This window comes from Microcaecilia unicolor, chromosome 6, assembly GCF_901765095.1.
Source record: "Microcaecilia unicolor chromosome 6, aMicUni1.1, whole genome shotgun sequence".
Classification (NCBI taxonomy): domain Eukaryota; kingdom Metazoa; phylum Chordata; class Amphibia; order Gymnophiona; family Siphonopidae; genus Microcaecilia; species Microcaecilia unicolor.
Window position 1 is genome coordinate 60,106,750 of NC_044036.1, and position 144,179 is coordinate 60,250,928.

Consider the following 144,179-nt stretch of genomic DNA (forward strand, 5'->3'; position numbering starts at 1 on the left):
TTTGATATGACATCTGCAAATTTGTGCCGCTTTTTGGACTTTTTTCTGTTTTGAAAATAAGCCCCTTAATTTTATAGAGAAAATAAGAAAAAGAAAACAGCTGACAATTTCCTTTACATTCTGTTAAAAACAATGCCCTACAATTATGGATTAAATGCGCACACGCACACACACATAGAAAAAAGCAATTAAGGGATCCTTTTATGAAGGCACACTGAAAAATGGCTTGTGGTAGTGTAGGCGCGGGTTTTGGGTGTGTACCGATCCATTTTTCAGCGCCTGAAAAAAAGGCCTTTTTTAAAATATTTGCCGAAAATGGATGTGCGGCAAAATCAAAATTGTTATACGTCTATTTTGGGTCTGCGACCTTACCACCAGCCATTGACCTAGTGGTAAAGTCTCACACGGTAACCAGGCGGTAATGACCTGCATGTGCCAAATACGCACGTCCGAAAATACATTTTTCAGCCGCACGTATCAGACATATACCAAAAATGAAATTACCGCAAGTGCCATGCAGTAGCTGGGCAGTAACTCCATTTTGGCGCATGTTGGGTGCGTGTAGACACTTATGCGGCTTAGTAAAAGGGCCCCTAACATTACTCAACCCCCAAAAACACTAGTGGTTTTATTTTTTTATATGTATATTCTTCCATACTTCAGAACACTGCAGCCATGCCAAGATGCTGGTTCAGACCCATGATTGCAGTATATATGAAACACAAAGGCCATGTCAGTTCTCCTGGCAGTCAGAGAAGTACATATTCACCACAACTGAAAAATACAAAGAAAAATATATTGGACATTATATCAATTGATCTGAACCAGTGATTGAGTTGTGTTGCCTTTTGCTTATAAATAAGTGGAACAGTTATGCTCTGAGGTTCCTAAAAACAAATTTATTGAATGTACAGTACAAATCAGATATAAAAAAAATTATAAAGCCACTAGTGATTGCAGGATTTGAATAGGCTAGGGGCTGCCCCTTTAAAACAAATGTATTTGGATTTTTACTCACACCTTTTTCAGTAGAAGCTCAAGCTGAGTTACATTCAGGTACACTGGGTATTTCCCTGTCCCTGGAAGGCTCGCAATCTATGTTTATCTTAAAGCTGCACTGTGCATCTTGCAGTTCAATATTTGCTATTCATTACTGAAGTATAACATTTTTATAGGATTCTCAAATAAACCTAAATGTAGGGGTCCTTTTCCTAACCTGCACTAAGAAATGGGCTTCGCATGTCCTTATGGGACATTACACGCATGCTAAGCTCATTTATAGTGTGGCTGAAAATTCTGACTTTTTCTATTCCTGGAATATATGATTGTGTGCTAATGTTAACATTAGTGTGTGCCATTTAAAACAAATTACTATAGGAGCATTTACCATAAGAACATGAGTAGCCATACGGGATCAGACCAATGGTCCATCTAGCCAGGTATCCTATTTTCCAAACAGTGGCCAACCCAAATTGTGGCAACACTTCATACTACAAATCCCAGGGCAAGCAGTTGCTTCCCATGTCTGTCTCAATAGCAGACTATGGACTTTTCCTCCAGGAACTTGTCCAAACCTTTTTTAAACACAGATACACTAACCGCTGTTACCACTTCCTCCGGCAAAGAGTTACAAAGTTTAACTATTCATTGAGTGAAAAAATATTTGCTCCTATTTGTTTTAAAAGTATTTCCATGTAACTTCCTCAAGTGTCCCCTAGTCTTTGCACTTTTGGAACAAGTAAAAAATTGATTTACTTCTACTCGTTCTACACCACTGAGGATTTTGTAGACCTCAATCATATCTCCCCTCATCCGTCTCATTTCCAAACTTAAGAGCCCTAACTTCTTTAGCCTTTCCTCATACGAGAGGAGTCCATCCCCTTTATCATTTTGGTCGCTCTTCTTTGAACCTCTTCTAATTCCGCTATATCTTTTTGGAGATACGGCGATCAGAACTGAATGCAATACTCAAGGTGCGGACGCACCATGGAGCAATACAAAGGCATTATAGTATTTTCAGTCTTATTCACCATCCCTTTCCTTGGTCTCCCACAATGTGGACACAGTAACCAGTTAGTGCAGTGGTAATGTCAGCTTGCTAGCTTTTAAGCCTCTCCAAGCCCATTCTCCTCCCCTGACACACTCCCTCTAAAAAACATACAAAAATAAATACCGCATACTTAGTGCATCTCACCTTAAGCCATTTTTACTGCATGATGCACATGTTAGCACCTAAGTGGCCCCTTAAGTAATTACACTGGTTTGCAATGACATTTGTGAGGCATTTCACTCTTTTTAAGCAGCAACCCCTAGTTTTCAGGCTAGCTTTCAGTTAAACAGAATAGCTTGCATCCCACATAGGTTATGGGATGCATAACCTATGTAGCGCTATAGAAATGCTAAATAGTAGTAGTATGTTACAGTAACGCCACATTTTGAGAACTGAATACAAGTGTGAGATGTCATTATGACCTGAGAATATTGGCAACTGGCCTGCTGAGCATGATGTAATGAGAACTAGTTACTAATAACCCAGGTTAACAACACACTAACCTGTTTTAACAGTAACCCAAGCAATTGTTTTATTTGACTAGGCTTACTTTACAGCATATTGTCTTTCACTGTTGCAGTTTGCGTGAATGTACTCTCTGCCATCAGCTTGCTTTAAAACATAAGAATAGCCAATGACCCTTCTAGCCCAGTATCCTGTTTCAAACAGTGGCTAATACAGTACCTGGATGACAACCAAACAGTAGCAACATTCCATGCTACCAGTCCAAGGGTAGGCAGTGGCTTCTCCATGTCTGTCTCAATAGCAGACAATAGACTTTTCCTCCAGGAGCCGGGGTCTGTTTTACTACAAGTTGTCACTGTTACTGCCTCCTAAATAGGCTAATTGAGAATATATTTACTGCACTGTACAGATGTTTAATATGCAGTAACTGTACGGGAATGTGCTGGCAATGACCCCAAGAGCACACTGGTTTTGCACTTACCATGTGTTAAGCGTTGCATCTAACACATACTGAACTTTAGCAAAAGTGCCCTTTAAATCCCTAAGGGGTCCTTTTACTAAGCTGCAGTAAAAAATTGCCTCAGGATGCCCATATGTGGGTCTTTCTCACGCACTAAGGCCACTTTTCCTGCAGAAGTAGAAATGCCTTTTTTCTAGTTTTTGCATTAATGGCCATGTGTGAATAGTGCCATTAGTGCATGACCGTTGTTTTTTTTTTTTTTTAATTACTGTGTGAGCACTTACTGCCACCCATTCTGTAGGCAGTAAGGGCTCCTGTGTTATGTGTGCACTAACCAGTTAGGGGTAAATTCTATAAATGGCATCTAAAAACTCGTCACTGAAAAAACACCGCTTAAGTGGTATTCTATAAGCCACACCCCAAAGTTCAACGTGGTTTATAGAATACACATTTAAGCGGAAAGTCACAAGTAAATTTAAGCATGACCATTTGCACCAATGAAATTGTGATGCAAATGCTTGCACCTAAGTTTATTCAAGAAGCACCATTAATTATGCATGTAACTCGAACCATGACCCCTTTCCACCCCAAAATGCCTATGACCCTCCCATTTCCATTCCCCCTTTATTTGGAACATCCATAAATTGTAGGTGCAGATCCCCCTACCTATCTTTACGTGCATTGGTCCCAATTAAATCTAATTAGTGCAATTAAGTGCTTGTTAAAAAGCCAAATATAGGTACAAATTGACTTATTATTCAATTAACTTGCACATACAAATCGAGAATACACCTAAATTTGCACATGAAATGTTTGGCGACCTGTACAGAATTGGGGGGGGGGGGGTTAGCGTGTTGCAATATTGATGTGCTAACAGCGCAGAAATGCCCACTCTCTGTCATAGCACACAATTAGAAAAAAAAATTTAGCATGCACTTAGCACACACGGATTTCCAAGTTACTGCAGGATGCCTGACGCATCCCGGGGTACTCCATTTTTTTACGGTGCTACGTGCATATTAGCGCTTAACGCAGCTTATTAAAAGGGTACCTAAGTTCAGTTGAAAATTTGCCCCGATTTCATGAAGTGCTGAGCAGCTTTAGAAAACTGAGCCAAAATTTAAATTTAGTTTGTCTGCTATAAAGATATAATTTTAAGCAACAAGCAAGGATTATGACCTTAAGAGCGACACTGTTAGAGCCAAAATTAGAGCAAGGCATTCATTGGTTGCTAAGCAGTCTCTTTTTTCTCATAGACTGTAACTATGTGCATTATGCAAAGCAATAACAATTTAAGAGTATATTCAAAATATGTTTTCCAGGTTTCAAGCTTTCATGTAACATTTTAGTATGAAATGAAACTAACAGAAAGAATCACTTTGATTAATAGCGATGTCATTAATGCAATATGCTATATCTCATTTCTGTCCAAGAATATCAATTAGGCTTGAATACAGCTCCACAAGTGAAGACATGCTTTTATGCTATTCATTGAGCACACACATGGCACAAAAGTACAAAGCCATGCTATGCATCATAATAACTAATATAAGCCAAAGAGAAAGGTATATATTAGAAATAAAAGAAGTATATTGTTAAATTATTGTAACACACATCCTACCTATTACTAGATGAAAATTATACTCCTGGAACCAAATATTGATAAATGATAGTTTGTCATATAAATAAGTTATGAATGGACATCTTGCACTCCTGAGGGATCTTTTCTTTTTCATTACTAAGTATATCTTCAGCACAATTATATGGAAAGGAACTTGCAAAATGCAGGTTCCATCTATATTGAGCTTACAAATGATCTGAGTAGTGGATTCACCGTGTCTGATGTTTTTGTTTGCTAGTTTGAGTAAAAATCCTGAAACAGAGTCAGAGTTGCTATACTGGAGGATTAGAGAAACAGTACAGGCACTTGCTCGCAGTTTCTGGAAGGTATTCATCTAAGTTGTGCTACAAGAGTGAAAAGGAAAGCTGAGAATGCATTCTACACAAGCCAGCAGTGACTGGGTTAATTCCCACATGCTGCAAGGAATTATGGGAAGTCTCTGTAGAATTAGTGTAGAAGCAGAGTCTACCTGAAGTTGCCTGTGGAACCGGGAGCTGAGACTGCAGATGCAGGGAAGGTCCAATGTTCTTTCAGACTACAGAAAGGCACACCCCCACCTCCCCAAGACCTGATTGCCAAAGGCAAAGAACCAGAAATATGCACATTAGAGAGACAGACCGGTGTTCATCTGCCACACAGAAGAAAGGCAAATCTGAAGATATTAACATACTCCAGGGTAAATGGTAGAAAAGTAAAAACCATGCAATCTGAATCCCTCCAAACAGAGAAAGTAACCTGCATAGCTGATATAGGGGACCTTTTATTAAGTTGCACTAATGAATTCAGCACGCGCTATTGATTAGCGTGCGCTAAATGATAAGATGCCCATTATATTCCTATGGGTATCGTATCATTTAGCGCATAATAAGAAGCCCTTTTACTAAAGGATTGCCGCATGGCAACCCGGAACTACAGTCAGCCCAATGCAGGTGCTGGCAGTAGTTCAACCGCCAGCATGTGCTATTTTCAGCGCTAGCAGAAATATTTAAAAAATATATCTGCAGGGGTTACCTGGTGGTAACCACGCACCATCGCGTGCTGCCCGGTTACCACTGAGTTAATGTGGGAACCCTTAATGCCACCTCAACGGGTGGCGGTAAGTGCTCCCTCCCGAAATGGCCACACAGCAAGTGCGAACTTACCACATGACATTTCTTTATTCAGACTTTTTACCTACTGCGGTAAAAGGGGCCCCGGTGCGTGACAAAACAGCCACTGCCACTAGTGCAGGGCCCCCTTTTCTACAGCTTAGTAAAAGGGCCACAAAATCTGTTAGCGCACCTTAGTAAAAGGACACCATAGTGTCTAAGAGAGGGGTTTTTTTTTGGGGGGGGGGGGGGGGGTTCTGTGCGAGTCTAAGAGGCCAGAGCAGAAAAAATGTGCTAGGCTTTGTACATCAGTTAGCTCAGCTTTAGTGCACATATTTTTGGGTGTGCAAGGCAAAAGCAAGTTTTACTCGCAAGCAAACTATGCACAAAGCCTTGCGTAGATGCCAGTACTCAGCACGCTTAAATCTTTGATAAGTAATCTATTAGTTGTTCAACACAGATAAAAAGACATGCAGAAAAGACTGAGAGATGAGACTTTACTGCTAGGTTTGAAGAGGTGCAGAAGATTGGCTCATTCTTCTGCATTCAACTGCAAGCACAAAGTTCCCCAATTTTTTGTTTGGGTTCCATAAAGAGCATGTGTTAAAAAAAACAAAAAAAACAGAACTGAAGGGTGGGGTATGCTGGAAAAAAGAGCAAAGCAATGGACTATTGAGAATTGCATGTGTGCACAGGTTGGTGCATAATACATCTGCGCATGTTCTGGAATGATTCCTATGGGGGTCTTTTACTACAGATTAGCTAAAGTTATCTGCAGCAGGGCCCATACAAATAAAATGGGCCCTGCTACAGATAGCTCGAATTGGCAGAAGTACCAATGCATGCAGTTCCACGCCACGCCACTGAAAACACAACGCAACTAATGCAGCTTTATTATAAAGTGTTTTATACTGTTTTCATTTTTGTTTGTAGAGTTTGAATATTTTTTAATTCCATAACAATTCGAGATTGATTGTAATCTGTTTAATTCCTGGTGATAAGCACTATATTAAATTAATAAATTACAGGCCTGATAAGGTTTAACTGAGCCAGAGAGGCTCTTGCCCAGTTAAACCCCACTGAGCTGGTCATCCTCCAATATTCAGCGTCACTTAACTGGGCAGTGTCACTGATTTATCACCTCAGACCACACAAGCAAAATCCAGGCAGTGGAGAGGTGATCTAGGGTACAGTCAGGAGGAGCCAGGAATTATACAGATACCAATAATATTCAAACCCGGTGTCCGCACAGCAAAGTGACCAGATAGGAGTGCACAAAAGACTTAACTTTGGATGCTTAGCTATGCAGGTGCCGGCACTTAATATCAGCCAACACTTGCATAACTTCTTGGTAGCAGCTGGTATATCCTCCTGTTTTCCCCTCCCTCCCTCTGAACAAATTGCCCTTATATGGAAGGCTGACCCCTACCAGTAATACCATGAGACTATCTCTAGAGTTTATGGTCACCATTGTACACCCAAAATCAGCATGAGCAGGAGTGATTGGGGTTCTCTCTTGCCTGGTACATGCCCTAGACCATCAGGGTTGCCAAGGTAGGAGCAGGGGGTCTACAAGGTTATTGGGGGACTTCAGGAGGGGATAAGGGGGTCCAGGAGTAGCTTCTCTCAGGCAAGGTCTATAGAGGAGCTTCTCTTGGGAGGGGGGAGGCCCTGGAAAGGGGCAGGTTATTGTTGAGAGAGGTCAGGAATGGGAGAAGCTGGCATGACGAATCAGCTGGAAGAGGAGATCAGGATAGACTGGACATACTCAATTCTCTTTTTGTGTTATCTACCATGTTAAGTGGGCTACTCCTCTCCTGCTACAATCTTTTAAAGTCACTATATCTATTGCATGCAATGCTCTCTGGTGTGAAGAATTCATCTCACATGTTACAAATTTTGAATCAAATTAACATCATAGGAGATCAATCTATTATATTAGTAACGTTAGATTTGAACACACTGTAAACTCATATTCTACAACAAGCAGCATTAAGAATGATAGATCAGATATTGAAAAAATGGAATTATTGGCACAACAAACTGAATTATTGAACTGTATAGCAGAAATGTTGATTACGAAAAATTATTTTACTTTTTAACAGAGGTATTTCTTGCAAACCAGAAGTGTTACTATAGAAGCCACTGTGGCTCCCACAATTAACTGTTTGTACATGGCAATATATGAAGATTTATTTGTTTACACAAGTGTTTATAATCAATTTATTGTGCAATGGAACAGATATATAGATGATGTTTTACTAATATGGAGTGGGAGTAGAGAAAAATTGGAAGAGTTCATACACTATTTGAATCATTCTTATGATAATAACACCTTTACAGTAAATATAGGTGGTTTAGAAGTGGAATTTCTGGATATAGGAATCTATTATCAGGAGGGTGAATTTAAGACTAAGGCATATAGGAAACCCACGGATAGGAGTACCCTGCTTCACTATAAAAGTCATCATCCATACATGCTGAAAAATAGAATTCCAGTAGGTCAGTTCTTGTGGATATGACGCTTTGCTCAGACAAAAAATGTTTTATTGCTCAAGCACAAGATATGAAAGTATGCTTTAAATATAGAGGTTATCTACAAGAAGTGATAAATAAGGCACTTAAATGCACTTATAATTCCCAAAGAACTTGGTTGGTTCAATCAATGGAGAAAGTAGATAAGGAAAATAGGATGATATGTTTTACCTTATGGATCACAGTCAAATAAAGTAAAAAACATCATATGTAAACACCGGTCGATGTTAGGATTACATAGAGGATTTGAGTTTTTGCCATGGTTTGCATACACACAAGGGCAGAATATAGGGGAGAAATTATCAGATATAGGAGTTATGAAGAACGGTTTCACACGAAATGTAAAGCATGTACATACCGCCAGTGTGTTATACAAACCAGTTGGATTCAAATCCCAAATCAAGTGAAAGACAGAAGGTTTTATTTAAGATCTAAAACAGATTGCAAATCTGCTATAGAAATATATGCAATATGTTGCCCATGCGGATTATGGTACATCGGTCAGACAGTTAAAAAGGTTAACCATAGATTAGCACAACATTTAAGTAATATTAGACTACAGAAAACGAAGGAGCCATTGGTGGAGCATTGGGTTACATTTAAACTGATGAATAACTGATTTAAGATTTGTAGTATTAAATCAGTTTGATATCCGTAGTGGTGGCAATATTATGCAGAAAATGTTATCCAAAGAACAGAGATTAATTTTTGAGTGGAAAATGGTGAGTCCCTCCAGTTGGGGATATGCACATGACATGCTCAATTAGTTCAAAAAGATGATGGGTGGTTTTAGTGCACATGCTCTGGCATTGTTGGTACCGGTTTGAGGTCCACTCTGTTTATGGAGCCGATAAATGTTTGGAAATTTAACAAGGTAGGAGGATAAATGAAAAATATGAAAGTGATTGGGGGTGTAAATATAGTGATTCTATTGTTTTCCTTCAATGTTATTTTGCTTCTGACAGTTAAACCCCTGAAGACGCCTTGGGTGATACACTGACTTTGTTGGGTTTGACGCCATACTTGAAAGATCTGAGACAGAAGACAGAAGCTGCAAAAGGAATAGCGGTTGTGAAAGATTTACAGCTTGATGGTTACTAGATGACTATTATATGGACAAGGATGATGATAGCATTTGATACTATCATAGGATTCTAGACGGTTCATAGTTATTTAAATACTTAATCACTGGTTAAAATTGGTTATGGGAGGTGGAGTAGCTTAAGAGCATTGAAGGATATCCATGTAAGCATCATTTCTACCATTTTTTTAATGGTAGAAATGAATGAGTATGTATGGTGAGAGACTTTTTAATGTAGGAATGAATAAGTATGTGTGGTGAGAGTATATGAGAGTGTAAAAATAATGTGGGAAGGTATATTTAAATCTAAATGCTAGTATATTCAGAAGATGTTTTAAGAATTGTTTTATAATAACGGTAAGAGAAATTAAAGTAAATTTAAAAGTAGTTACTTTGTAGTAGCATATTAATAAATGTAACTAGATTGGAATTAGGATACTTGATAGGAATAAATTGTGTATACATATTCATTAGGGATATCATGAAAACCTGGCCTGTTTGTGTCCCTCAAGGACTGAACTTGCATAAGCCTGCCTTAGATGTTTGATTATTCTTCCATCTCCTGAAGGATTTGGAAGGTAAATAAGTTCTTCCACTCATACTACCTAAGCTGAAAACTCTCTAAGTTTAAGAGGACCACTCAGTTCATGATGTGCTTTTCATTCTTTATTATCCTTTGATGTTGGGTTATGGTTTCTAAAGGGATTGACAAGAGGGAAGCGGTATAATATCCAGAATGGAAAGTTATATTTGTGGTCCCTCTCAAGTTGGACTGACAGCGGTGTGTTGGCCATTGTGATTAAAGTTTTATTGGTGCTGATCTCTTGGTCCCTAGGTATATAGGCACTAAAGACCAAACCTCTAATGCTCACGATATTGGTATAAGTTGTTTATATTTCCCCTGGTCCACTTTGAGAGAAGAGCAGTTTTTCGTGCTGGGTCTATTTCACTGATTTGGCAAAATTTTTGATTACATCATTGTTGGATTATTGATATTTATGACCCCATTAAATAATATTGTGTTTAATGTTAGGGATTTGAACTCTAGAGTTAAGAGAGAGGCTCTTTATGAAATGGGTAGCTTTACTGATATTGTCCTTCTGCAAGAGACCCATCTTAACAATACAAAACATCATAAACTTAAAGCCCTTTGGATTGAGGCAATATATTGCTTCTCAAGGTTCATAAATAGTACTGAGGTATAGAAAAATATGCAATTTTAAGTTGAGCCCTACCACAGTGATAAAGATTGATGATCAAGGCATCAGATTTTAATTTGAAAGATGGGACATGTAAAATGGTTGTAGCAAATATGCGCTCTCGATAAAATAAAAAAATGAAATGCTTTACTGTGTTATTCTCCAATGTGGCAATAGTAGCTTGCAACTGAGGCTGTTAAGGGGATACTTTTAACTCTGCTCCAGTTTCCAGGAAGGAAATTCAACTTAGTAAATCTCTATCAAATATAGCAAGTAAACTAAACTGACATTATACATAGAAAAAAAAAATCAATTATTTTAGGGCATAAAATTCCATTGTTTATGATGCTTACTCCAAGATAGATTTATTTCTGGCCCCAGTCAGGGTAGTTGGCATACAAGATATGAGATGACAAGCTCATGCTTCTATTAGCTTGGAAACAACAATACCGGGGCATTATATCCCCCGTTCAATATGGAGACTCAATAATTCATTTCTGAGAGGTGTGCTACTTTGTCAAGATACAGAAGCAGAGATTAGAAATATTACACAGTTTGTGAAGGAGTTAAGGACCTGGTCTTACATTTTACATTTAAAGGCTGTGATTAGGGGGTACAGCACTACTTTAGCTTCAAATCTCAAGAAACACAGTTTCAGTAGAGCTTAAAAAAAGAAATAGTAATATCTAGAAAAAGAGAAGAGGTCTTCAGGGAGTATCAGAGTGGTACAGGCATCCTTAGTAAAGAGCATTAGTGAGAGTGACCCTAGATAACTAAGACTAAGCACTTAAAGGCCCATGTTACACACAGCATAAAGATCAGGTCAGGACATGCTCAGTTCTGGCGGTATTTTAGAAAAGGATCTTCAGCTGCAGAGCTTTTCCTAAAATACATGCAGAAGTGCAAGTGTATGTACTATCGTGTACAATGAGAGCAGCCATTTAAAAAGTGCGTAAGTATATAAGTATTGCCATACTGGGAAAGACCAAAGGTTCATCAAGCCCAGCATCCTGTTTCCAACAGTGGCCAATCCAGGTCACAAATACCTGGCAAGATCCCAAAAAAGTACAAAACATTTTATACAGCTTATCCCAGAAATAGCGGATTTTCCCCAAGTCCACTTAATAATGATCTATGGACTTTTCCTTTAGGAAGCCGTCCAAACCTTTTTTAAACTCCGCTAAGCTAACCACCTTTACCACATTCTCTGGCAACGAATTCCAGAGTTTAATTACACGTTGAGTGAAGAAAACGTTTCTCCGATTTGTTTTAAATTTACTACATTGTAGCTTCATCGCATGCCCTCTAGTCCTAGTATTTTTGGAAAATGTAAACAGACACTTCACATCTACCCATTCAACTCCACTCATCATTTTATAGACCTCTATCATATCTCCCCTTAGCTGCCTTTTCTCCAAGCTGAAGAGCTCTAGCCGCTTTAGCCTTTCTTCATAGGGAAGTCGTCCCATCCCCTTTATCATTTTCGTCGCCCTTCTCTGCACCTTTTCTAATTCCACTATATCTTTTTTGAGATGTGGGGACCAGAATTGTTCACAATATTTGAGGTGCGGTCGCACCATGGAGCAATACAAAGGCATTATAACATCCTCATTTTTGTTTTTCATTCCTTTCCTAATAATACCTAACATTCTATTTGCTTTCTTAGCCGCAGCAGCACACTGAGCAGAAGGTTTCAATGTATCATCAACGACGACACCTAGATCCCTTTCTTGGTCCGTGACTCCTAACATGGAACCTTGCATGATGTAGCTATAACACGCGGATAAAATAAGCAACATGAGCCCAGCAACTTCCATGTGTAACCTGCCCTATTTTACAAACCTTCACATGTCAGTGCTGCTAATTAATTAGTCAAACTGCAATGTTAATTTGATTTCATTTTGGAGGCAGAAATAAACATTGAGGCATTAAGCAAAATAACTCCTTTAATCCCTAGTGTAAAGCCCTGGCCAAAGCAAGCACTTAAAAAAAAATTGTGCATTGCTTTCAGCTGGTTTAAAACTTGGGGGGGGGGGAGCTCTTTTAATAAAGGTTAGCTCAAGTTATCTGCAGCAGGGCCCAAAGGAATAAAATGAGACCTGCTGCAGATAACTCAGGCTAACCTTTAGTAAAAGCAGTGGCGTTCCTAGGGGGGCTGACACCTGGGGCGGATCGCCGATGTGCCCCGCCCCCCAGGTGCAGTGCCCCCCCCCCACGGATGCAGCACGACCCCCCCCCCCCACGAAAGAACCCCCCGCCCGGGTGCACGCCGCTGGGGGGGGGGGTGCCGCGCGCGCCTGTCCGTCGTTCGTTCCATGCTGTCTCTGCCCCGGAACAGGAAGTAACCTGTTCCGGGGCAGAGGGAGCATGGAATGAACGGCGGACAGGCGCGCGCGGCACCCCCCCAGCGGCAAGCACCCGGGGCGGACCGCCCCCCCTAGAAACTCCACTGTGTAAAAGACTCCCTGGATGCATAGATACACGTTCCCTTTGTGAAATGGGGCATACACATGTCAACTGTAGCCATGTCAAGCCTCAGCCTTGAAACCTCTGCACGGTGCAGATCTCCACATGTAAATAGTAGCTTCCTGAAATTGCCATTACACATGTATACAATCTGCATATGTAAATGCTGCTATTTACACACAGAAGTGTTTCTAAAACAAGTGTATTAGTGAGACAGACACAAAGGTTTCTTATGACAATCTTCCAGCAATGCAATTTAAAAAGAAAGAGCCTGAAAGTAGCCTTCATATTATAACATATCTTGGGAACATATTAAGGTAATGAATAAAATAATATAAAATTTAGAAAAAGCATTATCAGTAATTAAAAAGCATACTCAATTGTAGTAGAAAGGGAACTTTCCTTCCTAGATATAGAAGATCTCTCATGTTTAAAATAGACCTCTCATAATTAAATCTGGATACACTTACCACAGAATCAGTACTGCTCGCCCAAAGTTGGGCACTCAGATTTAGATGTGGATCCCAGATCTGTGCGTAAACTAGCCAATTAAACGCTAACAATCAATAATTGGTGTTAACAAGCACTTAATTGGCAGTAATGAGGACTTACACACAGATCTACCCTATGTCCTATTATATAACCTGCGCACCTAAATTTCATAGTGCACAACTCAAAAGGGGGTGTGGCCCTGGGAAGTGCATGGGTAGGTCAGGAATGTTCCGAGAAATTAGTTACCATTTTGTAGAATACCTGCATTTTCACAGCTAGCTTCCATCAAATGGGTGCCAGCATTTACACCAACTTTTGGCAGGCATAGGTGTTCATGCCCAAAGTTTGGCGCAAAATGTGTGCTAAGCTAATATTCTATAAAGGTGAATTCGCGCAGAGTGTCCTTTCCAGAATATTAGCATAGCTCAGATCATAATCCTGCTTATTTTCGAAGGAGAAGGGCGGCCATCTTCCGACATAAATCGGGAGACGGCCGGCCTTCTCCTAAGGCCGGCCAAATAGGTATAATCGAAAACCGATTTTGGCCGGCTTTAACTGCTTTCCATCACAGGACCGGCCAAAGTTCAAGGGGGCGTGTCGGCAGTGTACCGAAGGCGGGCGGGGCGTGGTTAAGAGATGGCTGGCCTCAGCCGATAATGGAAAAAAGAAGGCCGGCTCTGACGAGCATTTGGCCTACTTTACTTGGTCCTTTTTTGTTCACGACCAAGCCTTGAAAAGGTGCCTGAACTGACCAGATGACCACCGGAGGGAATCGGGGATCACCTCCCCTTATTCCCCCAGTGGTCACCAACCCCCTCCCACCCAAAAAAAAAAAATTAAAAACGTTTTTTTGCCAGCCTCTATGCCAGCCTCAAATGTCATACCTAGCTCCATCACAGCACTATGCAAGTCCCTGGAGCAGTTTTTAGTGGGTACTGCAATGCACTTCAGGCAGGCGGACCCAGGCCCATCCCCCCCTACCTGTCACACTTGTGGTGGTAAATGGGAGCCCTCCAAAACCCACCACAAACCCACTGTACCCACATGTAGGTGCCCCCCATTACCCTTTAAGGGCTATGGTAGTGATGTACAGTTGTGGGTAGTGGGTTTTGGGGGGGGGGGGTTGGGGGGGCTCAGCACACAAGGTAAGGGAGCTATGCACCTGGGATCAGTTTGTGAAGTCCACTGCAGTACCCCCTAGGGTGCCCAGTTGGTGTCCTGGCATGTCAGGGGGACCAGTGCACTACAAATGCTGGCTTCTCCCACAACCAAATGGCTTGGATTTGGCCGGGTTTGAGATGGCCGCCATTAGTTTCCATTATCGGCGAAAACCAATAGAGGCCATCTCTAATGCCGCGATCTCTAAGGGCGGCCCAAATGTTGAGATTTGGCCAGCCCTGACCGTATTATCGAAACGAAAGATGGCCGGCCATCTTTTTTTGATAATACAGTTGGGTACGGCGCTTTACGGGGCCGTCATTAGAGATGGCTGCCCTTATAGATGGGCATCCCGTTCGATTATGCCCCTCCATGCCACCTAACTTTGGGCACTATTTACTGAGTGGCCCTTTTACTAAGGGGCATAGGCGCCTACGTGCATCCAACGAGCATCAATTTGGAACTACTGCCTGGCTACCGTGTGCCCCAGGTGGTAATTCCATTTTTTTACGTGCGTCTGATACACGCTAACTGGGCAGTAATTGGCAGTGTACGTGCGCTGATGATTACCACCTGGCTAACGCGTGAGGCCTTACTGATAAGTCAAAGGGTGGCGGTAAGGTCTCAGGCCCAAAATAGACATGTGACAACTTTGATTTTGCAGCATGTCCAATTTCAGCCCCCAAAAAGGTTTTTTGCAGGTGAGCTGAAAAATGGAGCTGCGTGTGTCCAATACATGTGCCTATAACAGTGCAGGCAATTTTTCAGCACACCTTAGTAAAAGGACCCCTGAATCTGGCCTTTAGCTTGCTTAACTACCAAAGAAACTACTTTCTAGTACGTCTCCAGTGCCAGATTACAATGTGATAATTTAAGAGCCTTCTCTAGAACTCTTGCAAGTGTCATTAAACATGGAACTCTTTGTGACAATTGTATCTCTCTCTTATCATCTTTTATGAAGACAATAGCTAACATTACACAAGCCTGGCAAAGGTTCAGCTCTGATGCCCCATGCCAACGAATCTCACAGCTTAACACCTAAATTGATCTTGGAAAAGTTAATCTGCCATCGACTCAAGATTATCATTCCAACCCTGACTGAAGCCAACTAGAGAAGGCTTATTAGCTATTACCAAAGGGATAGTTCATTGCAATATAAAGTTGTTCTAAGTAGTTAGCACTTTTTTGTGTGCCTTGGAAGCCAGTGTTTCCTGCCACCACCCCACCCCCACGCACACACACACTGTCAGTGATCCAATCCAAAACTACTACTGACAAGTCCCTTCCTTTCACAGTTCCTTGCCTAAAATATTCCGCATGGCATTAGAGGGAATTCAGAAGAGTAACTGTAAAAAGAACAGCAGGAAAATAGAACATTTTAATAACTATACTCAGGTATAGCACAATTGTTTGCCTATTTTTTTCGTAAGTAAGTGTATTGTTATGCTTGCTTAAAATCTCATTTGGAAAATAATTTGATTTCGTTTCATGGCATCAGCACCCCTAGTATAATTCTAGTTCACTATAATAAACTGCAGAGCTGAAAGTAGTTTAGGAAGTAACACTAGTTATAGCTAATTTATAATTTAACAAAATGAAATCTTTTTTACTGGAACCAAAATGTCATTAGTATCTTACTAGGAAGATAATTGATATTCCTGCTGAATGAGAGACCTTTATCAATTGAAATCACAGTAAATGAAAAACTTTTCCAAAGGACTCTTACAAAAGGTACAGTACACATTATATACAGTACACATTTTGCAGTGCACTGTATATAAGAAGTAATACAGTGGTTCCCAAACCTGTCCTGGGGGCTCCCCAGCTAGTCATGTTTTCAGGATATCCACAAAGAATATTCATGAGAGATATTTGCATACACTGCCTCCACTGCATGCAAAACGCTCTACTGAATGTTCATTGTGAATATCCTAAAAACCTGACTGACCGGGGAGTCCCCAGGACAGATTTGGGAAACTCTGAAATAATTTATATAAAAGGTACAGGTCCACATTTTACATTTACTCTATGGAGGAGGTTCTATAAATGTCACTCAAAGATCTGTGCTGGAAAAACATCGGCGCTGTGTGATTCTATAAAGGGTGCGTGCCCTTCATAAAATTGTACTTAGCGCCAATTCCCATGCCTAATTTTAGGAGCCAGACTTACACCTGCTGAAACTTGGTTGGGCCGGCAGTAGTTCTGGATAGCCACGTGGCAACCCTTTAGTGAAAGGGCCTCTAAACATCTAGTGTTAGGCACCTACCTGGAAGTTATGCGGGTGCCAGACGATATTCATTGCTGGCGTTTGCATAGCTAAGCAGGCAAATGTTTATGTTTATTAAAACTTGATATACCCCCTTTACTCATTGGAGACCAAAGTGGTTTACAAATAAAAGAAAAATGTGTACATACATTTTTTAAACAGAACATCAATATAAAATAGAAAAAAATACAACTAACTTTAACTGTCAGCTATGCAAATAGCAGCTAATTATTGTCACAGTCCATATAGCTAGTGCTGGTCACTACTGAATGCATATATTCAATCTGCCACTTCTGCGGATAGTAGCCCAAGATATAGAGAGACAATTTAAATGCTACAGCCATATAAAACAAATGCTAACCATGACACTTGAATATTGACCCCTTAAATTCTATGATTGCTCGTTGTGAGCATAAGACTGGCTCCATTTCTCATTTTCCTGAAGATCCAAAGTATTACTGGCTGAATATATAAAAAATATAGGGACTCTTTTACTAAGCCACAGTAAAATCTGGGCTTAATGTGTGCTAATGAGAGACCTTCCTGTACATTAACCCCCAAATTCTATAAATGGCGCTAAAAATTCCACATGCAAGTTTGGACACGCACCCAATTTTTGTGTGCAATTTAATTGAATAATGAGCCAATTAGCATCAATAGGGCCCTAATGATCAATTATCAGTGATAATTGACATTAAAATATACATGCGCATTTTAGGTGCTGAGATCCACGCATAAATTTTACGCACAGCTCCAAAGAGGGGCGCAGCCACAGAAGGGTCAGGGGTGGGTCAGGGGTATCTGTGCCTAATTTAGGGGTGAGGATTTACACCAGCGTTTAGTTGCTGTAAATCCTTGTGTCAAAAGTAAGGCATGGTTCCTGGCGCCAAGCATCTAATATAATAAAACGCACCGTGAACGTTCTGAAGACAACGTTCTGTGAAGCCGGAAGCTTGAAGCCGGAAGTCTGAAGCCCTGAAGCCTGAAGCCTTGAAGCCTTGAAGCCATCTGACGTCACTCCCAGGCTGAGGCTGAAGGGTTCGTGGATTCGTGGTGTGAAGCCTTCAAGCCAGCCAGCCGTCTCTGCCCCGCCCTCGCGACAAAACAAACAAATCTGGAAGCGAAACGTCAGGGAAGGAGGCGGCGCTCCCGACGTCTAGCCTTCCCTTCGCTGTGTTCCGCCTTAAAAAGAAGGCGGAACACAGCGAAGGGAAAGCTAGACGTCGGGAGCGCCGCCTCCTTCCCTGACGCTTCGTTGCCGGAACCACGGAGGTAAATTGAAAAAGAAGAAAAAACAAAACAAAACGATGCATGGATGCGAAGGGGGGGGGGGAAGAAGAGGGCGGGCCAGGCTGGGACATGGGAGAGAGAGTAGCATGGATGCGACGGGGGGGGGGGGGGCATGGAAGGGCGAGAGGGGACTACTACTACTACTACTACTAACTAGCATTTCTAAAGCGCTACTAGGGTTACGCAGCGCTGTACAATTTAAACATAGAAGGACGGTCCCTGCTCAAAGAGCTTACAATCTAAAAGACAAGAGAACAATCTAAAGACAAGTGAACAATCTAGAGGACGAGTGAGCAGTTAATCTAATAGAGGGGATAGATTGGGGCATTCTGTCTATCTAGAGCGGTTAGGCGCCGAAGGCGGCATAGAAGAGGTGAGTTTTAAGCAGAGATTTGAAGATGGGTAGGGAGGGGGCATGGCGTATGGGTAAAGGAAGATTGTTCCAGGCATAGGGTGAAGCAAGGCAGAATGAGCGGAGCCTGGAGTTGGCAGTGGTGGAGAAGGGTACTGAGAGAAGGGCTTTGTCCTGTGAGCGGAGGTTACGGGCGGGAACATAGGGGGAGATGAGGGTGGAGAGGTAGTGAGGAGCCGCAGACTGAGTGCACTTGTAGGTGAGGAGGAGGAGCTTGAATTGTATGCGATATCTGATTGGAAGCCAATGAAGTGATTTGAGGAGAGGGGTGATATGAGTATATCGGTTTTGGCGGAATATAAGACGTGCAGCAGCGTACTGAACTGATTGAAGGGGGAATAGATGGCTGAGTGGGAGGCCGGTGAGGAGTAAGTTGCAGTAGTCAAGGCGAGAGGTAATGAGAGCGTGGACGAGAGTTCTGGTGGTGTGCTCAGAGAGGAAAGGGCGAATTTTGCTGATGTTGAAGAGGAAGAAGCGACAGGTCTTGGCAGTCTGTTGGATATGCGCAGAGAAGGAGAGGGAGGAGTCGAAGATGACTCCGAGGTTGCGGGCAGATGGGACGGGGAGGATGAGGGTGTTATCAACAGAGATAGAGAGTGGAGGAAGAGGAGAAGTGGGTTTGGGAGGAAAGACGAGGAGCTCGGTCTTGGACATGTTCAGCTTCAGGTGGCGGTTGGACATCCATGCCGCGATGTCGGATAAACAGGCCGATACCTTGGCCTGGGTCACCGCGGTGATGTCAGGTGTGGAGAGGTATAGCTGAGTGTCATCAGCATAAAGATGATACTGGAAACCATGAGACGAGATCAGCGAGCCCAGGGAAGAGGTGTAGATTGAGAAGAGAAGGGGTCCAAGGACAGATCCCTGGGGAACTCCAACAGATAGTGGGATGGGAGTGGAGGAAGATCCATGGGAGTGTACCCTGAAGGTGCGGTGGGAGAGATAAGAGGAGAACCAGGAGAGGACAGGGCCTTGGAATCCAAAAGAGGATAGCGTGGCAAGAAGTAAATCATGGTTGACAGTGTCAAACGCGGCGGAAAGATCGAGGAGGATGAGGATGGAGTAATGACCTCTGGATTTGGCCAGGAGCAGGTCATTGCAAACTTTAGAGAGTGCTGCTTCTGTTGAGTGCAGAGGGCGAAAACCGGATTGAAGTGGATCGAGGATGTCATGAGAGGAGAGAAAGTCAAGGCAGCGGCTGTGAACGGCGCGCTCAAGTAATTTGGAAAGGAAGGGTAAAAGAGAGATGGGGCGGTAGTTAGAGGGGCAGGTAGGGTCAAGTGAAGGTTTTTTTAGGAGAGGTGTGACAACAGCGTGTTTGAAGGTGTCAGGGACAGTTGCCGTGGAGAGAGAGAGGTTGAGGATGCGACAGATGGCGGGGGTGACAGTATGGGAGATAGTGTTGAGTAGGTTGGTGGGGATGGGATCAGAGGAACAGGTGGTGCATTTCGAGGAGGAAAGAAGGCGGGAAGTTTCATCCTCGGTGATCTCAGGAAAGGAGGAGAAGGAGACCTGGGTAGGTTGGTTGAGGGAGAGGGTTAAAGGGTGAATGGAGGCGGCAGGGGACAGAGGAGCATGGATGGGGATGGATTGGGAGGGCAGGGCACAGGGAGAGAGGGGAATTACTGGAAAAGGATGAATGGAGGCGGCAGGGGACAGAGGAGCATGGATGGGCATGGATTGGGAGGGCAGGACTCAGGGAGAGAGGGAAATTGCTGGATAGGGAAAAATGGAGGGGCCAGGTGACAGATGAGCATGGATGGGCATGGATTGGGAGGGCAGGACTCAGGGAGAGAGGGAAATTGCTGGATAGGGAAAAATGGAGGGGCCAGGTGACAGATGAGCATGGATGGGCATGGATTGGAAGGGCAGGACTCAGGGAGAAGGGAATTGCTGGATAGGGATGAATGGAGGGGACAGATGGGCATGGATGGATATGGATTGCAGAGCAGGCCTCAGGCAGAGAGGGGAAATGCTGGATAGGGAAAAATGGAGGGGCCAGGTGACAGAGGAGCATGGATTGGAAGGGCAGGACTCAGGGAGAGGGGAATTGCTGGATAGGGATGAATGGAGGGGACAGATGGGCATGGATGGATATGCATTGCAGAGCAGGCCTCAGGCAGAGAGGGGAAATGCTGGATAGGGAAAAATGGAGGGGCCAGGTGACAGAGGAGCATGGATGGGCATGGATTGGAAGGGCAGGACTCAGGGAGAGGGGAATTGCTGGATAGGGATGAATGGAGGGGACAGATGGGCATGGATGGATATGGATTGCAGAGCAGGCCTCAGGCAGAGAGGGGAAATGCTGGATAGGGAAAAATGGAGGGGCCAGGTGACAGAGGAGCATGGATGGGCATGGATTGAAAGGGCAGGACTCAGGGAGAGGGGAATTGCTGGATAGGGATGAATGGAGGGGACAGATGGGCATGGATGGATATGGATTGCAGAGCAGGCCTCAGGCAGAGAGGGGAAATGCTGGATAGGGAAAAATGGAGGGGCCAGGTGACAGAGGAGCATGGATGGGCATGGATTGGGAGGGCAGGGCTCAGGGACAGAGGGGAATTGCTGGAAAAGGATGAATGGAGGGGGCAGGGGACAGATGGCCACTTTCACTCTGACTCTCAAACACTCACTCTCACATACACTCTCCCAAACATACACACTCAGAGGAAAACCTTGCTAGCGCCCGTTTCATTTGTGTCAGAAACGGGCCTTTTTTACTAGTATTCTATAAACAGCACCTAACTTTGAGCGCTGTTATAGAATAGCACTTAGTGGGTGAAGGGGGGTTCAGCACCATTTTTAGAATTTAGTCCTAAGCCCAGATGTACCATGGCATAAAGGTTGGGCATTTCTTTAATTTATTTTTGCAGGTTGTGTGCTAATGTTTGGATTAATGTGTATTACTTGCACGAAAGTAACACAGGAGAACTTATCACCTCCAATTTAAGAGGCAACAAAGTGCTCCTGTGTTAAGCCAGCATTATCTAGTTAGTGTGTGCCAATGCAAATGCACTAGCTGCATAATGTTTCCATCCCCATTCTCTGCCCTTGCCACACCCCTCCCAAAATATTTTTTTTAAATAAAGCATGATTAGTACATGCTAAGAGGCAAAGTACCGCAAAATACTTTAACACATTTTGCAGTAGGCCTTCTTTCCCGAATTACACATGTGTTAGTGCTTAACACTGTTTAGTAAAGTTTGCACTGTAAACACTATAGTAAAAGCATCAAAACACCATAATCCAATGAAAGCAAAAGTCAAAATCAGGGCAGAGCAACAAAAACTGGGGTTCATTAAGGGGCCCTTTTACAAAGGCATGCGAGGACTAATGTTCGGGTTGCGCACGCCCAATTGGCACACTGAATCCCGTTGTAGAAAATAATTTTCTATTTTCTACAGTTGGGACGTTCTGAGTGGTAATCTGCAGTGCACCCAAATTGGCGCGCTCCGCATGGTTACCGCGTGGGTAGTGTGTGAGCCCTTACCACTAAGTCAATGGGTAGCAGTAAGGCTGTAAATAAGCATGCGCTAGTTTTAATATCAGTACAAGCCCATTTCCCAGTCCATGAAAAATTTGCCTTTTTCCCAGCAGCGGTAAACAATGGCCTAGCAGGTGCCTAAAAGACGCGCCCACACTACTGCAAGCCACTTTTTACCACAGCTTTGTAAAAGGGCCCTAAATGAGAGGGTTTTTGAACATCGCTCCCTGCAGTATATCCATATTAATACCATAGATTGCTGGCAGCCATAAGACATCGACATTGCACCAGTTAACATTGTATGGTTTTCTCATTGAATATTTGCATTTGCTCTTCATACCAAACTCTATTATACGTTTCTATTATTAGGTTTTTATTCCCAACATGAATTCTCTGCAGTTTTTGATAGCAGACAATTCTGCTATGATAAATCATTGTCAGGCTGATATTCAGCTTGTGGCAGTCGGCAGTTTTTAAGCTGCTTACAGCTGCAGGCAGATTTAAACCTGAATATTCAATGCTGGGCCGAGCTAGAACATAAGAGTAGCCATAATGGGTCAGACCAATGGTCCATCTAGCCCAATATCCTGTTTTCCAAACAGTGGCCAAGCCAGGTCACAAGTACCTGGCAAAAACCCAAATCGTGGCAACACTCCATACTACAAATCCCAGGGCAAGCAGTTGCTTCCCATGTCTGTCTCAATAGCAGACTATGGACTTTTCCTCCAGGAATTTGTCCAAACCTTTTTTAAACCCAGATATGCTAACTGCTAGGGTAGGAAAGAGGGGTATAAAATAATCAAGTGTCTGATAGAATACAACTGGGGAAGCCAAAATAATCCTTTCTTAACTACTTGTGAAATCTGTTTTACAAAGCAAAGTTCAGAATCAATAATAATCCAAAATAACGGAAGGAATTAACTGGTGATAAATTAAAATTAAAAAGCGAGAGTGATTGAGATAGAGTATTTGAAGATCCATAAATCCAGCATATTGTTGGTTTTGAGGGGTTGAGGACAAGCTTCTGAGATATTAACTAAACAGAAAGAGAATGCAGAGCTGCAAAGATAAGACTGCCCGCCCCTCCCTGATTCTGTCCTTAGACTGGCCCAACACTACTTGAATATCACCCCTGTATGTTCTTTCTTGTGATCTATGCCTGTCAGAAGTGTATTACCACTGGAATCTGTACAAAAAAATTGCTATTCCCTTTGTATTGGATTTTTCCACAAACTTTTATCTTAAAATATAAAGTTCAGTGACGGCTGCCCAAAGCACTGTATTTGTATACCATCACTGAATAGCATCATACATCACTCTCAGCACATCAGAAACATTTCACTGTTCTGTTTCTTGAAAAATCCCCAAGTGCTGTTGATAGCTGTTGCTCTTTCTTTAAAGAAAGAAAGAAAAGTTTGTACAGGAAATCAATAATTCATTCTGATCCTCTTTCACATTGCTGAAGCCTCAAACATATTATTAACAGAACATCTCCAATTAACCCGCATTTGACTATGGTTTTCAACTGTTTCCAAATAAATGAGCATTATGTAGAAATGGATGTGAATGAATTAAATGGCCATAATGTCAATTTCCTTTGAGGCCATCTTTTTCAATGTGAATTTTCAGTCAGTGTTTGGAATAAAATAATTAGAAATAGATGGGAATAACTAAGGTAATTAGATTTACCAATGACACAAAGTTATTCAAAGTTGTTAAAATCACAAGAGGATTGTGAAAAATTGCAAGAGGATATAAGTCTGGGCATCCAAATGGCAGATGACATTTAATGTGAGCAAGTTCACAGTGATGCATTTGGAAAAGAGAAACCCAAACTATAGCTATATGCAGCGAGCGAATCCAACATAATGCTCAGATCCCAACCTCCACAACATTTGATACCTGCTTTTCAAAAGATAGGCCAGAATCAAAAGTAACACCTAAGTAGCAGAAGGTGTCTATGGTGGTGACAGATGTGTTAAAGAGGCGGAATGACAACTGAGGTTGGGGAAACTCTGCCATGATCCAGCATGCGGTAGTTTTCTCTGTGTTCTGTATGAGCCTATGATCTGAGACCCAATTTGCAACAAAATGTAAACAGTCCTGAAGAGGTCAAGTCAGACTGCAAAAGAGAGGTAAAGTAGAAGATGAGAATATCATTAGCATAAATGAAAACTTTGATACCAGTATCTTGAAATATTGTTGCCAAGGGACTCAGAAAGATGTTGAATAGCAGAGGAGACAAGCCAGCTTATTTTCGAAAGAGAAAAACGCCTATAGTACGACCTAAATCGGGAGATAGACGTTTGTCTCGCAAAGGCACCCAAATCGGTATAATCGAAAGCCGATTTTGGGCATTTCCAACTGCACTCCGTCGCGGAAACGAATAAAGTTGACGGGGGCGTGTCAGAGGCGTGGTGGAGGCAGAACTGGGGTGTGGTTATCAGCCGAGGAGAGATGGGCGTCTTTAGCTGATAATCGAAAAAAAGGCGTTTTTACCGCAATTTTGGGTCACTTTTTTTGGACCCTTTTTTTTCACGAACAAGTCCCAAAAAAGTGCTCCAACTGCCCAGATGACCACTGGAGGGAATCGGGGATGACCTCCCCGGACTCCCCCAGTGGTCACTAACCCCTCCCACCAAAAAAACCCACTTTAAAAACTTTTTTTCCAGCCTCTATGCCAGCCTCAAATGCTGTACCCACTCCCATGACAGCAGAATGTGTTCGATCCTCTCACAGCCTTTCCCTGGGTCAGATGTGGCTCTCGGGTGCAGTACAGGGTCACATCAGCATTGCATTGTGGTGGGTGTAGGGTATTGGGCTCCGTGATTTCATGAGCTTGTGTTACAGTCTCACGATGTTGGTAGTTGGTAGACTCTTCTCCCATGGTGCTTTTCCCCCTGCCTACTGGGTCAGAGTGTGCCCTGTTGTGTTTCCTGTTGTAGTCCATGCGGTAGTGGCCATTTTTGTAAGCCAGTTTTAGTTCCCTTTCCTGTGTTAGCCACGTTAGAGAACTTAGTTCTTACCTTGAATGTGGCTGAAAGAGGGCATTGTACAGCATTCTGCCAGCTCTGACCTACTGCTCATCTCAGTACCAGGGAGACTCGTTGCCAGTGGGGCACAACCTCTGATCTGCAGTTAACTGTGAGTAAAGGTGGTTATTCCAATAAAGGACATTTTTGGAGAGATTAGTCTTCAGGTGTCAACTGGTGTGCCAATGTTATATAGCAGCAACCAGTCCTAGAGGCCTGCGTGTATGCAGGTCCCCTTCAACCCTAAGAGCTATGGTAGTGTTGTAGATTTGTGGGTAATGGGTTTTGTGGGAGGGGGGATGGTGAAGGGATGAGAGACTTAGATTTATTAGGAACTGGGTGACATTCTGGGAAAGGGAGAGACTGTTCCGAAAGGATGGGCTCCACCTTAACAGGGATGAAATCAGATTGCTGAGGCTAACTTTTAAAAAGAATGGGGGGGGGGGGGGGGGCTGACAGTCGCCCAAGAGCACATGGTTCGGTGTCGAGTATCCTTGAAGGATACTATTGAAACAGGACATTTAGGGAATCCCGTAGAGAGGTTTCAACTACACTGAAAGTAAGCCAGGTGTGCTTAATGAGAGAGCAGGATAAAGGATACACATTACTGTCTTCAACTTCTAAGCAGCTTGTAGATCAAAGGGACAAACACAACTTGAAGTGCCTGTATACAAATGCTAGAAGCCTAAAAAATAAGATGCAAGAGTTAAAGTATAAAGCACTAAATGATGAGGTAGATATAATAGGCAACTCAGAGAATTGATGGAAAGAAGACAATCAATGGGACACTATCAAGCTTATTTTCGAAAGAGAAAGATGCCCATATTTCGACCCAAATCGGGAGATGGGCGTCTTTCTCCTGTGGGCGAACAAATCGGTATAATCGAAAGCCGATTTTGGTCTTCTTCAACTGCACTCCATCGCAGGAATGAACAAAGTTGACGGGGGCGTATCGGAGGTGTGGCGAAGGCGGGACTGGGGCGTGGTTATCGGCCGAGGAAAGATGGACGTCTTTAGCTGATAATCGAAGCAAGAAGGGTGTTTTGGACGAGAATTTGGTCCGCTTTATTTGGACCCTTTTTTTTAGGTCCAAGTCCCAAAAAAGTGCCCCAACTGACCAGATGACCACTGGAGGGAATTGGGGATGACCTCCCCTGACTCCCTCAGTGGTCACTAACCCCTCCCACCAAAAAAACCCACTTTACAAACTTTTTTTCCCAGCCTGTATGCCAGCCTCAAATGCCGTACCCACCTCCATGTCAGCAGAATGTGTTCTATCCTCTGACAGTCTTTCCCTGGTTCTGATGCGGGTGTCGGGTGAGTGTGACACCTTTTCTGTTAAGGGCACTGCAGAGTCACATCAGCAATGCATTGTGGTGGGTGTAGGGTATTGGGCTCCGTGATTCCGCTAGCTTGTGTTACATGCTCACGATGTTGGTAGTTGGTAGGCTCTACTCCCATGGTGCTTTTCCCTCTGCTTACTGGGTCAGAGTGTGCCCTGTTTTGTTTCTGGTAGTCCATGAGGTAGTGGCCATTTTTGTAAGACAGTTTTAGATCCCGTTCATGTGTTAGCCACGTTACAGAACTTAGTTCTTACTTTGAATGTTGCTGAAAGAGGGCATTGTACAGCATTCTGCCAGCTCTGACCTACTGCTCATCTCAGTACCAGAGAGACTCTTTGCCAGTGGGGCACAACCTCTGATCTGCAGTTAACTGTGAGTAAATGTGCTTATTCCAATAAAGGACGTTTTCGGAGACATTAGTCTTCAGGTGTTAACTGGTGTGCCAAGAGTATATAGCAGCAACCAGTCCTAGAGGCCTGCGTGTATGCAGGTCCCTGGAGCACTTTTAGTGGGTACCGCAGTGCACTTCAGCCAGGCGGACCCAAGCCCATCCCCCCTACCTGTAACACTTGTGCTGATAAATGGGAGGCCTCCAAAACCCACTGTGCCCACATGTAGGTGCCCCCTTCAACCCTAAGAGCTATGGTAGTGTTGTACATTTGTGGGTAATGGGTTTTGTGGGAGGGGGGTTGGGGGCTCAGCACCCGTGGTAAGGGACCTATGCATATGGGAGCGTTGTCTGAAATCCACCGCACTGACCTCTAGGGTGTCCAGTTGGTGTCCTGGCATGTCAGGGGGATGAGTGTACTATGAATCCTGGCCCCTCCCACGACCAAATGGCTTGGACTGGGACGTTTCCGAGCTGGGCATTTTTAGTTTCCATTATCGCTAAAAAAAACAAATGCCCAGCTCGGAAACGACTAAATCCATGGCATTTTGGTCCGTACAAACCGTATTTTCGAAGCAGAAGATGGACGCCCATTTTTTTCAAAAATACGGTCTGTCCCACCCCTTCATGTACCCGTTCTTGGACATAGACGCCCATGAAGATGGGCATTCACGTTCGATTATGTCCCTCAACGTTAACAGGGTACAAATTGTATCGCAATGACAGAGAGGATCAAATTGCGGGGGGGGGGGGGGGTTGTAATATATGTTAAAGAGGGAATTATGTCAAATAAAATAAACATTTCACATGAAACAGATAGCAGTGTGGAATCATTATGGATAGAAATTCCATATATGAAGGGAAGGAGTATTCTTGTAGGGCTGTACTACCATCTGCCGGGACAGAATAAACAGACAGATGAAGAAATGTTTACAGAGATTAGGAAAGCTGGCAGATTGGGCAATGTGATAATGAGTGATTTAAATTACCCCAATATTGACTAGATAAATGTTACATCAGGGAATGACAGGGAGATAAAATTTCTAGATGTAATAAACGACTGCCTCTTAGAGCAACTGGTCTAGGAACTGACGAGAGAGGGAGCCATTTTGGATCTGGTCCTTGGTGGCGTACATGCAGGGCTTTATTTGAGGGGGTACTTGGGGGTACTGAGTACCAGCACTTTTTCCATTGTCTGCTAAAATTGACCCATGGATGCCAAGTTTTAATGAAAGAGCTCAGGCTCTAAACATCAATTCTGCCTTGTCATAGGTTCTGTGACTAGTTGCAGGGGGCCTGGCTATTGTGGGGTGGATCCCTCAGTGATCACCCCACCCTTGAAGGGTGACCTATCATTTGAGTACCAGCACCTTTTTTTGGTAGAAAAGATGCACTGCGTACATGTCACAGTGCAAGAGGTGGTGGTGTTGAGTTCCCTGGGAAACAGTGATCATAACATGATCAAGTTTGAGCTACTACCTGGGATGAACCCACAAAGGAAATCTACTGTAGCTGTATTTAATTTTTGAGAGGGCAACTATAATAAAATGAGGGAAAAGGTTAAAAAGAAACTGAAAGGCTCAGGTGCTAAGGTTAGGACACACACAGGTGTGAACATTATTCAAAAATACCATCTTGCATTCCACGTATTTGCAAAGGTGGAAAGAAGAGAAAATGACAGCCAGCATGATTAAAAAGTGAAGTAAAAGAAACTATTACAGCAAAAACATTGCACTTCAAAGAATGGAAAAAGGACCAAAATGAAGAAAATAAGAAGCAACATAAGCACTGGGACCATTAGATCGTGAAGGAGCAAAAGGGGCACTCAGTGAGGACAAGGCCATAGCAAAGAAATTGAATGAATTCTTTGCTTCTGTTTTTACGGAAAAAGATGTAAGAGATCTGCCTGTACCAGAAATGATTTTCAAGGGTGATGATGTGGAGGAACTGAATGAAATCTCAGTGAACCTAGAAGATGTACTGAACCAAACTGACAAATTGAAGAGTAGTAAATCACCTGGACCCGATGGCATACTTTCAAAGGTAATGAAAGAATTCAAGCATGAAATTGCTGATCTGCTATTAGTGATATGTAACCTATTATTAAAATCATCTATAGTGACCGAAGATTGGAGGGTGGCCAAAGGTTCTAGGGGGTGATCTGGAAAATTACAGACTGGTAAGTCTGATGTCAGTGCTAGGCAAAATAGAGGAAACTATTATAAAGAATAAAATTATGGAACACATAGAGAAACATGGTTTAATGGGATAGAGACAGCATGGGTTCAGCCAAAGGAAGTCTCATCTCACCAATTTGCTTCATTTCTTTGAAGGCGTGAATAAACATGTGGATAAAGGTGACACGGTTGATGTAGTGTATCTAGATTTCCAGAAAGCTTTTGTTAAAGTTTCTCATAACAGACTCCTGAGAAAATTAAAGATTCATGGAATAGGAGGCAAGGTTCTGGTGTGGATTAGGAATTGGTTTTGGACAGAAAACAGAGGGTAGGGTTAAATGGTTATTTCTCTCAATGGAGGAGGGTGAACAGTGGCATGCTGTAGGGATTGGTGCTATTTAACATATTTATAAATGATATGGAAATAGGAATGACAAGTGAGGTTATTACATTTTCAGATGACACAAAATTATTTAAGGTTGTTAAAACACGTGCGGACTGTGAAATATTGCAGGAAGACCTTAGGAAATTTGGCATCCAAATGAAAGAAGAAATGTGGACAAATTTAAGGTGATGCACATTGGATAGAATAATCTGAATCTTAGTTACCTGAAGCTAGGATCCACCTTGGGGGTCAGCACTGAAGAAACATATCTAGGTATCGTTGTAGATAATACGCTGAAATCTTCTGATCAGTGTGCAGTGGCAGCGGGCAAAAAAAGCAAACAGGATGCTAGGAATTATTAGGAAAGAAATTGTGAATAAAACCGAAAATACTATAATACCTCTGTATCGCTCCATGGTGCGGCCGCACCTTGAGTATTGCGTTCAGTTCTGGTCGCCGTATCTCAGAAAAGATATAGCAGAATTAGAAAAGGATCAAAGAAGAGTGACCAAAATGATAAAGGGGGTGGAACTCCTCTCGTATGAGGAAAGGCTAAAGAGATTAGGGCTCTTCAGCTTGGAAAAGAGACGGACAAGGAGAGATATGATTGAGGTCTACAAAATCCTGAGTGGTGTAGAACGAGTAGAAGTAAATCGATTTTTTACACATTCCAAAAGTACAAAAATTAGGGGACACTCAAGGAAGTTACATGGAAATACTTTAAAAACAAATAGGAGGAAATATTTTTCACTCAACGAATAGTTAAGCTCTGGAACTGTTTGCCATAGGATGTGGTAATAGCAGTATATCTGGGTTTAAAAAAGGTTTGGACAAGTTCATGCAGGAAAAGTCCATAGTTTGCTATTGAGACAGACATGGGGAAGCAAGTGCTTGCCCTAGGATTGGTAGCATTGAATGTTGCTACTAATTGGGTTTCTGCCAGCTACTTGTGACCTGGCTTGGCCACTGTTCGGAAGGAGGATACTGGACTAGATGGACCATTGGTCTGACCCAGTATGGCTACCCTTATGTTCTTATGTTCTGCCCCATTTCAGCACCTTACATATGTTAGAATGCTGTTTCATTGTTGGAAACAGGGTGCTGGGCTTAATGGATCTTCGGTCTGGCCCAGTTTGGCATTTACTTATTATGGTCTTAAACTGACCTCTCAATATAGCCATTACTTTAAACCTCTAATATCCTCAGGTAATATTAGAGACTAAACTATTTTCTTCAATATTCCAAGTACCCGTTGTCTCTTCCTGTGCTAAAATAAATAGCTTCAAATGAGTAGGATCAAGGAAAACATAATCTTTCCCTAAATATTTAATCCAACACTTGAGAGGGAAGATCTGGATATTCCTAGGACCAATGCCTTAGATCTCAGTTTAATACATTCTCCCCTGAATTCATGTATTCTAGAGGGAGGCATCAGGATAAATTGGCCATGAAAACAGAACCTACCCAAATCTCTTTTGGAATCCCCCATAAAGAAGGTCACTACAGTAGCTTTGTAGATAGCCTGATTGGAGTTCTCCAGTAGATCTGTTAAATTAATACCATGAACTTGAGCTGCAGCATTTTCCCAAAACATTAATAGTAGTGGAATATAATCAGCTTTAACAATCCATGAGACAAATGTAGAATCAAGATGCAACATATCAACCATATATTGAGTTTCTTAGCCAACACTGTTACAATATGGAAAAACGGAATTCAAAAATGCGTGGGATAAACACAGAAATCCTATTCAGAAGGAATGGATCCACAGAAGCTTAGCAGAGATTGGGTGGCAACACCAGTAATTGGGAAGCAAAGGTAGTACTGGGCAAACTTCTACAGTCTGTGCCCTGAAAATGGCAAGGAGAAATCCAGGTCAGATATACATATAAAGTAGCACATACAATGAGTTTATCTTGTTGGGCAGACTGGATGGACCGTACAGGTCCTTATCTGCCGTCATCTACTATATATATTTTTTTTTGTTACATTTGTACCCCGCTCTTTCCCACTCATGGCAGGCTCAATGCGGCTTACATGGGGCAATGGAGGGTTAAATGACTTGCCCAGAGTAATATATATATACACTATATTACACCTATATTACAATACTACAAATTCAGCCCAGACGTAGTGCCTAACATTCAGCGCCATATATAGAATTCCCCAGATATTGCACACACATTTGAATGTACATGCACTCTTGATTGCATTCATTCCAGGACCAAAAAACTTGAGAAAAATAAAGCCAGCATGCATTTTTTGACTGCCCATACCTAGAAATTATCTGATTAACTCCTTAATGCAGCCTCTAAATTTTAAGACCAGGTCATTTCTACATTAAGTATATTTTATACAAAGATGGTCAACAAATGGAAATAAATTAAAACAAATGCAATGTAAATTGTTTCAAGATCTTCTGCTTAGCCAGAGATGCTGCCTGGTTAAATCCTCAAAATGCTAACAACAAAGCCATATATGATTGTAAATGTTACCATAGCAGAAAATATTTTCAGTGCATATGAACTGTAGGTTTAAAACTTTAGAGTGCATTCTGTTCTTTTTTTTACTCATCTATCATATGTAATCCACTAAAATACATGTTACAATATATTTACTGAAGTTTTTCTTCAAATGCCAGACAAGTGTCTTCTTTGTGAAGTAATTTTTAGCCTTTTTCTGTTCTAGTTTGACATATTTTGATGTCTATTGTTGCCTTCTTGTGTGCTCATTCCTTTGGCTCATTGACTGCCATCTTGTATTTCTGCTCACTGATTGACAGATCAACCAGAATATGTAAGCAGAAAATCAATATTTCTGGACCTCCAGACAATCCACCAATGCTCTTAGAGAAACTGGTTTACTGGTCACAGTGCCAGTCACTGATCAGAAAATGTAGAATAAGTCAGCCATGAATAGAAGCAACATAAAGACAGGTTCATTCTTTGCATGAGAGAGGGTTTTTTTTATTTGTTTTCTCTGGTTTTTGTGATATCCCTAAAAAATATTTCAAAGCCTTCCAATATGTGTATTTTCTCATTGCCATTGCCATAATAATCTTCATCTGACCATAAGTTTATCATTCAAAATGCAGATTTGTCTTATAACATTCTGCAGAAATGAAAGAAACGAGAATCTTTAGAAGTGAGTTAGCTTTTTATTGCTAATGTATTGTCCTACCTTTTACCTCTTCGTTTCTGGTACTCTAATTATCGTCAACAGATCCTTGATGGCTCTACCACTTTAACTGAAGTTCAGTATCTAGCCTGTTTTATCCATTAGGGACCTTCTGCTGAGTTAGAGATTGATTGATTTCAATGTAGTAGTTTTGAGGGTGAAATAAAATAATACAAGGTTTGGAAGATGGCATTCTTTGAAAATATTTCCTAATGACAGCTCTGCTGGATTGCCTATTGTTAATTTCACAATGTGTAACACAACAAAGCATAGTTTTCAGTGCAAAGTAACTAGATATAATGTTTTTGAGTACCACAAAGTGCAATTATGGCTGGAATCATGCAGCTAAAATATATTCATTAATCAAGAAATGTATTCCATTCAGCACAGTAGTTACGTGTGGAAAAAAAGCATGTACAAGGATTTTATGAAGCTGCTTTTGTGTCTTTTATGCTGAAAATTAGATGGTGACCTTGGTGGTCTGGCAAAAAGAATGGCATCTATTTTCTTTTTGTATCCTGAATCAGTAGAATGATGGCAAAGTAGTTTCAAAACAGTTCCACTTGCAGATTTCTGATCTATAGAAATAAGAATTAGAGAAAATAACAGTTAAAATCTCTTTGGGCCTCTTTTACTAATGTAGTGCCCTATTGGGTTGGGATTATTGAGAGATAGAACCCCTGTTGAAAGTCACTAGGGGGAGTGACTGGGAGGTCCCTGGGTGGGAGGAAGCCCAGCCCAAGGGAAGTAGCTTTGGAATAAAATACATAAAGATAGTGCCCATGTTGGGATGAGTGACAAGGAAGGTGGAGTTAGTGATTAATAAAAGTGTTAGGGCCCCTTTTACTAAGATGCGTAGGCGTGTACACGCACCTAAGGCGTGCCAAAATGGAGTTACCATCCGACTACCCGACTACTGCATGGCTCTTGCGGTAATTTCATGTTTGGCGCGTGTCTGAAAAATATTTTCTATTTTCTGGTGCGCGTAGTGGACACGCGCCAAGTGGGATCTGACACACATAGGTCATTACCGCCCAAATTCTTTACCACTAGGTCTATGGCTGGTGGTAAGGTCTCAGACCCAAAATGGATGCATGGCAATTTTGATTTTGCCACACGTCCATTTTCGGGGGGAAAAAAAGAGGGCTTTTTTACAGGTTCGCTGAAAAATGATTCTGCGTGTGCCCAAAACCCGCGCCCACACTACCGCAAGTCATTTTCAGCGTGCCTTTGTAAAACGACCCCTTAGTTTATCTTTTAGGGGGGGGGTCTTTGGTTGTCTGCAAGCCCCTGCCAAGTGACCCAAAAAAAGAGAAGGGGGATCCTGAAGTGCCACCTTAAGTTGGACTAGAATTGGGGAGCTGTTGTTGCCTTACTCGCAACAACTGGTGAAGGAGTCAGAACTTTGGGTGGATTGGGGAGGTCAGCCTGTGAGCAAGACTTAGGGCAGAAAGAAGTCTGCTCAAGGTAAACCCATGGAAGGAGGACAGCCATAAGGGACTGTACCTGGTGGTAGCAGAGTGATTCATTGGAGGAGGAAACAGCTCTGGGGTAACATCTGGATGGCAGGATAGGCATCAGTATATATAGCCCTGAGAAGTACAGTAGTAAAAATGTTCACCACGGAATGACAGAAGTCTGAAATTGAGTTATATAAGAGTTTATAAAAATTGGTTTTGGTAAAAATAACTGAAGTAAGAATCTGTCTGTTGTGGGAGCTACAATAAAGTTGAGTTTGTTAGTAAATCCTTAGCCATGCAGTGTGGTTCCTGGACTGAATAGCTGATTGGAACCTGGAAATGGAAAAGTATCTTCCAAACCCCTGGACCACTATTCCAGACCCTTGACCCACCCCAGCCCGATTGTAAGTAGATTTGAAGGTGTGGGGTACGAGTGGCCTGAGAGTAAGCGGAGACTGTGAAGGTTGAAGAAATGTGATTTCTTTTTTTGTGTGGCCCGGGGCCAGAGCTAGTACCAGGTTAGACCCGAGTTACACTTAGATGTGGAAAAAGGGCCCCACGCTGGTGGCAGTGTGAGTTTTTGCCGTGCATAGAGTCCCCTTTTACCGCAGTGAGTAAAAAGATGGAAAAACAAAATAGCCATGTGGTAAGTTCACACTTGCCATGCGGCCATTTTGGAAGGAGCACCTACTGCCACCCATTGAAGTCTCCTGAACTAACCCAGTGGTAAGCTCCTTCTGTGATAATGTTAGAAAAGTTTTGAGGGGAGGAAAACTTCACTGGTGTATCTTATCTGCTGGAAATTACATTCAAAGCTGGGAAAGGGTAAACTTGGAGTTGAATAGGTAATTTCATTGAGGCCGATATTCAAAGCAATTTATGCAGGCAGGAACCTCTCCTGCTGCTTAAATTGCTTCCCGCCACCTAACCAGGGATATTCAGTGGCACGTAACTGGACAGTGTCGCTGAATATCCCCTGATACCACCCAAGCAAAAGGTGGGCAGGTCAGGGGCAATACTGAGGTAGCACTGGGGAGGAGCCCCAATTTATGCAGGTGCCGGCAGTATTCAGTGCCGGCACCTGCATTGCTAAGCAGCTTTGTTTAGGACAGCTTAAGAGCTGTGCTAAATAAGGCTGATTAGCTATGTGGGTGCCAATTCTGAATATCAGGCCAGTACTCGCATAAATTTTTTTACATTTTTTAAACATTTCTTTTTATTTTTTTTAACTAAAGCCCCTGAGCCCCTCAAGCCACCCCCAATATTCTCTTCTTTCCCTCCCCAGCCCAGCCCACATCAAGACCACCCCCCCCCCCCCCTCACGATGCAGGTAGGCTCTTCCTCCAGGCCAACCTGCATCCCTGGTGGTCCAGCAGGGTTGTTGGGGAAAGAAGCGGAGTTCCCTCGCTCTTGCCCCTTGCAGCGCCTGTCTACAATGGCTGCCGTGACCTCTTGCAAGAAAAAGGAGATGAGCTGCTAATCACTTCTGTGTTTTCAAATCACAGGTTGGTGTTTTGGATATACATTTGTCAGTTAGGAGAAGCATTACTTTCAACCCCTGGTTAGTGATTTACCCCTGATGCAGCCATTTTGGCAAAACATGGCCACCTCAGGCCTTTTTAATAAAGAATTCCTTGGACTTTTGGTCTGCTATCAGGCTCATTTTCGAAAGAGAAGGGCGACCCAAAAGGCACAATGGCGTCCCTATGAAAGAAGGTCGCCCAAATCCAATAATCGAAACAGGGCTGTAAGGACATCCCCAGCGCAAGGACGCCCATCTATGGTCATCCCCACAGGGGGCGTGTTATGGGCGGCATTACAAGATGGGCGCCTCCAACGTATAACGGCTAGCAAAATGGTTTTGCATGGGTGGGAACATGGGCTTCCTTAGACCTGAAATAAAAGCGACCAGGTATACTGCTATGGATTTACAGCCTGTCTCACTGACACAGACTACTCAATAATTACTGTGGATTCTTTTGGATTCGTATTAGGTAAATGAGACCTTTATTAGAGGTTCTAAAATCTACAATGATTAAGATATATACAATGATTAAATCATATAACTAAAAGAAAGCTATAAGACAGATATATTCATATTATACATACAACATCACTGGTCAGGAATTTCAGGCACTTATCTCATCAGCCGTGAGGCCCATTGCAGCGAAAGCCTGAAGTCTCCTTATGACCAGGTACAAGTCTTTTCTGCACGATGCGTCCACCCACAGATGAGCCTCAGAGCTCTGCTGCAATAAGCCCCCCTTTTTATTAAGTTAAAGCTTATTTTCAGAGCCAAGGAAAATTACAGAATGCTTATATTATGACTTAAGGCATATTGTTATACTAATTAGCCTTCAAAATAGGAACCATTATCAATTAGCAATTCTAAAGTTTTAATAGTGTTGCCTAAAGGATGTGCAATTAAATATCTAGAATAAGTCTACAGCTGTGCACACATATTTACATCCTTGCAAATTGGGTAAAGGTCCAATATAATCCATCTACCAAATTTGTTCTGGTAATTTTCCCCTTATATGGTGTATAGCCCCACCCAGCACATCCCAGGATACACTGGGCAGGGCTGGGCGCCACCATTTTGTGGCACCGCAGGAAGAGGCTACCCTCCCTCCTCCAACACACAAGGTAGGGGGGACTGGACCACCAGGGACCCCTTGCTGGGGGACGAGGGAGGGCTGGAGACCCACCGGATCTCCAGCCCTCCCTGAACCTGGGGGGGGGGATTGTCAGGGAGGACCAGAGGTCCAGCGGACCTTCAGCACCCCTGTCGCTGGGGGGGGGGGTTGGTTGGTCGCCCACTAGGGGGGCTGGATCGTTGGGGGGACCAGAGGGCACCTCCAGCCCCCCTGTTGCTGGGGGGGGTTGGTTGGTCATCCACCTAGTGGGGGGAATCGTCGGAGGGACTGGAGGTCCGCCAGACCTCCAGTCCCCGTTGCTTGGGGCAGGGGTAGTTGGGTCCTGCTGGTCCCATGGAAGTGCAGGAGGATTGTGCTGAGTGCATGCTCAAGCACAATTCTCCCTCACTTCTACCCTATCATCAGAGATAATTGCGTGCTTAAATTTGCATGCCATTATCTCTGATCATTGGTGCGGTAAAGTCCCGTGCTGTTACAGCGCTATTTTAGAGCGCTGTTTGGAACAGCGCGGGGCTTTTGATCATCTGCTTGTGAGACACTTAATTCTACTTCTAGCTGCACTGGTCAAAGATCTGAAACAATCTTTGTCTGCTCAAAAGCCTGTTCTTCTTTTCTAAAAAAAAAAAAAAAAAAAACATGCTGCTCTTCTCCCTTCCACTCAAGATCATATTTTTTAGCTGATTACCCAGTGCTAGCATTTTACTTATGTGCTGCTTGCAATTAACAAATTCCTATTCCTAAAAGTTTCCCTGCCTGAGACGGTCCTTGTATCTTATTAAGACTTATCTCCCATCCCTTGTCCTTTATATGTGCAATTAATGACTCCAAATAAGTCTAAACATAATTTTAAATCATGACGTAAATGTGCTTTCTTTTTGTTAATTTTCCCTTCTTCATTTCTTATATTTATACTGCGTCACTCCTCTTACAACGGCACGCTCAGTTATCATTTTAACTGCGTAAATCACACATCATTCCAACTGTGCCACTCTTACAGCGGCATGCTCAGTTATAATTTTCTAAAGTATTCTGGCAAGCATCTCATTTTAACTGTAAATCACACACTTATCATTCCAATTCTGTACTTTTCCTCTGCTGTTTATCCCAGCTCTAACGGGTTTTCAGATAAGCAATACTGTTACATAGTAACATAGTAAATGACGGCAGATAAAGACCTGTACGGTCCATCCAGTCTGCCTAACAAGATAAACTAATTTTACATAGTATGTGATACCGTTCCTTCTCCATTTCTGTTTTAACTTCTTGCCTGCAGCAAACCACAGCAAAAGGCAATGATTCCTTTAAACAGGAATCCTATTCCTCCCATTTTGACCACTCATTCCTCTTAAAAAGTGTCATTACTTCTACGAATCATCCCACCCTCGTTGCCAAAATATACTGAGTACATCACCTTCCCCACCACCCCCCAGGCCCTGTAGTACAACATGGCTGACTTCTACGCTGTAGCTCGCTTCCCCTCGGTCATAGGCGCCATTGACTGCACACATGTCGCACTCAGACACCCCCCCTCCCCCCCCCCCGGGCACGAGAGGCCACTTATAGGAACAGGAAAGCATTCCACTCACTCAATATGCAAGTTGTGTGTGACGCCCAGGGGGAGATTCTAGACGTGTGTGCCTGATACCCAGGTTCCACCCATGATGCCTATACAGTGGTGGAAATAAGTATTTGATCCCTTGCTGATTTTGTAAGTTTGCCCACTGACAAAGACATGAGCAGCCCATAATTGAAGGGTAGGTTATTGGTAACAGTGAGAGATAGCACATCACAAATTAAATCCGGAAAATCACATTGTGGAAAGTATATGAATTTATTTGCATTCTGCAGAGGGAAATAAGTATTTGATCCCCCACCAACCAGTAAGAGATCTGGCCCCTACAGACCAGGTAGATGCTCCAAATCAACTCGTTACCTGCATGACAGACAGCTGTTGGCAATGGTCACCTGTATGAAAGACACCTGTCCACAGACTCAGTGAATCAGTCAGACTCTAACCTCTACAAAATGGCCAAGAGCAAGGAGCTGTCTAAGGATGTCAGGGACAAGATCATACACCTGCACAAGGCTGGAATGGGCTACAAAACCATCAGTAAGACGCTGGGCGAGAAGGAGACAACTGTTGGTGCCATAGTAAGAAAATGGAAGAAGTACAAAATGACTGTCAATCGACAAAGATCTGGGGCTCCACGCAAAATCTCACCTCGTGGGGTATCCTTGATCATGAGGAAGGTTAGAAATCAGCCTACAACTACAAGGGGGGAACTTGTCAATGATCTCAAGGCAGCTGGGACCACTGTCACCACGAAAACCATTGGTAACACATTACGACATAACGGATTGCGATCCTGCAGTGCCCGCAAGGTCCCCCTGCTCCGGAAGGCACATGTGACGGCCCGTCTGAAGTTTGCCAGTGAACACCTGGATGATGCCGAGAGTGATTGGGAGAAGGTGCTGTGGTCAGATGAGACAAAAATTGAGCTCTTTGGCATGAACTCAACTCGCCGTGTTTGGAGGAAGAGAAATGCTGCCTATGACTCAAAGAACACCGTCCCCACTGTCAAGCATGGAGGTGGAAATGTTATGTTTTGGGGGTGTTTCTCTGCTAAGGGCACAGGACTACTTCACCGCATCAATGGGAGAATGGATGGGGCCATGTACCGTACAATTCTGAGTGACAACCTCCTTCCCTCCGCCAGGGCCTTAAAAATGGGTCGTGGCTGGGTCTTCCAGCACGACAATGACCCAAAACATACAGCCAAGGCAACAAAGGAGTGGCTCAGGAAGAAGCACATTAGGGTCATGGAGTGGCCTAGCCAGTCACCAGACCTTAATCCCATTGAAAACTTATGGAGGGAGCTGAAGCTGCGAGTTGCCAAGCGACAGCCCAGAACTCTTAATGATTTAGAGATGATCTGCAAAGAGGAGTGGACCAAAATTCCTCCTGACATGTGTGCAAACCTCATCATCAACTACAGAAGACGTCTGACCGCTGTGCTTGCCAACAAGGGTTTTGCCACCAAGTATTAGGTCTTGTTTGCCAGAGGGATTAAATACTTATTTCCCTCTGCAGAATGCAAATAAATTCATATACTTTCCACAATGTGATTTTCCGGATTTAATTTGTGATGTGCTATCTCTCACTGTTACCAATAACCTACCCTTCAATTATGGGCTGCTCATGTCTTTGTCAGTGGGCAAACTTACAAAATCAGCAAGGGATCAAATACTTATTTCCACCACTGTATATTGCAGCACTCAGGAATCTTCCACAGGTTTGACCAAGGGGAGATCACCGGAGGATGGCTCCTAGGTAAGTGCAGCATGGATCTGCCCAAACTATACCTCCTCCACCGGGCAACCCTCAGCACTGTCTCCCTCCAACTGACTCCACAACCCACTACCCCCCCCCCCCCCACCTCCACAAGGTACCTACTCCAAACAATACACACTCATCTTTCTCATCCTGCTTCTCCCCAAAGGTGACAGAGACTACCCACAGCGGAGTTGGCTCATGACCCCCACAGTGCACCCACAAACAGGGTCAGAAGAGAACTACAACAGTAGACATCGGATCACACGTGGCATCATCAAGCGCACCTTTGGACAACTTAAGAACAAGTTCCGATGTCTGGACCATTCTGGAGGGGAGCTCCTGTACAGCCCCCAAAAGGTGGCAAAGATATTACTGGCCTGCTGCATGCTACATAATTTGGCAATGCACAGAGGACAGGCCATCCCAGAAGAGCCACATCAACCACAGCAGCAGGCCCCCAGATGGACAGGATGAGGAGCCGCCTCCACCTCCCCCCACAGAGCAGAGCAGACTGCACACCAGAAGGGGAGCTGGTGTGGTGACTGCTGGACTCCTCTTCTTTGAGGGTGGTTGTTGTGCAGTGGTGGAAGTAGACATCACTTGTTGCTGCATCAGAACTGTACTAGGTGCTTTCAGGTCATGGCGTAGGCCCTCGATGCTGTGCTCCAGCCGTTGGACTTGCTGTACCACTTCATGTTGGGCCTGTACCGCTTCCTGTTGCACCTGGAGTGCTTCCCGTTGCAACTTCAATTTCTGGCACCAGTAATCTTCCATGTACACATTCTGGCCCAACAATTGAGTGGCGAGGCGCAGCAGCTGCCTCCTCTGGCTGGATGGCCTCTGCTGAGGATGTGCCCCCCCCCCTTCTGCATCTTCTTCTTCTGTGCCACCATCGGCAAAGGCTGTGGGTGGTGGAGGGAGAGCCTCTGCTGCGGGTGGTGGAGGGGGGGCTGGCGCTACTGCTGGGTCCTTTGGTTCCACCCCATGGTCCTGTGTGCTTTCTTGTGCAGGCCCACTGGTTTGCTACTCTGTGTGCTAGGGCTGGTGGCCACTAGGGCCAGCTTCTTCCTCTGACTGGCTGTCAGCACCTGCATAGCAAATGGGGAGGAAGTGTGTTGGTCAAAATAATCCACTTTTGTTTTTCAGCATTCATGTACATATCCCCACATGCAAAGACCCAGCAAAGAGATGGTGAGGAATGGGATTGGCAGGCAAGCCACAGATGTCATTGTACATGGCACAGAGCTGGAGATGAGAAGTGCAGTGTACTACAGAGACTGATGTGGAAGACAGCCACACAGACAGATGGGTAGACATAGAACTGTGGAAGGAGTGCAGAGGACACAGTGGCTACAGCACAGAGGCGTGGGAAGGAGGTATGCAGAGTTTGGTGATAGGAAAAGAGGAGGGAGTGGGGAAGGCTCCCAAAGCTGTGAAACAGTGGTAACCTACACACAGATTGCTGGAAACCCTCCCTCCTCCACCCGGCTACTCCCTGTGGCATAGTCTGTAATGAATAGTGATTTGTATTGCTTGTGGTGTTCTCACCCCTTTCCCTACTGAGGAGCACCACACTGTCCCCCACTTGTGTAAAACAGAGTGTAGTGCAGCACAGCAGATACCCCAGCTTCCTAATGGTCAACCTACCTGAGCCCTCAGGCTGTGCTGATGTGTCAAGGGACCCAATGCCGTGGATCCCCTCCTGGAGCAATAGCCCATGAATGATGTACTCAATGGGGGTCAAGATAGCGGTGTCATCTGCTGGGGGGTTGGCACCAGCCTTCTTCCTGACATCACGCCTCAGCTGGCGCCACTTCTGTTTGCAGTTTTCCACGTCCCTGCCACAGTGGAAGACCGCGTTGACCCGGTCCCTTACTGCCTCCCATTCTCTCTGTTTTGTGTTAGCAGCCAGCCTTTGGCCCATGGGAACAGAGATGCGTATGTCTTCTCTGGATTTCCTGAACCAGCAGTTCAATTTCAGGGTCGCTAAAATTACCCTTGCGGGTGGGTGCTTGCTTTGGTGCCATTGTACCAATGCGATGCAAAGATTTGAAAATACAGAGAAGGGCGCTTAAATACTATCCCAGGGACACCCATGTAAGAACGCGATGGGCGTCCTAATTTTGATTATTGACAAAATCCATAAATGTCCCCAACTGCTCTGGCGATTTGAGTGTTCTCATTTCGATTATGGGTGGGGAACTATGGACATCCCCAGCTGCTTTGTGTTTTGGGCGTCCTCATTTCAATTTTGGGTGAAAATGATAAACGTCCCCAGCTGCTCTTCCCATTTGGAAGTTTGTATTCCCTTTATTGGCACCTCTTTAAAATGGCTTTCTCTGTGCTTGCACTATAGAGGTTTTCCTTTAGATTATGGGGTGGTATTTCAAAGCGTTTTAGCTTCTGTTATAGTAAACCTTGTTTTTGCCACTGTATGCTTTTGTACACCTGTTTGTTTTTGGGGGGAGGGGGGTTTGGGTTGGGGGAACTTTCTTGCCAATTCTTGAAAGATAACTGGTGTGTGGGCTTTGTACCTTTCCTTTCCAAGTTTCAGACTGGGCGTTAGCTGGTAGCTTAGCATATACTCTGCATTTTCTACATGTGACCAACTCTCCATTCTCTACCCTCCTGGAGCTCCTTGCTGTGTGTGATGTGCTCCCTCACTGCCCCCCATTCTCTCTCTCCTTTGTTGAAGCAGCCAGCCTCTGCTCCCTTGGAGCCAACAGATTCTTGCACCACAAGTTCAAGGTAAGCTCATACCTCTCAGCCACCTCTTCCCTTTCTGCTATGTAGGTGCTAAACAAACACTTCTTGCATCTTGCAGGAAAGCTGGTCAAGAGGATTGCAAGAGACAGCAGTGGACTGTAATACACTGGACTTTGACAGCCATGATTGTTTCTACCCAATTCATTGTACAGATGTCTTGTTCTCTATTGAACACACTCAGTTGTGGCTGCCTGTGGGGTGGGGGAAGGGAAGAGGCCCTGAGAATGGATGTGTGCATCCCTCATGGTCAAGGGCTACCCATTCTCTGCATTCAAATCTTACCTCTATTTTCACCAGGTTCACGGGTATCCACAGCTTGTAGTTTTTCTCCCACTTTGCACCTCATGTGTCTCCCCACTAGGTTCCATCCTTCTTTATGTGGTGAACCACAGTTCCCTTTTATGAAGTGCCCACCCATTCTCAAGGTTGCTGGGGGTGGGGAGGGGGGGAAGCATATATGCGCTGTCTTTTCTACATTATTCAACACAGTCCTACAATCCTCCATAGTTATGGAACAACATTTCTAAATTCTATCCTGCAAACCATTTTCAAGGTGGCCACAGGTGCGTTCCTACCACAGCCTTGAGCCCTTAAGTCATGGTGAGGGAGAGGGATTCTGGTTACAGTTCCTATTCTAAATTACCTGCAGGTGGCTACAGCCTGGTGCCTATATAATTCCCCTAGCCTGTGCACTTCTGTACCTGATGTAAGATGACCCAGCTGTTTGTAGCTCCTTCCTGGCCCTCACCAATGTGGTTTGGTTATGGGTAAGGGTGTCTGGTGATCAGAGAGCAAACATCGTCTCTGCGCTACCTATGGTTATCTGCAAGTTTTGTAGTTGGCAGATCACAAGTGCTAGACAACATACCTATTATTTACACAACTCTGTGCTGTGGGGCTCTATGGTAAGGGGGGAGAGGCTGGATGGGCATTTCTGTTCCTCAACAGAAATGCCCATCCAGCCTTCTCCCTCCCCCCTTATCATACAGCCATGCAGTTTAGAAGGAACAGGTGACCTTCTGTATGGCCACACTTATGACACATATGTACAAATTTTCTCTGTCACACTTCACCTGTCATGCAACCAAGATTGCTGCCTCCACTCACATCAACCCCAGCATTTGATAATATGTAGTGCACAAAGTAGAGACGCACACCGTGTTATATGAAATATAACTATTTACAATCCCCCCCCCCCCCAAAGTCTTTCAAGGGAGGCCACGTCCTCCTCCCTGCATGGCCTTGTGCAGCAGGCTAACGAGCAGCACCAGGAGCAGCCTCTGTGCCCTGAAGTGCTGCTCATTAGCCTGCCACATTGCCGACACCTCCAGCTTCATCACTGACACCTCCTGCAGCAACTGGTTTTAGCTATTCACCAGTTGCTGCAGGAGGGGCAGTGCTGGGGCTGGGGATGGGGCTGTTGCTGGGTATGGTGTGGAGAGGGCTGGTGGTGTTGGGCCCTCCTCCTCAAGGGGAGGCATATCATGCCACGGGTCCTGCTCCTCCTCCTGCTCCATCACTGATGCAGGCAGTCCTGCCTCCTCCTCCTCCTCCTCCTGCTCCTCCTCCTCCTCCTGCTCTTCCTCCTGCTGCTGGCGCCCTGTGTATGTAAAAGGATTGTCCTTGAGATCAGCACATTCAACATGGCTTGCATAGTGCAGGAGCTGGCTGGCTGGCTGGCATGAGGCAGGAATGGGGAAAGGTGGGGTCAGTGGTGAGCCTTGGGCTAGACACTTGGGGTGTGAGATGCATGAGATGACATGACAGGGAACCCTGGAAGCTGGTCTGAAAAAGGAGTACACTATAAGATGTGTCGGCAGGGAACACTCATTCCTCAGCAGCATGTTAGCATTTTGCGTTGTGACTACGGTAGGATGACCATTTGGGGGGGGGGGGGGAGGAGGGGGGTGGAAGCACTATTTCTTTACATTACTTTGAAGTCATGCTATGACATCCACTAAGAACAGGACATGAGGCAAGAATACCATGAAACAGTATCCACCCCAGATAGTGGGGTACAGAAGTGAGGCATGTCATCTCATTCATCTCAGAGGAGGTTAGTTGGAAGTTACAGCCACACTCATGGGAGGGTAGCTGCAACCTCAGGCCTTGATCTGGGACAGAGGTGTTATGAATTACTAGTTGCCTATTAGCCACATGGAAACTGATATTGTACACAACATTTGCATTATTAAATAAATACATTTACAAATGAGTACAGGTGCCCTGTTTACAATACTTACATCGAGCCCTGAGGCGCCGTCGCACGCTCCTGATGAGGTTGGTGCTGTCCCGACGTATACGGCGGAACTGACATCTCAGGGACTCCAGGTCCCTCCGAATGCCAAAACGTCTGCAATATACAAGTTTGTACACCAGGAGTCAGGGGATGACGCTTTTTGGCTTTCACAACACAAATTCATTTGGCAGCCAAATTGTAGAGACACACAACACTGATGATTGGAGGAGGGGGACATTACATTGGTACAGGTGATGTCATTGAGGTGGACATGAGAACAGAGAGTACCATTTGTGTGCAGTATTGTAAGGATTTGGGAATGTTGTTCCTTTCTAGTACATAGATTCTAGTAATGAATGTGCATGTGCACATATCACTGATTACCCTTGAATGCAGACTACAGTTAGTGCTTACATTGCTGAGTGAGCTCTTAAATGTGGTGCTACAGGAGGGGGATCTGATAGCCCAGGACTAGTGGGGGGGGGGGGATGAAAAAAAGCAGTTACCTTTCCAACCTCTGTCTTATATGTGTCCATGCTTGAATAGACTCAGTCCTGGGGGGCAGATGGTGGTGGTACATAAATAGCTTGCACCGGTGCCTCAGGCACAGCTGCACCAGGAGCAGACTCTCAGCGATGCTGTAATTTGGATTGCGTCTGAGAGACATGTTTCTCAGTGAATAACCGTTGGAAAACGTGCATCGCCTTATATGGACGCCTATGCGTGATGGACGTCCTTATATGGACGGGTCCACACGTGGACATCCTGCCTCATATATCATGGGTCGGCACATGGACGACCATGACGCATGGACATCCATGACGTGCATGGACCGTTGTCACGCGTGCGGGGCCTTATTTGGATGAGTACGTGTTCACACATGTGGAGCCTTCCTTATATGGATCATTATCAAGTGTGCGAACCTCTTCATATATACACAATAAAATATGTATGTTCCTTATATTTCCCATAGCTGCATGTACCGCAAGTACAGTGCATGTAGTTGCGGACATCCAGGTACAGGAAATATAAGGAACATTCATAAGTGTAAAGTACAGTAACAAGGACATGTTTCTCACAGAACTGCCAAAGGATGTCCCTCTTACAGGCCCGCCGTCCTTCAGTGGGCCTAGTAAGATGGATGTCCTTCAGCAGTTCTGTGAGAAACACGTCCTTGTTACTGTACTTTGCACTTATGAATGTTCCTTATATTTCCCGTACCTGTATGTACGCAACTACATGCAGTGTTCTTGCAGAACAACCAGGTACATCAGATAAGTCCAAAGTATAGTAATAAGGACGTCTTTCTCGTAGAACCGGCAAAGGACGTTGATATGACAAATTGGCAAGTACAGTGAATGTTTTAGGGACGTCCTTTCGCGGTTCTGGAAGATGGGCATCCTTTTTACTATACTGTGGGCGTCCCTGATTTGGGCGTTTTGCACTGCGATAATGGAATGTCTAAGGACATCCATACTATTTTTTCGATTATACCTACCTGATTTTGGCTGACTTTGCAAGGGAGTCCTAATTCATACTTGGACGACCTTTCAAAAATGCCCCTCCATGTGTTCCTTTTATTGCTATTATTAAAAAAGCCATGCAGCTTGATTGATTCAGCTCACCGTTTCATTCAGGACTGAAATTTCTATATGCAAAACTTTAAAAGAATACCTCCTTAAAGTAATTGGAAACATTACATTTTCAACAAATGCCATTAAACAGTAGGTATGAAGCTACTTCTACTGTTAATGGAATTTGTATGTCCTTAATCATCCTCTGCACTGCACTAAACATTTACCTGGAAGGGTCCTGGAAGTTTGCCAAGATTATCACTCCTCATTGCCTCCTCCCAGGTGGCTCAATGATTAACATAGCAGCTCTGGGAAAGTGTTAAAATGACACTTAAAGCACCTCCACAGAGTGATCAGGTAACAACATGTAGTTCCGAAAATATGTTCAATAGAACACCATTTGGGTATTACAATGGATGACTGTCTTTTTTTTTTTTACTTTTATTTATATATTTTTTTTTACATTTACATTCCCAACATAAATGTAATGGTAATATTCGAAAAATACAATATAATAATCACAAATTTTAACCAAGGTAATCCATTCCCCTTTAACTTTGTCCACAATTCACAGATCCAGATACTAAGCAAAAAGAATAACTAAGAGAAAGAAAATTATGTTACATCACTGGAACATGAAGAGCACTACTAATCCCGCTAATCGACTTACTAGCATATTAACATTGGGGTGCAGCCAAAGGCACATTAACACTTTCTTTAGAATTAATGAATTGTAGCAATTTTGGTGGGTCAAAGAAAACATAATTGTTTGTGTGTAGGGATACAAGGCACCTACAGGGAAATTTCAACTTAAACAATGCTCCTAAATTGAGAACTCTTCTTTTATATACCAAGAATCCTCTTCTTCTCTTCTGTGTATCCCTTGCCAAGTCAGGAAAAATCTGAATCTTACACCCCAAAAAACCTGCATTAGCATGATGAAAATAAGTCTGAAAAATATTATTCCTGTCCATCTCTAAAGCAAAGGTAACCAATAGTGTGGTCCGTTCTGTCACCGTCTCCAATGAACTTTCTAAAAATTCAGTCACATTTAATTCCGGAACAGTTTGAGGTTGTCCATTAGATATTTTTGAAGTTCCTGTTATGTACTGGGCTCTAGCAATAGGCGGAAAGCCTTCTGCTGTTATTCCCAGTACTGCCCCAAAGTATTTTTTTAACATCTCTAAAGCTGGAATTAACGGTGATTTAGGAAAATTTATAAACCTCAGATTGTTCCTACGACTCTGGTTTTCAAGGTATTCAAGCTTACATGCTTGAATATCCTTCTCCTTAATTATTATAGATGTAACATTTTGAAGTTTGGTAACCTCTCCTTCCAGCACTGCTACCTTATTTGATTGTTCTTGAAGATTTTCAGATAGATTCCGAGAAGAGTGTTTAAGTTCCATTACTTCTCCGCAAAGGGAGTTAGAAATAATTAGAAAAGTAGTGTTTAAACCTTGGATTGCACCCCAAAGCGATTCCAGCGTTACCACAGCTGGCCTTACCACTCCTCCATTTCCTTTGGGTGTATCACTTCGGGCTAAAGACAAGGGATACTGCTCCTCCGTTGTTATTTTGCTCGGAGTTGAGGTGCTAATGGGTCCCCCCTCTCAACAAACGAGGGTTGCATTCCAATATCTCTGAAAATCTGACTTGCAGAAAGTGGAAGGTGCAATGTACCTGCATACTTTTTTCATCTCCTTTGAAGCTAATGCAAAAGTCCTAACTGAAAGAAAGCATGAGGTGTCAGAATCTTAATATGGTTTTTTAACGTACAATACTCCATTTTCTACGGAGAAAAGATTGAAGGAGGCACTGTATTGTTCAATAATTGAGCATATACTTTCGTCGGTGTATTTATTTTACACTACTACACCTGAGATTGTTCAAGACCCCTGAGGCAGGCCTTTGGACCGAAACACGGCCATGTTGGGTCGTTTTTTGAAAATCTTTAATAAATTTGTTTGGTATTCCTCCTTGGTTCATCCTCACATTTTTTTTCTACATCAGAATTCAGTCCCCATGCATACTTTCCTGTCCTTAGCCTAACCCCCCCCCCCCCCCCCCCCCAGCACCATCTACTTGCATCATATTTGAAAATAAAGGGGTCAATATTCATCCAACAGTGGTGAGCGTTTTTTAAGCTGCCACCAGCGTTATTCCCAGATATTCAATGCAGCCGGCTATCTCTTATGCAATGTTGAGCACGTAACCACATAAAGATAGGATTGACTTTTATGTGATCCAATTTAACCACGAAATTTAAATCAAGTGCTGACTATCAACACTTAACTGCATAAGTGCTGACTTCGCCCCCGGATCATCCACAAAATAGCCAGCATTGAGTTTAGCAGTCTGCAGTGATATTCAGCGACACTAACCAGTTAAGTGCCACTGAATATTAGTTTTATTATTTATTGATTATTTGCATTTTCCACACATCATTTTCAGTAGTAGCTCAAGGTGAGTTAACAATCAGGAACACTTTGGAGCTCATTTTCAAAAGAGAAAAATGTCAAGCATTTGCATAAATCTGCATTTGGATGTTTTTCTCACAAAAACTGATCCCCTTCCTTCCCCCCCAAAAATGTGATTGGAGCAGCATGCAGGTCTCTGGAGTAGTGTAGTGGTAGGTGCAAATCACTGCAGATAGGTGGGCCTAGGCCCATACCTCCCCCTACCTATTACACTTGTGGTGGAAACTGTGAGCCCTCCAAAACGCACCAGTAACCCACTGTACCCACATATAGGTGGCCCCTTCACCTATAAGGGCTATTTTAGCAGTGTACTGTTGGGGGATGGTGGGTTTTGGAGGGCTCAGCAGATGTGCATCTGGGAGCATTTATTTGAAGTCCACTGCAGTGCCCCTTAGGATGCCCCATTGCTCTACTGGGAAGTCTGTGTGGCCAGTTTACTAAGAATGCTGGCTGCTCCTACATCCCAATGGCTTGATTTTGTGCATTTTTCATTTGGACGTTTTTGTTTTGAAAATGGATCAAAAAGATAAATGCACAGAGCACAAAACCATCTAGCAAATAGCCATTTTCAAAAAAAAAAATAAAGATTGTTGTTTTTCTTTTTTGAAAATGGCTATATTCTCCACTTGAATTTTGGACGTTTTTAGCAAAATGTTCAAAGTTGGGCATATCAAAAATGCCCCTCCATATCTGTGGATAGCCCCAAACAAGTAATTTAATTGGCCAGGAGCCGTCTCTGGCTGGTTAAATCACTGTGATTATTGATCCCAAAAATGTTGTCTTCCAGCATTCATAGTTGTAGACAATTTCACGGGGTGGGCGGGAGTAGGGGGGAAATAAGCAACCCCCCATTTTTATACAGATAAATACGTTTACCCATGTGAAAACATTTAATTATTCTCCCCATAGGAAAATAATCTGTTATCAGTTCCAGAATACTTACACAGCAACATGAAAACTGCACAGGAAGACTTTAAATTGGGATCACATTTTGGACTGCATAGCCATATGGGTATTTAAGCATGAAAAACTGACAAAAAGTGCAGCAAATAGGGGGAAAGTAATAACACTTTCAAAAAGCTGAATTTGCCAGCTTGGATGACCTAATCTTAGTCAGAATGATGTACCTTGAGACCCCTCAGAATGTAATTCCCTTAGTTTCACAGAGGGGCATAATATGCTACTGAGGGAGTAATATGCACTTATTGGTTTGAATGCATGGAATTCAAGGGGGACCTGTTATTAGTCATAGAAACACAATGCCGAGAATGTGCAATGCAGCACATCACTGCAAATAGGTTATTATGTCTTGTGGCCCTCTCACTGCACTTCAAGGCTTTTAATATGATACATTTTCAATAGTACTTTGATAGCTTGACACACAGGGCCTGATTCATCCTAATTCAGACCTTAGAAAAACTTCCAGCAGAAATGTATCTGTTGACTTCTATGAGCAAAAATAATCACATTCCAGTCTAAAGACAAAAGGTTCAATGATTTGGCATATTTTCCACCAGAAGTGCTTTTTTCTGAAGTGAAGCTATATTTGTGGAACTCCCTACCTCAAAACCCGCATGAAATTAGTAATCATTTGACTTTTAGAAAATCATTGAAAACACTATTGAATGTTTGGAATTTTGTTGAGGTATGAATAGGCATGGATTAAGGGATGTTGCCATCAGTGTAACTTGAGAGGCTAATATAACTTCTGTTTAGGGCCTTTATTTTTTAAGGATTTGTTTTATGGTAAATTGCTTCATACATTTTAGTGTAATTCATTTTAATACTTGTGTAAAATTGAATATGGAGTTTTTTTGACCAATGATATGACTGGAGTCTAAAAAATGCTGGCACTTAGAAAATTTTGATCTGCTGCCATGCAAGGACTGTTGAGGTCATTTTCTCCATTACATATCAGATAAGTTAAAGTCTCATAGTGAGAAATAAAATACTAATGTATATATAAGCAAGTTTCAGCTCAATATTTAAGTCTTTACTAGTAGATTCGCTGAAGATTTTGTCTGTATTTATTCGTTAATTAAACAGGTCTAGACCAAAACATCCAACTTATAGCCCTGGATGTTTTTGTTTTGTTCCATTATGGGAGAAAAATGTCCAAGTGTTAGGAACACGCAGACACCACCCTTAACATGCCCCAACATGCCCCCTTGTGATTTGAACGCACTTATGACAGACTTCATATAAAAATGTCTAAAAATCGATTTTCAAAATACCAATTTGAACACTTTTGTGAGAAAAACATCCAAATGTAGATTTATATCACTTTTTGGATGTTTTTCTCTTTTGAAAATGATCCCCTAAGCTTCTCAGCAATTGAAAGTAGATAGTAAAAAAGGTGAGAGAGCAGGACTCCTTACAGCTAGTACAGGTGGAGGAGTGGCCTAATGGTTAGTGCAGCGGGCTTTGATCCTGGCAACCTGGGTTTGATTCCCACTGCAACTCCTTGTGTCATTTAACCCTCTAATTACCCCAGATCCAGGTACAAAAAAACTTAGATTGCGAGCCCTCTAGGGACAGAGAAAGTACCTGCATATACTGTGTATGTATAGTAGTGCTATAGAAAGGATTAGTAGTAGCAGTACAAATAACTGGATAAGCAGTTACTAACTCAAAATCTTCACCTCTCTAAAAGGAAGCACTCCATTATAATACATTTCCTTCCACTTCCATCTTTCTATCAACGATGGATCTAAAGATAACAATATTGAGATGTGTTTATGCAAATAAAAACCCAAATGATCTAATAAAGCATCTAGCGAGATCTCTGTGCCACGAATCAGTTGAAATCCTTCCAAACATCTTCCCAATTGGAGCACTATTTATTTATCTATTAACTTAGCAAGGAGTGGGGAAATTGGAAATAGGTCGAAATTAGTGTAATCTTTATCAGCTAACACTCTCCCTGATCTATCCTAGCACCCATAAGAAAAAGTCCAAAAGATCTCATTCTTTTCTCTAACCAATTATTCTTAATTGCATAGGCTCTAGGACAACATACCAAACTCCATAGAAGGTTCTTATGTCCTTATAAGGAAACTTAAGAAAGAAACTTGTGCTGAGCACTAACACTCAAGATTACAGTTGTGGAAAAGCTTTCCTTTGGAGTAGGGTAGGGTGACTTACATCTGAAAATATACAAAAGGACATAGGCGGTCGGTGGCCCAACTGTTTGGGGAGGCTAAAGGGGGTGGTTAGGGGTGGGGCCAGGGGTGGAGCTTAAATCCATAATTGTCTGATAACACACAGAAAAACTAAATAAATAAAAATAAAAGTCACAATACCTTTTATTAAATTTAGATATTAGATATGTATCATATGTCAAAGAATAAAGTGGTTGCTCAAAACATATTCTAAGCACAATCACTCAACTGCAAAACACTATGCACAACTTTGTGCAAAAACACACTCAGAACCTTACTGTACCATAAATATTACACTGGGCAGAACCTAATACACCAATATACCACCCATACGGAAAATGCAGACCATCAACAATATGAAACAAGGGATCATATCATCACAATTCTCATGAAGAGCCACAAAGCACCCTAATTCATGTTTAATGTGGGATAAAATGCCATAAATAAGTAAATAAATATAAACTTTTAATGTTGAGCACCTGATTCTCAAAGTGGACATATTCCAAACACTATAATGAAAATAAAATGATCTTTTCTACCTTTGTTGTCTGGTGACTTTTTTTCTGATCATGCTGGCCCAGTATCTGCTGCTATCTGTTCTCAGTGCAGATCAGGAAGTCATCCTCGTTAAATATCTCCCTGGCAACACAGGACACCTCCAGCCACCCCCCACCCCTTGCTCTCCCAGCAGTAAGGTAAACAAACCATAAACCAATTTCTACAATTGGTTACACAAGGCTAGAGGGCTTTCACTGCAGCTCCTGCTGTGAGGATAGAGGTAAATCAACAATTTAAACCCCTCAGAGCACAGCAGGGGAGGCTTAGCCTGTCCAAGCCTATGCAAAAGGATGTAGAAACATAGAAACATGACAGCAGATAAGGGCCAAATGATCCATCCAGTCTGCCCATCCTCAGAAACCACTAAATCTTCCTTTGCTAAGGAATCCCACATGCCTGTCCATCGCTTTCTTAAATTCTGACACAGTCTTCACAGGGGTGTAGCTACATGGGGCCACGGGAGCATGGGCCCCCCAGATTTGGCCCTGCCACCCCTTTTGACCTTCCCTTCCCACCGCCGCCAACCCTCCCCCCCCCCCCCCGCCGCCATCAGGTACCTGTGCTGGCGGGGGTCCCCAACCCCCACCAGCTGAAGTCCTCTTCAGCGCCTGTCTCCGGGCCGGCGCGTTGCTGCAGCTAATCTGGATGGAAGGATTCTGTTTCTGTGTGAGCCATCCTGACGTCCCTACATGCACGTAGGAACGTGCAGGATGTCAGGACGACTCACACAGAAACAGAATCCTTCCATCCAGATCAGCTGCAGCAACGCGCCGACCCGGAGACCGGCGCTGAAGAGGACTTAGACCCCCGCCAGCACAGGTACCTGATGGCGGCAGCAGCAGGGGAGGGTTAGCGGCAGCGGGAAGGGGGGTTGAAAGGGGAGGGGCGCCGGGGGAGGGTCAAAAGTGGAGGGGTCGGCAGCACCGGGGGGGCTAAAATGTGCCCCCTCACCTCGGGCTCTGGACCCCCCCTCCCGCCGAAGTCTGGCAACGCCCCTGATTCATCTCCACAACCTTCACCGGTAGGCCATTCCATGCATCTACCACCCTTTCAGTGAAATAGTCTTTTCTTAGATTCCTCCTATTTCCTCTTAACTTCATCATATGCCCCCCTCATTCCAGAGTTTTCCTTCAATTGATATCACTGAGGTATTTAAACATCTCTATCATAACCCCTCTCTCGCCTCTCTTCCAGCATATATATATGTTGAGGTTCCTTAGCTTGTTCCTATTTGTTTTACGACAGACCGCTTACTAATTTTATAGCCGCCCTCTGAACCGACACCATCCTGTTTATATTTTTCCGTAGGTGCGGTCTCCAGAATTACACTCAGTACTGTAAATAGGGCCTCATCAGAGACTTATACAAGGGCACTATCACCTCTTTTTTTCCTGCTGGTCTTCCCTCTCCTTATGCACCCAAACATCTTTCTGGCTTTGGTCGTCACCTTTTGTACCTGTTTGGCCACCTTTAGGTCATCAGACACAATCACCCCCAAGTCCCGTTCTTCTTTCGCACACAGGAGCACTTCACCCCCTATAATGTACCATTCCCTTGGATTCTTGTACCTTTCTTCTGGATTTTTGGATTCTTGTATCTTTCTTCTGGGAATACATCTTCAAAACATTATGTTTATCAGCTGCGCTAAGAAAATGATCTATGTGTGGCCCTAGTTGGAATACTGTCTGTGGAAGATCCCAGAAATTCTGAAACATCAGGAGTATTAGCCTCTAACATCCACCCTTCCTTCAGCATCTTGAGCAACTACAGACTTGGGAAAATAACCCATCCTAAAAACATACTGAAAATCAAAAGCTGAGAAAGGCAATATTTCAAGAAAAATTGTTTTTAAAACTTAAATGGAAAAAACAGCCTAGTCTTACAAAAATCCAAAAATCTTAAGTTCTTTGGAGAGGAATTTTCACTATGATGTATAAATCTGACTTTGGACGTTTTCCTAGAACTTCTCAGTGTGTCTATCTTTTTTGACCATTTTTGAAAAAAAAAAAAATCCAAGTGAAAAATACACAAAATCAAGCCTTTGGGATGTAAAAAGAGTCAGCATTCTTGCTAGACTGGCCACACAGACATCCCAGCAGTGCAATGGGGCCCTCCAGTGGACTTCACATAAAAGGTCCTAAGTACACATCTCACCATTACCCCTTTATATTGTACAGTGAGCCCTCCAAAACCCACCGAAAACCTACTGTATTCAGCTGTATACCACTACAGTAGCCCTTATGGCTGCAGGTATCTCCTGGAGGTTCTTGGAAACTCGCACTTTCCACCACAAGTGTAACAGTTAGAATGGGTTATGGGTCTGGGTCCCCTTCTCTACAGTGCACTGCTCTGACCACTACACTACTCTAGGAACCTGCTTGCTGCTCTAATATGACTGGCCATAACATCTGAAGCTGTCATAGAGGCTGGTATGTACTGTTTCACTCACATCATTGTAGGGTGGGAGGGGGGCAGTGACCACTGGGGAGTATGGGTGGGGTCATGCCTTAATCCCTCCAGTGGTGATTTGGGGCACCTTTTTGTGACTTATGCTTATTTTCGAAAGAGAAGGGCACCCATCTTTCGACACAAATCGGGAGATGGGCGTCCTTCTCCCAGGGTCGCCCAAATCAGCATAATCGAAAGCCAATTTTGAGCGTCTTCAACTGCTTTCCGTCGCGAGGATGACCAAAGTTCAAGGGGGTGTGTCGGAAGCATTGCGAAGGTGGGACTGGGGCATGTTTAACACATGGGCATCCTCGGCCGATAATGGAAAAAGGAAGTGTCCTTGACGAGCACTTGGCCAACTTTACTTAGTCCATTTTTTCTTGCGACCAAGCCTCAAAAAGGTGCCCGAACTGACCAGATGACCACCGGAGGGAATTGGTGATGACTTCCCCTTACTCCCCCAGTGGTCACTAACCCCTGGCAACAAAATCCCTTTTGGGAAGTATGAACTTCCCCTCAAATCACAAGTCAGGAACTTTGGAATACAGTTAGATTCAACACTTACTCTGATTCCCCAAATCCAAGCAACTTTCAAGAGCTGCTTCTACTATTTGCGACAGCTACGCTGCTCTCTCCTTACATTGAGAAGGTAACTCTTATCCCAGTGGTGGATGCCATGGTAACATCAAGACTGGATTACTGCAATGCACTGTACAATGGTCTGACTACAAAGGGCCTGCGGGGATCGAAGGACTCATTAAAACTTATATATTTTATTTTTATGTTTTTTGTTTTTTGCTTTTGTTGGTCATCTTTGCTGTTTTGTTTCTTCTTCTTACAAAGGGCCTGCACCAGCTCCAGTTGATTCAGAATGCAGCAGCAAGACTCATAGAAGGTTGCAAGCAACATGACCACATCACACCATTTTTGCAAAAACTTCATTGGCTACCAGTACAATACAGGGCTAAATTTAAAACTCTATATCTGATCTTCAAGGCCCTGAAAGGAAATGGCCCCGAGTATCTGAAGAATAGGATGATCTTCCACACACCGCCAAGGACATTAAGGTCCTCCCAAGGACTTTCACTAACTACACCCTCTCCAAAAGACATTACACGATGTGATACCCGCAAGCGAGCCTTCTCCGGAGTAGCCCCCATACTCTGGAATGCATTGCCTGAAAGGCTCCGCTGAACACAAGACTACCTCTACTTCAGGAAGCAGGTGAAAGCTTGGCTCTTCAACCAAGCCTTTTAACGGTGGAAGTAGCTAACTTGTTAGTCTCACTCACACACACAAGGATTGACTTGGGCTGCACATACTGCAGCGGGACATATCCACTCCTACCCTAGCTGAGATAATATTTAACCATCTCTCTGACCTCACATGCAACTTTCTTCAAATCAATAACCTTACTTTCTAATTCTTCCTACTTTCTTACTCATCTATATGTTACCACTTTGCCTTACCCTTCACTACCAATTATAATGTTCTAGTACATTTTGAGGGGGATAATCTCTAAGGGCGCCCATCTCTAAGGACAGCCCTGTAAAGGGGTGGGGCAACCCGTATTATCGAAACAAGATGGACGTCCATCTTTCATTTTGATAATACGGTCAGGGACACCCAAATCATGAAATTTAGGTTGACCTTAGAGATGGTCATCCCTGGTTTTCGGTGATAATGGAAAGCGAGGATACCCATCTCAGAAATAACCAAATCCAAGCCATTTGGTTGTGGGAGGAGCCAGCATTCGTAGTGCACTGGTCCCACTAACTCAGGGGTAGGCAACTCCAGTCCTCGAGGGCCGCAGGCAGGTCAGGTTTTCAGGATATCCACAATGAATATGTAGGAGATAGATTTGCAAGCATTGCCTCCATGGTATGCAAATTTATCTCATGCATATTCATTGTGGATATCCTGAAAACCTGACCTGCCTGCGGCTCTCAAGGACCGGAGTTGCCTACCCCTGCACTAACTGAATGGAAAAAGCCCTTCCCTTACTGATCTGGAAAGGAATGGGAATGCATGAAGGAAATTGCATGCAAATGAGCTGCTTGCTGTTAGCTCATTTGCACACAATTTCCTTCCTGGTGTCCAAAATGTGGATGTTTTTGTGAGAAGGATGTCCATGCCTTTGCTATGCTTCTCACACCCTCTTTATTTATTTGGATTTTGGATCACAAGTAGGAGCAGTGGGATTTGAACCAGTCACCTCTAGATTGCAAGACCAGTGCTCTAACCACTAGGCCACTCCTCCATGCCCTTGAAATTTGGTTGCCCTATGGGGGGCAGTTGAGGATGTCCAAAATGTGTGAAAGAAGGACGTCCATGCCTTCGTTATGCCTCCACTGATACACTCATACCTCCCCCCCCAGGGACCTGCATACTGCCCCCCCCCCACACACACACAGGGATGACCAATTTTCAAGGGAGCAGAGTGGAGGAGTGGCCTAGGTGGTTAGTGACCACTGGAGAAGTCAGGGGAGGTGATCCCCGATTTCCTCCGGTGGTCATCTGGTCAGTTCGGGCACCTTTTTGATGCTTGGTCGTGAAAATAAATGGACCAAGTAAAGTTGTCCAAATGCTCGTGAGGGATGCCCTTCTTTTTTCCATTATCGGCCAAGGAAGCCCATCTGTTAACCATGCCCCCGTCTCCCACCTTCGGTACACTGCCAACATGCCCCTTTGAACTTTGGTCATCCCCGCGAAGGAAAACAGTTGAGGACGCCCAAAATCGGCTTTCAATTATGCCGATGTGGGCGACCTTAGGAGAAGGATGCCCATCTCCCGATTTGTGTCGGGAGATGGGCGCCCTTCTCCTTCGAAAATAAGCAGGATCGTGTTGTCATTGCAAATAGTATACCATGCCATACTTTGTATTGTTGTTCGAATATTTTTACTGCTCTAATTGCCTCCTGCTCATGTTTGATCTATTCTTACTGTACACCACCTTGAATGAATTCCTTCAAAAAGGCAGTAAATAAATCCTAATAAATAAATAAATAAAACACATTTTTTTACATGGAACATGCACAATTTAACATAGACAAAGAGGCAGATGTTATGTACAACAATCATGCAGTATATTCAAGGAATGAAACAAACCAGAACCAGCAGCACCAAGGTAGATAAAGAGCACTTGAAAGTACACTTCCAGCCACAAGGAAAAGCACAGCTTACCTCCCAGACACAAATGTGTATGCCTGAAGGGATTCCATTTCCCGCTTCTTCTAGCCTTCTTATACTGGACTGCTCTGTCAAATATTGCAGATAGCAGTCAGAACATTCAGATATTGGATCGGTAGAGCAGTGTCTCTTCTGAATAAAGAAAAGGTGTCCTTTGCTATTTGAGCAGCTAGCCATGTGTCTTTACAAGCACAACAGCTGTTAAACAATTAAAAAGAATGTGGATTGCGTATGTGAAAATATTTCTGCATTTTCTGTTCTGATACCTGTAGGTTTTGGTGCTTTGTACCTATAGTAAATATTCCTCCACACTGTGAGAAGGGAATGTGCCCTGCTCCAACCCTAACCAGGAAAACATAGAGACTGAAACAAACAGGAGATATATATTTTAGCACATAATTTAGATAAGAGAAAAGTGCAATTTCCCTCTCACTGCTCATTCTGAGTCTCTCCACACTCACTCTGGACAGGGTGGGAAAACACAAATAACCCACACAGCTCATCTTATTAGAGAGAAAGGAAGAGAAAGGAAAGTTGGATTTAGCTCATGCCTTTCACTAGTAGTTCAAAGTGACTTATATTCAGGCACATTTAGGCATTTCTCAGGACTTGAAATTTTAATTTGTACTTGAGGCTAATAGAAAGTTAAGTGACTTACCCAAAATCACAAGGAGTGTCAATAGGTTTTGAGCCCTGGCTTCCCTTGGTCCCATGCTACCATATCCTACCCAGCTATTGACTACTCCTTCACTTTCTCAGGAGCCAACGACTGGGTGAGACATGGGTCCTGCAGCAAAACTGAGTCATTTCATAGGCCAGCCAGATAATGAGGAACAGCATGTGATGCCTACATTTTTTTAAGTCTTCTGCATATCCATAGGGGTTATACTGCAAATTAAATGAAAAGATCTTTGCCTTGTGGCTGGCCCAAATTTAGGCATAAGCAACTTAGACAGCTGCCTAGAATGCCAAATTTCATCTGGGCTAAACAGGAGTTGATTCTGCTTGCTTTAGGACTGTACTATATGATATCAGGAAAAGAAGCCTCCCTTTCCTACCATTTTCCACTCTTGTCTATGAATGATAATGTCTTAAATATGGTCCTGTCTTTTGCATAGTTCAGACACATCAAGTAATAATGGATTGCAATAACAACAATATTTAGGGTAACAGCTGGCATGTGTTTTCCTCTTCACTTGGCCTAGTTAAAATGGATATGTCTCTGACGCATACCTCTGTGGTTCAGTGAGTTGCTCATGGTCTATCAACACTGTAGAGCTGTAGGCGATGGCTAACCTCCTGTAGAAGAATCTTTCATTGCAGCCTTGATCTGGAAAAGCTAGCACACTAAGAAATTGTTAATTATTTTTTTTTCAAATTGCAATTTTCAAAACAAGTCAAATAATCTTATTACAACTCAATTTGAGTCTATAACATAACAATTACAAAAGATACAATACAAGTAATCTCTTATGAAAAGAGAGGCTAAACGATTTAAGAACAAAAAAAAAGATTGAGGGCACTGGTACAGCATTATGGGCCAGATTCTATACATCGCTCTGCTGCTGCCTGCAGCACTTTCACACGGAGGTGAGAGGCACTGTCAGGTCAGTGCAGGGGGCCCAATACGGAGGGGGGCGGAAGCGGCTGCGGGGATGGGGGAGGGTGGAGGTTGTTTCACGCGATGTTCCTTTCCAGGCGGCAGCGGCGGCGTCCGACAATTCGACTCCGTTTCCCTCTCTGTTCTGCCCTCTGACGTCATGACGTCTTGACACGAGGGCGGGACAGAGAGGGAAGTCTGTACTGCGCATTTGCAAGTGAGTACGGTCACTTGCCGTTTATATGTTTGATGGTCCCTTCTATGGGGCCCTTTTATTAAAGAGTTGCCATGAGGCAACCTGGAACTACCACCGGCCCAATGTGGATGCCGGCGGTAGTTCCACTCCGGCGTGCGCCATTTCCAGTGCTAGCAGAAATATTTTAAAAAATATTTCCACAGGGAATTACCTAGTGGTAATCAGGCAGTGTCGCGTGCTGCCCAGTTATTGCAGGGTTAGCGCGGGAGCCCTTACCGCCACCTCAATGGGTGGTGGTAATTGTTCCCCCAAAAAAAGGCCGTGCAGCAAAGTGTGAACTTACCGTGCAGCCATTTCATTTTTTGGCCTTTTTACCCACTGTGGTAAATGGGGCACTGGTGCCAGGCAAAACTGGCCACCACCGCTAGCCCCCATCTTTTTAACATGCTCTTTCATAGTTAATGCAGAGTCTATAATCACACATGGAGGGGCACTTTTGAAATGACTTCTAAGTCCAACTTTGGACGTTTTGCTAAAAATGTCCAAAATTCAAGTGGGGAATATAGCTATTTTCAAATCAGAAAACCATCTATCTTTTTTTTTTTTTTTGAAAATGGCAATTTGGTAGATGTTTTTGTACTCTGTGCATTTATCTTTTTGGTCCATTTAAAAAAAAATCCAAGTAAAAAACACACAAAATCAAGCCATTGGAATATAGGAGGAGCCAGCATTCTTAATAGACTGGCCACACAGACATCCCAGGAGAACAATGGGGCATCCTAGGAAGCACAGCAGTGGACTTCTAATAAATGCTCCACAGGTACACATCTCACTGTTACTCCCTTATCTTGTCTGCTGAGCCCTCTAAAACACACCCAAAACCCCTAACTGTACACCACTATAATAGTCCTTATGGGTGAAGGGGTCACCTATATTTATTTTTGTTACATTTGTACCCTGTGCTTTCCCACTCAAGGTGGCTTACATGGGGCAATGGAGGGTTAAGTGACTTGCCCAGAGTCACAAGGAGCTGCTTGTGCCTGAAGTGGGAATCAAACTCAGTTCCTCAGGACAAAAGTCCACCACCCTAACCACTAGGCCACTCCTGTGGGTACAGTGGCTTTCTTGTGAGTTTTGGAGGGCTCACAGTTTCCACCAGAAGTGTAACAGGTAGGGGGAGGTATGGGCCTGGGTCCCCCTGTCTATAGTACACTGCACCCACCACTAGACTACTCCAGGGACCTGCATACTGTTCTAATGGACCTGAGTATAACATCTGATGCTGGCTTAGAGACTGGTAAGGAATGTTTTTTTATCATATTTTTGAGAATGGGAGGGGAGGGTCATCACAGTTCTAGACCAAAACATCCAACTTATAGCCCTGGATGTTTTTGTTTTGTCCCATTATGGCAGAAAAATGTCCAAGTGTTAGGAATGCCCAGATCCCGCCCTTAACATGCCCCTGACAAACCCTCTTGTAATTTGATCGCAGTTCTGATGGACTTCATAGAAAAATGTCTACAAATTGGTTTCAAAAATATCAATTTGGACGTTTTTGTGAGAAATACGTCCAAATGCAGATTTGTGCCACTTTTTGGATGTTTTTCTCTTTTGAAAATGAGCCCCCAACCTTAAACATTTTTGGAACTCCTACTACTTTATAACTTGAGACAAATATGAATGGAAAGTTTCCAGGTTGGTATGAATGGAAAGTTTCCAGGTTGAGGACAAAGTTGCAATTCACAGTTCAAAGCATGTACTACAATGTGGAATGGTTGGCTAGTTAAACATTTCAAAACATTTTTTAAAAAGTTTTTTTTCAGTTGTAAGAATTTTTGGTTAATATGGCCCAGACAATGAGTAGAAATTTCATAGATACTTGACATATTGCTTTACAATGAAACAGAGGAAAGTGATCTTGTGATGCCATCCGGTCAGGCCGATTACACAAAACAAAGAGACAATCTTATGTATATTACAAGGGGTATTAAAACATGGTGACAAGTAATGAAATGGATTTCTACTGCTTAAAAAAAAACAGAAAAGGAAATTTTTAAGTGTTAGGAAAATATAAACTATAATAGGATTTGTGCAGGTGTGGCCATTTTACCTTGCCAGACTTAAACTGGCATCAAGAAGTCAGCTGGAGGTGAATAAAGAGTGCATGGGTACTTTGGAGAATAAATCTCCTGGGTTTATCAATGGACAATTTAGAGAACCTGAATGGAGCATCTGTGATGGCTTCTTTTCCAGTGCACTCCAAAAAATCTTTTTTTCAGGTCATGATAAATATTTTCTTTTATTGTCAAATATTTCCTGAAATATTTGTTTTTACAGCAGTATTTAATTGGGTTTTATTTCCACTATTTATACTCTAGAGGCCATAAAATAATTTAGATGAATCAAACTCATAATGAATTGTCCACATTCAGAGTAATAGATAGTACAGATGGAAAGATGGCCAGATACACTAGAAAAGACCTCCAAATAGTCAGGGGGTAAAGTTTTAGATCACAGTTACCAACTTTAAAGTACAAAAAATTATACTAATAACATAATAATTGTAAATTAACAAGATGGCCGCCGACTAACGGGCAGACGATCCATCAGCTCCGTATCCCATCTCGGAGCCCGCCCGTTGTCTGACAGGGCATTGGCCTGATTTTGATCCTTGGGGTCTGTGGAGATCTGGGGCTTTTCTTCGCTCCTATTTTGGTGCAAGTTATTTCGGGGAACTGCAGGCGTTCTTTGCCAGCCTGTTCGCTTTGACAGGGCGGTTGTAGATGCCAGCGATTTCTGACTTCAGGCTCCGGTTTCCTCCGCTCTGCAGGACAAGCCTGGTGCGCCCTGCTTTAATCTAGAGTCGTGCACAGGTTGAACATCGCGTTGGCAGCAGGACTGGGGCTGCATCGTGTCACCTTTTCGGTCTGCAGCCTGCTACTCGCCGGCTCTCCTTCCTTCACAGCTGCCACTGCAGAACTCTCCGGCTCTGCTTCCTCTCAGCTGATCGTTGCTGAATTCGCCGGCTTTCACCCCTTCACTGCAGCTGCTGCTGAAATCATCGCTATGCCTCCTCTAAACTGATCCCTGCTGGAATCGCCGTCCTCTGCGGGCTTCTCCAGAGTCGACTCTTCGTCCGTGGAGGAGGACTCTGGCTCTGACGGTTGGGGATGTAGAGGACGACCGTTTGGTCTGCCATTTTGAATCCTGTGCCGCTGACTCCATTGTAGAGGATGTCTGCCTCCGACTTCGTCCTGCCTTTGCATGCAGCTGCTGTTACTCCAGAGCTTCATTCGCCGTGCTGGCCCTGTTCACATCAGACTGGATTTCTATACTTCCCCTTGGTCTACCTGGGCCTGCTGCCCATCTTTGTCTCCCTTACCTCTCCCTTCTTATCCTGTTCTTCTGCTCTAAATTTTGAAATGTAACTGTAACTACCTATTTTATTGTTCATTGTAAGCCGCTTTGGGGCTGCAAAATGTGGCAAAAGGCGGGGTATAAATGAAAATAAATAAATAAATAAATAAATAAATATCTCACTCTAGTTAACACGATATTATTCTAATGTTATGAATTATGTGATCTAGTATCTGAAGGTTATTTTCTAATCATACTGTGTCCCCTCTTAGTAGAGCTAATGTATCAGATTTAGTTCTATATAAAAAATTTTAATTCTTCTGTTATCTTCAACTCTTTTGTCTTGGCTCTGCTTCAATTTCTGCTTTACTTACTTAATCTATTTTTCGCAACATTTCCTCCAGAAGATACAGCATCTACCTAAAATTCTTCTATTCCCCCTCCTATCCTATTTTATTCCCTGTCCCTCTTCTATCCTGCTTCTTCCACTGTCCTTTGCCTCATTCATTACTCATTCTTCAGAAACCCTCTACAACAGTAGTTCTCCACACAATCTTCAAGCAAACCCAGCAGGCTGGATGTTAAACATCCTCATAACAAATATTCATGAGATATATTTCCACATAGAGGATATATATGCAAGTATATCTCATGCATATTCATTATAGAAATCCTGAAAGCCCAATGGGCTGATATACCCTGAGAAATGGGTTAAGAAACACTGCTCTACAACCTTGCTGTGTCTATTCTCTACGCTTTCTCTGTAATAATCTTTTACCCATATTCTAAACTCAGACTCCCTTTCTCTAACTGATTTCTTCCCCTAAGCAGGACTTTTGGGTGTTGTCATTTTGGCATCACCGTTTCAGTGCTGCTCTTAGGACGCAGGACTTATGGCCAAAAGAGTTTTGAGTGCTGGAATGTTGGATGCCAAAGGTCCTCTACATTCCCCCTCCCCCTACCCTCCACCTCCCATCTCCATCTCCACATGTATTGGCCTTCGATACTGTTGGGGAGCAGGACCCGTGCCTGCTCACTGCTGCAGCCAGGGGTCCTTGAGCAGAAGGGAATTATGGGCTACACCAAACAGTGCCTGTGAGGAAGTATTGTTCTTCAGGAAGCCTGTTCTGTCCTCCCTCACAGGCACCACCCAAGGGAGCCCACATTGCCCTTCTGCTCAAGAAACCCCGGCTGCAGCAGCGAGCAGGCGCAGGCCCTGCTTCTGACAGCACCAGAAGTCAGTGCGTTGGGGGGGAGGGTAGTAGAGGACCTTTGGATGCCACCATTTTGGCATCCAACATTCTAGCACTCAAAATTCTTGTGGACATACGTCCTGCACCCTAACAGCACCGCTAAAATGGTGACAACAAAATGGCAACGTCAAAGGTTCATATATCGTTTTTTGCCATGCCTAAATTCTCAGTTTTTCACTCTGTCACTGATTCCCTTTCCACATACTGTAGTATTTTATACCATTTTTTTTAAATCCACTTGTTCATTCTCTATATCTCTTTATTCTATGAATCATATGAATCTCCCTATATAGTGAACCATATATTTGTGTTAAAGACAGTTTCTTGTTTAACTGTTTATACAAACAATGCAGACGAACTAGTTTAAGATATAAATCCTTGGCTGACTTTAACAAAGCAATATTATAAAAGGACTTGTCTACCTTCACCATATGCTATTAGGGTTGACACATAACCTAGTACCCTGTCTGCATTTTATTTCAAACAATATAAATCACGTCCCCAAATGCCTGTCTTACACAGGGCAAGTGTAAAATAGGCTAGGGCCCAGGGCAGAAACTTGGGAAGGGGCCCCCAAAGCTCACCAGCAGGTTGCATCTTCTCCAGCTTAAAGCAGGCTCGGGGGCCCCCTCTAGCCTTGTTTGCACCTTCTTTACTGAACACCGGCTTGGTCTTACAATATGATTCTACTTTCTCACTACAGCTCATTGCTGTTATAGCACACACCACGTTATTAATCCTTTTGGCCTTTAGATATGTTTCTAATCAACGGATGTAGCACATTGATTTCAGACTTCCAAATGCATTCATTACACAAGCCGAGTTGTTTCTGATGCAATGCTAATGCAGGCAATTTAAATCTTTCCTATTTTTTTTCAACCTGGCAGGTTTAGAACAAATATAATTTCAACACCTCCTGAACACAGCCGAGAGGTAAGTTCCAAGCCCATAAAAGAATAGACCTGATTTATGGAACTATTCTTCCATACATATAGAACAGGAAAGAACCTTTGATATATTCGGCTTTACAGTCTTTCCTGAAGTAACAAACAAACGTGCTTCAAAATCATCAAATTAACTTTCTAATTTTAAGCTACTGTAGTTTTGAAAGGAGTGTGTGTGTGTTGTAGGGCCAGCTCTGTGGTTGTGATGTGATTGGCATGCAAGCGATCAGTGTTTGATTCCCATTATCTGTTCCTCAGGCTGGCTGGAGCTAGGAATGCAAGAAAGGCAGCATTGCAGACCCAGGGTAAGGGACAACAGTGACACCTAGTAGTCACACTGAGGGTATAGATATATTAAGTTCCAGTAGGAATTGCAGTATGTGGCCCCTGACCATTGAATTGTCACTGCGATGGTTGGTTTTAGAAAAGGGATGTCCAACCTCGGCCCTCGCCAGGTCGGAATTTCAGGATTTCCCCAATGAATATGCATGAGATCTATTTGCATAAAATGGAAGCAGTGCATGCACATTCATTGGGGTAATCCTGAAAACCCGACTGGATTGCGGCCCTCAAGGACCAAGGTTGGACTAGAACAAGGGTTCTAAACCCAGTTCTAATGACATACCACCAAGCCAGCCTGGTTTTTACGATACCCACAATGAATTTGAAAGAGATTCATTTACATTCACTTCTTCCATTGTATGCAAATCTATCTTGTGCATATTCATTGTAGGTATCCTGAAAACCTGACTGGCAGGGTGTGTGTTGAGGGCTGGGATGAGAACCCCTGGGTTAAAAGGGTGGCGAGAAAACTAATGGTAGAGAAAACTCAGAGTAACTGGCCCCATCAGTGGCCAATTCTGATTGAAATGGAAGTACGAAACAGCAGACAAAAATAGTCTGGTTAAAATTATAAGGCTGGATTTTCAGCCAGAGCATAATGTGTATATTCAGCACCACTATATGTATAGTTAGTAGCAGTGAATGTATATTGACCGTGCCAATAACCACACCAGCACTATTCATGAGCTCTAAACTAAATACATAACTTATCTGGGAAACGGCTGAATGTCTCTGCTTTCTGGATAATTTGTACTGCCATCTCCACTCCATTCCTGATCTAGCCCCACAAATATACAGATATTATTGGATCATTTAGGAGCCCTTTTATCAAACTGCAGTAAAAAGTGGCCTTAGCGTATCCTTTTGCGGGTCATTCCTGTGCACTAAGACCATTTCTACCGCTGAGGTAAAATAACCAACTTTTCTGTTGTCTATTAATGACCATGCACTACGGGGCCCTTTTACTAAGTCGCATAGGTGCCTTCGCGCACCCAACGAGCGCCAATTTGGAATTACCACCTGGCTACCGCTTGGCCCGGGCAGTAATTTCATTTTTTAAGTGTGTATTTTATTTTCAGGCGCACATCAGTAACCGGGTTTAATTGGCATTGTACGCGTGCTGATGATTACCGCCTGGTTAATACGTGACACTTTACCGCTAAGTCAATGGGTGACAGTAAGTTCTCATTCCCAAAATGGATGCGCGCCAATTTTTATTTTGCCACACATCCATTTTCGACCAAAAAAGGCCTTTTTTGCAGGTGCACTGAAAAATGGACCTACCCGCGTCTAATACACGTGTCTACACTAGCGCAGGCCACTTTTCGGCCCACCTTAGTAAAAGGACCCCTAATTTTCTCATTAGCACATGACCATTACTATGTGAGCACCTACCACCACTTAGTTTGTAGATGGTAAGGGCTCATGCACTAATCGGTTAGTGTGTAGCAATATAGCTCTGATTACCGATTAGCACAGAACACGCTTACTCTCTGTCCCAGACCCACCCCCAGTGCTAAAAAATAAATTTTACTTTTTGGCACATGGGTAGGGTGCGCACATCCAAAAATTACCACAGAGACACAAGATTTGGGTGCCTCCTTCTTTTTGAACTATCCTAGTAAATGTACTATTAAATATCAAGGTTTAAAATATATTTTCTTTCAGCCAGAGCAGCTAAGAATTTTTCTGGATTCTAGGAAGATATAAGTCCCTGTTCCCTAACTGATTGAGTTAAAGAATTGATGGATGGAAAGACCGTGCTAAGCCTATCTGTTTGTTATAATTTTCCTTTTCTTTTAGATTTAACCCCATTATTTCTATGCATGCCCCCTCTTCAAATTTTTTTGTGATATAAAAAAGACAATTATTGTAATCCTGTATTACTGTATTTAAGTGGAAGATGTAATCCTACAAAATATTTTCTTGTCTGTTTTTCTGAAACAAGATTATCTTGTAATGTAAAATTTTGAAATTATAAAAAAAAAAAAAAATTAAAAAAAATTACCACAGGACACCTCAGCACTCCCTGAAATAAGTCATTTTTAGTTGCAGTAAGCATGCGTTAGTGCTTATTGCAACTTTGCAAAGGACCCCTGTAGCAATTTAAACAGCCTGATGCAATTTTCAAAATTCTACAGGTAAGCAACTTATGCATTGGCCATCTTGCTTTGAATACCAGCCTGAAAATAAGCAAAAGAATTTTTTTTTAAAAGAATTTCACAAAACAAGTGCTTCTCTGATGAAGTGATGAGCACAGCTGTGCAAAATATCATGTTTCTGCTCCTAAGGCTGCAAAACATAAGGACACATTTATGCTAGATTTTGGAAGGGGTCATAGTTTGGTCCCTGTTTTGAAGATAGGCACTTCAATGCCTGGGCTCGATTAAAGGAGAGTGGAATCCCCACCAAATTTTAAAAGGTTTATTGGGATCTAGTACAAAGGAAGCTTTAGAATTATAGCATTTTTAATCCAAGATGCATTAATCACAAGAAAAGGATGTGCATTAATATTTAAAAAGAAAGGAAGAATGGGGAATTTGGAGAGCTGGAAACCAATACAACTTAATATAGATTATTAAATCATACCCGAAGACTAATGTTTAATTGCAGTCAGTTATTTCTTCAAATACAGAACCTGATTGAGGTGTGTACCAAATAATACTCAGGAGTCCTTTTACTAAGATGCACTAACAGATTTATGGGGTCCTTTTACCAAACTGCAGTAAAAAAAAAAAAAAAGGGCCTTACGCTAGCAGCAGGGGCTGTATTTTGCCACGCTCTGCAGCCCTTTTTACCACAGCGGGTAAAAAAAAGCTGAAAATAGCCATGGCCATGTGGTAAGATTGCTCATCACATGGCCATTCGAGGGGTAGCACTTGCTGCCACTCATTAAGCTGGTGGTAAGGGCTTCAGCGCTGACCTGAAAGTAACTTGGTAGCGAACAGCGCTGCCTGATTACTGCCGGGTTAGTACCACACTAAAAAATACAGCCCTATTTTCTCCAGCACAGGAAATGGTACTTGCTGGGGCTGGAATGACCACTGGCGCCCGCGTTAGACCAGTGGTAGCTCTGGTTTAGCATGTGGTAAGGCTGAGTTAGACTTACTGTTGATTTTTAAAAGAGCCTTTTAAAGTACATTAATGTTTAACATGCGCTAAATGATAAGATACCCACGGGAATATAATGGGTTGTTTTATCATTTAAGGGCCCTTTTACAAAGGTGCATAAGGGCCTATGCACATCCAGGTTCTGCCAAATCGGCATCACTGCCCAGCTACCGCATGCCTCAGGCGGTAACACGGGCTATTTTCTACCACGTGGTGCTTACCCGGTGGTAAACAGCACTGGGCGCATGCTGCATGCCTACCACCCGGGTAACATGTGAGGCCTTACCACTAAGTCAATGGGTGGCAGTAAGGTCTCAGGCTGAAAATGGATGCGCACACGTCTATTTTTTGGCCTCTTAAAAAAAGGCCCTTTTCCCAGGATGCGGTAAAAACTAGCCCAGCACATGCCCAAAAGACGCGCTCGCACTGCCTCAGGCCACTTTTTGCCATGGCTTAGTAAAAAGGGCCCCTTAAAGCACACTAATCATTAGCGTACTCTAACCTGTTAACACAACTTAGTAAAAGGACCCCTCAATTTAGAAAGTCTCTTGAATACAAGATTTTTCAAATCCTAAACTATGCTACACATTGCAGATTTCACCATTAAAGACTCTTTTACACTTCCTAGTGTTTAATGGGATCTCCAGCTGTAAAAGCAGCATCAACCCTTCAAAAGCAATTCTTTTTATTGAAACTGTTAGCCAGTGTTTAAAAAAAAAAGGTAAGCTTGTCAAAAATGTGCAGACCTTGGGGCTCTTTTACTAAGCTGCAGTAAGCACTAAAGCATGCTTACCACAGATTAAAAATCACTATCGTGGGCTGCACTCAGACGTCCTGCAGTAGTTCTGGCATCTGCGCGTGCTTCCCACGTGCTAACAAATACTTTTATTTATTAGTGCTGGGGACGTGTCTGGGGTTGCAAAGCATGCGTGCCCAGTGCTAATCGGTTAGCATGGCTGCATTGCCGCATACTAATTGATTAGCCCATGGTTAATGTGTTTGTAAGGGTTCCCATGCTAATGACCATGTGCTAATTGAGAAATTAGTGTGTAGCCATTAATGGGGGAAACAGGAAATGCAGCCATTTTACAGTCATGCTAAAAGTGGCCTCAGTGCATGGAAAAACTACGCACTAGTTATAGCGCAGGCCACATTTTGGCGCAGCTTAGTAAAAGGGCCACAATATGTGATAATATAATATAATATATATTATATTATATTATATGTGATAATATATGTGATGATATAATATAATATTAATAATATAATATTCAAGATGAGGATTTATTGCAGCCAGCATTCCTATTTTTCCCAAATTTGTCAAATACTTCTAAAATAGCTGCTTTTATGAGAGTTGAAGGCTAGGAAGAATGTGAAATGGATTTTCTGGTCTTGTGCACTTTATACAATAAGGAGTAAAGTGATGTGGTAGCCGTGTTAGTCCACTTTTAAAGGTATTAAAAATAAAACAAAATATAGAAAAGAAAAGAAGATGATACCTCTTTTATTGGACTAGCTAAATACATTATTTGATTAGCTTTCGAAGGTAACCCTCTGATCTGAAGAAGAAGGGTTACCTTAGAAAGTTAATTAAATAATGTATCAAGTTAGTCAAATAATAAAGGCATCATCTTATTTTCTTTTCTCTGTTTTGTTTTATTTCTATTTATTACAATAAGGAGGTAACAACTTCCCTACACAGGCATTGTCAAATTTTCAAAATGAAATTATGTGCATAGATCTCCTTTGAAAATTACCTGAGAATTTATGTATTCATGTTTACACTTGTTCTTTAATATGTATTTGTGGGGTTATTTTTATTTTGTTTTATTTTTATAAAATTTTTGAAATGCATACATAAGCATAATTTACTTTCTGTAACATTGGAAATGAGAATAAAACAAACATTATGAATTATAAGGAGGAAAATCTAAACTAGATTACAATAATAAGTCTATCCCTTTCCACGTTATTAATCCAATAAAAGAGGGGGGGGGGGAGAAACAGGGAGAGATGGATGGGTGATCAGAGGCTGACAAAGTAGTACAATCTTATGGTTTATAATGTGCAGTCTCTCTGCACCAGAACGAACTGCCATAAAAAACCTACAAAATAATCAAAACATTGTCATCAAACCTGCAGATAAAGTGGTTATAGACAGACAAAGATATATCAAAGAAGGACACAGACAACTCTCAGACAACACATACTATAGGAAACTGACTAAGGACAAAACAGTTGAAATTTTTTATCAAAACACTGCCAAGGCAAGTACAACCACAGCTAAAGAAACTCATACCAAACCACCCTTCTTTCATTCTACATGCTACCCCAAATCCATAAACCTGGAAACCCTGACATCTGGTGTTGGCACACTCATAAAGGAAATATCTGAACTTATAGAGGGGATTCTTAAAACTTTAGGGGCCCTTTTACTAAGCTGTGTAAGGGCCTAAGTGTGTACAGCACATACCAAAATTGGCATTACTGCCCGACTAGCGCATGAGCCAGGTGGTAATTCCAAATTTGGCATGTGCTGAATCCCATGTGACATATCATTGCCAATCGGACGGCTCTTGTGATTCAACGCTCATTGATTCATTGAGGATACCACAGTTAGAACCTTGGATACATTGTTCTTTGTTGGGTTTTTTGTTTTTTTTTTAATTTTTAAATTTTTATTTAGAACAATTTACAATAATTCACCAAAGATAACATTGTCAAGCAATGTGCCATGATTTACAAAGGAAAATATTTAGGGATAATTTCCTCTTCTACCAAAAGTTTTTACAGGCATTAGTCCACTAGAATTGTTCTTTGTTGTTAAACAGTTCTACATCACAACAAAGATCTACTTGACCCCTGAGGCAGGCCAATTGTGCCGAAACATGGTCAGGTCACCTTTTAGCTATTACCAATAAAGACTGGTTGATATCCTCCTGGTTTATACCTCACTTTTTTGTTTGATAGCTGCATGTGATACATTCCTAAAAACATCCACCCTGGACCGCCAATCCACACCAAAAACTCACAACTATTATCTGCAAATCATGGGCACTGCTATGTGCACCAGATTGGCACCACAATATGCAAACCTTTTCATGGCAGAATTTGAGGAGACATTCTTAAATACATTTCCAACTAAACCCCTAAAATACTACCAGTATAGTGATGACATTTTTATGATTTGGACTAAGGGAGAAGACACCCTCAAACAATTTTACACTTCTTGTAATGCATACCATCCCTCAATCAAATTCAAAATTGATTACTCCACAGAAAAAGTCAAGTTTCTAGACACCACAGTCTCTATCAATAATGGCTATATACAAACATCGATATACTGACAGATGCAGCTACATCCACAATTCTAGCTCCCACCCTTCACATAAAAATTCATTATACATAGCCAAGCTACAAGATACCACCGCATCTGTTCTGACCCTAAAGACAGAGTTAAACACCTCAAAACCTTGAAAGAATCCTTCATCTAAAAAGGTTACAACCCCAAAATAATCTCCAAGAAGATTGCCTCTTCCCTTAAAACACCCAGAGAAAACTTACTGAAGTACAAACAAAAGAAAATCACAGAGAATGTGCCCCTTGTAGTGACATACAATCCACCGCTATAAAAAGGGAGAAGAATCATAAAAGATCTACGGTCAGTATTCCAGGAGGATGACTTACTGAAAGAGATATTCCCAGTTCCACCTATGCTGGCCTTCCAACAGCCACCAAATCTGAAACAAAAATTTGTGAAAACAAAACTCCCAATAGAAACTGTAAAAGAGAGTGGCACAGGACCCTGCAAGATATCAAGTTGCAAGCTGTGCAGACACATATTACAGGACCCCACAGTCACTCACATGGGAAAAACATTCAGCATACGGGGATCGTACATATGATGTCCTTCAATGCAAGAAATGTGGAAAAGGATGCTTAAGACAAGATTAAATCTACACTGACACCACATCAGAAACTATAATGTTAACTAGGGTGACACCTCTGTAGGATAGCATTTTGCCAGTCCAGAGTACTGCACTAATGACTTTATGGTGAGAATACTAAAAGGAAATTTCAAAACCATCCAGGAACGTAAAACCTTTGAAGTTAAAATGATGAAATATTTTGGCACCCACCAGGCAGGACTAAACAAAGATCTGGGTCTCCTATCATACTATAAAACATAACATTATTCTGCTTTGTCACCCTCTGATCACCCATCCATCTCTCTCTGTTTCTCACCCCCTCCCCTCCTCACCCCTCCCCTACCTTCCCCATGAGACTGTCATTGGAATGCTTTTATGCTTCACAGATATATTCTGATATATGTCAACATTTGCTCATTTCTGAATTTCTGATCCAAAGAAGAAGGGTTATCTTCGAAAACTCATTAAAAAATGTATTGTTAGTCCAATAAAAAAAAGGTTATCATTGTATTTTCTTTTCTTTGTCTTGTTTTATTTCTATTTATTACCTATTGGAAAGAGGAAACTGAACTCCATTGTCTTATGATCCGTGGCTCATAAGCTGAAACTTCATTTTATAAGATATCTTTTTTCTATAAATCTCTGCACTTCAACGGAGATCTTAACTGGTCTATTTTAAGACTCCAACTTCTATGGAAACCTCCTAACATATGGTATATCAATGGGGTTTTTTTGTTACATTTGTACCCTGCGCTTTCCCACTCATAGCAGGTTCAATGCAGCTTACATATTATATACAGGTACTTATTTGTACCTGGGGCAATGGAGGGTTAAGTGACTTGTCCAGAGTCACCAGGAGCTGCCTGTGCCTGCAGTGGGAATTGAACCCAGTTCCCCAGGACCAAAGTCCACCACGCTAACCACTAGGCCACTCTTCCAATATCCTGAAGCTAACCTTGAAGTACCCCCAACCATCCTGACAACCACCATGAATATGCATAGAATAGATTTGCACACATTGCACACATATTTCTAATTTTTTTTTTGTTACATTTGTACCCTGCGCTTTCCCACTCATGGCAGGCTCAATGCGGCAGGCAATGGAGGGTTAAGGGACTTGCCCAGAGTCACAAGGAGCTGCCTGTGCCGGGAATCGAACTCAGTTCCTCAGGACCAAAGTCCACCACCCTAACCACTAAGCCACTCCTTCACTAATTCATATGCATTATGGGTATCTTGAAAACCAGACTGGCTAGGAGGGATTTCAGGACCGGCTTCAGAAATATTAACATAGGGGTCTTTTACTAAGTGGCGATAAGCCCAATGTGGGCTTACCACTTGCTAAACCGGAAATACCACCAGGCTTCCGCAGCAGCCCGACGGTAGTTCCCACCTCCAGCGCATGCTATTTTCGGTGATACAAATATTTTTATTTTTGTAGCACCAGTGTTTACCTGGTGGTAATCAGGCATTGCCGCATGCTGCCAGGTTAGCACAGGAAGCTCCAGCAGACAGGAAATGGACCACCTTTGTACAACCCACATATGAGACAGTAGCACAAGCGCTAAGAAAATTCTCCTCCTACTACTGTATGCTAGACACATGTCCCAACTAAGTACTAAAAGGTGCCCCGGACTGATTCATAGACCAACTCACCTTACACCTAATGTTTCAGAAAGGCCGATTCCCACAGAAAAAGGCAATGTATTTATTTATTTATTTATTTATTTTATATCATTTATATCCCACATTTTCCCACCACTGGCAGGCTCAATGTGACTTACAACATTTAGGAAACAAACACCAATACCAAAAGACACCAAGAAAAAAATCACTGACACCTCGAACTACAGAGAAGTGGCATCCATACCTTTAACAACAAAAATAATGGAAGGAATAGTGGCCAACAAATTAACTGACTTCATTAACAAATTCTCTATATTACATGGATCCCAATCAGGCTTCAGATCTCATCACAGCACCAAAGCAGTGCTGATTACACTATTTGCTAACTTCAAAAAAGAAATCTCAATCGGAAAAAAACATTCTTCTACTACAATATGGTGGACTCATAGGCGTAGACTGGGGGGGGGGGGCGAGGGGGGGCAATGCCCCCCAAATGACGATGAGGCGCCGCCGCGCCATTAGTTAAAAAAAAAAACCAACACATGCAGGAACGCGCTCCTCTCCATCCTCTTGGCTTCCCTGCCCTCTCTGTCTGCGTCCCGCCTTCCTCTGACGTCAGAGGAAGGCAGGACGCTTACAGAGAGGGCAGGGAAGCCAAGCGGACAGAGAGGAGCGTGTCTGTCTACCCCTCTCTCTTCCTCCCTCCCTCCGGCACAGGCAGCAGTCTTTTTCTGCGTTCCTGGCAGCGGTAGTGATGTACACGCTGCCTTCGGCTCTGCCCCAAAGCCTTCTCTTCAAGTTCCTACCTATGCGGGAACAGGAACTTGAAGAGAAGGCTTCCGGGGCAGACCGAAGGCAGCGTGTACATCGCTACTGCTGCCAGGAACACTGAAAAAGCTGAAGACTGTTGCCTGCGCCAGAGGGAGGGAGGAAGAGAGGGGGTAAACGGAGTCACGATCTTGGACCTCGCGGGGGGGGGCAGTAGAAGGAAGATGGATGGAACTGGGAAGAGTGGGGAGCAGAGGGAAGATGGATGGTACTGAGAGGGGTGGGGAGCAGAGGGAAGGAGCAAGAGATGAATGGGACTGGGAGGGGTGGGGAGCAGAGGGAAGGAACAGAAGATGGATGGAACTGGGAGGGGTGGGGAGCAGAGGGAAGGAGCAAGAGATGGATGGGACTGGGAGGGGTGGGGAGCAGAGGGATGGACCAGGAGATGGATGGGATTGGGAGAGGTCAGGCACAGCAGAGGGAAGGAATAGAAGATGGATGGGACTGGGAGGGTGGGGAGCAGAGGGAAGGAGCAGAAGATGGATGGGACTGGGAGGGGTGGGGAGCAGAGGGAAGGAGCAAGAGATGGTTGGGACTGGGAGGGGTGGGGAGCAGAGGGAAGGAGCAAGAGATGGATGGGACTGGGGAGGGTGGGGAGCAGAGGGAAGCCTACTGGAAAGAAGACACTGCATAAAACAGAAGACACTGGGACCAAAGCGAATAGAAAAACTAAATGATCAGACAACAAAGGTAGATAAAAGTATTTTATTCATAATTTATTAATTGAAATGTGCATCTGTGATATTTTGCCTGTAAATTACAATTCCTTCCTCCACATTAGCATATTCACTTGCATATGTATATATGCAAATGATATGCTAATATGCTCCGCCCATTCTTTGCCCCCCCCCCCCCCAAATGAAACAGTCAAACTACGCCCATGGGTGGACTTAAGGTTCCTTGTAAAGAGTACCCCCAAAGGAGCTCTTTAAAAAACCTATACATGATTGGGAGCAGCCGTAAATCCTGATGTTGATGTACTTAAGCAAACATGTGCTGCCTCTTTCTGAAATGGAGAATACATATGTAGTTTTGGGTCTTGTTAAGCCCCACACAAGTCCTCCACAAACCATACCCCTTTTCCATTTGCACATAGAGTGGAACCCTGATACAATGCTTCCCGTAATAACACAAATCAGCATATAACACGATCACGTCTTAGTTTTCACATAAGCTCCTCTGACAGCAATATCTAGGCCCACCCCTGTGCCTGCATGAAAAACACTCCAGCCAATGTCTAGCTACGCTGGGGTCATCCCCACGGTAAAAACAACTTCGGGTGAACTCTGTCTATGCAGCTGAATGCTGCATCTAGTGCCACTGTGAAAACAACTTTGGGTGAGGTCTGGCTACTCGACGGAAGGCGGCTATAACGTGACCCTGCATTTAATGTGATGATATTTTATAGATCCCAATCATCAAGTTATATCAGGGTTCCACTGTAATACAGATTTGCGTCATGTAATCACCGACTTTCCTGCCGACCATATTTCTGGTATTTACACATATAAAACAGAAATAACAAATAAATAAATAACATAACATAACTACCTTACTGAAAACAGTGGTGGTCATTGTTCCCTTCTTTTTTCCCAAGTGCACTTGCACACACACGTTGAACTTGCAATAGCTAATACGACCATTCTATTGCTTTGTGAACAAACAATACACAGTTTGGCCCTTACAAGTTACTGCCAAATTTATTGTGTGAGTTTCTTGGGGTATTCAGGCACCATTGTGCTTAGGTCCTATAGCTCTCTCTCCAACTTCGCTTCAAGACATAAATACACCTGGTACCATATCAACATTCTTAATGCTTCTTCTTAGGGGAGAAGAATAAGAAATGATATAATGTTCATTTTATTTGTTTTGGAATCTTTTCTCTGATGATTAACATGTGCAGTCTGTATGCAAATGAATAGAGGACTACTAGAATACTGCAAATAGTTTTGCCTGAAAGCAAAAACTGTTATATTTCCCTAATTGTTCTTGATTGAGAACTCGAGCTGCGCTGAGAATGATGTTCATTCTTTTACTGGGAATTTGCTTAGTTGTTGCATCAATTGACACCAAGGGTGTTATATGTAGGCATTTCCAATTATTTTCTGATGATAACAACTGCCTGTCCCAAGGTATAGGCAGACTCTGGAGAGAGATTAAGAAGGTTGGGTAGTGGAAACAGTTAGCACCTAGAAAACTTTGAGGGGTTTATTCCAGCTATTCATTTGATTGATGTTTCTACACATCCCAGCTTTGCCCAATGCAAAGAGAAAAATCTGTTAACTTGAATCGTAGAACGAGCTAATGAGAAAAAAAAAAGTATATTTCTAAGGGGTCTCAATACGTGTGTATGGTATTACTGTGCACTTGTAGCACAATGATTCTCAGACTCACAAAAGTCTGTGAAGTAGTTAGTGCATGGACCCGCAGTAACAGCTACCACAAGCTAAAAACAGCCAGCGTACGAAACAGTTCTGTGCTAGCAGCTTCCTGAAGCTTGAGGTGGGAACTGAATGGATAACAGGTGGAGGTCGGGCATAGACTGCACATTGCAGTTACTGCCCAGTACTTACATGCACTGGGGTCCTTTTACAAAGCTACATTAAAAAGTGGCCTTCTTAATGTGCCTTTAAGCAGGTCTTTCCCATGCATCAAGGTTATGTTTAGCACAGTCGGAAAATGCCCGGATTAATGGCCATGTGCTAATGTTGACAGAAATGCAGAAATCCCTATTCTCTGCCCCCAGACACACCCACTCTGTGCTAAAAAAAATAGCATACTTTTAGCACACGGTTTGCATGCACACATTGCAGTAAGCATGCACTAGCAATTACTGTAGCTTAGTAAAAGGAGCCCACTGTCACTGGCGCAGTTAGTGTGGGTGCGCTTACTGCTTCCTCCAGTGGAGGTGATAAGTGCATCCATGCTAATTGCACCTAAATGTAATACACGGTAATTACAGGAGACATGTTTGGCACACCCCAACAGTTAGCGCAGAGCCATTAATATCTGGGGTCCTTTTGCTCAGGGGCGTAGCTAAGGGTGGGCCTGGATGGGCCCAGGCCCACCCAGTTTCATCTCAGGCCCATCCTCACCTTCTCCCACCCCCACCGTAGCGCTGCCTCCTCTCCTGCACTTCGCGGTCTCTGTCTCCCACCCTCACGACAGCGCTTTCAATTTGCTAGCAGCGCTGCCTGCCTAACAGCTGACAGACGCGGCACGACATCCTCCTGCTCCAGGGCCTTCCCTCTGCCGCGTTGATTCAACTTCCTGTTTACGCAGGGTGGATTGCACGCGGCAGAGGGAAGGTCCCAGAGCAGGACGTCATCGCGCCGCGTCTGTCAGCTGTCAGGCAGGCAGCGCCGATAAAGCGCTGCCACGGGGGTGGGAGACGGAGACCATGAAGTGCAGGAGAGGAGGCAGCGCCACGGTGGGAGAAGGTGAGTGGAGGCAGCGCTGATAACGTTAAATGTGCTGCGCACTGCGTGTGGGGGGGGGGTTGGGGTTGTAGTGCCCACCCATCCAACCCGCTGGCCCACCCCAAAATTGTCTTCTGGATACGCCACTGCTTTTGCTAAGGTGTGCTAATGGATTTAGCATGCGCTAACCAGGGACGTAGCCAGACTTCGGCGGGAGGGGGTCCATAGCCCAAGGTGAAGGGGCACATTTTAGCCCCCCCAGCACCGCCAACCCCCGCCCCATACGTACAACGTGCAGGACGTCAGACTCAGAAACAGAACGAAGGAAAAAGAGGACCTTGGCTGGTGGGGGTTGGGGTCCCCCGCCAGCAAAGGTAGGCGACGGCTGGTTGGCGGTGGGAGGGGGGTCGAGAGGGTCATTGGCAGGGGGGTCCAGGGCCAAATCTATGGTGGCCCAGGCCCCCGTGGCCCCATGTAGCTACACCCCTGGCGCTAACAATTAACAAGCACTAAATGCTAAGAAGCCCATAGGTATAAATGGGTTTCTTAGCATTTAGTGCGTGATAATCTTTGGCACTCACTAAGGGGCCCTTTTACTAAGGTAATGTAGGCTTAATGTGGGCCTATCGCACGCTAAAAGAGCATTACCGTGGGACGCACTGAGGCATCCAACAATAGTTTTCCACTTAGCATGTGTTAATCCTGCATTTAGGAATATTTTTATTTTCCAGCGTGGGAGATGTGCCCATGGACAGAGAGTAGGCATGCCTGAACTAATTGGTTAGCATGGACACATTACTACATGTGTCGAAATTTGCTCGCACAATTTTGTGCGCCATATATATATACAGTGCAAAAAAGGTGCCGGTACTCAAATGCCAGGCCACCCTCCAGGGGTGGGCTGATCACTGAGGGACTCATTCCACAATAGCCAGGCCCCCTGCAACCAGTCACAGAATCTATGACAAGGCAGAATTGGTGTGTTCAGCTTGAGCTCTTTCATTAAAACTTGTGGTCCATGGGTCAATTTTAGCAGACACTGGAAAAGGTGCTGGTACTCAGCACCCCCGAGTACCCCCTCAAAAAAAGCCCTGTATATATATAATCCAGGGGATTATGCCTCAATTTTCAAAGCAAAAGTACATGTGTATTTCACTTTGAAACTGTCCAGGCAAATGCACCAGCTGTAGTGTAGGTTCTTCCTTTAGAAAATACATAAATACAACTATTTAAAAGAAAATTGTACTGCATGTTTTGTACCATCTATGTATCTTGTTCTTTCTGGAGCAATCATCAATCAAGAGTGCACCACAGATGGAGCTAATGAAATGACTACTTCACAATATAAATTAAACTGAAGCTAGTATAAATTATCTTTTTTCTCTTTATATACGGCCTTGGCCTTGACCAAAAAACATATTATTAGAAATGGAATGAATATGATTATTTACTATGATTTTCTTCCAAGCAATATTTGTGGAAATACAAAAGTACAACGGCCAGTGTATTAGCATTTCCTCATTAGATAAAAAGGAGAATAGAGGCTGTATGTTACATTTTTCTGTCTCTCGTTTTCTGTGATTTTCAGGTAACACCCTTTAATTGCCAAAATTAGCATGTGCTAACTAGAAAACCTCTGCATTAACTGTTGGGACATTCCAGTAGTTTCCCATTCAGTTAATGCACAGAAAAGATTTTTTTAATGCATGTTAAGGAGGGAATTCTGTAAATGGTGCTCAGAACTTGGAGCTGTAAAAAATCGATGCTAAGTGCGATTCTAATAAAGGGTGGTCACCTTTTATAGAATCCCATGTCTAACTTTAGATGCCAGCATTTATGCCTGCTGAAACCTGGTATAAATGCTGGCATGCAAATAAGGCACACTAAGGGGACTGCGCTAGTGTCATTGAGTGTTTTCGATGTGCGCTGGGGCCCCCCTTTTTTTGAGGAAAAGAAATGGCCATGCGGTAAGTAAAACACTTGCTGCACGGCCATTTTATGGGGGGGGAGGGGAAGCCCTTATCACCACCCATTGAAATGGCAGTAAGGGCTCCCATGCTAACCAGGTGGTAACCGGGCAGCATCGATTACTGCTGGTTAAGTTCCTGTACTACAAAAATAGATATTATTTTTGTAGTGCTGGAAATGGTGCACGTTAGGGGTAGTAACTACCGCTGGGCTTGCCGCAGTGGACTTTCAGCTGCTTAATAAAAGGGCCCCTTAGGCTGTATTCTATAATTCCATGCGCAACCTTTCAGAATGCCCCTGACATGCCCGTGACTATGCCACTTTTGAGTTGATGCCTAATATAGTTAGCTGCCACGCGTTATAAAATAATGTGCGGCCAGGTGCAAGTGCACATTTTAATGATTGTCAATTAATTTAAATAATTGGTTGTGAGCACCCAATTATTGATAGTTAAGGGCTCATTACACAATTAAGTTGTACGCACATCTTGACCATGCACACAACTTTGGGCATGCAATTCTAGGCTAAGCTGACTTGTCTAAGCCTGGGCAGGGCAGAACAGCAGTGTGCTATCTGGGATGGCACCTGGGCCTCCGTACCGATTTCATGTGGCTGAGCAGATCACTACTACAGCTGTGCATGGTTGGTAACTGGTGCCTACAAAGCAGCACCTGATTGGCTACCAAACTGAGTTGGCCTGAGCCAAGAATGGATGAGTCTATGTCTATCCAGGCCCACCCATACCTATTTATTTATTTATTTATTTATTTATTTGCTGCATTTGTATCCCACATTTTCCCACCTCTTTGCAGGCTCAATGTGGCTTACATTATGCCACAATGACCATCGCCATTAACGGAATGAGAAGAACAGAGTATTATTACAATTCAGGTACATAAGATATCAAGAAAATTAGAAGTAACAAAATAAATAATTCATAACAGATACGTAATATCTAGGATAAAGTATAATGTTAAATAATAACATTGTGATTAAAGTAACCAAATTAAAGAGTTCAGTGTTGACTAGTTCTAGTACAGAATTGATGGTAAGTCTTTTATGAAGGATTCTTTTTATAAGTCTCATTGAACAAGTTAGTCTTCAGTGACTTCCGGAAGGCTGTCAGATCGTGCGTTGTTTTTAAGGCATTCGGTAGTGCGTTCCATAATTGCATGCAGATGTAGAAAAAGCTGGATGCATATAATGATTTGTATTTAAGTCCTCTACAGTTGGGGTAATGGAGGTTTAAGAAAGTGCATGAAGAACTTTTTGTGTTTCTTGCTGGTAGGTCTATGAGGTCTGACATGTATATCGGGGCCTCTCCGTGAATGATTTTATGAACCAGGGTGCAGATTTTGAATGTAATTCGATCTTTCAGTGGGAGTCAGTGAAATTTTTCTATAAGGGGTTTGGCGCTTTCATATTTCGCTTTTCCAAATATGAGTCTGGCTGCAGTGTTTTGGGCTGTCTGGAGCTTCTTAATAACTTGGGCTTTACATCCGGCATAGATGGAGTTACAATAGTCCAAATGACTTAACACTAGTGATTGCACCAAATTGCGGAATACCTCCCTTGGGAAGAAAGGTTTCACTCTTTTAAGCTTCCACATTGCATGGAACATCTTCTTTATTACATTTTTCACGTGACTATCTAAAGTAAGGTTTCGGTCAATTGTGACTCCCAGGAGTTTCAGGGTGTCCGCAACAGGAAGAGTGTGATTTGGTATGTTTATGTTAGTATAATTGGTTCTATTATATTGCGATGAAAGGATAAGGCATGTACCTATGCCAGTGTACCCTCTGACTGCCCTGGCACTGTCTGGCAAGTGCTGTGGCAGTCGGAGGAGATATTCAGCAGCACTGCCCAGTTATGTGCCACTAAACATCCCCTCCCAGCTCATTTAGCATAACTGAAATGGGCAGGAACTTTTTGTGCCCAGTAAAATCCCTTTGAATGGATAGAGTGTTGAGTTAGTGGATTTTTATTGCCAACGGCCTTCCAATGTATGCTGGTCATGGCCCTAACTCCCTACAGATCTTCATATTTTATTAAAGTAATCCACCCAATCCTTACCCAAGCCAAACAGAGTTGCTTGTATTTAGTTTTTTGTTGACCTCCTTTTGTAGATCAACACTGGAAACAGAAATAATGTATTTAAACACCTAAAAAGCAGGGCTCAACTAAGTTACATGTGGAGGGGCATAATCAAACACGAACGCCAATGTGTAAGAACGTCCATCTGTGAGAACGGGTCTGTGAAGGGGCGGGCCGAACTGTATTTTCGAAAAAAATGGACGTCCATCTTTTTTTTCGAAAATACATAGGATTAGGGTGTTTTTTGAGCTGGGCGTTTTTGTTTTTTAGCGATAATCGAAACCGAAGCGGCCCAGCTCAAAAATGACCAAATCCAAGGCATTTGGTCGTGGGAGGGGCCAGCATTCGTAGTGCACTGGTCCTCCTGAGATGCCTCTATGCCAGCCTCAAATATCATACCTAGCTCCATGACAGCAGTATGCAGGTCCCCAGAGCAATTTTAGTTTAGTTGGTGCTGGGCGGGACCCATGTAGAGAGGAAAAATCGGAAGAAAAACAAAAAAACAAGCAAGTTCAGTCAGGGACATCTAAATTACCACGATAGTAAAAGGGGGAATCAAACCAGCAACCTTCTGATTACAAGCTCAGTGCTCTAGCCAGTGCACCATATTATTCAGTTACTTAAATATCCTTCCCTTTCCATTAAGTCCCTTCAAGTTTCTGTCAGCCAATCACAGCTCCTTTAGCTGACATAGGTGTCAGCTAAACAGCTGTGATTGGCTGACAGAAACTTGGAGGGACTTAATGGAAAGGGAAGGATACCTAGACTACTGAATAACGTGGTGCACTGGCTAGAGCACTGAGCTTGTAATCAGAAGGTTGCTGGTTCACATCCCCTTTTTACTATCGTGGTAATTTAGATGTCCCTGACTGAACTTGCTTGTTTTTTTGTTTTTCTTCCGATTTTTCCTCTCTACATGGGTCCCGCCCAGCACCAACTAAACTAAAATTACTTCAGGGACCTGCATACTGCTGTCATGGAGCTGGGGATGACATTTGAGGCTGGCTTACAAGTTGGAAAAAAAAGTGTTTAACGTTTGTTTGTTTTTTGGTGGGAGGGGGTTAGTGACTACTGGGGGAGTCAGGGGAGGTCATCCCCGGTTCCCTCCGGTGGTCATCTGGTCATTTAGGGCACTTTTTTGGGACCTGTTCGTGAAAAAAACGGGTCCAACAAAAGTGACCTAAATTCTCTCTAAAAACGCCTTTCTTTTTTCCATTATCTGCCGACCACGCACATCTCTGCTCAGCCAATAGCCATGCCTCAGTCCTGCCTTCACCACACCTCCGACATGCCCCCATCAACTTTATTCGTTCCCGCAACAGAGTGCAGTTGGAAACGCCCAAAATCGGCTTTCGATTATACCGATTTGGGCACCCCCGTGAGAAAGACGTCCATGTCCCGATTTAGGTCGGAATATAGGCGTTTTTCTCTTTCGATTATAAGCAGGATTGTTAAATATACATGTTCAACAGACTGCTGAACATTTAATGTTAATTGAATGTTGGCAGGTCCAAAAACTACAGTACTATACTTGGGAATTTGGATGTGGAGCACAATTTTCATCAACTCTAGCATGGTACTTGAAGAAGATCTATAGATCAGGTGACCCACAGGTAGAAAAGAGATTATGATGGTATGAATTTTAATACCTAATTACGTTAAAGGTCCCTTCTTCCATAATCAATGATCTTCACATTTAAGTAATGGCATATGGACACACTTTACCTTACAAATATGCCACAGATGTGCTGCTGAACAATAATATTTTGGTCGCAGGATTCTAAACACAGACTGTACTCTCATGCCTTCAACCCTGAGTTACTGCTCAACCTAAGTCTCTCTCTACTGTCTTAGGAACAGTGTGCAGTCAATGTTGCTTGGTTATTTGAATGTTTTCTTGATATGTTTGAGTTTCTTTCCTTTTATAATAGAGTCCATTTCATGTCATTTTCTCTTTTGATTTTATTGTACATTGCTTTGCTTTGATTTGCATTGTAAAAAAGGTGATTTTAGCCAATATGAGTACATATAGATAAGCATAAACATAGTTCATTGGTGTTTGTCCGTAGTGTCCTTTGCAGACATTCAAAGCCCCAAATCCCCCCCCCCCCCCCCACTCCATGTTCTTGCTTGTCTTCGCATACTGTATATATCTCAGTACTAGTATCCCAAGAGTGTCTGTAACATCTCTTTCCTTGGACTGTATATTTAGCAGAGCTTCTCCCGTATTCAGCAAATATTGAGGAGTGTTGACAACAACAAAGTACCAAAGCACTGTATAACATGACAGCCTGAGCCAGTACAATTTCTGCTAGCTGAACCTCAGTGGGTTGCAGTTTCATATTCTGTATGTACCTCATTTTTTTTCAGCCAGTAATGGTATGCTTTTTGCTATAAAAAAAGAACCCTTTCACAGCTTAGCAGAGTTGCAGAAAGTAAAATGGACCTCACCAGAGGATTAAGAGGATATCTTGAAAATGTAAAACATTTTCCGAGTACAATTTCCCAAATGTTATTCCTATTATTATGTCTGTGAAGAAAACCTGTTTAGGATAGCTCCCAAAGGCTACCTTGTTTTACATCACCATTATTTGGCTTCTGCTCCCCTTGTCATATTTTAACTTTCCTTATTATATAGTTCAATTTTCAAAATTTCATTACAAAATAAAATCAGCTATAGCAAAACAAGCTGTGTGTAACTACATAGGAAATGCAAACATAGTGAAAGCCCTCAAGTAATATTTCGGGAAAACATTATCTACACGTGCCCAAGGTTTAGAATGTTTTGAATAGCACGCCTGTCTTCTTAACTGCTACCAACTCATGCCTTTAAATAAAATATACTGAATTCATCTCCAGTTTGATATTGTCCTTCCAGTTCTTAAGAATTCATGTTAAAGCTAAACCTAATAATAATATATCAAGTAATTTAAGAACAATGTTGGGAAAATCTTATTGAAATGCAAGAGGTTTCCAAGTTATTATCTTAAAAATTAAGGGGCCCTTTTAATAAACCACATTAAGTGCTAACAGGTGCTTAACACAGGAAAAATGTTTTACTGCAAAATGCGTTAAAGCATTTTGCATTAATTTGCTTGTCAGTGACCATTAATCAAACACTATTATTTTTTTTTTTTTTTGCTATTTTTTGTTGGGAGGGAAGTGTCATGAGCAGGGAATGGGCATAGAAGCATTTTCTAGCAAATGCATTTGCATTGGCATGTGCTAAGTAGATAACGCTGACAACACAGGAACACTTAGAGGGGAATTCATCAAGGTGCAGCAAAAGTTCCCCTTTTACCATACTTTGATTTTCCGTTTGATTCAGCAACTCTATGTGCCTGGGAGCATCAGGCTGCGAAACCACATCCCGATGCTTCTGGGACACAAAAGCAGGTCTTCCCCGGCACTGTTTCCTCTAAGCTCAGCGAGAATCCTCTACCTACAGTCCTGCCAGTGGGAGGTGCTATTTCACTATTGCATTTTCACTAGTGAGGGACAGGCAAGCTCTGCAGGACTCCAGGGAACCTGCCTGTCCCTAGTGACTGAAAACCTAGCACTGAAGCACCACCCCCACTTGCAGCAATGTAGTTGGAAGACTCCCACTCAGCTTAGAGGGAATAGTGCCCCCTGGATTCCAGGTGCCCCTGACTTAAGCCCCACTCACTTCCTCCAAGTTCTGCTAGGGATCCCTTTTTGGATGTGGCACCAGACTGGGCAGGAGTGACTAGGCATCACTCCTGCCTAGAGACCCCCCCGGATCACCAATGATGTAAAGGTATCCCTTTGGGGGGGCAAGGACTAGCTTTAAGGTGGAAGCAGAGGGAGTGGTAGGCTTGAGTTGGGGAATCTTAAGCTGAGGGGGGGGGGGGGTCTGAAAGCTAGGGAGGACCTTGCTCTGGCATCCTGGGGCATTGGGACATGGCTTTGTGGCCCGATGCTCCTGGGCAATGAAATAACCCAGCAAAAAGCTGGGGTTATTTTACCGTGATTTTAGGGCTCTTAGACAACTTGTGGTATATCACCGCAAGTCACAATAAGGTATTTGCATAGTAATAAGATGTAAAATAAGCATTTGCCTGTTTTACATCTCATTAGCACTTAACCAGCGGCGACTTAAATATTGCCGTGGTATTTTTGTCAAGCAGTATTAGGGTCATTTAAATTGCGTTAAGGACCAAATAACCTGACTTGTACCTAATGCTGCATGATGAGTTCCCTCCTTAGTGTTTTCTAAAGAGGAGGCAGTAAGTGCTCCCGTGTTAATATTTTTGCAGGTCTCATACGCTAATGGAAAAAAATTAGTACAGGACCTGTAAAAACAAAAAAGGAAAAACCCCTATTTTGGGGCCACGTTAAAAAATGGGCTTTACACACTGGAAAGTCTGCATCAAAATGTGCTATGCTTATTTCTTAATACTTTTTAGTAAAAGGTTTCCTAAATCTTCATGGATATTTAGGATGTCATAGGGGTAAAAATAAGCACCGAAATAAAGTATGTGGGACAAGTGACATGACCAGCACTTTATCTAACTGCTACCTTCATGAGGGTCCAGACTAGGGATGTACATGGGTAAAACATTTTCAGTTTGTTTTCGATTTGGCTTTTCTCCCCAGATTTTCAGGTGTTTTTCTTTTGGTTCCTTTCACACATTAATTTTAATAACTTTTTCTATGCATGTTAAAAATGTTTCATGTATGCACATCAATTGTGCACACATTAATTCATAGATTAATGCTTATTACATTGATTTTTCCTGAACTAATGGTCCTGTTTACTAAGATGTGCTAGTGATTTTAGCTCTAATTAAAAATTAGCATGCACTAACGCTTGAGACACCCATATATTCCTATGGGTGTATCTAGCAATAGTGTGTGCTAATTTTTAGCACATGCTAAAATCGCTAATGGAGGGTCATGGGATAGGAGGAAATGTCCTATTGTGGATTAAAAACTGGTTGAAGGATAAGAAACAGAGAGTGGGGTTAAATGGGCAGTATTCACAATGGTGAAGGGTAGCTAGTGGGGTTCCTCAGGGGTCTGTGCTAGGACTGCTGCTTTTTAATATATTTATAAATGATTTAGAGATGGGAGTAACCAGCGAGATAATTAAATTTGCTGATGACACAAAGTTATTCAAAGTCGTTAACTCGCGAGAGGATTGTGGAAAAATTACAGAAGGACCTTACGAGACTGGGCGGCTAAATGGCAGATGATGTTTAATGTGAACAAGTGCAAGGTGATGCATGTGAGAAAAAAGAACCCGAATTATAGCTACGTCATGCAAGGTTCCATGTTAGGAGTTACAGACCAAGAAAGGGATCTAGGTGTCATCGTTGATAATACACTGAAACGTTCTGCTCAGTGTGCTGCTGCGGTTAGGAAAGCGAATAGAATGTTGGGTTTTATTAGGAAAGGTATGGAGAACAGAAGTGAGGATGTTATAATGCAGTTGTATCACTCCATGGTGCGACCGCACCTTGAGTATTGTGTTCAATTCTGGTCGCCGCATCTCAAGAAAGATATAGTAGAATTGGAAAAGGTGCAGCGAAGGGCGACAAAAATGATAGTGGGGATGGGACGACTTCCCTATGAAGAAAGACTAAGGAGGCTAGGGCTTTTCAGCTTGGAGAAGAGACGGCTGAGGGGAGACATGATAGAGGTATATAAAATAATGAGTGGAGTGGTACAGGTGGATGTGAAGCATCTGTTCACGCTTTCCAAAAATATTAGGACTAGGCGGCATGCGATGAAACTACAGTGTAGTAAATTTAAAACAAATAGGAGAAAATTTTTCTTCACCCAACACATAATTAAACTCTGGAATTCGTTGCCGGAGAACGTGGTGAAGGCGGTTAGCTTGGCAGAGTTTAAAAGGGGGTTGGACAGTTTCCTAAAGGACAAGTTCATAGACCGCTACTAAATGGACTGGGGGAAAATCCGCAATTTCGGGAATAACTTGTATAAAATGTTTGTACGTTTGGGAAGCTTGCCAGGTGCCCTTGACCTGGATTGGCCGCTGTCATGGACAGGATGCTGGACTCGATGGACCTTTGGTCTTTTCCCAGTATGGAATTACTTATGTACTTAGTAAACAGGGCCCTAAAATTTTTATGCTGCCTAAGGGGTCCTTTTACTAAGCCGCATAGGCACCAACGTGCGTCCAATTTGGAATTACCACCTGGCAACCGTGTGGCCCGGCAGTAATTCCTTCTTTTACATGCATCCAATATGCGCGCCAGAAAATATATTTTATTTTCCAACACGCGGTGCTAACCGGGTGGTAATTAGCAGTGTACAAGCGCTGATGATTACCGCCCGGTTAATACGTGAGACCTTACTACTAAGTCTTACGGGGTGGCGATAAGGTCTCAGACCCAAAATGGATGCCGCACGTTCATTTTTGGCAAAAAAATTGCCTTTTTTACAGGCACGCTGAAAAATGGATCTGTGCCCATCCAAAACATGCACCTACACTAGCGCAGGCCATTTTTCAGCACACCTTAGTAAAGGACCCCTAAATGAACTAAATGTGCACTAGCAAATATCTATCCCTAGTTCAGACCACCTTGTGTGTGCACTTATTTGCCAACTTGACCCCTAGTGGTAGTACCATGAAACTATTGCTAGGGGTAGACCGGCATCATTTCAAAGCCAACAGCCTATAGGGCAAAAGTGACTGAGAATCACTCCTCCACTCTCTCCCTGATAAACACCAGAAAGACCCTCAGTAGGTGCTAGAAAAATGGAAGGAGTCTGTTTCAGGGGTGCAGGAGTGCGTGAAAGATTCAGGGGAGTGACTGGATCAAGGGGTATCTGACTCAAGGGTTCCTGATTGGAGTGTCTGAATGAAGGAGATGCTGATGGGGAGAGTCTCTTCAGGAGTAAGAGTTTGTTGGAAGGATTAGGGATTAATAGGATCATTTGTAGACTACCAGAAACTATAAAAGATAGCCAACCTAGGTTAAAACCCACTATCTTTGTATTATTGTTGTCAGGAATTGGAACCGTTTCCAGCTACAGCAATGGAAATCTATATTTACAGTAGGGGTCACTAACCTGTAGTATGCTTATGTTTTTGTGGATCAGGAGATTTGATATACTGCTTAGCCAAAAAGTTAGATCACAGTAGTTTACAAAGGTTAAAACTAATCCAGCATCAGAAAAAATAAAAGGAAAAGGAATGTCATAAATTTGATAGAAAAGACATCCAAACATAGGACCAGAGAATACAGTCAAAATATATACAGATCCACCTCTGGTGCTATCCAGCCCCTAGTGATCAGAAAGACCAAAAACCATCTGGAAAAAATACGTTTTAAGCGATATCTTAAACTTCTTCCATTATGTTTCATTTTTTATAGAGGGGCCCTTTTACTAAGACGTATAAACGTCTACGTGTGCCCAGCGTGCGCCAAAATGGATCTACCACCCAGCTACCACATGGCTCTTGAGGTAATTTCATTTTTGGTGCGTGTCATATACACAACTTCGAAAAATCATTTTTATTTTCAGATGTGCATATCGGACATGCGCCAAGTGGCATTTGACGCACATAGGTCATTACCGCTCGGTTACTGTGTGAGACTTTACTGCTAGGTCAATGGCTGGCAATAAGGTCTCAGACCCAAAATGGACGTGCGGCAATTTTCATTTTGCCACACGGCCATTTTCGGCAAAAGTTTTAAAAAGGCCTTTTTAACAGGTGCGCTGAAAAAAGATTCTGTGCACGCCCAAAACACGCATCTACACTACTGCAGGCCATTTTTTCAATGCGCCTTTGTAAAAGGGCCCTAGAGATAGGTAGTTTATTCCAAAGGGCTGGCACCAACCAAAAAAATACACTATCCCATGAAACAGCCAATCGTGCTTTAGATACATGAGGTATTACCATTTTACTATCTGTCAATGATCTAAGAAGTCTGCTAGACGCATAAAGAACAGCTAATAATGCTAGATAAAGTAGAATGTTTTCATATAAAGCTTTACTTGCTGGCACCAGTATTTTAAAATCCATGCAGGGAGACAATGAAATGTTATAAACAAAGGGGTTTATGATCTCTGTGGCATTCTAATAATTGTACTGCTGCATTTTGTAACGTTTGAAGTCTTCCTAAATTAGCAGTGGAAATACCTGCACACACAACATTGTCATAATACATTTTACAGATCAATAAGGGTATGTAGTGCTTTCTTATCCAAAATCTCCTGATAGCTTGAAGTTGGTGCAGAACAAATAGTCACTTTGGGCGCAGTTTGATGACATTTGGGGGTCATTTGAACTTGGTCCGAGAGGCATTGGCTTGTTGTCCCGCAGCTGCTCCTCCTCTTGCCTCTACGTCACTGCGCTCCTCCGGGGTCTTTCCTCCAGGGGCAGTGACGTAGAGGCAGAGGAGGAGTCGGCTGTGGGGCAACAGGCCAATGCCTAATGACTGTCTACAGTGCCGGGGTTGCCGCGTTTCAGCCAGGTTTCAAATTTTTTTTTTTAATCTTCTTTTTCTTTGTGTAGCGGCCGCTGCTGCTCAAACAGGGAAAGCAGCAGGCGGCCGGAAATAGGGGCTGGTGCCGCGTGCGTCGCGACTTCGCGCCGTTGCGCGGGAAACTTGGCAAGGGAGAGGGAAACCAACAGAGGGAAGGATTGGGGGAGAGAGAGAAAGAGGGAAAAACAGATGGAAGGATGGGGAGAGAGAGAGGGAAACCAACACAGGGAAGGATTGGGGGGGGGGGGGGAGAGAGAAAGAGGGAAACCAACAGAGCAAGGATTGGGGGGAGAGAGAGAAAGAGGGAAACCAAAACAGGGAAGGATTGGGGGGAGAGAGAAAGAGGGAAACCAACAGAGGAAGGATTGGGGGGAGAGAGAGAAAGAGGGAAACCAACAGAGGAAGGATTGGGGGGAGAGAGAGAAAGGGAAACCAACAGAGGAAGGATGGGGGAGGAGAGAGAAAGAGGGGAAAACAACAGAGGAAGGATTGGGGGGAGAGAGAGAAAGAGGGAAACCAACACAGGGAAGGATTGGGGAGAGAGAGAAAGAGGGAAACCAACAGAGGAAGGATTGGGGGGAGAGAGAGAAAGAGGGAAACCAACAGAGGAAGGATTGGGGAGAGAGAGAAAGAGGGAAACCAACAGAGGGAAGGATTGGGGAGAGAGAGAAAGAGGGGAAACCAACAGAGGAAGGATTGGGGGGAGAGAGAGAAAGAGGGAAACCAACAGAGGAAGGATTGGGGGGAGAGAGAGGAAAGAGGGAAACCAAAAGAGGAAGGATTGGGGAGAGAGAGAAAGAGGGAAACCACAGAGGGAAGGATTGGGGAGAGAGAGAAAGAGGGAAACCAACAGAGGGAAGGATTGGGGAGAGAGAGAGAGAGAGAGGGAAAACAACAGAGGGAAGGATTGGGGAGAGAGAGAGAGGGAAACCAACAGAGGGAAGGGTTGGGGAGAGAGAGAGAGGGAAACCAACAGAGGGAAGGATTGGGGAGAGAGAGGAAAGAGAGGGAAAACAACAGAGGGAAGGATTGGGGAGAGAGAGAAAGAGGAAAACATCAGAGGGAAGGATTGGGGAGAGAGAGAAAGGGAAAACAACAGAGGGAAGGATTGGGGAAAGAGAGAAAGAAGGGAAACAACAGAGGGAAGGATTGGGGAGAGAGGGAAAACAACAGAGGGAAGGATTGGGGAGAGAGAGAGAGGGAAAACAACAGAGGGAAGGATTGGGGGAGAGATAGAAAGAGGGAAACCAACAGAGGGAAGGATTGGGGGGAGAGAGAAAGAGGGAAACCAACAGAGGGAAGGATTGGGGAGTTAGAGAAAGAGGGAAAACAACAGAGGGAAGGATTGGGGAGAGAGAGAGAGGGAAAACAACAGAGGGAAGGATTGGGAGAGATAGAAAGAGGGAAAACAACAGAGGGAAGGATTGGGGAGAGAGAGAGAAAAGAGGGAAACCAACAGAGGGAAGGATTGGGGAGAGAGAGAGGGAAACCAACAGAGGGAAGGATTGGGGAGAGAGAGAAAGAGGGAAAACAACAGAGGGAAGGATTGGGGAGAGAGAGGGAAAACAACAGAGGGAAGGATTGGGGAGAGAGAAAGAGGGAAAACAACAGAGGGAAGGATTGGGGAGAGAGAGGGGAAAACAGGGGAGAGAGAGGGAAAAACAGATGGAAGGATGGGGAGAGAGAGGGAAAAACAGATGGAAGGATTGGGGAGAGAGGAGAAAAACAGATGGAAGGATTGGGGAGAGAGGGGAAAACAGATGGGAGGATGGGGAGAGAGAGAAAGAGGGAAAACAACAGAGGGAAGGATTGGGGAGAGAGAGAAAGAGGGAAAACACAGGGAAGGATTGGGGAGAGAGAGAAAGAGGGAAAACAACAGAGGGAAGGATTGGGGAGAGAGGAGAGAGAGGGAAAACAACAGAGGGAAGGATTGGGGAGAGAGAAAGAGGGAAACAACAGAGGGAAGGATTGGGGAGAGAGAGGGAAAAAACAGATGGAAGGATGGGGAGAGAGAGAGGGAAAAACAGATGGAAGGATTGGGGAGAGAGGGGAAAAACAGATGGAAGGATTGGGGAGAGAGGTGAAAACAGATGGAAGGATTGGGGAGAGAGAGAAAGAGGGAAAACAACAGAGGGAAGGATTGGGGAGAGAGAAAAAGAGGGAAAAAAAACAGAGGGAAGGATTGGGGAGAGAGAGGGGAAAACAGATGGAAGGATGGGGAGAGAGAGGGAAAAAGAGATGGGAGTATTGGGGAGAGGGGAAAAACAGATGGAAGGATGGGGAGAGAGAGGGAAAAACACAGAGATGGAAGGATTGGGGAGAGAGAGAAAAACAGATGGAAGGATGGGGAAAGAGAGAGGGAAAACAGATGGAAGGATGGGAGAGAGAGGGGGGAAAACAGATGGAAGGATGGGGAGAGAGAGAGAGGGAAAAAACGGAAGGATGGGGAGAGAGAGAGGGAAAACGGAAGGATAGGGAGAGAAAGAGGGAAGACGCTGGATGGAAGAATGCAGAAAGAAATAGGGGGAGACACTGGAAGGATGGGGAGAGAAAGCAGAGCTGCTGGATGGAAAAGGGGAATAGAGAAAGATTGGAGAATAAGAGGAAGGGGCATGGGGAGAACAGGGTGAGGAAAAGATGAAAAGCCACGGGTAGATGAAGGAAATTAAAGAATGGATAGTAAGAATGAATTAAATCTGGACAGAGAGAGAGCCTGAAAATATTGAAGAAAGCAAAAGAAAAAGGAGACAAAAAATGACAAATGGCACAGGAAGAGTTAAGCGAAAACAAAGGAAAGGAGAATCACAGACTGGGACCAATATGGAAAGAAAACCAGGGGCAACATCTAGTTCCACTGTGCAATCTGCAAAGAGAAAAAATAGCAGGAAAATATCCCAATCAGCTACAGTTATTAACAGTACACACACGAAATACAAGGTAAATAGTGTGAATGCCACAAATGCAGTCAAATAAATAGCCACTTTGGGTACAGTTTCATGACGCTTGGGGTCATGTGATCTCGAGCTGAGGATCCAGGGGGAACGTCTAGTTCCACGGTGCAATTTTGGGCACAGTTTGATTACACTTGGGATCATGTGATCTCGGGCCAAGGACCAGGGGGAACGTCTAGTTCCACAGTGTAATCTACAATGAGAAAAAGTAGTAGGCAAAATACCCCAATCAGCTACAATTATTAACAGCACTCACACAAAGAGGGCATTTCTCAACTAGACAGAATGGATGAGCCATTACACGTTGAGTGAAGAAAAAGTTTCTCTGATTCGTTTTAAATTTACTTCATTGTAGCTTCATTGCATGCCCCCTAGTCCTAGTATTTTTGGAAAATGTAAACAGACGCTTCACATCTACCCGTTCAACTCCACTCACGCTGATACCTAAATTACGCACACACTGAGTATATTCTATAACCATATGCATAGATTTTAGAAATACCCACAACCAGCCCATTCTCTGCCCACGGCCTCTTTTCAACTATGCAACTTAGAATTTATGTGCATCACGTTATAGAATATGCTTAGACAGTTCTGCATGTAAATTCTACTTAATGCCAATTAGTGTCAATTGCTTGTTAATTGACAATTATCGGTACTGATTGACTTGTTAACTAATTAATTTGCGTGTACAGTCCAGAATATGCCTGGATTTGCAATGCAACTTAAGTTGCGCTATACAGAATCCCGAGGACAGTGTTGATACTCAGAGCTTGCTGGTTAATTTTATCTAATTAACCACACAAATAGCTGCCCTAACTTATTTGAATAACTTTTCTGGTTAAGTTTTGAGCTGCACATTCAGCAGTTGACTTAGCCTGATAAGTCAATTGAAAATCCACTTAGAATTAGGGGATAAGCAATCTGCCTATCAAGTAGATTTAACTCCACTGAATATCAGCCCCCATGTTATTGTGTTCTAAGGTCAAGAAGCCAAAAATGCCTGCCCACACTTCATATTTACATACTGCCTTATTTGCATACATTTTTGAGCCCTCACTTCTTCTCTCCCTTCACGCACCCCTACCCACCCTAGCTTTATAGGAAAATCACAAAACTCAGACACATGGAACAAATGCTTATTACTGTCAGAAAACAAACCACCACCAGCTAGCAAACTGCAGTGCGTAATTAACAGCTGGCATGCATTGCCAGCATGTGTCCAAATGTTAGAAAGCACAATTTTTCCCATTTACACAGTCCTTGTTCTCTATCCTTCACGCACAGTTGTTCTCTCATACAAGGGCACCATTCACAGGATATGGTTTTACAGTCTGGCAACCCTCCCTTCACACAGGCCAACAAGGCTAGAGGCTCTGAAGCCTAATCTCTCACACCTCAGTACTCCAGTATATTGGAGAGTCCTAATCCACCTTCTCTCCCACCTCACCTTGCTGTGTTCTCAACAAACTAACTTCAACAGAGTGGCTGATGATTACCAGGCAGAAGAGGGAATCAGAAGAGAGCATTGAGGAAAGCTGCATTCTGTATAATAAGAGAAGATAAGATGATACCTTTATTTTTATTGGACTAACAATCCATTTTTGACTAGTTTTCAAAGGCAATAACTTCTTCTTCTTCTTCTTCAGGACAGGATTTACTAAACTGTGGTACTTGGGTCCTGCAGCATAGTAAATCTCATTTTAATTTGTTCTAGTAATGCAGGGGCCCGTGTTGGGCTTACCACTTGCTCTTCTGGGACTACAGCCGATCCAACGCGACCACCGGCAGTAGTCCTGCCCCGAGCGCGTGCACCCCCCCCCTACAAATGGTTTGTGAGGCAATAACCTGGCAAGTGGCATAGGAAGGGGGGACGGGAGGGGCGTTCCACCCCGGGTGCACGCCGCTGGGGGGGGTGTCAGCTCCACTGGTTCCCTGCTCCCTCTGCCCCGGAACAGGTTACTTCCTGTTCCGGAGCAGAGAGAGCAGGGAACCAGCGGAACTGACGCAGCTCCCACCAGGTAAGAATGCACTCCGGGGGGGGGGGGTTGATGTGTCGAGGGGGGGTGTCATGCTGCACACGGCGGGGTATCAATGCGCCGAGAGGGGTGTCGATGCGCCGAGGGGGGGGGGGTGTTGTGCTGCACCTGGGGGGGTGCGCAGCGGGGAACCGCCCCGGGTGGCAGCCGCCCTTGCTACGCCACTGCTGCTAAGTTAGTGCGGGAGTCCTTATCACCACCTCAGTGGGTGGCGGTAAGGGCTCCCCACCACATGGCTACACGGTGACAGTTCTCTTACCACATGGCCATTTGTGTCTGGGGGTGTATTACCCACTGCAGTAAAAAGGGCCCTGGCATGCGGGAAAAAAAGCCCCTGCCGCTAGTGCAGGGCCCTTTTCCCACAGCTTGGTAAAAGGACCCCATTAGTGCTGTAGCATACAGTTTTACTTCAAGCTTTGTAAATTGACTTCTTAGTGAGATTTTAGCTTCCCTCTCAATGGCAGCCATAATATATACATTTTTTAAAATCTTTGTAAATGTTGCAGGTTCTACCGTTGGCAAATTCAAGCTTTTCATTTTAACACAAAGTTTTAGTAGTGACTATAATGAGAAATTCTCTTTTGCAGATTTGGAAGAACCATTAGAAAGTATTAAAGCTTTGATTCAAACTGTGAAGGAGAAAATGTGTTCAAAAGAGCTCATCAGGTGTAATATAGTTTAAAAGTACAGCAGTAGAGCTGATCAGGGTTCCATTCAGGATACCCGAATCTCAGATAAAAACTGGTTAAAAGATAGAAAACAGAGAGCAGGGTTAAATGATCAATATTTTCAATGGAGAAGGGTAGATAGTGGGGTTCAAGTAAAGTAACAAAAATGGGTGTAGAATTACCAACTGTGAAGGACCCAGCAGATCTAGAGTGAGGAACACAGAATGTAGACGCCGGAAAGGCAAACATCTACAGGAGCAGTGGAGGGACTACAACCCCCAGCTTCCCCGGAGTAGGTCACTTAATGCCTGGAGAGGGGCTAGACTGCACTACAAGCCCCATGATTCTATGAGAGAGTCACCTGACTCATTCAAGGAGGGTAAGCCAGACTTCAGGTCCCAGAGTTCCCGGGAAAAGAGCCAGGAACTTGTCAGGCAGGCTAAGGTTAAGGACTGGCAGCTGCCTGAGATTAACAATTTAGAAGAAGAAGCAGAGTACATAGAATGGTTACCAGCGGAAGAAGAAAGAGAGATTCAAAGGGTGGATGCAGAGGCTGGGGAGGAACCCATGGACATTTCGGCCCTGGCAAAGGTAAAAGGAGAGAAGCATAAAGTCTTCATAACATCTTTGCTGAATAATTTAAGTCAAAGGTGGAGGAGGGCACCCTAAAGGGAGGAACCTTGGCAGTGGCGTACTAGGAGGGGGGGCGGTGGGGGCGGTCCGCCCGGGTGCACGCTGCTGGGGGGGGGGTGCTGCGCGTCTGTCAGCAACACTCGTTCTCTGCTCCCTCTGGCCCAGAACGGGTTATTTCCTGTAACGGGGCAGAGGGAGGAGGGAACGAGCGTTGCTGACAGACGCATGCCACCCCCCCCCCCCCCAGCAGGTAAAGATGCACCGGGGGGGGTGTTGTTTCGCTGGGGGGAGCTGCCCCTTTCTCGTCCCCTGTCCCACCCCTTTCACGCCCTCACCTCCCCCCTGTCATCTCTCCTCCCCCCCTCCCCTTACTCTGCTATCCCTGGTGGTCTAGAGGTACCTCTTCGGGGCAGGAAAGAGCCCCCTCTTTCCTGCCCGGAGCTGCTAGCTGCCCTGCATCCTCCTGTCCTGTGGTGAGTCCAGCTCTCGGCATTTCAAAATGGCCACCGAGAGTTGAAGTCTCGCGAGGCTGCTTCAACTCTCGGCGGCCATTTTGAAACACCGAGAGCCGGACTCACCACAGGACAGGATGCAGGGCAGCTACCAGCAACGCTCCGGGCAGAAAAGAGGGGGCTCTTTCCTGCCCCGAAGACGAAGAGGTACCTCTAGACCACCAGGGATAGCAGAGTAAGGGGAGGGGGGATAGTCGCGATTCGCCAGGGGGGGGTCGCGCTGCACCCGGGGGGCGGGGGGGCACTGCACCCTGGGGGGGCGCATCGGCGATCTGCCCCAGGTGCCAGCCCCCCTAGGAACGCCACTGAACCTTGGAAGTGTGGATGCCTGAACCTGCCAGGGGCTTGCTGCAAGTATTTGAATTTGTTTGGAAAGATATTAGAAGCTGGACTTCGTCTCAAGCCAGACCCAAGTGGGTGGATACTAGGTGTTCAAGGGCTGGTGTGTGAAAGGGTGGTCCCCTTAACCTCAGGACATTTGCTGAGGTGAGGGCATAGAAAGCTTGAGTAAAAAGATTGTACTAGATAAATGAACTTTATTCAAGTGAAGGAGTTTTCCTTAAAAGACAGCACTTAATGAATGAACTTTATTAAGGCTCATGAGGATATACTGAGCTGCTGAAGGAGCTTTATCCAAGCCCAGGGGTTTCCTTAAAGGACTGTACTGAACATTTTGGGAGACAAACACCTAAGAACTTGAGTGTCAGAGAGAAGAGGGCTTTATCTGACACCTTTTATAGAGTGGAGGCTGTACCTTGAGCCCTATATGAACTGAGTTGTGAAATGCTATGACACCCAAGGAAAGGCCTATCTTGGAAATAAGAGAGTTTTGCGTTCATTAACTATTATGGTTTCTTGTTATTATGAAAAGTTCCTGCATAAAGCCGAAGAGGAGTCATGTCTTGGATTGGCAAGTTGGCAGACTACCTGGACGCACAGCAGATGGTGACACAACGCAATTAACAACACCACCACAGTAATCCACAAAGAGGGGCATAATCGAATGGGAATGATCATCTCTAAGGGCGCCTATCTCTAAGGACATCCCGGCGAAGGGGTGGGGAACCCATATTATCGAAACAAGATAGGCGACCTAAATGTTGACAAACCAGGGACAACCATCTCTAAAGACAACCATCTCTAAGGTCGACCTAAATGTTGAGATTTGGGCATCCCTGACCGTATTATCGAAACGAAAGATGGACGCCCATCTTGTTTCGATAATACGGGTTTCCCTGCCCCTTTGCAAGGAAGTCCTGCGAGGACGCCCTCAGGAAAACTTGGGCGTCCCGTTCGATTATGCCCCTCTTTGTGGATTACTGTGATGTTGTAGATTGTGGGGTTCATCAGGGGTCTGTGCTGGGACTGCTGCTTTTTAACATACTTATAAATGATCTGGAGATCGGAGTGACTAGTGAGGTAATTAAATTTGCTGATGACACAAAGTTATTCAAAGTTGTTAAATCGCAAGAGAATTGTGAAAAATTACAAGAGGACCTTACGAGACTATGAAACTGGGCATCCAAATGGCAGATGAAGTTTAATGTGAGCAAGTGCAAAGTGATGCATGTGCGAAAGAGGAACCCGAACTATAGCTACGTACCAGGAAAAGGATCTAGGCGTCATCATTGATGATTCGTTGAAACATTCTGCGCAGTGTGCAGCAGCAGCAGCTAAGAAAGCAAATAGAATGTCAGATGTTATTAGGAAAGAAATGGGAAAACAAAAATGAGGACATTATAATGCTTTGTATTGTTCCATGGTGCGACTGCACCTCGAATATTGTGTGCAATTCTGGTCACCGCATCTCAAAAAAGATATAGTAGAATTAGAAAAGGTACAGAGAAGGGTGACAAAAATGATAAAGGGGAAGGGACGACTTCCCTATGAGGAAAGACTAAAGCAGCTAGGGCTCTTCAGCTTGGAGAAAAGATGGTTGAGGGGAAATATGATGGAGGTCTATAAACTAATGAGTTGATTGTAATGGGTAGACATAAATCACTTGTTAATTCTTTCTAAAAATACTCAGACTAGGAGTCATACAATGAAGCTACAAAGTAGTAAATTTAAAACGAATCAGAGAAAATATTTCTTCACTCAACATACAATTAAACTCTGGAATTCATTGCCAGAGAATGTAGTAAAAGCAGTTAGCTTAGCGGGGTTTTTAAAAAGTTTGGATAGCTTCCTAAAAGAAAAGTCTATACGCCATTATTAAGATGGACTTGTGGAAAATCCACTGCTTATTTCTAGGATAATCAGCATAAAATGTACTGTTTTAGGATTTTGCCAGGTACTTGTAACCTGGATTGGCCACTGTTAGAAACAGGATGCTGGACCTTCGGCCTGTCCCAGTATGGCAATACTTATGTACTTATGTAAATTACTTTTCTACAGTAGCTACCTGTGGAGTACCTCAAGGATCACCATTATCACCAATACTCTTCAACATGATGATGATCCCACTGGCAAAGTCCCTATCCAACCGAGGCCTCAACCCATTCATCTATGCAGACGACGTCACTATCTACATCCCCTTCAGTCATGACCTGACAGAAATAACCAATGAAATCAATGACGGCACGAACATCATGAACTCCTGGGCAAACTCATTCCAACTGAAACTGAACACTGAAAAAACACACTGCCTCATCCTCTCAACTCAACATAACAAGTACAAACCCACAACCATAAACACCCCAGAACACACCCTCCCTACCTCAGACAGCCTAAAAATCCTCGGCGTCACAATTGACCACAACCTTACCCTTGAAATCCAAGTAAACTCCGTAATAAAGAAAACTTAAACGAATAAAACCTTCCTTCCCAAGGGAAATCTTTCGAAACCTAATACAATCAATGGTCCTAAGCCATGCAGATTACTGCAACGCAATCTATGCGGGATGTAAAGAACAACTCGCAAAAAAACTCCAGACCGCCCAAAACACAGCTGCCAGGCTGATATTTGGCAAATCACGATTCAAAAGTGCTAAACCCCTTCGAGAAAAGCTGCACTGGCTCCCAATCAAAGAACGTATCATCTTCAAAATATGCACCTTTGTCCACAAAATTATCTACGGCGTAGTCCCAGGATACATGACAGACCTCATAGATCTACCAACCAGAAACAGAATTGGATCATCACGATCATACCTAAACTTACATTACCCAAATTGCAAAGGCCTTAAATACAAAACAACTTACGCATCCACCTTCTCGTATGTAAGCACACAATTATGGAATGGACTCCCGAAAGCTGTAAAAACAATCAATAAGCAGCTAAACTTCAGAAAATCACTAAAAACCAACCTCTTCAAAAAGGCTTACCTCACCTATCCAACGTAAATCTCCAAGTCCAGCAACACAGCTCAACCAATGATCGTACTGGACAATATACAATCGTCATTCCATACGACCTTCACGGTGTCTGACACACATCTACCTCATTTGACCACAATACAACCTTGTATTTGTTCTCAACCGACTTGGCAAACACCTTGACGGTACTGTGTAAGCCACATTGAGCCTGAAAATAGGTGGGAAAATGTGGGGTACAAATGTAGCAAATAAATAAATGTATATACCAGGAATTTTAACCATCTCCTTTGTTTGCAGTCTTTGAAAACAAGCCCCAAGATTCTTTGGGCTGTTTTTACAAAGCCGAGGTAGTGATTACCACATGCTGAATGCAACAAAGCCCACAGAAATTGAATGGTCTTCATCACATTTAGGGGCCCCTTTACTAAGCCACAGTAAAATGTGTTTTGGTGTATGAAATTGGTGCACGCTGGGCCATTTTTTACCATGGCAGGAAAAGGTCTTTTTTTAAATGAGGCAGTAAATATCAGTGTGCTAATATTAAAATTAGTGTGTGGCTATTTACTGCCTGAACCCTTACCTCCACCTATTTAGAAGGCAGTAAGGGCTCTCACGCTACTCTTGCGATAATCAGGCACTATATGGCAATGTGGCTGCATTGCCGATTACCTACAGGATCACCCCCTGTGGTAGAAAATACAAAATTTTCTACCACGGGAAACTGCACATGCCAACTGTTGAAACCTCTCTACTGGGATTCCTTAAATGTCCTGTTTCAATAGTATCCTTCAAGGATACTCTACACCGAACCATGTGCTCCTGGGTGATTGTCGCCCCCCCCCCCCCCCCCACCTCGCCATTGAAGTTCAAAAGCTGCTCTATCTCCTTTTTAAAAGTTAGCACCAACAACCTGGTTCCATCCTGGTTAAGGTGGAGCCCATCCTTTCAGAACAGTCTCCCCCTTTCCCGGAATGTCGCCCAGTTCCTAACAAATCTGAATCCCTCATCCCTGCACCATCGTCTCAACCATGCATTGGAGCTCTGCCTGCCTTTTGGGTCCTGTGTGTGACATGGGAAGCATTTCTGAAAATGCTACCCTGGAGGATCTGGACTTCAGCTTTCTACCTAAGAGCCTAAATTTGGCTTCCAGAGCCTCCCTCCCATGTTTTCTTACGTCATTGGTACCCACATGTACCAAGACAGCCGGCTCCTCCCCAGCATCATCCAAGATCCTGTCTAAGTGACGTGTGAGGTCCGCCACCTTTGCACCAGGCAGGCAAATGACCAGGTGATCCTCACGTTCACCAGCCACCTAGCTATCTACAGTATCAGGATTTGAACTCCACACCCCAGAAGGATAATACAAGTGTTCTAGCCACTCTGCCACCTCCTGGAGTAGCAATGGAAAAACCTGTAACTCTGATGAGGATCAATCAAGTTACAGGTGGGGTGGGGGGAGCAGGCAGGCAGGTCCCAGTGATGGGATTTGAACTCCCCACCCCAGAAGAATAAGGTAAGTGACTCCCACTCTCCCTCACACCATACAAACAAAATACTTCAATGGTACTGGTAATGCACAATCAAACATATAAACGGCAAGTGACCGGCTCACCTGCAAATGCGCAGTACAGACTTCCCTCTCTGTCCCGCCCTCGCGTCAAAACATCATGATGTCAGAGGGCGGAACAGAGAGGGAAACGGAGTCGGACTGTCGGACGCCACCGCTGCCACCTGGAAACGAACATCGCGCAAACCAACCTCCACCCTCCTCCCCCCATCCCCACCACAGCTCCCGCCCCCCTCCATATCGGGCCCCCTGCACTGACCTGACAGCGCATCTCACCTCCGTGTGGAAGCGCTGCAGGCAGCAGCAGAGCGATCTGCTGCTGCCTGTAGTGCTTTCACACGGAGGTGAGAGGCACTGTCAGGTCAGTGCAGGGGGCCCGGCACGGAGGTACCGGCGGCGAGGAGGGTAGGTGGACATGGGGGGAGGGCAGGGGGGAGAGGGCATGGTTGCTGGACATGGGGTGAGAACAGGGCAGAGAGGAGGGTTGCTGGACATGGGGGAGGGGGGAGGCCAAGGGAAAGAGGAGGGTTGCTGGATATGGGGGGGAGGAGGATCGGTGGACGGGGTGAGGCCAGGGGAGAGAGGAGGGCTGCAATACTCGCCCGTTTTTACGTGCTTAACAGCTAGTATAGTATATTCTGACTTAGTAGAGAGCTGTAATTTTCTGTGTCTGGAATGCAAACTTTTGTTTCCTATGTTTAACAGATTTAATCTATTAGTACAGCAAATATTTTGAGATTCAGGAATTGTCTTTATTCTGGAAGGAGGATGTGTGTATCTGGTACTGTAGAGTAGAACCTGATGGTAGATCTAGAGATACTCACTTTAAAAGTCTGTATGACTCAAGGTGTCTATTATACCATGTGGTATTTTAGATTGTAATTTACTGATTGGCATCATCATATTTGAAAGTTACATTGACAAAAATGTGTCATAACTCAGTTGAATAGATGTATCTCTTAATTTAAAACAGGATTCAATTTTGCACTTTTGTTGGATTGTAATATAAGTAGCTTGAAATGTTTTCTTTGATGCTAATTTATCACATTGCAGTGTGTATGTGAAACTGTAAGAAGTGAACCATACCTAAGTATAATTCATTTTACTTATACCTTGCATACATCACAGCAAGCAGAAACCATGTTGTGTTAACTGTCAGCCTTGAAAACAGCTGACATTTATTATTTTAATTAATAGTTTACACTGCTGAAATAAGCTTCTGCAGGTAGGTGTGACTTTTATTAAACCTTCACTAAAGCATTGTTTTCACAGATTGGAAGGCAAAAACTAATTTTGAAAACTGCTTTCTCTTACAAGGTCATAGCCAACAGCTTGGACTGCCATGTCAAGGAAACATCTGCTTCCGCATTCAGTCCATGAGCAAATTTGCTTTCTTTCGAAATTTTAAATTATTTCACTTACAAAAGTGATGACAAAGCCATAAAACAACCATTAACGTATGTTTCTTAATAACGTCCTTTACTTAACATTCGATTTATTTTACAACTGCCATCCTATTTCCCAAACCTCAACATTTAAACACAGCATACTAAGGATGGCTGTGGTTGCTGTGATATCTCCATTTGGATCAGGCTGTCATGTCCTAGGATAACTCGGTATTTTTAATTACTTGACTGAAGTACTGTGTAGTCTTGAGCTGGCTACTTTGCCTAATTAATGCAACTCATCGTGTGCTACCAATGGAAAGGCATGAGCTAAAGTGAAACAAAGTTTGTTGATAATAACAAGAGTAAAAAAAATATATAGCTCTTGATTGAACCAAAATTTTTATTTTTTTTACATTTGTACCCTGTGCTTTCCCACTCATGGCAGGCTCAATGTGGCTTACAGGTACTTATTTGTACCTGGGGCAATGGAGGGTTAAGTGACTTGCCCAGAGTCACAAGGAGTTGCCTGTGCCTGAAGTGGGAATTGAACTCAGTTCCCCAGGACCAAAGTCCACCACCCTAACCACTAGGCCACTCCTCTATGCTCCAATTGAAGCAGGATTTGGCAAAATTTAATGGCTAAAACAGTGGTTCCCAACCCTGGTCCTGGAGGCATCCCAGCCAGTCAGGTTTTCAGGATATCCACAATGAATATTCATGAGAGAGATTTGCATGCAGTGGAGGTACAATACATGCAAACCCATACCTCACTTTAGCAAGCATACTCTAGTTTGTTTTTCTCAAAACTATGTACATTGGGGGGAATTCTATCAGTGCTGAGCCCTGATTCTATAAAGAGCACCCCACCATTAAATAATAGTGGTATAACGCACAGCTCATGCCTGACTTTGGGCACTGGACATACACCTGATAAAAACAAGTGTAAATCCACTGCCCAAAGTCAAGTATGGATCAGCACTATTCCATAATTTGGCACCTAACTTTTGGGAACATCCATGATCCACCTATTCCCCACCCATAGGCACATCCTCTTTTGGGTCATGAGCCGGAAAGGTTAGGTGCCAAGTTTTAGAATAGGTGCAGGGGAGATCTGCTCACAACTTCATTCAAGCAGTAATTAGCAACAATTAAGTAGCCAATTGGCACCAGTTCCTCATTAAGATCCATGTGCAAATTCTGGTATCCAAATTTGGGCAACATATATATAATACAGGGATTATTTTCCCAAGAAATGTATCCACACACATACACAAACAAAAATGTTCAAAAGACCATAAGTATTTGTACCTAGAACAATTTTTCAAAGGTAAAGTACACGTATACTTTCTCTTTAAAAAATTAGCTATAAAGTTTGCAGGTACAAATTATTTGCAGACTTTGAACTTAGGCAAGTTTTTTTTTTAATTTGGCCCCTTTATACCTTTTTGCCTCATCTTAACCAAGTGCAATTTGGTAATAATTGCATTCATGTCAATATTTAAACTCTGTGGCCAGTATTTCTTTTAAATGCCAGCCATAGCTTTTAAATAAATTCCCGGATATTGAGCTCCGGCTGACATCTGAATAAGATATCAGTGCTGAATATCCAGGTAGGCTGCAGACTGCTGCCATTACCTGCATAATGCAATATTCAGATTTAGCATCACTTTCCAGATAACTATCTGAACGACATAGAATACCAATACTTCTGTCCTAACTTGTCCTGATAATTATTCGGATAGCAACACTGGTGGTCACCACTATCCAGATATTTTCTCGCTCTGCCCCCCAGGTCACCTTGGTGCTATCCAGACAGTGCTAGAGCAGTCTGTAATAATTTTCAGCAGCATTAGCCGGAAAATGCCACTGAAAATCAGTGTTGTATAGTAACTAAGTAAATGTAAAGAAGTACAGGAAACATTTGTTATTTTTACTGAAGTAATCATTTCACCAATTTGTACTACTTTTACCCAGTTACATCTGATTCTTGCAGTTAAAAATAAAAAGTGAAAGCGGAAACAAGAAGTAAATGACGATTCCTTGGTAAACCAAATAAAATAGCAAAATCCGGAACAGGATTTTGCTGTTGAAAAGGTGGATCATCTCACTTTTGCTGTTCATTGAATACAAGCCTATCAGAACCGTGGAATTGCCTGTGTTTGTTGAATTGGTTACTAGTCTCTTGCCAAACTGAACAGTGATGAGTTGGGTCACTTTGAAGCCGAGATGAAGCTGAAGCTAGTTGCAATTCTTACTGACCAGACGTATGTCTCTACCACAACCGACTGCTGCTCATCCCATGGAAAATTTTACTTGGTGTGACTATCTACTGAATTGATAGTCTTTAGAGAGGAAGTCTGCTTATCTGGCCTTAAGACTGAAAGGTTCCCACACATTTAATGGTTTTGCATCAGTTCTCGAAGATATTCACAGTTTGCATCAGACGAAAAATTGTTAGAACAACAGACACTGATTCCGACTTTGTGAAAGCCTTCTCTATAATTGGACAGCATGACAATGATAATGAAGATGAAAATACAAATAAGTTAAACAGCACTACTCCTAACGCAGATGTTAATGATGATAAAGCATTCTTTCCTACACAGAAGTCAAGTGTTTCAGACAGAGATTCCCTTGATCAATACTTGCAGACCCTATCAGAGGACATCAGTCGTTTTTCAGCCTGGTCTGATTTAAAGGAACTTTTTTGTCAGACTGTGAATGCTCCACTTCCTGCCAGTGCAGTTGCTGAACACCTTTTTAGCTGTGCTGAATTAATGACTCTCAAGCACATTTGCATAAGTGAAAGCAATTTTCAAAATTTAGTTTTACTAAAAGCAAAGTGGATTGAATTGTAGAACAGTAAAATTATTGGGTTAAAAACGTTAACAATAGTTGCATTCATTGTAGTTGTGGTACTTTTACTTTTTACTCAAAAAGTATTATATTAGACAATAACTTTTTTACTTTCACTAAAGTACATTTTTTTAATGTGTTCTTCACTGTACTTTTATTTAAGTATTAAAATATGCATTTATTTTTACTTTTGCTTAAGTTCTTTGACCTTGCACTTTTGAACAACACTGCTAAAAATCACTGACTGGCCCTGGTCAGTAGCACTTATCTAGGCAGCAGGTCTGCTACCCAGGTAAGTACTTTTGAATATCAGGCTGACTGTCCCTTCTTTCCTATCAACTTTGGGGAGGAGGATTTCTAGGCATTCAAGGTGCCAGGCCATCCACTTGAATTCTGATTGCATGCATTTATCTACAATACCCCCTAGGGTGCCTCATTGCTCTCCTGGGATGCCTGGGGGACCAGTCTACTAAAAATACTGGCCCCTCCTATATTCCAATGGCTTGATTTTCTATGTTTTTCACCTGTACGTTTTTTTATGACCTGAAAAGATAAATGCACAGAGCACAAAACAATTACTGCAAATGGTATTTTTGAAAAACAAATAGACATCTTGCAGTTTTCAAAAATGGTCATGTTTTCTATTCGGATTTGGGATATTTAGGTCAAAACACTTGGACGTCATATTGAAAATGCCCCTCCACGTATATCAGCCCCTATAAGTATTTTTAGAATATAGCACCATAAATATTATATTAATTTCATAAAATATGGAAAACTATGATATCTTAGAAGCTGATATTCAGCATGGTTTCAAGAAGGACAGGGTTCAATTGTTAAGGTAGTGACCTAGTGGTTAGAGCACTGGTCTTGACATTCAGAGGTGGTTAGTTCAAATCCCACTGCTACTCCTTGTGAGCCTTTCATTATTTATAATTTTTATTAATTTTCAAAAACTTAAACAGGTTACACCTGTTAAGTAAAACACAGCCATAAGAAACATAGAAAAAAATAAACAATTCTTTCAATACAGGTACAAATTATAAGTAAATAAATACAGCTTTCTTAGATCCCAACAATAGAAAAGAACAAAGGGGGGGGGGGCAGGAATTAGTGAAGATCATAAAGCATACATAACAAACACTGATCCACAGTTTAAGAAAATTATGGCACCGTACTTCTCATCATTACTTCTATCTCTCTAACGTTGTTTCGAGTCGAGAAAAGATTTAAGCTGTTCAGGCATATAGAAAACATAGTTTGTCTGATTTAACCTTATTATACATTTACAACTCCTTCTGATCTTACATAGTAACATAGTAGATGACGGCAGAAAAAGACCTGCACGGTCCATCCAGTCTGCCCAAAATAAACTCATGTGTATACCTTACCTTGATTTGTACCTGTCTTTCTCAGGGCACAGACCGTATAAGTCTGCCCAGCAGTTTTTCCTGCCTCCCAACCACCTGTCCCGCCTTCCATCTCCGGCTCAGGCACAGACCGTATAAGTCTGCCCTCCCCTATCCTCGCCTCCCAACCACCAACCCCTCTTCCCCCCACCTGCTCTGCCACCCAATTGTAGCTAAGCTTCTGAGGATCCATTCCTTCTGCACAGGATTCCTTTATGCACATCCCACGCATGTTTGAATTCCGTTACCGTTTTCATCTCCACCACCTCCCGCAGGAGGGCATTCCAAGCATCCACCACCCTCTCCGTGAAAAAATACTTCCTGACATCTTTCCTGAGTCTGCCCCCTTCAATCTCATTTCATGTCCTCTCGTTCTACCGCCTTCCCATCTCCGGAAAAGATTCGTTTGCGGATTAATACCTTTCAAATATTTGAATGTCTGTATCATATCACCCCTGTTCCTCCTTTCCTCCAGGGTATACATGTTCAGGTCAGCAAGTCTCTCTTCATACGTTTTGGAACGCAAATCCCATACCATCCTCGTAGCTTTTCTTTGCACCGCTTCCATTTTTTTGACATCCTTTGCAAGGTATGGCCTCCAAAACTGAACACAGTACTCCAGGTGGGGCCTCACCAACATCTTATACAGGGGCATTAAAACCTCCCTTCTTCTGCTGGTCACACCTCTCCCTATACAGCCTAGCAATCTTCTAGCTACCGCCACCGCCTTGTCACACTGTTTCGTCGCCTTCAGGTCCTCGGATACTATCACCCCAAGATCCCTCTCCCCGTCCGTGCCAATCAGACTCTCCCCGCCTAACACATACGTCTCCCTTGGATTTCTACTCCCTAAGTGTATCACTTTGCATTTCTTCGCATTGAATTTTAATTGCCAAACGTTAGACCATTCTTCTAGCTTCTTCAGATCTTTTTTCATGTTTTCCACTCCCTCCGGGGTGTCCACTCTGTTGCAAATCTTGGTGTCATCCGCAAAAAGGCAAACTTTACCTCGTAACCCTTCGGCAATGTCACTCACAAATATATTGAACAGAATCGGCCCCAGCACCGATCCCTGAGGCACTCCACTACTCACCTTTCCCTCCTCCGAGCAAACTCCATTCACCACCACCCTCTGGCGTCTGCCCGTCAACCAGTTCCTAATCCAGTTCACCACTTCGGGTCCTATCTTCAGCCCATCTAGTTTATTCAAGAGCTTCCTGTGGGGAACCGTGTCGAAAGCTTTGTAGTTATCTTGAGCAAGTCACTTAACTCTCGATTATGTCAGATACAAACTTAGGGGTCCTTTTACTAAGATGCGCTGAAAAATGGCCTGCGGTAGTGTAGATGTGTGTTTTGGGCGCACACAGAATCATTTTTCAGTGCACCTGCAAAAAATGCCTTTTTTAAAAATTTTTGCCAAAAATGGACATGCGGCAATTTTCATTTTGGGTCTGAGACCTTACCACCAGCCATTGACCTAGCGATAAAGTCTCACATGGTAACCAGGCAGTAATGACCTACATGCACCAAATGCCACTTGGCACGCATAGCTAACATGCACCAGAAAATAAAAAATCTTTTTTGGGCGTGCACAGTGAACGCGCCCCAAAAATGAAAATACTATAAGGGCCAGGCGGTAGCCATGCGATAACTCCATTTTGGCACAAGTTGGGTGCGCGTAGACGCTTACTCAGCTTAGTAAAAGGGCCCCTTAGATTATGAGCCCTCCAGGGAGAGAAAAATACCCAGTGTACCTGAATATAGCTCATCTTGAGCTACTCCTGAAAAAGGTGTGAGCAAATCTAAAATTAAAAAAAAAATAGTGAGTGGGCATTAACGTTGGATTATAGCATACCAGTGAGTAGTCTTTGGACTAGGTTTCTTTGTTTGTTTCATTACTTAGGAACCCTTTTACTATGACACATTAAGTGCTAATACACACTTAAAGTGGGGAAAAGACTTACTGCATAACTTGTTAAAGTGTTTTGTGGAAATTTGCCTGTCAGAGCAAGCTAATTATGCACTATTTTTTTTTTACTTTTCAGGAGGGAGGGGTGTGTCATGAGCGGGGAATGGCTATGGAAGTGTTATCCAGCCAGTGTGCTCACATTAGCATGCGCTAACAGGATAACACTGACATAATGTTGGGAGCACTCAGCGCCTCTTAAACAGTAGGCAGTAAGTGCTTCTACATTAATATTTTTGCAAAGGTAGCTGTTTTCTGTTCTGATGGCAATAGGTAGAGAATTTCATATTTTAACTCCAAGTACAGGGAATAGAGAGCTGAAAATCTTCTGATTTCAAACTGTCTTTTGAAATGGTGATGCTAGAATCAGTTGCTCTTTCGGTCTTGTTAGACTGGACCAAACATAGCAAAGTGCAAAAAGCCCATAACATCATTAAGAATCAATATTGAGCATGATCAACAAGGACAGGAGAAGCTCCTCCCCACTTAAATCACACTAAATGGGCCATTCCCAAATTTTCACTTAACCAAACAGTACCAGTAAAAATCCATTGTGATTGCCAACATCACATTGTCCGGTTAGTGCTTGGGTAGATCGGGGGTGGAGTTGGGGCAAATCAAGAGGGAATGCGAGCACCAGTAAGATTCAGAGTCAATGCTCATATGCTTAACTGGACAGACTGGACCATGTAAAAAGCAGACCTATCTTTGCCCAGTTAAGGATGTAGGCACTGAATAGTGGCATAATTTCTGGGTGCACCAAAGAACCGTATATTCAATGCCAATGCCTGGACGTGGCCTGGAATTGAATATCTAGATCGAATTCAGCCCAAATCTGTCAGCAGCTTTAAAACCGCTGACTGCTGTGGACTGGACATCACCTCCTTTATATCTGTCCCTAGGTCAGAAGGTCATGTAGTTTGACCCTTCATCACAAATCAGAAACAAATAAAATGATTGCAGACTGTAGCTGTTAAGGGACCTTTTACAGGTCACCTTCATGTACCACATGAGTGCCACAAATTTCACTTCCATGAACTGTTTTGTTACAGAGAATTGGAACTTTAGGACATAGTTGCATTCATTCCAACATAGAACTCTTGAGGCAGCATTCACACCTTGGCAAGAAGGGAGACCCAGCCTTCGTTCAGTAGTGACACCTAATAACTTCATACAGGTTTCAGAGGGAACTGCAGTCTGTGGTCCTTGGTCAAAAATATCTTACTGCAATAATGAATCAGCCAGGGAGGGCTCTAAAATGGTGGAATTTCTTGGTAATTGCAACAGAAAGCTCATGACATTATGGTTCAGTCGAGGTTAGTTGGCACTGAGCTGGAAACCCAAAGGAACTGGAGGACACTGCTAAGTCAAAAAGAAATCAAAGCCCTGAAACTCACTGGGGGTTTTGCAAATATATGCTTGGAATTTCATTTTCTTATCAAAGTTGTGAGTATACCTCTCTGTTCTGTGTGAAATATGTGCTTATAATTTAGGTGGGAGGACTTACACCCACCAGAAAACTGTCTAATTGCTTGTGCCTAAACTCTGGAAATACGTGCATAGGACCCAATTCTATAAATGACTTGAAAAGGCGGTGGAGAAGAAAAAGCACTAAGCGCTATTTTATAAACGGCGCTAAACGTTAGTTGCCATTAGATCCATACCTAACTTTAGATGTGAGGATTTTCACCAACGAAACCCTGGTGTAAATCCTCTTTCCTACATTATGCATGGATCAGCCTTGTTCTATAACAGTGTGCATAAATTACAGTAACACCCCAAATCCGCCCATGACCCTCTTATGGTCACGCCTTCTTCTTGGAGCCACATACAAAACTTAAGCATGAATCCCGCAGCCGAAAATTGTGCACATCAATGTTAATTGATGCCAATTAGCTCCAATAATTGATTTAATACCCAATTATCACTGCTAATTGCCTTGTTCAATTAAATTGCATGCAAAAATTGGATGCAGGCAATTGTTAGCATTTGGAGGATAATTTATAGTATTTTATCTGGCCAATATTCAAAGCAATTTAAGCAGGCAGAAGAGAATCCTGCCCGCTTTAATCACCTGAGACCACCCAACTATTGATATTCAGTGGCATTTAACCGGGCAGTGCCGCTGAATATTGACTAACTGGCCCAAAAGAAGGTGGACAGGTATGGGGTGGTACAGGAGGTGACATTAGGGAGGAAATATTCAGTGCCAGGACCCACATAGTTAAGCGGACAAAGTTAGGACAGTTCAAAATCTGTCTTCATTTTGGCTGCTTAGCTATGGGGGCTTTAGCACTGAATATCAGCCAAGACTCACAAAAATATATAAAAGAGATATGAGCCCTGGAAGTCCCTTCCAAGCCCCCCACCCAAAAAGCCATCAATCCTTCCCTTTCTTTGCCCCCCAGTCCTCATAAGTATACCTACCTCCCCCCCCCCCCCCCCCAAGAAACAACCATCCAAAACCCCCACAATCCTTAGCCCCCTCCCCTGGGCCTACCTTAGCTCACTGTTTCAGGGACCAGATTTGTTTGAGGCAGATGCATGATATTTGAAGGTAATATGTGGCAATTATCACATTGGAATCGGGGGTTCTACAGATAAGAACTTCTTTCTCCTTTTCTTTTGATTTTTCAGCGTGCTTGTTTTCCTTGTTGAAATTATTTTGGAACCACTTTAGTAGTATCATAAGGCACACCCACTGAGGGCTTATTTTGGGATTAGTTGGTGGGGATTTTTTGGAATCAGTTATTTTTCTTCAGGTATGGAGTTGTTTTTTACACTGATTCTTTTTTCCCTCTGATATCTGAAACCAATGATGGGATTGGAACTCCTTTTGCTTACAGTGGGTGGCTATTTCTTTAATGCACCCCTTTCGGGTGATTTGAGGTTTCATTTTTTAATATAAATTATTAAGTCCTCAGGACATGTGTTCCTTATATTTAAAACAAATGTTTTTGGATATTTTTGGTAGGAATACTAGTTTGTTTTTCCCTCTGGTTTTGATTACTATCCAGTTACTGCCAGAGTGGTCTTGGAACAGAGTCAAAGTGGAGACAGGAGTTACCCAGGTACCACTGGTATTCAGTAGAAGTACCTGGATAGGTTTCCAGTTAAATTTGGACAGTAAAAAGGCTGTCCTAAGTTATCCAAGTAACTATCCAAGTACCTCTATCAATATCGGTGGCAGACGCATAGCTACCATTGAGCAAGCTAGACAAAATGCCTAAGGCTGCCCAATGGTAGGGCCACCTGAAGCTGTTCCCACCTGCAGGCCCAAAATTCCTACCTTCCTCTCTCCCTCCCTTCCTGCAACTGGCCCTTCATTGCTCTATCCTGCCCCATCTCTCTGGTTTCTCCTCAGTGCTGCGGCAGGTGGCCGGTAGCAGCAGAGGCAGCCCTGAAAACTGCCTGTCTCCGGCCAGTGGAACTTTTCCTTTGCCATGTCCCTCCTCTCTGATGTAACTTCCTGTGAGAGGGAAACCTGGACCAAAAGGGACAGAGAAGAAAGTGGGCAGATGTTAGACTAGGTGGGAGGGGGAGTGGAGAATGGATGGACGAGAGATAGTATAAGGAAATGGCAAGAGAGGGGGGAGTAATCCTGGAACTTGGAGGTGGGGGACAGAGAGAGACCTGGACCAAAGGGGACAGAGAAGAGGGGGGGCAGGTGCTGGACTGGGGGAAAGTGGAGAACAAGTGAAAGAGAGAGACCAAGACCTGGACCAAAGAGAAGAGATGGGGCAGATGAAGGACTGTGGGGGGGGGGGGGGAGAACATATAGAAGAGAGGCAGAGAGATCTGGACAAAGGGGAGGTAGAAGAGAGAGAGCAGATGATGTACCAGGGAGGGGAGAGAGAGAGAGAGACTGGACTAGGGGAGAGAAGGGTAGAGGCGCTGGACCAATGCAGGGAGGTAGAGAGAGAGCAGGAGGAAGTGAACAGAGGAGAGAAGCAGAGACACAAAAGAGATGCTGGCCATGGAGGAAGCATAGGGACAGGGGCACAAAGGGATAATACTGGACACAAAGGAGAGATGCTGAACATTGGGGGAGGATATGGACAGGGAGAGGAACACAGAGAGGAGATGCTGGGCAGGATGGGTAGGGACACACTGGAAATATGGATGTAACATAGTAGTAACATAGTAAATGATGGCAGATAAAGACCTGTGCAGTCCATCCAGTCTGCCCAACAAGATAAACTCATTTTACATGGTATGTGATACTTTATATGTATACCCGAGTTTGATTTTCCTTGCCTTTCTCAGGGCACAGACCGTAGAAGTCTGCCCAGTACTGTTCTTCATGTTCAATTGTAAAGTGCTGCGTACGACTGGTAGCGCTATAGAAGTGATTTATAGTAGTAGTAGTACTGTTCTTGCACTAAGTTCTGAAGCTAACATCGAAGCCCCTTAAAATTTACACTCCAGCCCATCCCTATCTATTCAGTCATGATCAGGGCGTAGACCATAGAAGTCTGCCCAGCTCCCGTTTTGTTTCCCAATTACCGGTGTCGCCTCACAATCTCCACTAAGATTCCACGGAACCATTCCTTCTAAACAGGATTCCTTTGTGTTTATCCCACGCATGTTTGAATTCCATTACCGTTTTCATCTCCACCACCTCCCGCGGGAGGGCATTCCACATATCCATCACCACCATGAAAAAATACTTCCTGACATTAGTCCTGAGTCTGCCCCCTTCAACCTCAATTCATGTCCTCTAGTTCTACCGCCTTCCCATCTCCGGAAAAGGTTCATTTGCGGATTAATACCTTTCAAATATTTGAATGTCTGTATCATATCTCCCCTGTTTCTCCTTTCCTCCAAGATATACATGTTCAGGTCAGCAAGTCTCTCCTCGTACGGTTTGCAACGCAAATCCCATACCAAATTTGTAGCTTTTCTTTGCACCGTTTCCAGTCTTTTTATATCTTTAGCAAGATACGGCCTCCAAAACTGAAAGACAGAGAGTCAGTCACACATTTTAATACTTTTCTCATGGTTATACTCTAGCATAATTGGGTTTATCTTGTTGGGTAGACTGGATGGATCATACAGGTCTTTATCTGCCTTCATCTACAATGTTATGTTCATTTCTTCACTGCTGAGGGCACTTGTAAAGCTCTGGATCACAAGAATTTAGGGCCCCTTTTCCAAAGCGGCAGTAAGCCCAATGTGGGCTTATAGCTCACTAAAAAAGAGCAACCACCAGGCTACCACAGCAGCCTTGTGGTAGTTCCCACCCTGAGCATGCCGTGTGTACCCAGCGGTAATCGGGCAGCACCATGAGCTGCCCGGTTACTATCAGGTTAGAGCGGGAGCCCCTACTGCCACCTCAATGGGTGACAGTAGGGGCTCCCCCCAAAAAAAATGGCCACAGGGCAAGTGCTTTACTTGCCGCACGGCCATTTCCTGAAGAAAAGAAAGAGCTACCTTTTACGTGGCTGAGGTAAAAGGGAGCCTCAGTGTGTGTCAAAAACACGCGCCAAAGCCAGCGCAGTCTTCCTTTTTGCCGCAGCTTGGTAAAAGGGACAATTAGTGAGACTTGAGAGAAGGATAATTAGCCATAGCAGCAATAGGTTCCTTTAGAAAATTTTAGACAGACTTTTTCTATTTTTACTGAAGCATACTTAGTAGGTTTTTAGCTTATGCAGTATTTATTGGCACCATGCCATATTATCACAGAAATAAATGTATTAAGTATAGTTTATTTTTATATAATTTTTCTTTTTCTATAATTTTAGTGAATACCACAAATTCTTCTCAAACTACGGGGATGAATGTCACAGTAGGTTTCGAATTATAGAAAGGAATAATTTAAACAGCTAAAGAAATCCAGTATAATTTATTGTAGGAGGTGTGACTGGAATTGTCATCACCTGCTCATGTTGTAGAAAATAAAGTAAGCATTTATCCTCTTTTTTATGTATGAGAGAACTCCTTAGTACATTTGTCCCATCATATTTTTGTATTATTTTCTTGAATCTTCAGTTTATGAAATCATAAATAAGAAGGGACAACTATGACATTCCTCCCTCTGCCCTGACTGCCAACGTGTCAAATTCAGGCAACAATTATTTCAGACAGATGGGCTGTCATTTGAAATGAATGTCATCTGCCAATAACAGTGTACTTTCTTATTTAACAGTGCGCACAATCCCCTAGATTCTATAAATAATTCCCAAATAAATTAGTTAATAAGCCATTAACAATCAATAACTAGCTGCTAACACTCAATTAATGATGTTAATTGGCACTAATTTGGATTTGAAAGTGGATCTGGCTGCACAGAATTCTATAATGATCTGCTCCCAAATCCTCTCATGCGCAACCCAAAAGAGGGAATGGCCACGGGAGAGGCATAGGCAGGTCAGGGGTGTTTCAAAGAATTACATGTGCTGTTACAGAATTTGGGGAAAACAAAGGAGGGGTGGGGAAAATAGGCTCTATCCAAACAATGGGGGAGACGTATATTTTAATAACATAATGATATTTATTGCAAATGGTTGACTCAACACAGCCGTGTTTTGGCGCCATAGCACCTTCTTCAGGAGTCTATAAAAACAAATACAGAATTTGGGGAATGCACACCAGGATTTACACCAGGTTTCAGCTGGCATAAATCCTTGTGTCCTAAGTTGGGCACGAGAATCCCTGTTTGCACTAGTCAATAAAGGGCGCTCATTCCATAATGCTCTTTATAAAATAGTGCTGAATGCTGATACTTCTCGGTGCCAATTTTTCGGTGCAAATTACTGAATCTGGCCCAGTGTGCACATAGTAAGGTGAATTCTATATATGGCACCTAAAAAACTGGTGCTGTAAATTTAGACACCACCATTTGCACCAATGAAAATGTGGTGCAAATGCTTGCACCCAAATTTAGATGTGTTGCCCCAATTGCATGTGAAACTCAAAACCATGCCTACGCTCTGCCTTGAAACACCCAAGACCCTCCCATTTCCATGCCCCTTTTATTGGGCCACGCATAAAATACCAATTTAATCTAATTAGTGCCAATAATTGCTTGCTAAGTCAATTATTGGCACTAATTGGCTCATTCAATTAAATTGCATGCACAAATTGGGAGCACGCACCAATTTTCACACGCAAATTTAGGAAACTTTTATAGAATTAGGAGGAGTGTGCCTTCTTTGCACATACCTTGGAATTCTGTAAAGATTGCCCAAAGTTAGGCGCTCACATTTACATTATCAATTATCAGTTATGCATGTAAACTAATTTGCTGAATTACTCAAAATATCAATAACTGTCCTTAACAAGTGCTAATTGCCAGTCATTAGTAGTTATGCATGTATCTGACCCACACCCCTATTCTGTAACCAGTGCACTGAATTTGTATAGCACACAACTCCAAAGGGGGTGTAACAAAGGGAGGGGCATGTACAGGTCAAGGGCACACCAAGCGTTAGGCGCAGTGTTATAGAATACTTGCATTTCTGTGCCTAACTGACAGCTGTCAGGCATAAGCATTTGCTCGCTTCTACAGTTAGACACGAAAATGCAGACTTAAGCTAGTATCCTACAATGGCAATTCCTCATGGCGCACATCATACCGGCACCTAACTTTGGGTGATCTTTACTGGACTTCCTCCATAGTGTGTTTTCTTTTCCCAATAGGGTGCATGTGCACCCTATCTAGATAAAGTGCACACTATCCCCCAAATCCTATATGCAGTTCTCAAAATTGTGCACACAAATTTGGGCATGTGCCCAATTTGCATGCACAATTTAATTGAACAATGAGCCAATTAGCATCAATAATTGGGCGCTAACAATTATTGGCACTAATTGGCAACAATTAGAATTTACATATGTATCTTCCTAGTTGGGATTCTACAAAGATGCACAAGTACATTTTTCCACGCAGACCAAAAAGGGGGCATGTCCATGGGAGGGGCATGGGTCAATCATGGGCATTCCTAGAATTTGCGCAGATCAGCACCTAATTTAGGCATGAGGATTTACACCAGGTTTCAGTTGGTGTAAATCTTCACACATTGGGCATGGATCCTGGCACTAAGCAATATTCTCTAAGTGGCAAGCAATTCAGGGTGCCCCTTATAGAATAGCGCTTACCACTCATTTTTTTTGTTCCCAAATTTGGGCACCACGTAGAGTCTAGTCCTATGTACAAAGAGGGCACACTGGGCTAGATTCTATATTTCATGCCTAAAAGAATTGGCACTCCCAAAAAATACACCTAGGCGTATTCTATAAAATACACCTAAATTTCAGCATATTTTATAGAGTACGCCTAAATTTCCACATGGTTTATAGAATATAGTGAGTGCTCATCCACATGACTAAATTTAGTTGCGGGCAGTAGTGTACAGCGCTGCATACGTCTAGTAGCGCTATAGAAATTATACGAAGTAGTAGTAGTAGTTAGTGTAAATGCTGACACCTAAATTAGTTGCAGACCAGGTGTATTCTATAAGGATGTGCATAGATTTTAGAAATGCCCACAACCTTCCCATTCCGAAACCATGGTCATGCCCCCAGAGGCATAGCTAGGTGGATCTCCAGGGGAGTGGTCACACTCAAATGGACTTCCAACAGCACTGGCACCTATTTTTGACATGATCTCTCACGCTTAAAGTATGTGCCATTGCCAGCGGCAGTCTGCTCTCCGTTCCCCATGCCCTCAACCTGGCTACACTTCTGCATGCTCCCTTTTCAACTATGTGACTTAGAATTTGCAAAATTACAAAATCCACTTAGCCAGTTGTGCGCGTAAATTCTAATGAAAGTCAATTAGTGTCAGTGTTGATTGGCTTGTTAACTAATTAAGTTGCACGTGCAAATCCTGAATATGCCCGGATTTGGGCGCGCAACTTAAATCACAATATATAGAATCCGGGGACTATGTGCGCATTCCCCCTAATTCTATATATGTTGCTTTGAGTTGCGTGGACAAATTTGGGTGCACACCTAACTTATGCATGCAACTTAATTGAATGAGTCAATTAGCACTAATAATCGGTATCCTAACAAGCAATTATTAGTGTTAATTGGTTTTAACTGAAATAAATTTATGTGCGGGATCCGTACCTAAATTTTACATGCAAGTCTAAAATGGGGACATGGAAATGGGAGGGTCATGTGTGAATCAGGGCGTTCTGAGAATTTACGTGTGTAATTTAAAGAATAAGGGGGAAGAGCTCCTAACTTAAGAGCAACAATTTGCACCACAATTTAATTGGTGCAAATGGCTGCGCCTAAAGTCAGGCGTGATTCCTAACCACAAGTGCTAATCCTGTAAACCGTGCCTAAGTTTTGGTGTGGCTTATAGAATAGCACTATGCAGCTTTCTTTTTTAAGTTCCAATTTTTTAGGCGCTATATACTGGATCTAGCCCATTGTGTGCACTCTTGAAGAAAAGGGGGCACTATTAACATTTATTTGGATCAAAAAAAATCCAAACAAAAACGACATGGAACTTTTTTGGCTGTTCATACCTAGGTTTCAGACATCTAAAGAAAAAATGTGGCCCACAGAGTAAAAAGGTACCAAAAGTAGGGTTACAAATAACAGAGATAAAGGCTATAAAAGTTTGGACAGCAACTTTCATTTTTGAAAGTTTTGTGTACTGTAGGGTCAGTAGAATGAGAGTATGCAATTTTTCCCCAACTTTGATGATTTTCATGCTCTACAGTCTAAAAACTGCAGGTACTAAAGTGGGGAATGTGATTTCTGGGGTTAATTACTTTTTTTAATCAATAAATAATTAATACATACCTGAGACAGAAATTTTTCAGGATTATGCAGTTGATATTCCTCTATCTTGTTATATAAATAAGTCACATATCCCACTTTCGCTGCCTTTTCACTCAGCGGGCCACAAATAGTTTTTCTATACCTGAGACAAGCTTGTGAAGAAACTTGCATTATGTAGTTATATCCTCAAAAAAAATTTGTGAACTAAATACATTCAACAAAATTTATTTTTGTTCTCTTAGGCTTCCACAGCTGGCATCATGATTGTTGCTCCTGTCTGCGTCTTGCCACGTCTGAGTAAGTGGAACTGATGTTTCAGCCATTGTCCTGTGGCTTTCTTTAAGGTACGCTATGAGGTCTGCAATTTGTCTTTATATAGTGGGTTCTTTGTAAATGGGGTGGGGTGAGGAAAAGAAGCATGGAGCCATTTTTCCTAAGTCATTGTCTGGGATAGATGTGAGAGCATCAGTTTTAAAAATACCACACACACACACACACACACTGAGCCAAAGTTCTTTTGCATTTTTTTGCCCCGGGACTTATCACCAGTTTTGAAAGAAAAAGTTCAAACATACTTTCCCTTTGAAAACCATCCCAGAGAGAAAAAAAAAAACAGATCGATATTTCTACGAGTATTTTCCTTTGAAAATATGATACTATTCTAACTTTCTGCAGCAAGTTAACTGGCCACTAGTCAATTATCAGCTGGTGTCCAGTTAACTTCCAGGTCAGCAGACAAACCCGGGTATTAAATGCCGAGAGCCCCGGCATTGCACATCTGGGGTTAGTTCAGCCCATGGCTGAAAGCTGCTTACCACTTCAGACTGAATATTGGCCCTATAATCTATGTGTTTTATTTTCTTCCTTAATCTAAAGATGTCCTTTGACATGCCCATGTTTTATCTGCTTAAATGTAATCATTGTTAATCCACATGCATACTGTTACCTGAGCAGGGCTGGTACTGCTAATAGACAAACTAGGTGCCCACCTAGGGTGGCTACATTTAGGGGGTTCATATGGCAAAATAGCACAAGGAGCCTTCAAGTTGGGGGCATCTCAGCTTGACTTTATTAATCAGACCTGACATGGTCCATGTTTTGACTAAAACCAACTGAGTCAGGGGTCTATAGCTACTGTCAGTTTCCAAGGATATCAATTATCCACTGTAAGTAAATCCTTGTTGTCTTGAAAAAAACAATTATACTTGGATGAAAGACTCCAAACTGGCAATGCGGGAACTCCGGCTGCCGCCTTCCAGTGCGATTCTGTCTCTGCACGCAAGCACTTTTCTTCTAGGTGTTTTTGGGGCAGATCTTCATCTCTATTTTCTTCCTATGGCATTCCCAAAAGTTGGCTTCTTCTGAGTCATGGGCACAGTACTAAGCAGGCTTTTGGTAACATCTTTGCGCTTTTGGTAACATCTTTGCACATCATGGGGGCAGAACAACTCTCCCAAAGCTCAGAACTTCATGTAAAATTCTGACCATGCACGTCCTTTCCCAATACACAATGGTCTCTTCAGCTTCTGAATTAGTTCCAAAGCTCAAATCATTCAACTGTCAGGAATATGGGAGGGACTATGCTGTCTACAGAAACTTCTATTACAAGTGAACAACAACGCCTATTCCATCAGCAAGCAGAACTGAGTTAGACACACAAGTAGATGATCCCCAAGCTCAGAACGGCTCATCTTTTAAGTACTGTCCCAAGTTTAGGAGCAACTCACACATAAAGACAGTGGGATAGTTGCAACATCACACCGACAAATTGGCTTGCAATGTTTGACCAATGCACTGTCTTTCATTGTGGATTGCTCCAAGCAGTACTGTGAGGAAAGGTATTGTAACCAGGTCACCCTTCCAGGTGAGAGCCGGGGTTGACCCTGCTTAGCTTGGCTAGCTTTTCCCCGGTACGAGCTGCAACCACCGCCTTGCTGCACTGCTTGGCCTAGTTTAACTGCTGCCCAGCTGACCTGCGCCCAGGATCAGCTCACGACTGGGACACACAAAACTCCAGCAGTCTTATAGTTCTTGAAAACCACAGGTCTTTATTCTCTCAGCATCTTTTAGTACAGCTTTAATCTTCAAGCAGTTTCTTCATCAAGAATGCAAGAGTCAGTTCAGTTTTTCCACATTCAGCTTATTAACACAGTCCAATCCTAACTCAGAATATCACACCCAGCAAACCTTTGTCTTGCTCCCAATTGTAGCCTCCCCTCATCAGCACTATCTTCTACCCTTAGATAGTTTATGGGTTAGCTTCTTCCACCAGTGGCTTCCCCACTGGATTATTTTATCCTCTCCAAGTATGCACAGCTTGGGCCACACTCCCGCCACCAAAGCCTTTACCTTTCCTGAGGAAGTTTGAGCAAACCCTCCAACCTCCATGCACTCCCCTTTACCTTCTCCTTCTACCTCCTCTTTATTCCACTCCATCTCCTCCTCCCCAAGCTCCACCAGCTGTTCCCCATCTCCAGGATCAGACCTCATCTCCCAATCAGTCACTCCACCCTCCCCCTCCTGGGAGTTCAGCTGACCCTGCACTGGCTTCTGGGAAGTGTAGTTTTTCTCCTGCATTACAGCTTTCCCTGGCAGTTTGATCCCTAGATGGCGCCCTGTTCTCCTAGCTGGGCTGAATGAACGGGGATGATGCCGGCTGAAAGACCCACTATCCCCTTTCCCTCGCACCAGCCCTCCAGAGTGCTCACAGTATGAAGCAAAGTCCAGGTAGCTGCTTTACAAATAGTATGTATTAGACTTCAGGAGACCCACAATAGCTTCAGTGGCCTGATCTGTTGAGATTTCACTTTAATAGTTATGGGAGCACCTGTTTGTTCGTAATGGAGTTGGATACAGGGTGCTAGCCAATTCTCTAGAGTTTGTTTGGTGGCTGGAATGCCAGTTCTGTTAGAGTCAAAAAAGACAAGCAGCTGAATAGATTTCCTGATGGATTCAGATCTTTTGAGGTAGATGCGAGAGCACATTTACAATTCAGGGTATGCATGGCTTTCTAGAATGGATTCTTACGAGGCTTTAGGCATAATGTAGGAAGCCCCATATTCTTGTTGATATAGAAATAGGTTACCATCTTAGATAAAAAAAAATTGAGATAATTTTGGAGAGCTACTACGTTATGATGAAATTCATTGTACAGCTCATAGGTTACCAAGGCTTGAAGTTCATGTATTCTAGCTGAGTTAACAGCTACTAGACAGACCATTTTCCAAGTTACATGTTTAGTTAGGACAGAATTGATGTCCCATGGTACAAGGGGCTTCTGAACTGGTGTTTTCACATGGAGACGCCCTTTCATAAACTGAGAAATGACAGGACACAGGGAAGCTGGAAAACTTTCATGATAGGAAGCACACAAACTGAGATGCACTCTGATAGACGATGTTTGAAGTCCTAGATAACAGAAGAGACATAAATAATGCAAGATAGTGGTAGGTGGATATGTAATAGGATCATGGCTATTTGTGATGCACCAGGTGACGAATCTTTTCCATTTGCATGTGTATGCAGATAGCTTTCTTGCAGCCACTGATATATTCTAAATCAGCATTGGTAAACCTAGAGTAGAGATTAATTACTGCTCAATTTCCAAGCTGCAAGAGCTAATGACTTCAGATTGGAGTGGAGACTGCCCTCATCCCGCATGATCAAAGATGAAAATAGCTGTAGCCTGCAAGGAGGCAGAACTGTGAGGCTTTTCAGGAGGAAAACCAGTTCTGTCGCCAATATGGAGCTATGAGAATTAGACTGTTTGGCCTCTTTTGAAACTTCTACAAGGTTCTTCCTATGAATGATATGAGGGGCAACTACGAAAAGGAAGTCAAGTCCAAGGAATTGCTAGTTTGTTTCCCACTAGGCAGTTGAAGGATACTGAACAATAAGAGCTTTGTGTTTTCATTGATGTTTAAGAGTTCTATTTGAGGGGTCCTCCTAGCTTGAGAAGTTCAAGAAAACCTTCCTGATATAAAGTTTACTGAAATTAAATTGGTACCCAGCACCTGTGTCCACAAATTTTCTGACAGCTACAATGAGAGCTGGTGTAAAATTACAATTTATTGCAATGTCCCCCACGGGTCTTGAGTTTGCTTATGACTCATGTCTAAGATAACAGGCAGTTGGAGCTCTGTGAACTTTCTGTATGGAATTTACCCTAGGATGCAAACGGCTGATGCCAATCAAAACATTGTGCATTAGGGCATTGCAGTTTTGTAACCTCTTCCCTTCTTGTTAACGTGCAACATGAAAACCATTCATAAATATTTCAGCAGTACATGTATTTATATTTGAAAGGCCTTATTCAATAAAGTTTTTACCCTGCTCAAAGATTCTGAAAAAGCCCTTTTTGAACCTGAACATGAACCTTGTCTATAAACATTTCTTTCTTCGGTCGCCTTTGATAGCACATTACCTTAAATTTTAAACAAACATATGTTTGGCAGTCCCATGTATGACAGGGTGATAGTGTGTTTATGTTTATGGTTATTCTAAAATTTGATATACCGCCTTTACTAACAAAAGATCAAAGTTTATAAGATATATTTTGTGCATTATTCCATCATTTAGAGAGATGGAGAACGTGGCTAATATTTTCATTTTAGCATTCATGAAAATTACAAACAAATACTAAAAAACAGTGTCTCAAGCCACTCCTGGAGTGCCCTCTAGCCAGGCTGGTTTTCAAGATGTCACCAATGAATATGTAAGCCATAGTTCTACCTGCAGTGGAAGCAGTACCTGCAAATCCATCTCATATACATTCATTGTAGAAGCTCGGAAAACCAGCCTGGCTAGGACTGCGGAATTCATGTACAGTTCAGGTTTTCAGACTATTCCTAAAGAATATGTATAAGAGAGTTTTAAAATTGATATTTTGCTGAGCTTTACAACATATCCCCCCAAACAATGCTTTGGTAAGACAGACTAATTCCCAAAGAAATGCAGTTTCTCTCCTCTCTTCCTTCTTCTGGTACAAGCAAGGCAAAATATGTTATTATGAATTAGATCTTGTTTTATACAGTAAACTCTTTTGCAACTGAGCATTGATTTGCACGCATACTAACGCCATTGTATGCAAATCTCTTTCATGCATATTTATTTGGGGTTGTCTGAAAATGTGACCCATGTATGGTCCTTGAGGATAGGGAGTGAATACCATTGGGCTAGGGGGTACTTCAGGGCTAGGGTTACCATATGACTCGAGAAAAAGGAGGACAGATTGAGCCAGTCTGGGTTTTACATCCATTGCTTTCAATGGAAGCAAAACTCTGACTGGATCAATGTGTCCTCCCTTTTCGGGAGCCATATTGTAACCCTATACAGGGCCAGCTTGAGAAGCACTGCTGTAAAAACAATCATTAGGCATGATTTAGAAAAAATGTTTTCCCTTAGTGGGCAACACTTGGTGAAAGTCTTATATAAATCAGACTCTATGGGAACAATTTCAGCTCAAAGTATCAAAATGCATGTCCTTTATAGAAGGCATTTACATACCACTTAATTTTTTTAATGTGTTGCGTGACGACAGCCTGCTATATCTGAGAGAAATTTAAGATCCTCTTAATAGGAATTATTAGAAATACCAAGTAGGGTGAAATTGCAAGGGACATGTCTTTGAGCGTTTGAGTCATTGGCCCAACATTATGGAACTCTATTCCTTGTGATTTAAGAAAGACGGAGTTTTGGTTTTATCAAAAAGATTAGGATGTTTAATATAACAAGTAATGTGTCAGTTTGGATAAGGTTTTTTTATGAAGCTTTTTTTTTTTCTGGGAGGTAAGCAAGGTGAACCTAGAATAGGATGTTTAATATAATGAATGTACTAGCCCAGATAATTGTTTCAAGTTCTGCAGTTTGATTGTTTTACTGTAACTTGCCTCAAGCTATTTGGTGAGGCGAGAGATCAAATCCTGTAAAATAAAGTAAAGTAAAAAGACCAAATTGGATAAATTGTTTGACTGATGTAACAGTTTCTGACCTATAAAGCCCTCACTCTGCTGGAGATACAAGCTGCCCTTGGAGTTTGAAAGTGTTTTGAAACTAATAACTCATTTCATGTGATTCAATCTCATATTTGCTAATGTCAAGTGTTTTTGTTTTTATTTTTTGGGATGTCATACTTAGGTTTACCAACTGATAAAAGTTTGAAAGAACAATTGCAAAATAATTATAATGCAAGGGTTCTCAACCCAGTCCTTGGGACACACCCAGCAATTAATATGCAGGGCCAGCGCAACCCGTTTAGTGTAGCAAGCATGGCAGGGGGCGCTGACCTCTGGAGGGCACCACAAGCCATGCTTACCAGCAGCTCCTAGTTCCAGCCCTAGCCCCCTTCTCAACTGATAGCTCCAGCCCCAGCTGCAGCCCCCAGTTCCAATCTGCACACCTTCAACTGCCGTCACAGCCCCCTTCTCATTTCTGCCGCCCTGCACTTTAAAATAATTTACCTTGAATTGGTAGCATCGGTGAAGGAAGCAAGCAGCCTCAGGCCTTCCCTCACTGTGTCCCGCCCACCTCTGATATAATTTCCTGTTTCCATGAGGCAACCTGCTTACTTCACAGACACTGCTAATTCAAGGTAAAAGATTTTAAAATTCAAGGCAGCAGAAATGAGAAGGGGGCTGTCAGAAGAGCTGAGGGCAGGAAGGTCGGGACCGGGAGCTGTGGATGAGGCTGTGGCTGGAGCTAGCAGCTGAGAAGGGGACTAGGGCTGGAACTCAGAGACTGAAAAGAGGAGCTGAATGGGGCTAAAATGGGGCTGAAAAGGGACAAATGGGAGAAGGGGGCTGGGACTGGAACTGGGGGTTGAAAAGGGGGCAGGTAGGAAAGGGGTTAGGACTGGAATTGGAAGCCGCATTGAGCCTGCCTTGAGTGGGAAAGTGCGGGGTACAAATGTAACAAACAAAAAAAAAGCTGAAAAGGAGACAGGTGGTAGAAGGGGGCTGAGACTAGAACTGGGGACTGAACAGGGGGCAGGTGGGAGAAGGGGGCTGGGGTTTGAACTGGGGGTTAAACGGGAGACAGGTTGGAAAAGTGGGCTGGGGCTGGAACTGGAGGCAGGTGGGATAATGGGGCTGGAACTGGAGGCTGAAAAGAGGGGCAAGTGCTTGGCAATGGCCTGATTTAGGGGCTAGGAGGAGGCTGGGGATGAGAACTGGGGGCTTATGCTGCCAGATGGTAGGGATGACAGAAGTGGTCTGATGGTGGGGGTAGATGCAAGATGGGACTGATGCTAGAGCTGGGCAGAGAGAAGGGGAGCTCAGAACTATCAGACTGGGGCTGGAAGAAGGGGGTCTGGGGTCTGACAAAGGACAAATGGGGGTTAGGGGCTGATGCAGGGAATGAGAAATGGAAGCAAAGGGCAGATACTGCATGGGGGGATGGGGAGACGCAAGGATATATGCAGGGAAAGGTGAAGATGGAGGGGCAGAGGGATGGGTAGTGGGGTTAAGGTAGAGGAAATACAGATTAAATAAGCACTGGAGAAGGATGTAGCAAAGAACATATGGGAGAAAAAGCAGTGACAAAGGAAAGGAGAAAAAAAAGATGGAAAGTTGTGAAGAGGGTGAGGGACAAATAAGGGGAACAGATCTTTGAAGGAGGTGAGAAAGGGTGGAAATAAGAAGGTTAAAGGGGAAATGGAGCCTGAATAATGGGATAAGAGATAAAAGGACTGGAGCTGGAGATGGGATGAGTGACAGGGAAGGAGCTGGGGACTAATAAGGGGTGAGAGGCAGAGAAGAAAAGCTGGGGAGGCAATAAATACAGAAAGTGGAAATGGGCAATTTGAAAGTGGGTGAAATAATGTAAATAGGAGAAGGGGAAGAATAAGACACAGATAGGAATGGGAAAACTAGGGAAGTAAGTGCAAGAAGTATAAATCTGGTAAATAGGTGAATGATGGATACTTAAGTTTGGGGAAGGAGAAGGGGGAATAGAATATAGCTACCTGTAGGTTAAAAAAAAGCAGGTGAGAGAAATGGAGAAAAAATGAGACTGAAGGATCAGAGTCAGAGGTAGATATAAGATTAGAGAAGAAGATGGACAATGAAAAGCAGAAAATGGAAGGAAATGTATTTCTGTTTCTCTTTTCTCTAAATTGTGACAATCACATTTTTTTTCTACCGTTGTTGTCTATCCAGTTTGTTTTTGCACTTGGGTTGGTCCTGGTCTCTCCTTACTACATTCTCTTTTCTCAGTTTTCTACTGCTCATATATCTCTCTTGTACTTTGTTTTGTACGGGAGGAAATATATTTCTGTTTCCCTTTTCTCAGTTTTCTACTGCTCATAATCTGGTTTCTTGGGTTTTCAATTTCATTCTTTTGTATAGGTATTTGTTCCTAATCAGTAATCTCTCTCTTTGAGAGAAGAGGACATTTATCTGAGTAAGTGAATATTTTTATACTCTGTGCTTTGATGATTTAAAAGTTGGGGTTTAAAAGAGATAAGATAGGAGTATTGATAAAGACAGAATTGTAAAAAGCAAACTTTATTAACTAGTCTCCCTACTCATTTCCCCATAGTTTTAAAAACTTGAACCACAGTATACAGCATTAACAGATAGCTTCTAGAAAGCAGAGCAGGGCCTAGTTTAGTCTTCATTTAAAAAAAGTAAGTTTTATTAACTAGTTTCCATATAACCCTTTTTCCAATAGTTTTAAATTGAAAATTTCTTCTAGAGGTAGAAACCTAACTGCAACAGCCAAGAGCATTAAAAAGGATAGTAACAGGGCATAAACTTTGTCTTAAAAGAAAGTTACTTTCTGTTCTTTGCCTGGAAGAGAGGTAGCACTGCTACTGACCTGAATTAGGTGTTAATTAAGGTATGAGGAAGGTAGAATAGCTGCAGAGGTTATTTGGGCAGCCTGATTACTGTGTTAGCTTCAAAGGGTCTGTTTGAAGCAGTCCCCTTAGAATCAAAACTATATAGAGAGGAAAGGTCCCAGGAAACTTTCTGAGAAGCTCTGAGAGAAGAGGACATTTCTGTGGGTAAGTGAACATTTTTTGCACTCTGTGCTTTGGTGATTTAAAGATTGGGGTTTAAAAGAGGTAAGATATGTTTTTTGATAAAGACAGTTAGAATTTTAAAAATCAGACTTTATTAACTAGTCTCCCTAACCATTTCCCCATAGTTTTAAAAACTTGAACCACAGCATTAACAGATAGCTTCTAGAAAGCACAGCAGTGCCTAGTTCAGTCTTTATTCTGGGCAGATAGGGAGTGCCAACCAATAGGCTACAGGAGGGCACCAGAAACCCTAGCACTGGCCCTGTTAATATGCACGAGATAAATATGCATGCATTACCTCCATTGTATGCAAACTTATCTCATACATAGTCATTGTGGATATCCTGAAACCCTAACTGGCTAGGTGTGTCCTGAAGACTGGGTTGAAAACCACTGCTATAATGAATAACAACTTTTTTGGGCTTTGATTTGTACTGTTAAAAGACTTCAATTTCTCTATCCAAGTGTAAATAAAGATACAGTAGATTGCAGGGTTCCCCTTCAGGAAAAAAAAATCCATTTATCTTTACAGTCTGCAATGACCATATTTCTTTTCTTGAATTCCTCCAAATAGATCACTTTCATCCGATTGGATTCCTGTCCAATCTTTCTACATCTTACAGCTAATTAGTACCCCAATGGGAAGCTGTCCACTGATAGGAAAAGCAGTTAGATGAGATCTGGGTTAACAAATGTAGTTCATTTAATATCATTTGTGCTGATGCATTATTAATAATACATAATTAGCCTACACAGAGCATAAGAAGAGAATAAAACCATTCCATAATTTCTTGGCCTTTGCAAAAGATCATAGAATAGTATTGGACTACTGGTTTTCATCCATCAGACTGCTGCTTCTGTCCTACTCTTTTATTAACTTTTTGTATATACCCAGCATTTTCTTTTAGGAGAATACTCAGATGAATTGTATAACCACCACTGCTCACTACTAAGCAAACATTCCAGTGTCCAAAGTATTGCTTTGAGAACTCATACAAGTGGACATAGGTTGAGATCTGTATCTGACTGCTAGTGATTACGAATGTTCTGTAATATTATTTGTTAATGTTCCTCATCTCAAATGACACAAAAAGCTCATGAAATATTGTATGTCATCTATGCCGGGGTTTGGCAAATCCAGGATGCCAGGTTGCCACGGTGTCTAGAAATTTCACCCTGTCGCCTGGGATTTAATGACTCTTCCCTGAATGTTAGTATTTTTTTTGTAACACTACCTGGCACGTGTTTATGGTTCTGCACCATGATTCAGCTCTCTATGTAAGATTGAGCTGCATGGTGTAGAAAACTTGAAAGTCTCGTGGCTTCGAGTCTCGCAGAACTTGAAACTGTAAGACCAGCCCGAACTTCCTGTACAGTGCGAGTCAAGCTTACATGACAGCTGAGTCGCAGCGATGGCTAGGAAACACACAGTTTCCTCTGCAAAGATAACCTGTGACTTGAGCAGAGTTGTAGCGAGCTATGTGTGGGCAGTGTGGTCTCACAGGGTGCAAGTGAGGCAGGGGCTCCAAAATTCTGTTCTGTTCATTGCCCTCCCTGCTTGGCTACAATGCAGTGGGTGAGATAGGAGCTCTAGGGGGCATATCGAACAGAGTGTGTTTGAGAAAGAGAGAGTAGGTAAAGGCTGGGGGGTGTGATAGAGAGAGAGTGGGTGAAAGTTGAGGGGGGGTTGAGAGATAGACTGAGGAAAGGCTGGGGAATTGAGAGAAAGGGTGGGGGGTTGAAAGAGAGACTGGGTGAAGGCTGAAGAAAGGGTTGAGAGAGACTGGCTGAAGGTTGAATGCGGGTATGTGGAAGCAAGCAACAGACTGTGTGAAGGCTGGGGGGATGAGAGAGACTGGGTAAAAGCTGGGGGTGGGTATGAAAAAGTTAGTGACTGGGTGAAGGCTAGGTGGGAGTTGATCTGAGGGGCCACTGCTGGAAGCAAGATACTGGGCTAGATGGAGCATTGATCTGACCCAGTATGGCTATTCTTATGTTCTTATGAAAGACCCTAGCTGAAAGCTGGGGGGCGGGTATGAGCGAGTGAGAGACTGGGTGAAGGCTGGGGGGGGCAGGTATGAATGAGTGAGAGACTGGGTGAAGTCCATTGGGAGGGGGTATGTGACTGGTAGAGAGACTGGTAGAGTGACAAGTGAAACAAAGAGGCAATTGCCTCTTTGATTCACGTATCTAGAGGGTGCTGTCATACAGGTGACAGCATGCTCTGAAAAGGGAGACTACTGGCTTTTGCCAGTGATTTGCAGAGTCACTTTAAGAAACTGATCCCCAGGACAGAGATCAACTTCCAAATATAACTTCATTCGCTAACCCAACTCCCCACTAATCCTTTCCCTACTGCCTAGCACTAAACCCACCTCCCACTAAACCTTCCATCCCTTAATGCATGCCCATTTGGCCCTTCACCAACTAAAACCCCTCTCCCATTGCATCCCCCATCCCTAACCTCCTACTCTAATCTTCCTTCCAATAATCCCCCTACACGCAAACGGTTAGTAGAATAGAAAAGTAGCCTAGTGGTTAAAGAAGCAAGTTCAAAACCAACTTCTCCTGCTGACATTCTTTGTGATCTTGAATAAGTCACTTCACCTTCTACCACCTCAGGTACCACTTGCATTGCAAGCCCATTCGGGCAGGGAAATAATGTATGCATCTGAATTTGTAATTGACCTTGCATTCAGATTTGGAAAAGGTGAATAATAAATCTAAAATCCAAAACCCAGAGTCTAGCTTCCTTTTCCCTACTCACTAAGGTCTCCAGGAGCTGCTATAGGCCCCCCCTCAAATAAGGCACCATACTACCCCCTTTAGACTCCCTCCCCCACTAAAAACCCCAAGCACTCTCAGCTCCAACCCAATTCACTAATTATCTACCAATTCCACTCTAGTCTCCCCACAACTAATTCCCCATTAAACTAGTCCTCATGTTAGCCTCTACAATGACTGAACTACACCCTTATATTCAGCCAGTATCCCTTCAATATACCCTCCCACTCCCCCATGACCCACTAAATGCCTATCCCCAATGCACTCTCCCCTTATCCATCCACACATTTTATTTCCCCACTAAGCCCCCCTTACCCCTCACTTTCCTAACCTACTAAGCTTACCTATAGGACCCTAACCTTTAATAAGTGCCTATCCTGAAGTTCGGCTTCTTCTTCCTTCTCCAAAAGCCGTTTTTTTTTTTCTTTTCTTTTTTTTAAGGAAAAAAGGTGCTGGTTCAGCTGAGCTCACAGAAATGAACACGCAGAAGTTTTTCATTCTCTTGTTGCTGGCCCCTTTCCTGCAAAATTAAAAGACACAAGAAATAGCTGAACAAGAACTGATCTATGAAAGAAGAGAGTCAAATATTTTCCGAATTGGATTAAGTACACATTTGTTTATTTTAGAAGTAAAATATGCCACAGGCGAAATATCTTTAGATTTTCAGCTATTAGCCTAGCTCTGGAAATTTACAGAACACAGGCCAAAGTGAATATGCAGTACAAACACACTTCTGGTTTCAATGTTCTCATTTTGTTTGAGGATGGTACATTTTGTATTTTGTTTCAGATCAAATTAGGACAAATAATTAAGTAGTCATTTTAACTGAGGACCATGTAGAAGCTTACGTTTCTGAATACATACCGTTGTTTTATTGAGTGCAAAAGTTAAGACAAGCAAACTTCAATAAGCTGCATGACAGCAAAGTCTAGGACTACCTTTCTAGGGGGACCTATTACAAAGCCGCGGGAGGGCTAACGTGCCAAATTGGCACTACCGCCGGGGTAGTGCATGCGCCCGGTGGTAATTCCAAGTTTGGCGCATGCCGACTCCCACGATAGAAAATATTTTTCTATTCTCTACTACGGGGTAATTGACAGCGCTGCATGATTACCGCATGGGTAGTGCGTGAGCCCTTACAAGTCAATGGCTGGCGGTAAGGGCTCAAGCTGTAAATAGGCGCATGCTAGTTTTAATTTTTGCTCACAGCCCATTTCTCGGCCCATTAAAAAATGACCTTTTTTCCCAGCTATGGTAAAAAGTGGCCCAGCGCGCACACCCAAAAAATGTGCCCACACTACCACAGGCCACTTTTTACCCCGGCTTTGTAAAAGGACCCCTATAAGCAGTGACGATCCTAGGTCGGCTGCCACCCGAGGCAGATCGCCAATGCGCACCCCCCCCCCCCCCCCCCGGGTGCAGCATGACCCCCCCCCCCTGGCGAAATGACACCCCCGGCACATCAACCCCCCCCCCCCCTCTCCCCGGGTGCATCTTTAGCTGCGGGGAGCAGCCGCGCGGCTCTCGGCTCTGCTGGCTCCCTGCTCCCTCTGCCCCGGAACAGGAAGTAACCTGTTCCGGGGCAGAGGGAGCAGGGAACCAGCGGAGCCGACAGGCATGCGGCACCCCACCCCACCCCCAGTAGCATGCACCTGGGGCAGACCACCCCCACCACCCCGCCCTTGGTACGCCGCTGCCTATAAGCATACCTTTAGCCAATTATCAAAGAGAAGAAATCAGTAGAAGTTCTTTCTGAAAACAGGTTAATCTGAATTTGTTGGAGGGGGAAAATGAAATAAGTATTCTTTAGCTGAACTGAACCAGATCCTCGCAAATGTAATGTGAGCCATCAATGCTGGTTATCAGATATCTGCTGTGAGCTCTGGCAAGGAATGCCTAGGAAGTTTCAGACTGGAGGGATTTGCATTTTGAAAATTCACTCTTCACAACTTAAAGGCTGAGAGAGAAAAAATATGTATTTTGGAGAGAGTGAAGCAGGCTTACGGGAATGGATTCAGCCAGCAGGTAGACTCTCACCTTGACCAATAAATATATGCATGAAGGCCTGGACAGCTGGGTTTCAGGGAGGAAAGAGAAGCCCTGAGCAGAGCCTGTGTATTCTTTCTGTGGCAGTGGAATGATAGCTCCACAATCAGCAGGGCCAAGTAGCGCAGAGGTGGTAGATCTGCTCTTCTTCCAGGAGAGTCAGAGCAGCCCAGTGACAAAGCAACAGTCCCCCAGGAGTGGTGGACCCAGTAGTTGAGCTGAAGAGATGATTGGGCCATGCAAAACAGTGTCCCTCCCCCATATGACACAGCATACCCTGGCCCAGTTTCACTCTTTCATATGTGTGAAACTTAGGATACAAAGGAAAGGGAAGACAGCAGTGTTGCCAGGTGGGCGGTTTTCCCGCCCAATTGGGCGGTTTTCCGCGACCCGCCATGGGAAATTTTTGCCCGCGGCGGGTTGCGGTTTTTTTGGGCTTGTTTTGGGGTCTTTTGGCGGTTTTTTGAATGGATTTTCGGGCCACGGGGAGGGGCTAGTGACGTTTTGGGCGGGGCTAGTGACGTTTTGGGCGAGGTTAGTGACGTTCTGGGCTGGGCCGATGACGGGGAGGCAGGGCCGTGACGGAAGAGGCGGGGCCGATGACGGCGGGGGCAGGGTTGATGAAGGCGGGGGTGGGGTGTCAGGGGCGGGGTTTGACTTTGGGTGGGTTTTGGGCTGGATTTGGGCTGATTTGGGTGGGGAAAAAATTTTCCACCTGGCAACCCTGGAAGACAGGAATGAGAACTGTAGTGTAAGAGGGGAAAAATAGAAAATATTTTCTAGATTGTGAGCCCAGTAGGAACAGAAAAAGTACCTGGCATGAAGAAGTAGCCTAATGGTAAGCACAGTGGGCTGAAAATTTCCCACTATGGCTCCTTGTGATCCTGGGCAAGTCAGTTTACCCTCCATTGCCTCAAATACATTTAGATTTTGAGCCCACTAGGGACAAAAAAGTACCTGAATGAAATATGTAAACCACTTTGATTGTACCACAGAAAGACAGTATATCAAGTGCCCCAGGGCCGGTCTTAGGCAGAGGCAACCAAGGCGGCCGCATAGGGCCCCGCGCCTAAGGGGGCCCCACGCTGCGCGCCTCAACTCTGCCTCCGCTCGCCTCGGACAACTGTCCACATCATTCATGATGATCCCGCAGCTCGGCCGCTCCGCTCCTGCCACTACCGGCACGGTACCCACCCCTGGCTTGGGCCCGCTGAGCCCGCCGTCAGCTCCCAAGTCCCCGGACCCCGGCGAGGCGACAACAGTAACTTTGCAGGCTTGCAGCGAGCCAGGAGGCAGCGATGTCCCCGCCCCCAATGGCGACAGACAGTTACAGCGCCACAGCTCACCTCCAGGCTCCAGCTTTTCACTTCCCGCTCAATGTCCCGCCTTCTGATGAGGTATTTCCTGTTTCCGCGAGGGCGGGAGTCACTGAGCGGGAAAAGCTGGAGCCTGGTCCGAGGTGGTGAGCCATCATCGCGCTGACTGTGGTGCGAGCGAGAGCGCGGCCATGCAGACTCGTGGAGCCGAGCGAGGTGAGCAAACTAAGCAACAGACAAGGGAGGACTGCCTACAACAGTTGTGCCAATCCAGAGGCAGGCAGGCAGGCAGCAAGCCAGGTATGATGATAGCTTTTTTTCTAAATTAGGAAGAAACTTTTGAAATTAAAGTAGTGTCTGTCTCTGTGGTGGTTTTGGTTTGAAATGTTTCAGCTATGTCCACCATTTTGTCAAAGGTTTTGCCTGGGACCCTTGCTTCCAGTGACAGTGAGCCACAGTAGTCCCCTTCTTCCCCTTTCAGTCCCTGCCCACCTTTACCCATAGATATCCTTTTAATCATCTTTTACCTCCCTTCTTCATGCACCTTAATTTTATTAATTCTTCCTTCTGAGCCTTACTCATCCTCCCCTAAGTGCTCCCATATGCCTCATCCTTAGGGTTCACCCTAAGTCTCACTCTCACCTGTACTCCACACTACACCTCAGTCACCCTCCACCCTTCCAGTATCATTCATTCTCTCACTAGTGCTGCCACACATCCCCATCCATCTTCCTCCCTTAGTGCTCTCCCACTTCAGATCCTGTTATCCTTTCCCAATATTTATGTCCAAGCCTCTCATCTCCCCAGTAGCCTGTATTAGTCAACCTTAGTCTTCCTTGCTGCAGTGCTCCCCCAAACTTCATTCATCCCTCCGCTCTCACTCATCCTGCCTCCCCAGTGTTTCCCCTATTGTTAGTCACTTAATTTCTCCACTGCTTCCCCAGGTATCTCCCTTCTACTCTCCACATCCAGTGACTCTCCCCTCTTCACCTCCCTTTTTGTGTCCTATTCCCTTGCACCCCGGCTGGTGGTCTAGTATCTTCTCTATGGGGAGGGGAGGTTTCATGATAGCATTGTGCTTATTATTTCAATCAGTTTTTTTGTACAAGTTTAGCTTGATTTGTCTTTATTTGAAATTTCATAAATAAAAAAAATTTCTAAAAATGGAATAATCTTATCAATGGGGCAGAGCTAGGGTGGGGGCGGGGCTAGGATGGGGCCCCACCAAATTGGTCTGCACAGGGCCCCGCACTTGCTAAGACCGGCCCTGAAATGCCCTACCCTTACATCTAGATGGTACTATCATATGGGGCTTGGTACCACAAATTATATAAAAGGATGGCTTATACCTTGTATACCCAGCGACACGGCACAACTAATGATCGTACGGGACAATTTATAATCTTCACCTCTTTCGACCCCTTGATACCTGATCCAAACCTACCTCATCTGATCACAATATAACTTTTGTATCTGTTACCAACCGAATTGGCAACAGCCTCTATGGCACTATGTAAGCCACATTGAGCCTGCAAGTAGGTGGGAAAATGTGGGGTACAAATCTAACAAATAAATAAATAAAATGCAGAGAAGAATCCTTCTTTTCTTTAAATAGGTATGCTTCATGACGCTTGGAATCTGTTTCAATGCACTGCTGGTACTTTCTATGAACCTATAGTTGTATAATTCAATAAAACTTGTAAATGCTGCCAGCCAGCCCTGTTCACAGCCACACTGTTTTACTGTTTTGCTTTCCTGGGGGGAGGGAAAGGAAATCCCACCCACTAATACCCTTCTTCCTCAGTTAGAGATGCCAGGTGCCAAGAATTCAGAGTCCAATAGAACCTCCCTAAGGAAGATTCCCACCAGGTCAGTCCCTGACTCAGGCACACATCCCAGCATGGTGATTAGGCACTGAGGCATTACAAATGCAAGCCAAAATCAAAACTACTGCCGGGCACCTGGAAGCACCCAGAGGTAGCGCTGTTTTGGTGCACACTACCCGTGCTCCCTACCGCGTCTTCGTAAAAGGACCCCTTAGTGTTTTTCAGACTGCACTTGGTACTGCACTTGCTGTAAATATAAGAGTATATGATAAATACATTGCGATACTTTGCTTGCACACTATTAATGCAAGAGTAGTTTGATTTATGTGCTTTTATTGTATGTTTTATTTACTTGATTTTTTAAAAATATTTAACTATACCAGTGGTGTGCTGGTAAATGTTTAACAACAGGCTCTCTCCCCGGTCCCCCTCTGCACCCCCCCCCCCTCCCAAATTGCAGAGATGGCTATAGCCGGGGAGAGAGCCTGTTGGGGGGGCAATGCATTACTCCAGGGAAAAAAAAATTAAATGATCCCAGGTTCCAATCTAATTCATTTATAATGTGTTATAAAATGCCATAAATAAGTGAACATATTCCAAACACTATAATGAAAATAAAATGATTTTTTTCTACCTTTGTTGTCTGGTGACTTTGTTTTTCTGATCATACTGGCCCAGTATCTGATTCTGCTGCTATCTGTCCTCTTAACTCCGTTTCCAGGGCTTCCTTTCCATTTATTTCTTTCCTTTCCTCCTTTCTTCTTCATTTCTGGTCCTCCACAGACTTGACTGTCCAGTGGATCCAGCTTCTGCCTATTTTCTTCATCCATGTGCAGTTTTTCTCCTCTCTTCCTTTTCCCTCATCTCATCTCCTTCCTCACTCTTCCCTGCCCTCCATCCATGTCCAGCATTTCTTCTCTCTCCCCTGCCCTCCCCTCCATCCACCCATGTCCAGCAACCCTCCTCTTCCCTGCCCTCCCCTCCATCCACCCATACCCAGCGACCCTTCTCTCCCCCTGCCCTGCCCTGCCCTCCATCCACCCATACCCAGCGACCCTTCTCTCCCCTGCCCTGCCCTCCATCCACCCATGTCCAGCGACCTTCCTCTCTCTCCTGCCCCCCTCCAGCCACCCATGCCCAGTGACTCTTCTCTCTCCTCTGCCCCCTCCTCCAGCCACCCACCCATGCCCAGCAACTCCCTTCTCTCCCCTGCCTCCCTCCAGCCACCCATGTCCAGCGACTCCCTTCTCTCCCCTGCCCCCTCCTCCAGCCATCCATGTCCAGCGACTCCCTTCTCTCCCCTGCCCCCCCTAGCCACCCATGTCCAGCAACTCCCTTCTCTCCCCTGCCCCCCCTCCAGCCACCCATGTCCAGTGACTCCCTTCTCTCCCCTGCCACCCCCTCCAGCCACCAAGGTTGTCCAGCGGATGCTTCGGGGCAGGCAAGAAAGATCCCCAATCTTTCCTGCCTGCTGTCGGTGCTGACTCTCCTCTGCTGCCGGATCACTCTTCAAAATGGCAGCCGAGACTTACAAGAGCGGCCTCCAAGACTTCAGCAGAAGTCTCAGGAGGCCGCCGCTGGAAGTCTCAGCTGCCATTTTTAAAGAGCGATCTGGCAGCAGGGGAGGGTCAGCGCCAGCAGCGGGCAGGCAAGACTGTCTGCCCCAAAGAATTCGCTGGACAAGGGAGGTGAGGGACCGGACCCTATTGGAGGCAGGGAGGGAGGAAGAAAGGAGAGCCGGCTCGCCCTCAGGAACAACTGGCTCACAAGTCGGTAAAAAATTTAACAACCGGTTCCAGCACACCACTGACTATATCCCACCTAGATCTCTGGAAAGTGTGGCAATAATTATTTTAAATAATACATAAACAGAAAGCATTTCTAAGAATGCATTGCAACCAACATCCCCACCTCACCCCAGCACTCTCTAAAATCCAACCTAGTGGCATGTGAGTTCCAGTATGTTCACATCAGGTAAACAAGTTATCAATCAGTCCTCACATTCACCAGCCACCCAGCTCCATGTATTTCTACTGATGTAGTCCACAAAAGCAGAGCACACATCTTCAAAAGTTAAAAGACTTTTTATCCGTGCCACTTTAAAACACAACCCAACATGGCCACATTTTGCCATGTTTTGCCTCTCTAGAGACTGTGTCAGGGTTTAACAGCTATTACGGACCCAAAGGACACAAACACCTAATAGTTAGTCCAAACCAAAAGCAGCAAAGAAAACAGCTCAGCCCTACTGCCCTGGGGATGCTGGCTTGGTTTGGCTGATAGTGGCTACTGTGCAGAGCACTGCTACTTAATAGTGGTGCTCAGCTATGGGTACAGACAGGACCCAACAGATATTATCTTCTCTTCCTGGGTACAGATGCCCTTCCTATCCTGTGTACTGTTCTACTTCCCTTATTCTCTTTATCAGGGTAACCCCCCACTCCTACCCCTCTTTTTAAATAGCAGAAACTCCTCCATACAAAGTCTCAAGCTTTGCTGACTGGAACTAGTACAGAGATCTATAAAATAATGAGTGGAGTGGAACAGATAGACGTGAATCGTTTGTTTACTCTTTCCAAAAATACTAGGACTAGGGGACATGTGATGAAGCTACAAAGTAGTACATTTAATACGAATTGGAAAAAATATTTCTTCACTCAACGTGTAATTAAACTTTGGAATTCGCTGTCAGAGAATGTGGTAAATGCAGTTAGCTTAGCAGGGTTTAAAAAAGGTCTGGACGGCTTGCTAAAGGAAAAGTCCATAGACCGTTATTAAATTGACTTGGGGAAAATCCACTGCTGTTTCTGGGATAAGCAGCATAAAATATATTGAACTTTTTCGGGATCTTGCCAGGTATTTGTGACCTGGATTGGCCACTGTTGGAAACAGGATGCTGGGCTTGATGAACCTTTGGTCTGTCCCAGTGTGGCAATACTTATGTACTTATGTACATTGCCTCCGGTACAAACAGGGCCTGATATTCAGCTGGTGGTAAACAGTGTTTTGTTGACCACCGCCAGCATTAAATGCAGAAATTCAATGCCAGGCCATGTTTGGGCACCAGCATTGAGTGTCGGCTAACACATAGCCAGTTAAGTGTGATATTCAGCACTTAGGGACCTTTTACAAAAACGGGTGCCGCACAGCGACCTGGCCCAACGCGGCCGCTGGTGGTAGTGCCAGAAAATATTTTTGGACTTTTTACCATGACGCTAACCTGGTGGTAATTGGGAAGCACCATGTGCAGCCCGGTTACCACCGGGTTACCACGGGACACCTTACCACCACCTCAATGGGTGCTCCCTGCCGCATTGCAGCATGGTACGAGTAATCTTACCGCATGGCCATTTTATTTGAAGGGTATTTTTACCCACTGCGTTAAACGGGTACTGGTGCATGAGAAAAGTGGCTCCCACCGCTACCACAGGGCCCTTTTTACTGCAGCTTGGTAAAAGGACCCCATTAACCAGCTATGGGTTAACACTTAAACATAGGACTAACTTTTATGCAGTCCAATTTATGCAGTTAACCTGACTGGTTAAGTACTGAATATCGACACTTAACCGGCCAAGTTGCTGACTCTGCCCCCAGAATGCCCAGTTTTCAATTCAGTGCTAACCAATTAAGTGCCACTGAAAGTATTTGTAGTAGTTATCCCCAAACAGGTGATTTAACCAGCCAGGACGGAGCCATCTCTGACATGTTAAATCGCTTTGAATATTTATCCCTTAGATTATAACCCCTCCAGAGACAGGAAAAATACCTACAGTACCTGAATGTAACTCACCTTGAACAACTGCTGTAAAGGACATAAGCTTAAATCCAGTCTACTGCCTGGTTCACAATATTTTTTTTCAACCAAAATAAAATACTGAGTCAAAACCAAAGATGTTGTATTTTTTTTTTAATTTTTTTTATTTATACATTTTAATTATTACATCAAGCATAAATCTTGAATTCAGAAAAGATGATTATATTAGTTTCTACAATTACAAGAAAAAGAAAAAAAAAATAGGCAAATTCTTTAAAACTAAATTTTCATCTTCAGTCCACAATACATGGGGAGCCCATACTAAACTTAAGGAAAACTTAATAAATCAGAAATCCAATTCCTAATTAGAAATTATACGGATGATGATAGCAGTCAAGTATTTTAAATCTTCATGGAGTTGAAGTTGTTATAATTATTGGAGCTGGATGCAAGGAGTCTCTCAGCCTAGCCTCTATGAAGGCATTCAGTTGTTTTGCCTCAAAGAATACATATTTTACTGATTTAAATTTTATTACACACTTGCACGGGAAATTCAGCCAAAAAAGTGCTCCAAGTTGTAATACCTTCGGCCTTAATTTAAGAAATTCTTGCCTTTTTCTTTGGGTCGCCCTTGAGATATCAGGATACATTCTAATTCGAGTGCCTAAAAAGTCTTGATTTTTATTTAGGAAATATTGTTTGAGTATCCAATCTCTGTCCGGCTGTAATATGAAAAATACTTTAAGAGTTGCAGTTGTTACACCAACATTCTCGCCTTCAATTATTTGTGTTAAATCCAAATTCAGATCTAAAGACTCTGGTAAAGGAACCTCCTTATCCTCCGGTGTTAATACTTTTTTTCGATAAGGTTCTATATAATAGATCTTAGATATCGGTGGATGAGATTTTTCCGGGATCTTTAAGTTCTCAGTTAAATATTGTTTGAAGGTTAACAATGGTGAGATAGCAAGCTGCTTGGGAAAATTTGTTAGTCTCAAGATATTTGATCGTTGGTAATTTTCTAGTATCTCAATCCTGTTTTGCAGGTAAATATTTTCTTTAATCAGATTCATCTGAATTTGTTGAGAGTTTTGTGTAGCTACAAGGTTGTTTTCCATATCCTTACCCAAAGAAATTAATTTAGTCTCTATTTCAGATATCTTTCCAATATCTGAATTACACTTCTGGGTAAATTGTATTAGTTTCTGCGTAAAAGAGGCTTCCAGACCCACAAGTGCTTCCCAAATATTTTCCAAAGTAATCGTTTGAGGCTTAGGGGGTAAAAAAGACTTACTTGGAGTTCCCAAGTCAGGAAAAGAGGAAAGTTCCGAGTATCCTCCTATTTCTCCGCATTCTTCCCCAATCTCTTCAACTCCTCCGCTCGCTCCTGCTTCCATCGATGCGGGGCTTGTCGGCGTCTCTAACATCACTGCGGCGCCCGTGTCAGGAGACCCCATCGAGACTTGCTCAGACGGCTTACTCTGAGCCGTAGTTGACGTTGGCGCCGGCATCAGAGGAGGAATTCTCACTTCAGGACTAAGAGTTGTCTCCGCCTCAAGCCGGGGGAGCGGGAGACCTCCCTCCGCTCCATCCGGCAGCGAGGATAGTCCCGAACTCATACCCGATAGAAGAAAGCGATCAATTGTTGCAGTCCTCGGCAAAAACAGGAGTTACGGGTCCAGTTCTATGTTTGCCTCTTCGTTTAGGCATAGTTTGAACAGGAAAAATGTAAGTAGCTGAACTGCAACAACCGGGACTGCTTTCTATGCATCTCATTCAGCCGCCATCTTGCTCCCCCAAAGATGTTGTATTTGTATATCTGTAGTCGCTCTCATTACTTGTCAGAGCAAAATACCAAGGTAAGAGACAAAATGTTCTTGGAATGTTTGCTTCAGATACAGATTTCCTTGGTGAAAAATCACATTCATTTACTGTCAAACATTCTGAAAACTTACCCTGGTAACTGATGGAAGTTATAAAGCTTGTGAGTTTCATATTATTTGATTTGCATGTCCTTATTTGTTCTCTGTCTTGAAATATGATAGTTGTGCAGCCCCTGGTGGGTCACTGCAATCTATGTGTGTGTGGGAGAGAGTGAATGTTGAATTCATAGAGGACAATATAAAAAAGATTCCCTTTGTTTCCTGAGTATCAGAACAGTAAATTAGTAGGAAAAGGGATACAATGACTATTATTTTCTATATACACTTCTTCATTATGAACACTTTCTCACCATGCAACCAGGACATGGGTTGTTTGCCCCTTTCACTGCAGTACTATCATTTTCTCTTTGCCCCCCATTCTGCTCCTGAATGTACTGCAAACTGTTACTTCTTGTAATAGTTTGGGTTACTTACCCTTTTTAAGTCCCAAATTTCCAATTTATCCCAAGCTGTGCTATAATACAGTTTGCATATATGTGTGTGACTATCTAGCTTATTTTCAAAAGGGAAGGACGCACATCTTCCGACACAAATCGGGAGATGGGCGTCCTTCTCCCGAGGTCGCCCAAATCGGCATAATTGAAAGCCGATTTTTTGCATCCTCAACTGCTTTCCATCGTGGGGACGACCAAAGTTCACGGGGGCGTGTCGGCAGTGTACCGAAGGCGGGACGGGGGCATGGTTAAGAGATGGGCGTCCTTGGCCGATAATGGAAAAAAGAAGCATTTGGTTGACTTTACTTGGTCCCTTTTTTTTCATGATCAAGCCTCAAAAAGGTGCCCGAACTGACCAGATGACCACTGGAAGGAATCGGGGATGACCTCCCCTTACTCCTCAGTGGTCACCAACCCCCTCCCACCC